The sequence below is a fragment of the Ptychodera flava genome, chromosome 2 (genome assembly GCF_041260155.1).
Source record: "Ptychodera flava strain L36383 chromosome 2, AS_Pfla_20210202, whole genome shotgun sequence".
NCBI lineage: Eukaryota > Metazoa > Hemichordata > Enteropneusta > Ptychoderidae > Ptychodera > Ptychodera flava.
In genome coordinates, this window is record NC_091929.1 from 43,218,209 (window position 1) to 43,332,263 (window position 114,055).

General features: G+C 36.7%; 2 protein-coding genes across 16 annotated transcripts; one reads left to right on the forward strand and one right to left on the reverse strand.

Moving 5' to 3' along the window:
* Positions 1-7,123: 7,123 nt before the first annotated feature.
* On the reverse strand, positions 7,124-18,809 carry LOC139121645 (protein LTO1 homolog). 2 transcript variants are annotated; one of them, XM_070686721.1, is made up of 5 exons: positions 18,713-18,809; positions 17,366-17,545; positions 8,445-8,559; positions 7,457-7,587; positions 7,124-7,301 (listed from the first exon to the last, which is right to left on the reverse strand). In XM_070686721.1, the coding sequence occupies exons 1-4, from the start codon at positions 18,802-18,804 to the stop codon at positions 7,519-7,521; spliced, it is 456 nt and encodes a 151-aa protein (XP_070542822.1). In that variant the 5' UTR covers positions 18,805-18,809; the 3' UTR covers positions 7,124-7,301; positions 7,457-7,518. The 2 variants fall into 2 exon arrangements, with proteins under 2 accessions (XP_070542822.1, XP_070542831.1); XM_070686730.1 differs by having other exon boundaries at positions 7,162-7,298.
* On the forward strand, positions 18,795-81,497 carry LOC139121576 (CUGBP Elav-like family member 2). Of its 14 annotated transcripts, none has more exons than XM_070686602.1 (20): positions 19,035-19,136; positions 29,363-29,427; positions 37,130-37,194; positions 40,793-40,976; positions 42,939-43,021; positions 44,944-44,992; positions 46,156-46,287; positions 47,390-47,469; positions 48,873-49,028; positions 52,639-52,714; positions 56,426-56,563; positions 64,044-64,151; positions 68,034-68,126; positions 68,308-68,355; positions 71,428-71,538; positions 72,608-72,751; positions 73,689-73,754; positions 74,560-74,703; positions 75,606-75,769; positions 79,359-81,497. In XM_070686602.1, the coding sequence occupies exons 3-19, from the start codon at positions 37,162-37,164 to the stop codon at positions 75,731-75,733; spliced, it is 1,773 nt and encodes a 590-aa protein (XP_070542703.1). In that variant the 5' UTR covers positions 19,035-19,136; positions 29,363-29,427; positions 37,130-37,161; the 3' UTR covers positions 75,734-75,769; positions 79,359-81,497. The 14 variants fall into 14 exon arrangements, with proteins under 14 accessions (XP_070542746.1, XP_070542703.1, XP_070542729.1 ...); XM_070686612.1 differs by lacking the exon at positions 48,873-49,028 and adding an exon at positions 48,098-48,232 and having other exon boundaries at positions 19,037-19,136; XM_070686628.1 differs by lacking the exons at positions 48,873-49,028; positions 68,308-68,355 and adding an exon at positions 48,098-48,232.
* Positions 81,498-114,055: the final 32,558 nt, after the last annotated feature.

Sequence of the window (114,055 nt, forward strand, 5' to 3'; positions counted from 1 at the left end):
GTGTACTGGAATTCAAGTCTGTTTGTCTGCCTGACGGTCCGCTTGCCTGTCTCTCAGTTTGTTTGTGTGTACCTTTGCGATGCACCGTTATGTGTCTTCCTGTTTACCGTGTACACATGTATTATGATAGTGACCTTCAATAACACATGTTTATCTACTGTGTATTTGCAATGTCCTCGTTTGAGTGAAATCGATTGTACAAATATATCCTGTTTTTTTTACTGATATTACGTAATTAAATATTGACGTACGTCTGTTAAGTTGTTATATGTCTTTTCATGGAATCTTTTGTGAAAATAATCCCTATTAGTTTTGTCAATGATCCTACCGCTGAAACAAATATCATGATCTTTACAAGAAACCACGGTTTCTCCACAAGGAGGGACCTTGAAGAAACGAACAATTCCTATAGGACCGATACAATCCTTTTCTGTTTAAATATTAATTCAAAAGTAGCCATAATTGGTATAATAAGTGCATTATCCTGAATGACACACATCGCGCCGGCAAACATCACCCATTGTTTTGAGATTTTTTCGAGTTGTTGGAATTGTAAGTGGCTTATCATTTGTACCAGACTGTATTTGTGGGACGTACCATCCCCGCCCCACCTCCTTTATTGAATATTTTGGTTTGCCCTTGCGGCGATACAGTTAAATATTCTCAGTTTTCCACGCCCGATAAAACCATATGTAAAGCGAGACAAACATCAACTCCATCAAATATTCAAATCTCACAACTGTAACGAAAGCATGCTTTTTTACATGGAATAACTCCACCGGGACGACATGCCAGTACTGGACGGACTTACAGATTTACTCTGGGCATTTGACAAGTTAACACACATATACACAGAGTCCAATCGATTGAAACGAAATTATGCATACAGTGCGCATTTCAATTCAACCCCTGATAATAAAACACAATGACCACTATTATGTTGCTCACTTCCTCTCTAAGTCTTTTGTGTACAATTTAAAACCTGATTTGTTGTATAAGCAGATCAGTGAAGGTAAACGTGTCTTCGATTACCATATCACACAAGTGCGAATAAAATTTCTGAACAACCAGTTTTACGATGACGTCAATCATATATTTATGAGCATTCAGGACCGCTTAGAATGATTTCCCTGTAACTACAGAGTGCATAAGAAGTACGAGCAAACTGGAATGCTTGTGACCATTTCTTGACGGCGGTAAGCACTACGCAGGCCTCGGAACTTATTCCGATATTTCTAATTAAAATTGTGCCAAATCTATCTTTTATCGCTTTCAGTTCAAACTTTGGTACATCCAAGATTTATTCAAATCATTGTTTTATTTTGAGCAGCTGGGTGTGTTACCTCTTTATCGTAAATTTTAGGGAAAAATGACACCTAAATTGAGATCATGACTTTGACGCGTGGGACGTCTCTGCAGAGTTCAGACGTTAGCACAGACAATTGTCCCTTGTCTGCTTTCCTGGTTTCTGTGACGTAACAAAGTACAAAAACATTCTTCAAATGGGAAATGAATACGCTGATCGACATCCACACGAGATTCAAAACATCAAACCACAATAATTAACAACAACAACAACAACAACAACAACAACAACAACAACAACAACATCATCATCTGACTTATATGGAAAAAGATTACTCAAAAATCGACGAACTATTGAAAACATGTTAGCATGTGTGTAAAGACAATCCGGTTGTGCGAGGAAAGACAAATAAACAAACAACACAAATTTGATGGTATCTTATCTGTTTGTTTCAAATATTAAATGTTGAACGAACACAACTGTCCTTTCTTCCAAAACAATGTTATTTTTCATGAAATGAACTCTGATAATCAGACATACCCGTCATTAGTATGAACAGTTACAGCTGTGGAAACACAGCTATCTGTGGCGGGGTAGCGTGCGTCTATGCGAGTCATTAAAATTATAGGTCTTGATGACCCGCATAGACCCACACTACCCCAGATAGCTGCGTTTCCACAGCTAGAACAGTTATATCCACAGTACGCAAATCAAGAAAACTATACACGAGAATAGAATAGAATTGTAATGAAAATTATCTGATAAAGGAATAAACAAAAGAAAATTTTCTGCAATATCTAACTCTGAGCATGGATGTAAAAAATAGATGCTCTTAAAGGGACTGGTCAGTTTCTTCGGCCTGGGGGGGGGCCGGTGGATTATTTTTTGCCGACGTCAAAAAGTGGCTGACCCCCCCTATTCCCAATTTTGAAAACAGGGTGACCCCCCTATTCCCAATTTCGAAAACAGGGTGACCCCCCCCCCGGCGCGACATAAGTAAAGCAAAAGGTGGACATAAATTATACATATATATATATATATATATATATATATATATATATATATATATATATATATATATATATATATATATATATTATATTTTACATTTTATATATATTTATATTTTAAATAGTCATTCTATGTTTTAATGAAATTGTTGACATGTCAGTTGTAAGACAGGAATTTCAAAGTGTCAATCTTAAAGTTTGAATACAGTACATTTTGAATGAGCTGTGAATGTGTTTCACACTTTCTATGCTTAACCAGATGTCCTGAACTGTTGTACAGAAATGGATGTCAATCATTAATATCAAAGAGGAAAAAGCAGTGAATCAAACTCCTGAGGAGCCATAGAGAGCTTTTTTAGCCAAATCTTATGTGTACAGTGTCTGAGAAGACCTTTTCTTGTAACATTGAACCCATAAAAGCACAGCTAGTAATGACAAAAACTGCCTTTTTTAACTATTATTTTGTTCATAAAAAAGCATCTTTCTACAGAAAATTTGTGACACAAAAAAAAATAATTGCATCAATGAGAAGGAAAGATATCTTGTCATTTTTCTATCTCTAATATAAGTCATTGTATTAAAATATATATTGTGAAATATTTGTGCGTGTTGCTTTCTCATACTGAATTCTCATAGAGAGAACAGAAAAGTATCAGGAATTTGTCATCCTTTTCATATGAAATGCAGATTTCATAATGGTACACTTTCACTTAGCAAACATCAAGATATCTCTGACATAAATCTCTGATCTATTAAAGTATTGCGCCCGAAGGGCGCGCCGAAAAATATGAAACATCCTGATATCTCTGATATATATGCCTTGTATATTAAAGTCATGCACCTGAAGGGCATGCTGAAAAATGTCTGATATATTAAAGTATGAGCTTGAAGAGCACACTGAAAAATATTGAACATACAGATATCTCTTATATATGTATGTTTGATATGTTAAAGTTGGGCGTGCTGAAAAATATGACTGATTATTAAAGTTACGCGCCCGAAGGGCGCGCAGAAAAATACAACTGAATGATGAAATTGTGGCTGACACTAGCATTTTAGGCAATGATGAGCCTGTGTCAAAATTCAAAAACACACTGACCCCCCCTATTGGGCATTTCAAAAACATGGTGACCCCCCCTATCACCAAAGTCAAAAACAGGGTGACCCCCCCCATGAATCCACCGGCCCCCCCAGGCTGAAGAAACTGAGCAGCTCTTAAAGTGAGGCCTCAAGGCGCAGTCCAGTATCAACACATTTGCAAGGACGCCCTCATCGGTCAAATGCGGAAATACTGGAAAGGTGGTATGGGAGCGCATAATGGCGAATATTTGATTCGCATTCGTCTGTTTTTTCATACACGCATGTGTCTGCAAAGTTGGACAAAATATTATCTTATTGACGACAAAAAGCTTGCTGTCATAGTTCAAAATTTTCGACAAAGGTATCATCGTGGTAAACACTGACGGAACAATGCCATTCTGTGTGTTGCTCCACTTTGGAAACTGGGTAGCTGGAAACTGACGGGATGTTTTTGAACACCTTTTGCCAATTCTTTCACATAGCATCCTTGTCAGCTGCTCTGAGATTATAATTTCTAAGCAGGATGAATTGCTCCAGCTTTGTATCAATGTCCCGTATCTATAACATGTAAATTGCATACTCTGACAACCAAAATCTTCATTTTCATGGTGTAAAAAGCAGATTATATTATAACATGAATTCTGTATATGATCATAAAAATGATAATAATTGTAATTTGTTTTTATACATCATAACAGAGAATTTCAAAGGTAAGCAGCCACAGACCTACCATAGGATAGCAATACAAGCTCAAAATGCTAGTAATTTGACTGCCTGTATTCAAGTTTGCCAGTATTTTTTTTGTTTGCCAAGTGTAGTTTCTTGTTCCAAATACCATGTCGCAATGCTTGAGTTCAACGGAGAGAGACACAGGCGAACTAGGAGTGAATAGTCTAAAAAACAGGTTATTTTCTTAATTATTAAAATAATAAATCACAATTATGAAATATATTGATATCACTAAATTCAAGTTAGTATTTTATCAGGGTTGAACTTTCTCTCTGTGTAGCAGCACTCGATAAAATCGCTGTACGTGTATGCGTTGTATGAGACGAGAGCGTCCAATATCCTCAAAGTATATGAAAAGGGTATACTTCTAGTGTATTGGATACCCCGCCTATGTCACACATAACTCAAACACTACAGTGATTTTATCGAATGCTGCTATATGCAGAAAGGCAGAAAGAAAGACCCTGGACAAAATACTAGCTTGGTTTTAGTGATATCCATATTTCATAATTAATATTTTTGACATTTATGAAAATGATATCATATTTTTTAGACTTGTCACTCGCAGTTCACCTGTGAGACAGTCCGATTCTCAAACTTTTACAAAACTTGTTTGGCCTACCACTTGTGGGGGCTCATTTAAAAGCTCATGTGATAAATAAAATTTTCACTAACATAGTTTTGTCATAATCGGGAATTTTATTTTCTCCTACAGAGATATCCCAGGAATGGCAGCCATTTTGAATTTTAAATATCGTTAAATATTGGGTAATTTGTTTCTCTAGTACAAAAATTTGCATGGTAACCATTGATTTTTGTTTATTTTGATAGAAAAGAGTTGAAAATTTACGTGAGGAAAATGTGAACAACAGTTTAAGCTTTCAATTTTGAGTGAACTGTCCAATTTTATTGTACATATTGTACACAATGTATCAAAGCTAATTCTTTGTCTTGAAACATACTAAAAAGAGAAGAAAACTTTATTTAAATTTGTTCAGAACAAAATTAAGATCATACTACCATCATCAGGGCGATATCTCTACAAAGTCAGTTTATTTGTGACAGCATGGCAGTGCGTGTCAGGCTGAGCAAGCTCATTACAGTCAACATACCATATGACACAACACTGTAAACACACGTGGCACAGCAGTACGCAATACTGCACCACTGTCAGCTTGCCTGCGTCACAGTATGACACTGCTAGCTGAAATGACAATATTGCAGCACACTTACTGTCAGCATCACTACACCTCACATCACTGTCAGTGTGCATCGTGTCACCACTGTCAGCTTCATTACATACAACACACTACTTTCAGCATGTGTTACACTATAGTACTGTCAGTACGCATCACTCCACATCGCATCACATCACTGTCAGTGTGAGCCAGGCATATCAGTACAAACAAACATTCCCTCACATCACAGACAGCATACATCACAGCACACTGTAATAGCTTAAAGCACAGCTAGCTGGTATCACAGTATTGCATGGTACAAACAAGGAATTTTTCATTTACTACATTTGTAGAGTGGGATTAGATGTACAGTGTATACCTTGCCCACAGGGGGTACAGTATGGTAACTTAAATTTACACATTTATGAATCATTTTGTCAAAAAGAGCTTTGAGCCCGAGTTTTTTTCTTGGGTTCATTGATAATATAATGTGAATAACAGACTCTGCCCTAATCTTTACATTTATTTATAAGCACGGGCGAGATGAAAGCCAAAATTAACGGGCTCTGCAAGCCTTGCATGTTAATTTTTGGCTTTCCTCTCGCTCACTCCCCTAAATGATAGTTAATGGTCAGGTCATCGCCCTTTATTTTTATAATAACAATACATGTCATACAGTACGTGAACAACAAAAGTACAGTCTTGATATCGTTTTGATCACCAGTTACGGAAACATTATTCACACCTATAAGAAATTTCTGACAGTCTCTCTCTCTAGTTTATCAACAACTTCCTTTTTGTATTCACTGAAGGTCAAACAGTGTGGCAGCTGCTTGTAATTTCTCTCAGTAAAAAGGCAGAATGTTTCTCTTTCCTTATAAAGGCATGTCTGAAACACTGGACCCATCTCTCTGATAGTCTGAGTGCTTGTCTAGGGGTGACTTTCATGGTAAATTTGTACAAACATACCCCCTAGGATGGTGTTGAAGTGTACTGTACGCACTGACCCACCATTTCCCTGTCTTACCATTATGAATACATGACAGTTTCAGCTTTCACATATTTGAAATGGTGACACTACCTAATGAAACTGAAGCAATTAATTTGTTTCAATATTATTTTTATTATATTTCTGATTTCAATGATTTGTAATTCTCAAAGAAATTCTTTACATATCTTGACACCATGAAAACTGATTGTGGCTATGTGTGTATCATACAGTTCTGACAAGGTACAACATGTAAGATATACATGACTGTAAGACATCAAATAAATAAAAATTTGACAAAATTTTTACACTGAAAGATCAAACACTGCATGACATATCTGTGTCTGAATGAGTACTAGAATATATGTAAATAAAATATTGTTATAGTTCTTTATGCTATTGTTTTATATATATATATATATATATATATATATATATATATATATATATATATATATATATATATATATATATATATATATATATATATATATATATATCAGCTGTGACTGACAATGTACTATTGAATTTATATATTTGATTTTGTGCAGACAATCTGTTTTGAAAAAGGACACAAATATATAAATATATATATATTTATATTGATACATATTATATACACACAGGATACTTACTCTATGAAACACAAATGTGATACAGAATTTATCTATTTGATTTCACACACATCAAATCAGTTTTGAATGGAAAGACACAAAAATGTCAAAGGTCATGATTGACAAATTCACATCTAGTTTATTTTTGCGGACAGAACAGCATATACTCTTGCATTGTGTAATTAATTTCAGATCAAAGATATCAAAGATCTGTGAACCACAGCACTGTCCACGTTTGATATGTATGCAGGGGTTGCACGGTGTTTGTTCATCTGCCAGGTCAGATGTTTCCTCCAGTGCAACTTCATACTATCTTTCCCACCATCCAGGAACAGTTTAACTCAAGTCAGACACACCGGCCACACAAAGGACTGATTTCTGACTGAGGCAGGACTTCTAGCAAAAAAAAGAAAACAAAGAAACAGAACAAACATGAAACACATGAATAAAAAATTAAATTTAACAATGAAAACTTTGTCCAAAGCATATAATGTGTGTGTGTGCGTGTTTGTTTGTGTGTTACCTGACCAGAAGTTATTGATTTTACTTACATGTCCAACATTCTCCTTCTCTCATTGTGGTTGTACAAGATGACAGATTGAGACACAAGATTTTAAAACGTTAAAATTTTGTGACCTTTCTTGACATCTGTTTCAAGTGAGATTCCTGACAGAGAACAGATCTGTAAGAAAATATATTTACAATATTATGATTCTTGAGTGTGTGTGATTGTGTGAATCCTGATACTTAAGCAAAATCCTCCTTAGTGGTAAATACAAACGTGTGCTATGTCACCCTCTACGCTGAGATCTTGAGAGACTAATAGGCACAGAGGATTGACGATGGCATCAGTGCATTGTTATTGCTGCCTATGATAGTATGATGTAACATAGTTGATTGAACCCACTGTTATCTGCCTAACCACAGTAAAATGATGAAACTAGCTTCAAATCTATAGGAAGATGTGCTAAAGCTGAAAGACTGTCTACTAGATAATCTAGGGCACTGTGCAAAGTTTGTACTAGAGAATCAAATCACCCATTATTTACTGATGCTTGTAATTCAAAATGGCTGCCATTTGTTTGTTCACTCTATAGGGAAGTTAACTTTTCTATTTTCACAAAAATAGGCTGGTGAGATCTTTATTTTCTAAATCAGCTTCAAAATAAACCCCCACAAGTGATGGACAGAAAAAGTATTTAAAAAGTTGGAAAGCCTGAATATCTTCTGTCCCAGATGCGCATTCTACAATAAAAATATCCATTTCAATTATTGTACGCCAATTTGTACACCATAGAAACAATCTATATGTGATATTCAATTGCTGTTTAGATTTTATTTAATCATGATGTATGTTTTTGAAAACCTGTCAGAAGCTAAAACTTCCCTCTGCCTGTTTCAGCAATTTATCATGTTGCCCTAGGGGAAGTTCAAATCATAATTTTGTCATGGGATTTTTACACTTCAAAGCTTTTATTAGATGCAACTTTGAGTCAAATACAATTGGTTTTGCATTTTGGCATTATTCAGTTTTATCACCTGTTTGAACTTGGCTCTTATCTTCTTGAGGTCGTCAAAGAAATTCACGTGATGCACGTCTGTGACAGGAAATCTCTCCAGTGATGAAGACAGAGATTTAATCATTTTCAGTATCCTGTAATAAAATTGGAGATGGTCATTTGATGGGTAGGACTGTCCTATAGAGACAATAAGTAATACTGTCATACATAGTGCTTACTTTAAAGAAATGACTGCTGTAACTTTTTCATGACATTTTCATTTTTTCCCCCTCTCCTGAAATTGTGTTGAAATGCAAAATGTTAGTTTTGCAGAGGTACAGCAGTGTTTGGAATGTGCAATATCGTTGTTGACAAATGAATCCTAGTTGAGACTGAAGTGACACTCTTAACAATATTATTGGACAGAGGGGCGGTTAATTTACATAACAATGTAGAATTTGCATATTCTTTTGTAGTGAATATGCATTTCTTGTATTGTTATTAACTATATGTTCATAATCTATATAGTGTAAATATTAGTGGCCAAAACTCAACTACTTCAGAAGAACTATATAGTGGTCCCAGCTAGGAACACTTGCTAAATTAGAGAATATTGATTTTGCAATTGTACCGATTTCTTCTATTTTCATATTTCTGTGTGTCTTTAGAGTGAGTGTAACATTATTTTTTTTGCTAAATAAACTGATGATGCCGAGAACCCTGCATTATACATAGGCAGGTAATGTTGACATGTTGAACTATCAGAATTTTGAATTTGGGTTTTGGAGAATGGTAGAACAAGAAACCGCATTTTACAAAAAGACTGCAAAATACAACAAAAGTTACGGAGAGATTCGTAAATGAAAACAAGTTGTGTGCACAAGATGTTCTTGCCATTTCATTTAACCCATGTAAACGACATTCAGAAATTTGTTATCATAATCATCATATTTTTCCATGCTCAGAAACCAAATGCTGACCAAATGGATGATATATAGCTATTTAGCTTGAGTGTCTCTCTTTAGGTTGATGTTGGGAAGCTGTGCAAACCAAACTTTCACCATAAAAAATATTACAGCCTTTTAAATCTTTCCTCTGTTTGCTATATGTTTCGGAGGATCTATTTTGAAAATTATCTGACAAACATGGCATATTTCATTTAGTTTGTAAAGAAAATCAAGGACTCATGTTATCACCATGATGGTTAACAGAGACTGGGGACATTCCATGTAAGTAATTTTGGATAATTTTGTACGACTCCAAAATTTTGATAAAAAGTCTTGAGAGAAAATTTAAATACAGTTTCCAAGGTTACCATAATATGACCAAAATTTTTATAACTTCTGATTCATTCAAGTTATATAATGATACATAGTAACGTAGTTGAAGATGTCCTTGAAGAATTTCAATTTGATTGAGATCAATACATCTAATTTGAAAATTTTTGAAAGATCTATTACATTTGGATGGATTACAGATGTGTAATAAGTTTTACTTGTACCATGAAGATTGGTGGCAAGTTAGTCAGATTATCATTGATGATAAAATCTGGAAATACAATTATCAGCAATGCAATGAAGGTCAACAGCATGTTTTGAAATTCAGGTACTAGTAGAATGTGCCTCGAAACAGAAAGCCTTTCCTTTTGTTCAAACTTTAAACAACATTTCAATCACTCTCTCTCAAAATCAAGAATCAAAAAAGGGAGTCACCATGCACAATTTGTTTCTATGGAAACATATTACTTTAAATTTACTGATATTTAAAATTCAAAATGGCCGCCATCCCTGTGTTAACTCTATGAAAAAAAATTAAATTTTCCACAAAAAATGAGCCAGCAAAGCAGTAGACCAAATATAAGTAGACCATTCTAAACCTTTGACAGTCCAAATACCTGTCCCTGAGGCACATATTATCTTAATTAATAAGGAAAAACATCAAACATAAAGTTACTGAGAGTTTTAGGATAGAAATATGAAAGTTTTTTGACAGACATACGCATTGGTTCGCCTGGTTACTACGTTAATGCCGCTACAAAACAATTTTTGGCGTATCAATCATTTCACATTTGAAATATTTTATCTATAGAAACATGGACAGTGTTTCTGCAAAGGTTTGGGATCATAGGTGATTGGTTGAGAGGAACCATAGTAACATTTCTGTTGTTTCCTACTAGATCGCTTTGATATACCAAGGGGAATCTTAGTAACATATCTGGAAAACGTAAAATTTACCCATTTACTGCCCTTGACCAAAACACTCGGACCAAGCTGAATGCTGCTCCAGATTATATATAGTGTTACGTGCAGAGAAAACGAACAAAAGGGTGAACTCAGCAGTTAACGTTTAAACAAATTTATTACAAAAATAAAACTAAGTCAGGGATAGAGTACAAGCTTTAAAAGTGTACAGACTACTTATCTCAGCCGGGACGGCAAAGCTCCAGTCTCAGAGTTGTAACAGTCAGTTGGATGAATGAACAGTCCTTTGGCTTGCAGGCTTGAAGCTGCACAAAGTCCACAGTATAAATCCAGCGTTGACAGTGAAGGTCTTGAAAGCTTGAGAATGACTACTGCTGGAGTTTAGTAACACACAAGAGACACGATCCCAAAAGTCTGACTGGAAGCTGAGCACGTCCCTTTTATAAAGGCATATAAGAACAATCTAGAACTTTTATTGACATGCTAATTACTGTTCTAAAATTATCTCTCTTACACAACTAATCAACTTTCCAGAACATTCCAAACATGACTAATTGAATTCAAGGTTGTGAGGTCATTAAGGGCAGTGACCTTGAGAATGTTCTAGACTAATTGAACTCAGGTCATGATGAGTGTGGGGTAAATGACCTACATAACACACCCCCTCTTCAAAAAAGAAAATTTTTCAAAGAAAAATCTTTCTTTTACAAATGTAATCTTGAAAAGGATTTAAGTACTCAAAATTTTTTTTTAAAGTAAAATTTCTTGAAAGTGAACAACAATAAAATTTCTTGAAAGTGAACAACAATAAACTCTAAATACGAGAGAGACAGTCTGCAATTAAATTGTCTCTGCCTTTGATATGTCTAATGTCAAGATTAAACTCCTGTAACATTAAACTCCATCTTAGCAATCTCTGATTTTTGCCTTTAAATTTCTGCAGAAAAACAAGAGGGTTGTGATCAATGTAAACCACTATTGGCTGATTTGAAGAAGTAACATAAACTTCAAAATGCTGTAAAGCTAATATCAAAGATAAACACTCTTTTTCAATTGTAGAGTAGTTTCTCTGGGATTTGTTAAATTTGCGTGAAAAATAGCAAACAGGATGATCTACACCATGACTATCCTCTTGCAATAAAACAGCACCAGCAGCCGTATCACTAGCATCTACAGCTAATTTGAATGGCAAAGTGAAATCTGGTGCAGACAACACTGGGGCACTTTGCAGTATGGCTTTAAGTGTATCAAATGCCTGTTGGCATTGCTCTGACCAAACAAACTTTACTTTCTTTTTAAGTAAGTTAGTCAAAGGCTCAGTAATTGTGGAGAAATTTGGACAGAATTTTCTGTAGTAACCAGCCATACCGAGAAAGTGCATCAGTTGTCGTTTGCAGTTTGGTATGGGAAAACTTGAAATGGCACTGATTTTGGCATCAACAGGTTTTACCTCACCCTGTCCTACAGTATGTCCGAGGTAAGTTACCCTTGCCCAACCAAACTCAGATTTGGCAAGGTTGACAGTCAACATTGCTTTGCTCAGTCTCTCAAAGAACTTCCGCATGAGCTTGATGTGTTCCTCCCAGGTGTCACTATACAGGATACGTCGTCAACGTAAGCTGCACACCCGTCTAGCCCGGATATGACGTCGTTGATCATCCGTTGGAACGTTGCCGGAGAGTTCTTCATTCCAAATGGCATCACCTTGTACTGGAACAATCCGTCTGGTGTAACAAAGGCGGATATTTCACGAGCACGATCCGTCAAAGGGACTTGCCAAAATCCCTTCAGTAGGTCAAATTTCGTCACATACTTGGCTTTTCCCACTCGGTCGATGCAGTCATCAATCCTCGGGATTGGGAAAGTGTCTGTCTTTGTTAAAGTGTTGACCTTCCTAAAGTCCGTGCACATACGATAACTGTGATCTGATTTGGGAACAAGTATGCACGGCGAACTCCAGTTACTTTTACTGGGTTCAATAAAGTCATTGTCCAGCAGGTATTTGACTTCTTCCTGGAGATATTTTGCTTTTGTTGGATTCAGTCTGTATGGATGTTGTTTTACAGGCTTACTGTCCCCAACATCAACGTCGTGATAGATGACGTTTGTCCTCGTTGGAACATCTTGAAACAGGTGTTTATATTCGTGGAGCAGTTCTTTCACCTGTTGTTGTTGTTCTGGCTGGAGGTGTGCCAACTTTGTAGACTCCAGCTTCTCCAGGATTTCTGAGTTCTGAAGCTTGACCGAGCCCAGCTTTGAGTTTAGAGTATTTTCACTCAAGTCAGTTTCAGTATCACTATCTTCATAATGGCCAGAACTGACGGTACTGACAGGCTGAGTTATAGTAGGATTATCCCTATCCAAATATGGCTTAAGCATATTTATGTGACATAGCTGTTTTTGTTTTCGCCTGTCAGGTGTTATTATGATGTAATTTAAATCACTCAATTTCTTATCAATTAGATATGGCCCAAAGTAACGAGCATGGAGTGGTTTGCCAGGAATTGGAAGTAGAACAAGAACCTTTTGACCTGGTTCAAACTTCCGTTTTGAGGTGCTTTTATCATATTTGGTTTTCATTGACTGCTGAGATGACTCAAGATTTTCTCTGGCTAATTCACATGCTTTAGAGAGTTTTACGAAAATCTGACACATATTGCAAAATATTCAGACAATCATCATCGTCTGATAGGAATTTCTCTTTAACGAGCTTAAGTGGGCCACGGACTGTATGTCCAAATACAAGCTCAAATGGGCTAAAACCAAGAGACTCCTGAATTGACTCTCTAACAGCAAAGAGCAAAAAATGAATTCCTTCATCCCACTGCTTCTCTGTGTCAAACAGTAGGTCTTAATCATGTTTTTCAAAGTTTGATGAAATCGCTCAAGAGCACCCTGACTTTGGATGATAGGCGGATGACCTATACTGTTTAATGCCTAGCTGATCCATTACTTGTTGAAAAATACCAGACATAAAGTTGGAGCCTTGATCGGACTGGACACATTTAGGGAGGCCAAATAAAGTGAAAAATTGACTAAAGCTTTCACTATAGTCTTTGTCTTTATATTTCTCAGTGGTATGGCTTCTGGGAACCGAGTTGATGTACACATTATTGTCAGCATGTACTCATTTCCTGATCTTGTTTTGGTAGGGGCCCAACACAGTCTATTAGAATCCTACTAAATGGTTCTTGAAATGCAGGAATTGGCTGTACAGGGGCCTTTGGAATGGTCTGATTTGGCTTTCCTACCATTTGACATGTGTGACAAGTTTTACAGGAATGTGCTACATCCTGCCTGAGATTAGGCCAATAAAAGTGACTGAGAATTTTATGATAAGTTTTCCTGACTCCTAAGTGACCAGCCCAGGGAGGTTTCATGGGCCAGGCGCAATATTTCAGCACGGTAGGGCTTTGGAACCACAATTTGATGTTTTATAGCCCAATCGTCATCAACCAAAACATCTGGAGGTCTCCATTTACGCATGAGAATACCAGACTTTGTATAATAGGAAACAGAGCTATCTGAAGTTTTATCTTCATCATCTACCCTGTCAAACAAAGACAAAATATCTGGGTCTTTGTGTTGTTCTGCAATGAGATTTGATCTAGAAAATGTCTGACTTTGGTCAGCAGAAGTTTTACTGGAAGTTTCAAATCCACGAGGGATAACGGAATGATCCGTGTCAAACACCTGACTGAGAAAGGTGTCATTTAAGTCAACATCTGTGACATTATTTTGAGAGTATCTTGATTCTCAGAAGTTTTCTTTGACATGGCTCGAGTAATGGCACATGAAGGAAATAAATCGGGTATCTCTTGTTCAATTGGCTCTGGATCCTGATCTAAACTAGGATTATCAGTCACAAGTGGATTAGTAATGACCTTGTCCCAGCAAGGTCATTTCCAAGAAGAAGGTGAATTCCTTCAAAAGGCAAAAAAGGCCTAATACCTAAAGTCACAGGTCCAGAAACAAAGTCCGAAGACAAATAGACATATGGAGAGGAACAGGAATGTAGTCATTACAATCTACCCCCTTAATAAGAACTTTAGAACCTGAAAATGACTTTTCAGAAAACGGCAGGGTATCTGCCAACAAAAGAGACTGGGAAGCCCCGGTATCTCTTAAAATTTTGACAGGGGTAGCGGAAGAGAAATCACTAGAAAGTGATATAAAACCATCATGAATAAATGGTTCGAAAATACCCATAATGCTATCTTGAGAAGAATTGACCTTGACCTCATTAATTGGGGATGAGAGGGGTTTAACCTCACAAAATGTGTTACACCATTATTAGACTCTAATTGAGTTGATGAAGAAATAAAGCCGGTGGGCTTAGATCCACTTTGACCACTTTGACCTTCACGTTTTCTTTTCAATTTGAAACACTCTGACATTAAATGGCCGTCTTTCTTACAATAATTACAAGAAAGTGTACCGAACTGTTTGTCAGAAGGAGATTGAGACTTGGGATCTGATGATGTGGGAGTGTTACTTGAATTTTGTGAACTGTTGTCATTTAATTTCCTACTCTCCTTTGAAAAATTCTTGGATGAAAAGGACGAGTTAAATTTACCTGCATTGTTTCTGTATGAAAAGGACTGGGATGGTTTGCTGAGAAATGAAGATTTGTGGGTCAATGAATAATCATCGGCCAAACTGCAGCAACCTCCAATGTATCTGCCTTTTGTTCATTGATAAATGTCTTGATGTCACTCCGGATGCACCTTTTAAATTCCTCAATCAAAACAAGCTGTCGTAATTTGTCATAATTCTGACTGACCTTTTCAGAAGAACACCAACGATCAAACAGTTGTTCTTTGTTCGAGCAAATTCAACATAAGTTTGATCTTTCACCTTCTCACAATCCCTAAATTTCTGACGGTAAGCTTCAGGCACCAACTCATAACCCTTGAGAATTAATTCCTTCACAGAATCATAATCTGAAGCCTGCTCTACTGACAACTTAATGTTAATGTCTCTGGCTTTACCAACCAGAGCACTCTGCAGAAGCAGAGACCGGAACTTCCTAGGCTAATTCAGACTCTGAGCAATTTTCTCAAATGAAGGAAATATTTATCAACATCCTTTTCTTGGAAAGGGGGAACTAACCTGAAATGCTTAGTGATGTCAAACTTGTCTGAAGGGAAGAATTTTCCTGACTGTCCAAGCTCTAAACGTTTTATTTCTACCTGTAATCGCTGTTCTTCTAATCGCAATTCTTTTTCTCTCTGTCTTTCTTCCATTTCTAATCTTTCCTGCCTATCTTTCTCTCTCTGTCTTTCCTCCATTTCAATTGCATTTGTATTTTTCTTTTTCTAATGCCTGTCTCTCTTTTTCCATTTGTAATTCTAGTTTCTTGATCTCCAAATTTGTCTGCATTTCTAATTCTAATTTCTGAGTTCAGAGGTAGACTCGGGCTCATAATCTTTCAGGGTGGATTCCTCAAATTGGCCTAAATCAACTAGATGTTTGGCAATACGGTACTGTATTTCCCTCTTGCGCATAGATCTTTTGACTTCTACTTTGAGGAAATTGGCCAGTGCAATGAGGTCGTCTTTTCTGAGGGAATCAAATGTGTCCTGATCAAGGTCATCCATTTCCTCTGGTTTAAATTCCGCCATGATTAAATTTCGCTGAGTTCACAGTATACAGTAGTTTTGAAAAGGCTGTCAAAATGTTGTCAAACGGCTCAAAATATTCGTATCCCGGACAAGCCCCCAATTTGTTACGTGCAGAGAAAACGAACAAAAGGGTGAACTCAGCAGTTAACGTTTAAACAAAATTTATTACAAAAATAAAAACTAAGTCAGGGATAGAGTACAAGCTTTAAAAGTGTACAGACTACTTATCTCAGCCGGGACGGCAAAGCTCCAGTCTCAGAGTTGTAACAGTCAGTTGGATGAATGAACAGTCCTTTGGCTTGCAGGCTTGAAGCTGCACAAGTCCACAGTATAAATCCAGCGTTGACAGTGAAGGTCTTGAAAGTCTTGAGAATGACTACTGCTGGAGTTTAGTAACACACAAGAGACACGATCCCAAAAGTCTGACTGGAAGCTGAGCACGTCCCTTTTATAAAGGCATATAAGAACAATCTAGAACTTTTATTGACATGCTAATTACTGTTCTAAAATTATCTCTCTTACACAACTAATCAACTTTCCAGAACATTCCAAACATGACTAATTGAATTCAAGGTTGTGAGGTCATTAAGGGCAGTGACCTTGAGAATGTTCTAGACTAATTGAACTCAGGTCATGATGAGTGTGGGGGAAATGACCTACATAACAATAGTTTGCACTGCACTGTAAGATTTCTTCACTATTTTTGCCAATTCAGGAATTTTTTTTACAAATCAATGGAATACATAAAAGTTTCTTTGACTAAAGACAGAATGCTGTTGACCAACTGGCATGTTATTGAGTTAAACCTGGAATTTGAATAGACTATGGTACAAACAAATCAACATGCACAAGTTTGCATAGAAATATGTGTATTTCTGTGTTTGTTTGTACGCATGGGTTTGTTTGTACCACTGTCACATGATCTTTCAGGCTCAAACCATCTGTGGAAGACTGTGCGTCCTTTTTATTCCAAAGTTGAACCATTTGGAGAAAGAGCAAAAATCCAGGTACAACTGAACACTACATGAAGTGGGTCACTCTTGCCTTAAATGTCATGATCACTTGGGAGAGCTCACTAAATAAATTTAAATCTCCAAGATTGACAACAAATTCCTTCACAAGATATATTGCTATACCGTGATGCTTTCGCTGAATCTTGACTTGTGTATAGCAATGTCAAAGTTGAAATGAATCCACTGTAGAAGCCAACTTCGGTTCCAATCTCCATTGCTTTAGACTGCCCTAAACGTTTGCCTTCTTCAATTCCTTTCTGTTTACCAATCAAGTACCCTTGGTTGTATCCATCGCTTTCAAATCTGAAATGCAAGAGGAGAAATGATCGTAAGGTTGAATGAAATTTGAATTTACATATTATCTGGGTAGCTCAACAAAATTGATGAAACTTGGTCCACAGCTGTTATGTTGCCCCTATTGGGTAAATAACAGATTTATCATATACCCTGTCCGGAATTTTACAAAGTGATAGAAAAAAACTTAAATTTTGGGCTTTTCTGTTATTCTGCCATGCGTGTGAATATGGAGAGATTATGTAATTGGGCTTCATTCACAAACTATGAACATTTCCACAGAACTTGGTCAACACCATGCATGAAACTTCGTCCATATAGACAATGAACTCCATAAGAAAAGATGGTGGACTAAAAAAATATGTTTGATGGGAAGAACATTTTATGATGTAATATATTATTACAATCATTATCAATCTAAAATTCTCATCAGTTTGATTGTTCCTGATTACCATCAGTAAGGAGTGCACAGTCTATAGCGTCTATACTGTGACTTGCCATGTCAACAGGTGTCAAGTGCATGGCATCAGAGTCATGCCATGCGCTCACAGCCTCTCTGGAGGTAGACCATGCTGTGCAAACTGGAATGTTTACCAGAGCTTGTCCAAAAAATGACAAAAACTACACAACATTCAATTTAAATCCCTGTATTTTGCGACCTGAAATATCCTGGTTCTCAAAGTCCTTAAAATTTTTATGTCAGCCAACTGCATTGTAGGTGGAGAGTTGCAGCAATTTTTGTTTGCTTATTTCCAAGTAGCATACGTAGTTCTGAAACACTCAAAAACTGACGATGTTTATTATGCATATCTCGACGTCATACAAACCTAGGCCAAACACATAGATGTCTTCACGGAAAATTACAGTACTTGATGCAAAAGCAGAGGACTATAAACATACATTACTTCATGTATAAAGCAATTATATGTGTCAATTAAGTTTCATTCAAAGTCTCGGAAAAAGTCTCATGGCAGCACCTGAAAACGGTTGACCCACTTGCAGCAAATAAACATAAATTTACCCGCACTAATATAATAAATTCGAAATTAAATGTCCATCGTATCGGTTGCCATATTTTGGTGTAATGTAAATTAAATTTAACGACTTCCCTTGGCTGGCTTAAACTTGGTGTGCGTCTGGCGATCTTAAGGTATACTAATAAATTGCAAGACATACCTTTCCTCCACCAGAAATATATTTTCAAATGACATGTCGAAATTTCGGCATATGACAGGCCTGTAGACGAATATGTGTTGCACGGAACTCATCTGGGATCGGGAGGGCAGTTTTATTATATGTTATGTTCGTCTCGTGGAATCAAAATTTTCAATCAAGTTTCGGAAGAAGTTCATCTCAATATCAATAGGAATATATCTTATTAGATTTGAAAATTTTGAAAGTTCTTTTGATATCGGAAATTATCATTTAAAGGAGAAAGTGGGGTATATATTATGACATTTTTCCGCGAATGCTAGTCTAGATATGTACGGCATTGCTTTCGTTGTCGCATATAGCATTGTGGGTAATACACGTGCAGGGTTTCGCCATTTTCAGTCTACTGGATTGGTCGATGCGGTATTGTTGTTGTCGATGATTTTAGGTAAGACGTATCTTCAATTGTACACATATTTTACGCAATTCTGTGCAATTTTGAGTCTGTGTTGGTAGCATATATTCATTTTTGTCATTCATATTCATAATGCGTGGCACTTTTTCGGTGTTTGACTCAAAACAACATGATTTCCGTGTCGAAGCGAATATTTTTGATTACTGATTGATAGAGCAAGAGATAACCTACAGATTTTTGCTTGAGTTGAAAAGAAGAATGATGCGAGCATCTCGCATTTGAGGCCGAAGTGTCCATGAAAATAGACGAACGAGAATTTGTAAGCTCTCTATTGTGAAAATAGCTTGTTCTATCCGCGCAAACGTCGAAGTATGTGAAATATTCTAGACTGTCGGGTCAAACATAGTGCATTGCCGAAGCAAATTTACGTGTATCCTGCAGGCAGAGACTTTATCTTCTGTTCTGTGTAAATGGCGTGTATGGCGCCACTGTTCATACTGGTTGAAACTTTTCGTGGAGGTTTCTAGACCGCTTTACTTCCCCGCCAGTGCCAAATTGTAAAGCGGATATTATTATCAGTTTTGAATGGTGTGTCCTTTTTATGACACAGCCTTTTCATTCTCATGGTTGACTGAGTTGATGTTACGGGTGTACAGTGTGAAATGTGGACAAATCACATACTGCGGAGGGAAACGCCACAACAGATGGATAAATTAAGTTATCTATTGTTGTATTGTCAATTAGGGCCTTAATCGCCTGTTTGAAGTTGTATTCCACCAGCACAAACTCTGGTACTGAGTTTGGTCACTGGATGCATAAGTTACAGCCTGTTTGCCAGCTTTGGCCACACCACCACGGCCAACCATACATGATGATTACTTGCCTTCATCTTCCCGTTCAGCTAAATTTAGCCGACAAGTTCTGTCCAAGTTAGAGTTTATCCAAGCGGCACTCGAAAAAGCTGAATGACAGGGTAGAAGTAACGGTTGGTGGAATTGAATTTCAAGTACCAACTATCTACTTCATGATTGTAAATTTCTGTGATATCTAGGCTTGTATAATATTTGCTTTAAGATAACCAGGAGTTGTGTCTTCCTCATTTTGACATAGAAAATCTGAAACGCAGGTGTCATAGATACAGTTTAGGTTCTCAAAACCCACTATATCTTCTTGATGTCTTCAAGACGCAAAGGTTCGTAACTTTAATTTTACAAGACATTGTGTATTGTGTGTAGTCATATCCAAGTATACTCCAGCTTGTGGGCATTGACCAGACCAAAGGTTGATTGATTAAACAGTATACAAAGCAATCTTTTTAGGGGGGGGGGAGACAGTATCAAAATTGATGTGAACGTTATCGAATCAGTGTGCAACAAGTGCACACTGTAGAGTCAATTTTAAAACCAATAGTAGACAGTTGCAATGTCATTTGTATTTGACTAATCAAATTGGTTGACAAGCTAAATAAACAGTTAAAATACTGCAGTGCCCCGTTGCAAAGGTGGTTTCATCACAGCAAGAAATTATGCTTTCTTGTTTTAAAATTGGGCAGTTTTGACTGGTTAGTCTCACAAACTGTATAGTATCAATAATGTCGAATTTTGAAAAATTGCTGTGGAATTTTATATGACTGGCTGTCTGGATTATGAATGGCCACTTCGTTTTGGAAATTTCAATGCTGATATAATAAAATGCAAATTAGTCGAGAGGAAACTCATTACGTAGAGCTGTCTCAAATCTTGGCCATAATTCAAAAATGCCAAGGTAAGACTAGAGAGCTATGTATAAGCGTGACTACATACACATGTGCAGATAAAATATTTGTGCAAATCAGAATTGTGTTTGTTCGTTCGTTGACATAGTATGTATTCATTTCTCTCAGAAATGATTTTAAACAAATTTTACAACAGGAGGTTGTGAAATTGTCATTAGTGGCAACAACATCATTTTGAAATATGATTTCAAAGCATGACAGTTTTGGAAAAATATTGTTTCACACTGATTTCTCAATCAGTGCAAATTTAAACGACAGTTCAGTCCTTTGATCACATCTAAAGTTTGCGCTGGTATCATGTAACTTACCAGCATTTCTAAAAGTGTAAAAAACTGAAAGGTGAAAGGTTACACAGCTGTCCTTTTGTCAGAGGCTGTGCAGTGGCTGAGTACTGTCGCTTCTTTTCAGAGGTGTTTGGACTTCTGAATGGAAAGTTTATGTAAATGGTTGTTTTGGTATGTGTGTGCATACACATTACAGGGCTTGGTTAAAGACCTCTAGGCCTCTGGCTATAGTAAAACTGACCACTATCCTAGGAGGTATGTTTGCATTCATCTATGGCAAAATGCATCCTCTGGCAAGTTTTTAGTAATCATAAGATGAGCCCATTATTTTTTAGGCTTGTAGCATTTAGTAATAGATATTACAGATTGTCTGTTTCTGAAAAAAAATGTCTTATAAAACTACCGGTTGCAAGTGAATTTTCATTTTTCATTCCATAAATTGTATGAACATTGTGTGCCCCATCTGTTCTATTCCATGGTTGAAATTAAGCAGAATTGACAGATTTGACTATAACTGATACATCACCTCTTATTTGGTAATTCAAAAGCTATCGTCATCTTGTGACCTGTTCACCCCTATTACCAGGTCCTTAAGTTTTCTTTTGCCACTGAAAATTATATGAGTGTGGGCTAAACCATGCTGATAAAAGGGTGAATAAAATCGTTGATGTGCATTACCAAAGTATTAATTATAATAGTAAAAGGATTACTGTATAGAAAACCTCTGAAAACAAAACCTCTAAATTCTACTCATGTTTGTATATTCTACGGCGTCTTAAGGGTTTTTTTAATGTAATAAATTCATATATTGAATATGCATTTCCCAGGTTACTCATTCAGTATCACTGTGTAAATTTAAAAAATTGCTGTGATAGTGGTGAGGTGAATATACAGTTGGTTAAACAAATCATTGCCTATTCTGTGACTGGTTAGAGTCACTAACATAACAACAGTTGCTACCCATAGTTACCGTTGTCGGTCACAATTAGCTATCAGTGTTTAATAAACATATTTCATAACTGATTGTCGTCAAGGCAGAGTCATATTAGTGTGTGTTGCAGATGTTATGTCATAGGCACATGATATGTATATGACATCTGATATACATTAAAAAATTTTGTACATATGGGAAGAGATGCTACATTTGACAGAGGTAGTTTTACATTTCGTTTGATGAAGGTAATTGTCAGAAAATCCATTAAACATTTTGCAAAATATCTGAACAGATGATGATGACAGACATACGTATGGGCAGTATATATTGTCGAAGAATGTTTGAATATCTATAATGAAAGCGATAAATTTACCATCTGCAAGGTTGTAGATGCCATTTTCACCACACACATTGTGCATATGTTTCTCTTTTAATGCTGGAAGTTTGATTTTATAGGCAGCCTACTAAATAAGTAGCTAATATTTTTTAATGCAAATTTTCGGAGAATAAGCATTGTGTATAAAACATGTACATTCAAGGATATGAATAATATTCCTGTGGCAGAGGTGTGTAGACAAAAGACATTGAATCGTTTCTAAATCCTGTCTGTGCTGAAGAAAAATCTGAAAACAGTTTTATATTCAAGGTCGAATGTTTACATCATGTGAATTGTATTTTGATATTCCAAAGCTATAATTTTATGAGCCTTAAGGTTTACACATGTAGGCACAAATTTGATGACGGTGTGTGTATCTGTGAATCAACTTTGCTGAAACTTGGTGATAGTGAGTGGCTTGCATGGCACCTTTCTTGGAGAAAGAGGATTATGTTAATCTCCTTTCTTATAAGGGATTAGAGTTTACCACTCTCAGGTTGAATTCAGTCGAAAATGAGCGGTTCAAAATACCTGTGTCACATTGATACATCCTCAGTCAAAATGCCATTATTCTGAATGGTGATAACCACATGTATTTCTGAAAAATAAAAATTACACTGTGCTAGTACTTGTGTACTACGGAGTTTTAAAATGTACTATGTAATGTTTAGCTTCTGAGGTGATTTTGAGCGGAAAATGGCCTCTAACATGTTGCAACTTGGTCAGTGCTTATAAGAGGATTTCAGTTTTATCTTTAATACAATGTACCTCATTGCATGAGCTGGTCTCTACGCTGTTGAATTCTCCCCATCTAGTGATGTACACTATACCAGAAAAGTCTTGAAGACAGAGTATGTTGACATTTTCTCAAACCTGTTGAAGTGCTTCGGACTTGAGTATACGTCATTATGAAGACTTTACAAAATATGATTAAACATAATTCTGCTTTTCTTGCAAATCTTTAGTTCAAATATAAATTTGCCTACAATGAAAGTATGTGGAATACTGAAGGCTGTAAAGTGTCTATCTTATATAATATATTGCGTTATCAATTTCAAAAATTAAAAAAAAAAATTTTTGATCAGTAGATTCATCTTTGCTAATAGGCAGTTCTCTTGAGAGTATAGCGATAACAAAATGATTCAAGAGTCTTTCAAGAGTGTAGAAAACATCACTGAGATGAATTTTGAGGTCTGGTTGGTTTTCAAGATCTTGAAATCAGAAGCATCAAGAGCTTTTTGAAGAGAAATATTGAATATCTTTATTTCAGCATGTGGTAGGTTGTTATCGACTCGTCTGGCAACACACCTTGCTCTTTGTACCTGTGGAGGTCAAATTAAAGGAAATAATCAGATGATGTGTGGACATTATGTAAGATAACCCAGGAATGATTCCAAAGGCCGCTCTGCAAGAGATAAAATGTTTGACTTATAATACTATAGCCTGCATTACTTGATCTCAAACACTAAAAAGAATGTTTCATTTGTATTATTGAATGTATAGGTATGAGTGGTCTCTAACATTTCATATGCTGAGATTTGCATTGCAATTGTGATGCATCATGGGTAATGTAAAAAAGGATTCGCATCATACGGCCATTTTCCACAGATTGGAATGATCTTTATCTGAAGCAAGATCCGTTTTCATCCACACTTTTGAAAAAACTGAATGAATTACTATAATTGAGGTTTGAAACTTTTAAACACGGGGACAGAATGACAATCCATTAATGAGTCCAAGGATAGCTTAGGTGTGCTTATAGGAAATCCTTGGCTATTCATGTAGAGAAACATTGATTTCACATAATGAGGTAAAGATATGGTAGCACATGCCTGTGTACAGGATAACTGATCAGAGAAGTGGTTTAGTATAATAATGAAGCATAGATTATGTATTAGTTTACTGTTGTAGGCATGACTCTGTATCCATAGAAACTAATTTCAAAATTAGCTGGTAGACCGCCAACCTATGGGTTAGGGAAAATCATGGTATCTAGTTTTACCATCACGGCATGGTGTGTTCAAAGCAAATAAGGGCTGTGGGCTCTCTTCAAAAGAAGACCTGAGTGAAGTATTTGGATATGCAGTGATATACTCTGTGTATGAACTTACTGATATACAATGTGTTTTCCTGAGGTTTTGGAATGTACAAGTCAGTGATTTTAGAATTATGGTAACGTTTATGTTTTATCTTATCATGAATGCACTATATACAAAGGGAATCTGTGGTGAAATGCCTAAGAACTCCATTAACATTTGGTGAACTGGCTTACCGGATGCAGGCTGAACAAAGGTCCTTGACTGAACAGTTTGTTTGCTGATGCAGGCCGACAGACTGATTCATTCACTGGTAATTGTACATGTATAGACTCAAACTGACCGATTTGTTTACCCTTCTCCAGGACAATTATAGAAAATCTGCTAAAAGGATCACACTGTGAGACGCAATGCTATAACATATACTTTCACCATCAGGTCAAGTTTGTAAAAGTCACAATTGTGTATACATGTCTTGCAAAGACAAGTCGGTGAAAGTCATGTTTATACAGTGCATGTTAGTAGGGTAAAATATTTGCTGTATATGAGAAGTGTTCAGTATGTTATGCTGACTGTAACAAATTTTCCTGATTGGGACAGAAATAAACCTTGCAGGAAAGTGGTGGCATATTTCACCTGACCAATGCATTGACTGGTACAGAGTGACAGATGTATTTATTGATATTGATTCACTCCTCTAACACTGATGCACACTCTGCACTCAATATTTCACCAGGATGGAGTGACAAACTTGGTTACTGTTAGTCTTACATACTGAGCAATACATGGATTTCTGTATGTTTACTGATGTAGCTTGAATGTTAAGTTTACTAGTGTCAACTAGATGCTGTAGACCAGTGTTCATGTATTGGTATGTTACATACGTAGCTAATATTCCTCTACCAGGCTCCATAGACACACCACAGAAATAACTAAACTTGGGAGGAGGAGGATTAAATGGTATCTATACTACAGTAGTGCCGTAGTGCAGACTTGATGCAATAGATCGATCAGTATCATGTATTATATGTACATTTATTAATGGTATTGCCCTGTGGTACACACTTACCATCATTTGTGATGTATGATGCATGCACAGACAGATTAACCTAAACACACTGTATCTCAACAGATTCTGTACAGCTAGGGCTTGGTACAAGGACAGCACACTCTCACATGCCACCATCTCAATTAAGTCCAACATTACTCACCGACTTCTGCATATTCAAAATTTTTCCCATGTTCAGAAATAATTTACTCATACCTAATTTATTTCAAAAACTGACATCGGGACGATATGCTTCATATAATGTGCACATATCAATTTATTTCAGGATCTGATTCATTATAGCTGTCAGGTTTTCCCATTTATATTTGTCATTTGAAATTACACCATTACTGAGACACTGCTTGACTGATTTCTTTCAAGCTGGGTACAAGGACAGTGCTAACTGACATAAATAACGTCTGACTCTCTGTTGTGTAATTTAGTGTAATATGGCGGCCAGGTAGCCATTTTGAAAGCTAATGGTTTTACTGCCCAAAGCCACCGGCAAGGGGAGATTTTGACTGTCAACTCCCATTTGTCATATCATTTGCTGTGCATGTATGTAGGGCAGTATATATTGTGTAGTATTGCTCTCTATATACATACGGTATATTTCTCTATGAACATTTTAACCATGTAATTATATTAGTGTTTAACTTGTGTGATAATTAAGGGAAGTAATCCAAAACCAGCAAACTTTTCAAGAACGTAATCTACTTCAAGCGCAATGCAAGTGTGTTAATTAATGGATTTTTTGCATAGACAGAAGAAGTAAGGACCCTCTTCTCTACTGTCTGTGGTTGGTGGTAATACCCAGTCATGTTACAAAGATGCTACTCAGCAGGCCGAGGTGTGCAAGACATGGTTATTGTCCTATAGCCACAAGTCATGTTGAGAACCGTGTTCAGTTGTTGCAACTTGCAAAAAGCTACTACATATCATATCACTATCAGTTGCTTTGTTACACAGTTGACCAGTCTTCTATAGTTGCTCAGCCTTCATCAGTGAGCAAGTTAGAATTTTTTTTGGCCTAGGATATATTTATTATAAAGTCTTGTAGCTTCCAACTGGTGAAAACTCTAACAATGAAGACAATATCCAATGTACATGACAACTGACTTTACACCTGTAGCCATTTAAACTGGTGCATATTGCATATAGCTATATATATATATATATATATATAATATAACATATATATACAGTGAAACCTGTCCTTAGACGGACACCCTCTCTAAATCAGGAAACCTCTTTATTAAGGCAAGCGATTATCAAACCAAAGTTACACTTTTGAATAGAATTTCACCTGTCTATTAAGGACACCTCTATATTAAGGACACTTTTTACATTCCTGAAGGTGTCCTTAATATACAGGTTTCACTGTATATATATATATATATATATATATATATATATATATATATATATATATATATATATATATATATATATATATATATATATATATATATATATATATATATATATATATATATATATATATATATATATATATATATCCCTCCCTTTCTCTGGTATTACTGGTATATGATATTTGTAAGCATTTAAATATCATGCATTTTCCATGGATTTTGAGCTGTTTTATGCATGCATCGTGATAGTTGCTTTTAGTTGCTATGCATGTCCATGGTTTTTTAGCGATAATACAACTGCGGCAAATAATACAATGGCAAACATCTGTTCTATTATTGCTCTGTGAATGATGTTTAACTCCCAAAGGTCAGTGAACATTTTTAGATTCTCAAGTGTGTGATCATCAGAGTAATACTTCCAGTTACCATGGGTACTGGTGTTTATGCCAGAAGGCATATTTACCTGTAGCTTGCCAGACAGAATCACTTCCCCATCTACCAAGTCAGTAAAAAGTGGTATTGAGTCAAAATTGTACTTTTTTATTTCCACCTTAAATGGCTTGGTCATTTATAACATTAACCCTTTTCCTGCCAAGTCCACATTTCACCATCAGGTCAAGATGGTTAAATTTAATGAAACACAACATATTCCATATGGTGTATTTTAATTTAATACTGTACATTTGAAGGCTGTTGAAAACATAAATACTTTAAACTTGATTTTTTTGGACTAAAGATGCTATAACAGACGAAACCAAGTGGGTGAAAATACATCATGTTTTAGCTCAATACTGCTTTTTACTGACTTCGCTGATGGTGAAGTGATACTGTCTGGCAGGAAAAGGGTTAATCTGTAAAATATTGTATTTATCTATGTTTTCAGGGCCTTTGTATGTTCAATGTATTTTGTTCAAATGCACCATGTTGGACATGTTGTGTTTCATCTGTTTCAACCAACTTGACCTGATGTGAAATATGAACTTGCAGGCTAAGCTTGAGAACAAAAGTTACGATTTTATTTTGTCTTTAGCTTTGATGTCATGAATGTTTGAATTATTTTGGATGATAAATTTGTGTGTGAGTGTCTAATTTTTCAATTATTTCTGTAAACTGATCATTAACATTGTATGGCCAGCATGTTAGAATGTTATAGGGATATCTTCACCTCCTACTAGTCCTACTTCATCAGTGAGAAAAGTTGGCAGTCAAATTCAGTGTTCCCTCACAGCAAATTTGAAGAGCCATTCTCTCAAGAAATTCTCTTTACAGCTTTGGAGCACACACAGAGGGGAGGCAATTTACATATCAATGCATAATCTGCATATCCTTTTGTTGTGAAAATGTATTCTTTTGGACAGTCATTAAGATATGAATAGATTGCTCCAAACACAGAGGGGTGGGGGGCCCCCCCCCCCAATTTCCCCTCGTGGAGAACCCGGCTGACGCTAGAAAATTGTACAGGTTACATGTTCTGATGTTGGGCTGACGCAAAAGACGTGTATTTCCAGAATTTTGTTAATTCAAGTAACATGTAGTTAGAGGGCAGACAAGTCAAAATTCCCAAAACAGTTGTAAAAGGCCATTAGCTGTAACTTTGATGAATGTTTCAGTCTTTTGTTGTAAGGCTATTGCAAATTCTCTTTCTTCTTCCCAAAGCATGTTAAAACACCCACTGTTTAGTTGTCAATACAGCATCTGAACGAATAAAATACATTATTTTTGTTCACTTTTGAATTGTCTGGACCAGAATTCGCTTGTCAACTATACCAATGCAGTTTACACATGTACAGGCATACATGTAGTTGACAAGCACGGCATTGTGTTACAATGTCTTAAAATGTTGTGGGGAGTAGATTGAAAAGCTTTAGTTGATATTAAAAATATAAATCATGAAAATATCGAAAGTTACAACTAATGGACCTTTTACCTTTTTCCTGCCACTTCCCCATCTGCCAAGAAAGTAAAAAGGAGTATTGAGACACAACCATATGTATTTTCACCTGATTAGCTTGGTCTGTTACAGTGGCTTTCGTCTGTAAGAAACATGTTCACATGTTTTCAGGGGTCTTTAAATGTTCAGTAATTTGTTAAAATGCACCATATTGGTCACTATGTGCTTCACTAGTTTTAACCAACTTGACCTGATGGTGAAATATGAACTTGGCTGGATAAAGGGGTATAGGCTGAATTGACAACCTCAACACTTGTGTCACAAAATGCTGTCGGGACTAGAACAAGAAGCAGTTGATGAAGTTAAAAACAAAAATGGTGAAAATGTCGAAAGTTAAAACCACTGACTATTTAATGAGCCTCCCCTAAATCTTTTGGAAAAGCCAATGTGTCAGCTCTCTAGTGTAATTATAGGGTAATCAGTGGAGACATTACTTCCTCATTATAAATAACAAACAAGGCTTTCGTGTTTTCTACCTTACAGGTTTACAGTAGAAGAACAACAATAAAACCAGTGCATTTGTACTTCTGGGTCAAGTGTTTCTTCTTGTAAGTAGAATTTATATTTAATTTAAAAGAGTCACTACGTTCAAATATCGTGATTATATATTTCCTTTTAGTAGGACCAGTAGCTCTAACTTTTGATTATTTTTTTTCACAATTTTGTGTTTACAGTCAAGTACAGTTTCTTGTGCTACCCCCAGACAAGCTAAACAGTTGGCGTTTCAACGTGTTGTGAGGGAACTTGCAATTGACCTACAAAACAAAAATAGTGAAATAATTTATCAAAAGTTACAGCTACTATCCCTACAAATAATAATGCATGCTGAAAATATCGCTGATAACTTTGAGTAAGTTTTGCAAATGGCAGTGTGCGCGTCGTAGACTAGCCAGTACACCATGAATGTTTTTCTCTCCTCTGTCAGCCAAGCTTAACATCAAAAAGTACTTCACTTTCTTCCACAATCCTCTATTTACCATTCAGGCGTAATTCCTGAATAAAGACAGCTGGTGCAAGTACCTATATGTACACGTATCATGTAGTTTCTAAGCCTACTGGGATGGTCCTAGAGGGAATTGTTGGGTTGAATCATAACAGAAATAATTATTTCACACATCTGAGGGTACTTCTGTCAATATTGTTTGAAGAAGCCTGTCATATTGCTTTCATTATGATATTTGTTGTGACGTTCCCTATAATGACATCCTCATTTCATAGGTACAGTATTTGATATGTAGTCGGTGTCCACAATATGTTGTTAGGTATTTGTTAATTGCTACAATGTTCATAGGTCTTTATGAACTGAACAAATTTTATTTAGCATTTAGTTGTTAGAGTAATGATATTAGTTTTGTCATTGTTTGTTCAAATAATCTGTTCAGCCACCCATATCTGAATGTGAGGCATGTAGGTATTTGACAAATAAATCAGTCTTTATATGATTTGTTTACATAGTGATGAGACAACCAATATTGCCCATATGTTTGCCAAAGCGTACATGTACATATTCAGAACCAGGGAGTATAGAGTTAGTGAACTGTAGTTGTATTATTGAGGGATCCTCACCATCACCCTAAGATAGAATGCCCGACAGGGACAGATATTCAGACTCTAAAACTTTTATAGTATTCTTTTGACCTGCCACTTGTGGGGACTCATTTTGAACCGTATTTGATATGTTAATTTGATCACCGGGTAAGTTTTGTGAAAATTTGGAATTTCATTTTCCCTATACAGAGATAATACAGGGATGGCGGCCATATTGAATTTTAAATATCAGTAAATATTGGGTAATTTGTTTCTCTAGTACCAAAACTTGCACAGTGACCCCTGCTTTGATGTGATTATGAAAGAGAATGGTTGAAAATTTATTCAGGAAAGTTTGAGCAAAAATCTTTCAATTTCGAGGCACGAACTACCTTCACATTGACCACTAGGTTCAAAACAATCAAGTTCAATTGTTTATTCAATCTGTAGCTCTTGTTTCTCAATAATATCCAATCTAGCCAATTTTGGTTGGATATCTTGAAGTTCAGAGCCACCAATTTTCTAAAGTGTCAGTATTTTCACCCAACACACAATGACATAAAATTGTGACTGATGGAATCGTTGTCATTTCTGCCATGTTACAATTCAATATGGTCGCTAGTCAGCCATTTCAGAAACGCTTATGATTTCAATATGCTCCCAATCTCTGAAAGTAAACATATATAAATTAGCAATATGATTTATATACTCATAAAGATTTGTTGATACGTATTATTTTGTGTATATTGCACAGATTAGAGGTCAGTTTCTTCAAATGACAGGAACCGACACTATAGGGATGTTATTGTATTTAAAATATTGATTCATATGAAATATTAAACTTCAAGATCAAATAAAAAAAAAGGGAAGTAATTTCTTCTGTTGTATCTGATGTATTTTATGTAAAACAAGATGTTTTTTGAAATGCTGCATGAAACCCGAAGAGATGCGTATTCTGGTTTCAGTGTGATATAGAGATGTCTGCTCCATCGGCATGATGGCAATAACCTCTGTGTTCTCAGATCAATGAGACTATGTAATCTATAGTATTCTTGCCAGTCAATCTCCCAGATAAGTCTGGAACTTTGTCAGGGGTTGCTGGATGACCAGGGCCCTTGGTTCGGCATATGTAACATACTTGTTTTCTGACTCATAGCTATTCTGTATTAAACAGAGATCATTTTCAGATTGGGTTTCGTGTTGAAGTCATTATAGAGACACAGCGATGCACACTACAAGGTTAAAGGATGATCTAACAGACACAAAAGAATGGTTTGTATCAGAATGCCGACTCTTGATAATGAGGATGTCTGATTTTGAGGCCATTGGCATGGGCAGTCTTTATCTCAATTTTAGCCTGATGCATATGTTACTGGTAATTTACACCAAAGAACAAGAGTGCATCTCCCACTACGGGTGTTATTAGAAACATTCGGCTGACGATAAACAAAAGATTTCCAAACTCTAATACCCTCGTCTCTGTTTTGAAGTTTACATCATTTAAGTATACAGACTGACTCCCACTAGTGCTTGCATCTTTTATACGGTACACACAGTTCGATAATATTGTTTATTGGAAAAGTCTACAGACTAACAACTATTCAGTAAAACCCATTCTGCGGGATGCAATGTCTGGTTCATGAGACATCTTCAGAAATACTCTAAAAATCAAATCTGTCCTCACAAGTTACATGTACTTGCCGTCTGCTTTCTGTCGTCTATTTTCCTTGAACTGTTTCTCATGTTTTGTGATTTCTGCTGTTTTCTTTCTGTTCTCCGTGAACCAATGACAAAAACATACTTTTGATATTTAGTGTTTCATTGTACAATAAGTTTTGATATCGGTGGATGCAGAGTACTGTTTCATCGATGTGGAGTCCAATAACTTTCTGTGTTATGGGACACTAAAAAACCTTTGACCTTTGACCTCAAGTTTTATGTGAACATTCCAAAAATAAGACAAATTTCATATTTTTAAACAAAATATAACCATCACTGAGTCACACAGGGAGCGTGGTCAGTCTGAAAGCTTTGAATTTTTGTAAAATAATCCTGCTGAATTAGAGTTCCTTCATGTGCACTGGACTTTGCTCATTTAATATTCATTCTCCATGATGAACGGATGCACTGTGTGTTCCAGGTCTGCTTGTGATTGCGTGATGCTGTTTATGACAGGGCATTCTTAAAGCACTATGATTTGAATGAAGAGGTTGATAAAAATAAAGTTATTCACAAAATATTTGGATTTATGTCCTCGTACATTGTAAGCTTTGGTATTGTCCTTGACATCATGTCTATCAGACGACACCTTTCCCGTACGATCTACTGTGACATTTATCCCAGTATTTCATACATCACCTTATATTATTGGATGTTTTTCACATACTGGTATGGATATGATGTGATGAGTGCTATTGATCCAAGTTTTACTTAATTAGGCAGGTATTTTATCATCTTTATCTCTGAGCACATTGAAAAACAGAACAGGATTTTTCAAAGGGGAACATAGCCTTAAAATCACATAAACAGCCAATGTCAATAACCATATACGGAAAACCAAGGAGGAAAGACTTGCTTCAACCCTTCTTCTACCAAGTTTGTACATCATCAACAGCTCTAGTTGGTTAAAAGCAGTGAGGTATAACAGGTCTGGCATGTTGCATTGTGGACAAAATGTTGAATATTTTAAGGCCTTTGAATGTGTAGATAATGAAAAATATAACATACCAAGCCTAGTTAGTGAAAATACATCTAGATTTGGCGTAATTCTGCTTTTTGACCGAGTTGGCAAATAGGGAAGTGATGTTGTCTGGTAGGATAATGGTCAATTGTTTTGAGTTTTGCCGATGAGTTTAGTAGTATTGAATGGTACATATACTGTCATTCTAGTCTGAAAGGGAATTTTGCCTGCCCGTCTTACAGGTTTTACTCTGATATTATGATGCTAAGTAGGTAAGTATTATTATGAAAAGATGTTGAGCTGATTTCATGTATGCATTTAAGGTCTATCATATTTGACTGATGTCATCTGATAACATTAACTGCTGACTTGTATTATGGGATGGATACTGATTTGAGTGGTATCATGGAACTGAGTGTATCTTACTGATATTTTCAGGTCAGACAATTCTTATCTATTGAATTGATATAATTATGCCAGGATAATATGGAGCTGCTATTGATGTGATAATGTTTGTGATAATCTTGCTGGGCTATTAGCTGTGGTCAAATGGGAATTTTATCAGACAAGAATTTATGTGATGTTTGTGAGCTGTAGACTGGAATTGTGGTTGATCAGATATGTGAAATAATGTGTTGATGTTGAGTATGTTTTATGTTGTAAAATGGCATTTTGTGGTCTGCATATTGTCTCTAATATACCCTCCAGTAGGTATTGTCATTTTTCTGTTCGGTTATATGAAAAAGGGATTATTTCGAATTGATGACAAATTTTTATATCATAATCAGTTTTATCTCCAACAAGTCAATTATCTGAACACAACTTTCAAAGGAAAACAAAGGACTCTCATTACATGAATAGTTGATGTGAAGAAGTTTTAATATGAATACCTTGGATTGAGGACTGGTGTTTTAATACTAATTTTCCATCTTATCACCCCACCATATTCATTGGCAGTTTCAAAATGGCTGAATAGTAATGTCAAATCTTGAAGAGACGACTTGCTCTGCTGCAAATTTTGATTCCAGGCAATCAAGAAAGCATCTTATTCCGTTCTCCAGATGTAGAATGCGTGCTCAAGGAACTGCATATAGATGATGTATAAACACTTGATGACGAGGTGGACAGATCGATCTGAAACCTGATCTAGAACATATGATAGTATGATTGTCCACAATAGATGTGACATATGACACGATTTCAGTGTTTCCAATGTTCTGACAGCTAACAAATTGAAATCTGATTCTCTGATACATGTGCATGTAGTGTCATCATTTTGCACTGCATTTGTGTAGTTTATCATTGATATTTGCAAGGCGATAGATCCTGATTGAATAAGTAATAATAAATTATAGATAATTAAATTACAAATAAATAAATAAATAAAATAAATAAATTGAATGAACAAATATAAATGAACATATAATTGAATTTGGATAAATCTTGTATATATGGATGTGTAGATGTAAAAGAAAGATGTAGTGTATTTGTATGTGTGTATATGTAAAAGAAAGATACATGCTAGTTACCCACCCACATTGTACATGTATGTGGGTCTACTTAACCCTTTCACCCCCAGTTCCCTGTATACAGGTCCAACTTTACCATAGAAAACAATGGATTTGGGACAAACCATGGTGGTGAAAGGGTTAAAGAAGACCTGTTCATAAAGGTTGTGACCTTGGCAAATGTTTTGTCATCCTGCAAACTATAGGTTGTTCAAACAAATCTTTTTGTATGTGAGTTCACAACTATCTACTTTGTATCTCAGTTGTAACTTGTTTTTGCACTTTCGTGTACAGGATGTTGTAGTATATGTCAATGTGTTTACAACTTTAAAACACTCATTTTCTGTACAGCACACATGTAAAAATATTGAAGAAGTGATGCCAGACTTTGGATATTATTGTTGTCGAATATTAATGTTTGTGTGATATTAGAAATCACTTGTTTTTCTCAGCACTTAGAAACAGCCAAGAAACTCTGGTCCAATACAAAATGCTATGCATTTAGATTACGGACAAAACAAACGAGGAAAAAGTGATAATTTCTATCTTCTGCCAGATGAACATGGGTGTGAGCTGAATGCTTGTTGAACAAACTGCAGACCCTAGCGTGATTCACAATGTGGTTTCATTTGATGCAGAAATCATGCATTGACTTTTATTTGATAAGTTTGTAATCCAGTCCACTTCATGTGTTTTATTTTCTGTTGATGTGAAAGTAGTGCCATAAAACAGCAGCTATAACTGTGAAAAAAAAAACAGTATTCACCCTGGTGTGTACAGTTATTGTTCAATTAATCTGCACCAGATCAAACTTTGTACCTCAGAAAGCCAGTGATAAATCTTTGTCCAAATATCCGTCATCCATTAGTATCATCAGTGTTTATCATATATTGCTACCTTAATCTTAGATTTGAATAAAAAAGAAAAGATCAAAAATTGCACTTTTCATCATGCGCACAAAAATATCAGTTCACGTGGTGTATGTCATATGTGTGGCGATATATTACTTCATAGAAAGAAAATTTTATCTTCAATATATCTTTTTGCTAACAATTTAACCTTGCCTTCTTGCCATATTTGTATTGGTGATAACGGGGTAATTGCACCCTTAAGTTTGTTGTCCCTAACAAAATTGATGAACAAATCCCTTTTTTTAGAGAGAGGAATTTTCCTGTCATAAACATTAAACACGGAGTATGAAGTTGTTCCTTTGTTTTTCAATGCGGAACAAGTCACACTCTTATCTTTTTTACTCAAATACTGTCTAATAATCTTGTAGTTGAGGAAGTTTTAGGTGTAAATTTGTCGATTGCTTTACCTTTGCAGTTAAGGAAGTTCCCCTTTTCAATATTGATACGTGAGAAGTGTCGCACGCACTTTTTTAATAAGATCATTTTAGGCTTTTTTAATCACCCAAAGTTTTTGATAGCACTTGGCAAAGTTTGATGAACACTAAATACTGAAATTGATAACTGATACACATGCCTATGGGTTCTCAAATTGCGGACGAACTAATTATTGGACGACGGCAATTTTTAGTAAGTTATGTGAGAAATGTGTGGTGTTGAAGCAATGGCTTAAATATCCCAGCGGCCATCGGGCAAAGCATTGAAAACACCCATCAGGACCTCAGAGATTCCTCAAGTTCGAATTTCCCTGACTTGTCTGAAGTTTTGTGATTTTTCTTTTGAAATTTCTTGAATTCTCTGATAAAGTGAAATCGGTAGAGAAAAGGATGCCAGCATTTGCTCTAAAGATGACTGACTTTGACATTCGTCAACAGCTTAAGGAACTAAGTATTTGAGTCTTTCTTTAAAAGCCAGTGTCATTATTGTCCTGGTTTGGTAGCTGGCTTTGAAGAAATAGCCAGTAAGATAAAGGACAGCATGTCATTTTCCTTTGCTAAGATGTTTCTCCAGCATTGTTGTTTAACATGTTGAGATTTCTCAGTGTCCGGATGATGATTAATTCATGATGAAGGAATTTGCCGTGTATTGTCTTGGCAGTATTGTTCCACTCTAGGACAATAGAAAAAGTAGCTTACTGTAGACCCTTATTAAGTGCATTGTGGCTAATCTCTAAGAATTGACAAGTTTAGTTTACGCTGCTTAAATACTTTCTGATTATTTATAACATCGTGTCCAACACGACACCTGCCTTATTCCCGTCATCTGTGCAAACACTCAAATGTTTATCAGTATTTTGCCATACGTAACTTCTTACTCGAACATTTCTCACTCACAACTCCTTGTATTATAACCTAGTATAAAAATAAACTGAAAATGTAGCTTATGTGATACGCCAACATACACATGTCTGCAACTTTTGATGAAAAATCAGTAAGCTAGGTGGTTATGGCAGGTATTTTGTCCACCAGATCAGGTATTATTGTGTTAGTTACTCATTATGTAACTGTACTCTTTGTCAGCCATCAGCATAGTCGCTATGAACATGCTGTTTCATTGATTTTGTCAGTAGCCTGGACATAAGATCTGTGGACGTTTTTTTTTACGGTATTCTCTTTCTTTTTTCAAGCTTGAACACTGCCAACCCGAGATTAGTATTCGATGGATGAAACCGACAGTTTATCCGGAGTCACAGTAAGTCTTTTGTGTGTTCTGACGACTACTGTCTAGTTTTGTAACTCCACTTTTGTATCCCACTTGTACATGAGTACAAAGCACTTCTGGGTCAACTCCAGCGGTCATTGGAAGCCATTTGTGAAGTGCTGGTACATTGACAATGTACTGACAATTATTACGTGTCATGTTTTTATGTAATTCAGTCACCGAGCGGGTTGACTTCATTTAGTCCGGTTTATCAGAGAGGTTCGGCAGCTGTCAGATTTGGTTCATAAGTATTGAGGAAGTGGGATCTTTATTTTATGAAAGAAGATTAACATCATTACACTACTCTATGTGAACTCATCTGAAATTCAAAGCAGAATCTATTATGCAGGGGACCAGCTCTGTCAAATTACGAGTGAAAAGGAACAGAAGTGTTTAAAATGTCTGTAAATAGAAACAAGTAGTTCTGATCGAAATTTAAAATGGAAATTGGTCGTTCTTTTTTCAGTTAATGTCATTATTGTTTTATGAGCTATGCAAATGCTCATTTTTATTTTATGAAACGGTTCTCTTCCTTTACGGAGAAAGAGATGGTCCTAACTGATGTGGGACATGGGGAAACAAAACCAATGACCAGATTATCAGGGAAGGCAACCTGGTGCAGCAACTAATTAGGGCCCCTCCCTTTTAAGTCAACTGTTTCCATCTTGATTCACGGAATCTTGGTTATTTGCAAATGATGAATCTTGTTTACTGCTGGTATTGTAGAGGATAGCTATCATTTGTATAATCCAGCAGCTATGCTAGTAGGATTTTGTGGTTTTGCTCAGTGATCCGTGAAAGTCTGAATGGGAAAATCTTTCCCTACTCCAAAGCTGCCTGGAATGTGTACAACACAATGGGAACCTGAAAATGATGAAATACCAGTATTTATTAGACTTATCTACAGACAGTGTTGTTGATTTTTCTGTTAATGAACACCGTACTTCAATACAGCTGATTTTCAGGAAGTGAAATATTGATAGTTTTAATATGTTTGTCAGGTTAGGCCGTATTTAATTAAAGAAAATTCAATTACAGACTATTTTAGAATTGGTAATTTTCCAGGAAGTAAGAAAACAATGATTTTCAATGTTTGTAAGGTCATGCCTGATTATATATTTCTTAGAATTTATAATTACCAGTGAGACAAGAAAAATCATACACCAGTCATTCTTTCTCAGCCTGGGCCTTTGCAAAGTGCTCTCCAATAGTCCAAATTTAGTTTCACTAAAAGCATTTGATACTCCCAACCAAACTGTTTCTGAGGCAGGGCTTTTGCAAAGTACTCTCCAATACTCCGAAGTTAGCATCACAAAAGTATTTGATAACCCAAAGCTAGCTGCGATCACAAAGTATTTGATATGCTCATGGCATTTGCTGTTGCAGCAGATTTTTGCAATACTATCTTTTTAGACTCGGTATGCGGCCTGGTAATAATGTCACCAGAGTATTGCATCAGGAGTAGATTACTTGTAACTCGCATGTATACACACACAGACAGAGGATCTCAAATTTCATGAAATGCAGAATTTCAAGGGTAGCGTATGTTCATGTGTTTTTTCTGTGCGGTCAAAATTCCTGTCTTACATGCGCTCTCCTTAGTTTACAGTTGTATCTGACTATTTGTATAAAAATGATGCATTAAAAGTATAGTGTATTATTTTAGCAACTTTTTGCAGACTGGATTCCCGGTTGTGTGTCAATCAAATTATGAATCATGAAGTTTTCAATTTTGTGCATGTAATAAATAGCATGCACATCATTTGCTTTATTCAGGTGTTTGTACTGGAATTTGAAATAATTAGAACATGAAAACTTTGATAATTAGCTGAAAAGAGTTGGATAAGAGTACTGGTAGACTTGCATTTCATATTTGTGACATGTCAAATCAAATTGAAACTGACTGAACTGATGCGGGCATACTCTGCATTGTGGCTCCTGACACCTGCAGAGCACACTGGGTACTTTTGAAAATTGGAGCAAACAGGGCCTTGAAGGAAAAGGGACAATCGTAGCCACAATGAATTCAAGCTGAGCGCAATAGAGACTGAGAAACAAGAACAGCATTAATTTATGTTAAAAAAAGTTCAACATAACCATTAAAGATAGAGAAGATTAAATATTGTGTCAAAAATTGGGTAGAGCGGACGTTTTGTAATTGACTTTCTTTTTTTGAACTTTATACTTTGAGATATGGTATATTTGGTTCTGTCAATCAAGCAGTACAGAGGTATCAGATGACAGTCACAATATCTTACATATGAAAAACATAGCCTTTGCAATGCATATCATTGTAAATGCACTCGGTGTAGTTTAATGAACTGTCATGACGTTGTGTTCCATTTCTTATCCAGGGTGAATCTCAATCTAATTCGATAGGGTTCAGTGTTACTGTATAGATTATGTAAATACTTTCTGAAGTTATGTTTTTAAATTTTTGTTTTTACGAATCTTAAACTTTCAGTTACATAGAAGTTGTATGTTAATTTTGTAGGTGAACATGCAAAAACATTTACTCATTATCCACAAATTTTACCCACCTAATATTCTGTACAAAAAATTTCTCATTTGTGAAGGATAATACTCCTGACAACACTTCTCTGGCTGCTTGTGGGGGTGTATTATGGTGCGTTTCTCAGTTCAAAAATTCAGAGTGTTTTCAGACACATGGATTTGAAAATATGACAACACCATCTTTACAAAACCGCTTTGGCATAAAATCTAAGATGGTAGAAAACCTACAAGTGTGGGAATCTTACTGTCCCATCTTGGACTCGTCAAACCTGATGTGGTTTGCAGTGTCTGGCTAGATTTTAGACTTAAAAAAAACAACAGGGCCAAGTGTTTGGCTTGAGTAAGTTTAGCTTCATCTGCTGATATGTACTACATATCATGAATGGCACAGATCGCTAAATATCAAACTGAATCAGTATATGCACAGGTGATATATACTGCATTCAATAGAAATTGGGACAAGTTTGGACATTTTGCATCTGTGGCCCAGTTAGATATGTTCCAGTTTGTTGACAGACTTCGTGATACATGGTTTTATAGTTTCAATCACAACATCATCAGTAACAAAGTAACAATTTCTCCCAATCCATAAGCGTAATTTCCAAAATCTTTTCAAGAATTTGAGATATTTATTTACATATTAAGGTAAAATGCACCTCAGGGACTGGTTTTCAAACTCAAATTTCTACAATGCTTTTCTGATCTACTATTGTTGGGGGCTCATTTAAAAGCTCATGGGGAAAGAAATACTTTCACCGTCTTAGTATTTTGAAAATCAAAAATTTAATTTTTCCCCCATAGAGTTAACACAGGGATGGCAGCCATCTTGAATTCCAAATATCACAAACTTTTAGGTTATTTGTTTCTCTAGTTCCAAACTTTGCATGGTGACCCCTGATTTTTATTCTCTATTTGGTAACAGAATAGTTGAAAGTTTCATCAAAAGTTTAAGTCCTTCGCTTTGAGGTGCATACTGCCTTAAATGAAGATAACATGAACTTTCAGTATAGGGTCAGGTACAGTACTCACTGTTTGAGAAGCCAATTAAGCCACATGTGATATTTATATTTGTCAGATCAACATGAACTCACCACAGGACGAAACCCATGGTCAACAACCAGACCCAGATGCTATCAAAATGTTTGTCGGCCAGATTCCCAGATCAATGGACGAAAATGATCTCAGAAAATTCTTCCATGAGTATGGCGAAGTTTATCAGTTAAATGTTTTGAGAGACAGAAGTACTGGTCAGAGTAAAGGTAAGAATGATACCAGATTCAAATAATTCAACAAACATTTCAAATACTTTAAATAACTCAATTAACATTTCAAAGAATTTAAATATTTTCAAATAATTTAAATAACTCAATAAATATTTCAAAGAATTCAATAGATATTTATAAAAATTAATAAATAACAAATATTTCAATTAATTAAATATTCCATAAATGTTTCCTGCAATTTAAAATAATTTAACCAACAGCTCAAATAATTTCCAGAAATTCAACAAATATTCCAAACAATAATTCAAATAGTCTGTGTTATCATCATATGAGACATGACTGTGCGTATAAGTTTTGGCTCTATGAAGCTTTGAAAGTACAGCTACAATGCAAATTATTGCTTGAAATCACTGAGGCAATTCAGTACAAAATTCAGCGATAATGGTCGTCTTTGAAAGAGTTCAGTTTAATTGTCAGATTTACACCGACAAAAATACCGGGATGTAAAGTCACGTAGGCGACATTAAGACGGGTAATTGGAACTGAAATATTAGGATTGTTGTTAACCAGATACAGGTCATCAAATTTTATTTCAAAGCTGACTCAGGGTTGATGCACAGGGACATGTATATGCCTGTTAATTACATTTAATAATATGATCCAGTATGGCCATCTTTAGGCTATGAAGTCATGACATTTTCATATTCAGAACCATCTCACAGATGACAAAATGACCTGTTGAAGCAGTGCATCATGGGATGACATGTGACGTTTAATAATTTGGCTCTGTCAACCCATTGCAAATATATCAGCTACAGTGAAATAGCCAACCGCTGACAAGTCAAAAATGCTTCCAAATTTGCGGGAAATTTTTCAGAGAGGAATACCGTTATCTTTACGTCATTATTTTCTTGTTTGTTGAATTCTTGTTTAGTGAATTATCAGTGGATAGAACTAAAGGATAAACGCTCATTAATGGATTTATTCAGCAGACTTGTATATCTGAATGGTCTGTAGAACTATGTCACGGATCAATACTTCTTATTCATGTTTTGGATGGATTTTAACATTCTGAAAATATTTGAAGAGATCTGCCGGAAGCCATCCATACCACCATTACAGGGAATTGCCATGCCAAACATAACACCACATACACATCACATTCTGAAAGACTTTGTGTTAGTTTTCAACATCAACATTCATCCCTTGACATGTTCACCCCTATTTCACTGTTTAGAGGTCCAACTTTGCCATAGAAAACAATAGAATTGGGACGAACTATGGGGATGAAAGGGTAAACACAGAGACTGCTGAAAGTTTAAAGTTTTATTATAATGCCTTCAGGGAGCAGTTCTGTAAAACAAATGGAAGATAAGCTGGCTGTTGAAATTTTTTTTAAATCATACCATGACAACTTAAGGATCAGCAATGCGCCCACTAACTCCCAAACTCTGAGAATTTGGAGATTCTGGTTATGATATTTTATAACATCAGTTGTATGTGTACTGAACTTGATTAGAATTTCAGAGTTTATGGTTACAGTATTTTAATACATCAGCCGAATATCAGTTTGTGCAATATAAAATATTTTTCATTTAACCCTTTTAATTAGAATTTCAGAGTTTCTGGTTAGGGTATTTAATACATTGGCCCTATATCAGTATGTGTGATATAAAATATTTTTTACTTACCCCTTTCACCGCCATGGTTTGGCCCAAACCCAAAGTTATCAATAGTAAATTTGGACTTGTTCACAAGGAATTGGGGATGATCAGGGTAAGAGTGAATTTTGAATGTTTGGTCTTGCAGAATTTGAAAGGATATAATTGAACTCGATTGAAAGGAAAAAGATTCACCCTTATGTGATTAGGATACCATGATAAAGGGTTTTATCACTTGGTCATTCAACACTGTGTGTGAATTGTTCAATTCATTGAAATGCTTCCCTTTCATTCTTTGAAATTGTTCCTAATTCATTGACTTTATTTTTTGTTTCAGGTTGTTGTTTTGTTACTTTTTACAAAAGGAAATCAGCATTAGCAGCTCAAAACGCACTTCACAATATCAAAACAATGCCTGGGGTAAGTTGGACTTCATATTGAAAGACAGTTTTTACGTAACTATACACCAGTGTCAGAGTACTTGGTGAATTGAGTTTTGGTTGGTGAGTGGTGACTGTGCTCTGATGAAACTGTCAAAAAATGTTGATATTGGAAAAAATGAATTGCAAATATGAGAATTAGTATTCTGACGCTGGACATCAAATGGATTAGCTGTCAATTACATCAACAACACTTGTAAAGGGAACTTGTTGTGGAAAGTTTTATCTGCATGGTCATTGAGTATGGGATGTACTTTCAACACTTACACTCATATTTCCCAGTTTGTGGATTAACCCTGTGAACGACAAAGTCTATTTTTGTCCCCTTTATAAAATAAACTCCAGTCAATTATTCTCAGATTTTTGCCAAAATTTTTGAGAAAAAACTGTAACGGATGAAATGTGATGTCCATTTGGTCCAAAATTATCAAAAAATTACAAAAAAATTTATAAAAAATGGTAAAATTTTGCACTAGAATTTTGGCGGGAGAAAATTACAGCACTCAAAGGGTTAACCCACCCTATTCAAACAATGTGATTTTACCAAACACAGAAGATGAAAAGGTTAAAGTGAACTGTTCATCCCAGGTCTCTGTAAACAGATCCACGTTCACCATTTGGCCATCTTTAGGCCTAGAGCCTGATTCAAGTAACAGCATAAAAATAAAATGGATGACAATGGGTTTAGGCCTAATCGTGTTGGTTGAAAGGTTAAATCTGACTGGACAGCTGTGAATGCCAACCTCTTCCACTATAATGGTTTGACCCAAACATTTTGTTATCAGTGGTGATTGCGGACCTATTTACATGGAATTAGGGGTGAACAGGTTAAGAATGTGGATAAAAAGTTCAAATAACTACATGTGTAATGAAATACATAATATGAAAAATGATTTTGACGAAAAGACAAGAGTCAAAGTCCAGAGATGAAAATGACTTGTTAGTGAGGAAATGATAAGAAGATTTGAACAGAGTGGACTTTAAGTTTATTGAAACGGCAACTTTCATATTGGTAGTTGGTATGGTCTTTGAGAATTCTCCATTAACAGGCAAAATTTTGGGCAGCTTCAATAATTTAGAATGAGGTACTTAACCCAGATGGAAAATATGAGGAAGTATTTATATTTTTCATTGTCAAATTTACTTACATATGGTGTGATTTTAATGCCCAGTGGTTTCTGCTTGACTCAGCTCAATTGAGCCAAGGAGTTTATGTTTTATGGGCAGACATTAAAACCTGTGATAATGCATGGGAAGTGTTTTGAATTGTACAATTTCCATAGCCCGAACACAGGAAAATATTCAAAGCTATAATTTCCATAGCCCAAATCCAGGATAATAATGTTCATTCTTGCTATATTTTCAGAATTGAATCTTGCATTTACGATTGCAGATTTTTTATTTTAATGATGTCATAATGAATTAACCCAGTCACCCCTATTTCTGAGTATAACGATCCAACTTTTCCACAGACAACAATACACTTGTACTTAAATTTGGTTGTGGCAGGGTAAGCAGCTATGCTGTTCAGTCTCCAAATAACAGCATTCCCCCTTTGAACTATTTTTAAAATGTGACAAATTTTAGAAATAGACAATCTTGCCAGACAGTATCACTTCCCCATTTGCTGAGTCAGTAAAAAGCAGTATTGAGCAAAATCAATATGTATTTCACCATCTTTGCTTGGTATGTTATAGAGGTTTGGTCAGTAAAAAAATTACATTTACAGTATTATAGGACATGTTTGAACCAACTTGACCTGATGGTGACATGTGAACTTGCCAGGATAAGGATGAAGCATTCCGGATTCGCTAATTACATGTTTTATACGTTTCTTTGCAAAAAAAGAATCTTTGCATGAGGTAACATGAAGTAATAGTAAGTTGTAAATTTTTATTGCAGATGCATCATCCCATACAGATGAAACCTGCAGACAGTGAAAATAGAAATGGTGAGTACACAGATCAATTTTCTAGTATTAAATGAGATAAATTGACATTCTGAAAGGGTCATATCTCAGTTGGTCAACCTGACAGAGAGTCCCACATTTACAAAAGTGAAACAATATAATTTGACTGAAGAGAAGGAGAATTTGCTCTTAAGGGGTATAACACTTTTACTGAAATGAAAAAAAAATTGTCAATCATTAATGACCTGAAGTGTTACATTGTCATCTTTTACTATGATCATATATTTAAGTAGTCTGAGAGTAAAGTTTGTTTTCAAAATCAAGAAGTGTGCATGAACGTATAATTTGCACCCAAGTTACCTCGCTGCCTTTCACTCACTCACTGCCTTTCACTCAGAAATGACATCTTTCCCGGTGTTCAGTGTCCCTGAAGTATTTTTCAGCCAGAATGTTTCTGAACCAAAGCAGCCTGTTTCATAATTATATTGCTTGCTTCATGTGGGTTTTAAATATCAGCCAATAGTGACTTATGTTTGCAATTCCTTGTAACCCTGCTGTGTATTGTCCTTTCTGTTTGTAGAATTGAGGTAATGTCCTTGTCAGCATAGCATGCAGTGTGACAAATATCATCCATGTAACTGCAGGATACCTGTTTCAGAATGAAAAGTGTTGACACACAATTTGTTTGGAAAAAAATTCACTTTATTTTTCAAAATGGAAGTTCTTGATTGTCTCTCTCCAGTGTCAAATTAGCAAAGCGATGATTGACATGTCTCTTGATATGTCTCAATACAGTTCAAAGGTCACTCGTATGCAAATAGCTTTCTACCCTAGACCCCCTAACTTACTTCACATGATCTACTGGCGAATTGTGAACTGCTTAGCTTACGATAAAATACCATCATGGGAATATGATAATAAAAATCCTTTCTGTCTTCGGCCACACGTGATAAATGATAAATATTCGTTACTCTTAATTGATAAACAAAGGAAGCAATCCTTTGTTTATCAATTCAGAGTAACGAATATTTATCATGTGTAGAATGTCACTTTTGATACTCATTCATAAATGTCTGCTTTTTGTCGTAAGATTCTTTTTCATTTCTTTGTTATTTTATCTAGTTTGTCGACAGTCTGATAAAGGACAGTAATATTTATACAAGTAAGATTGCCAATTTATTAATTATGTTTGTTATTGTTTACAGTTGAAGAAAGAAAACTTTTTGTGGGAATGGTGTCAAAGAAATGTAATGAAAATGATGTTAGACTAATGTTTGCCCCTTACGGAACAATTGAAGAGTGTACAGTATTACGAGATGCCCAAGGAAATAGCCGAGGTAAGAATTGTGAAAATGTAGAGTAGTAACACAAAAGTCCATTTCAGTATTGGTTTGTCAGATCAGAGTGATGGCAGGGTAATCCAAGTTAGACTCTCTCACAGCCCCTCGCCGGCTTCACCTCTGACCATAATACAACCCTCAGGTGAGCCAAGATGGATTTTTGTGCGAAAGAACAGAATTTGCAAGCAGAATATTTCTTTCATGAATTAGTGAATTTCTTTAATTTTCACTTAACTCAAAGTCACTGAAGTGCATGTCCCAGGGCTAGAAACACATATCTATTTTGAAAACACATGGTGGCAAAACAACAATGAGATAAAGAACAACAAAGAATCTTGCAAAGTAAAAGTACTAGTTGCTGATTTTGAGACCATGAGAAAGTGTCAGACTATGTAAAAATAGTCTGGTATTGTGGATTTTAAACTGTAGTGGGTTAAACACAATGCAGTGATTAGTATTTGAACTTTTAACTCTAATACTGCAGAACAGTATCACTTCTCCATGTGCTGAGTCAGCAAAAAGCAGTAAGGAGCAAATCAAAACGTATTTTCACCTACTTGGCTCGGTATGTTATAAAAGTTTGGTCAGTAAAAATCATATTTACAGTATGTAGGTATAGTTCTTTTACCAGTTCTATGATGCAGTGTGTGCCAGGGTATAGAAAGCATATGTTACTCATAGAACTTACTGGCCGTAGGGTACACGCAGGGTATGTTACTCATAGATCTCTATGGAAGGTTACTCCCTGACCTATATTATCATCACCAATGGATACAAAATACATGGGGCATTTTTTGGCATTGCAAATTGTGTCGTTCATGTACAACAAACTGTTGTACTACACAATATCAGTATATTTTTGTTGGTTTGAGCATGTATACATTGTTTGATGCTACCACACCAATGCATTGTGGGATAGCTGGGAGAAGGTCTATTCACAGGCCTTCAATTGTTCATGTCTTTGTGAAAATGCAACATATGGGACATGTTGTGCTTCATTATTGTTAACCAACTTGACCTGCTGGTGACACATGACCTTGGCAGGATGTGGGTCAGATATGAATATGTTTTGATATATTTTTATCCTATTTGATTGTAGGTTGTGCATTTGTAACATTTTCAACCAGACAGAGTGCATTGAACGCCATCAAAGTCCTTGATAAATCATCTACCATGGAGGTCAGTCATTTCTCTGCTTGTAGACAAACATATCTACCATCTGTGATGTCGCCAAAAAAAAAATTGTTGAAAACTTCTCCTGATAAATTTTATGCATGAACTTAACAACACAGAAATCGGGTCTTTTTAATGTTGACTTCAGCTGTGATTAAATTCGCTCTCATTGTCCAACAAAAGCTACAATCTCAAACTGTAACTCTGAGAGCCTCTTACAAGCAGTAAAATATGAAAACTATCTCTCTCTTCAATTATACTTAACCCTTTGAGTGCTGCAATTTTTCCTGCCAAAATTTTTGTGCAACATTTCACCAATTTTATGAATTTTTCTGTAAATTTTGTTGATAATTTTGGACCAAATGGTCATCACATCTCAATGGCTGCAGTTTTTTATAAAAATTTTGGCAAACATCTGAAAAATATTGCCTTCAATATGTTTTATAAAAGCGATAAAAGTCGACTTTGGTGCTCAAAGGGTTAATTTGGGCTGTGTAAAATTTAACTAGTTATCTTTTATCTATGTTTCAGTTCCTTAAAAGGAATGAATTTTGAAGTTTCAGATGTGTCTATCATCATCATTGTGTACTGTACTTTTCTTTCTGTTTGGCACGCATGACTCTCTTATCTCCAGGGTTGTAACTCTCCCATTCAAGTACGTTTTGCCGAAACCTCAAAAGAACGAGATCAGAAGCGTATGCGCAAACAACTTGATCAAATGAAGGCAACTGCTAGTGCCTCTGCCACAGTCAATGCTGTACAGGCCGTGGTTTGTAACAGTCCTGTTATCAATCTACCTTCTCCTCTGTTAAGCCTCTGCTTCTGAACCTAGCGTATCAGCTCTAAATGCTCAGCTTCATGAAACTCCTGCAGTTTCACCAAAGTCAGAGTTTTCATGGCCCACTTGCCAAATCACAATATATGATTGATAAAATCAAGTATGACAAGGAGATATGCAACTTGGTTAGCCACATTGGCTGTGCCAAAGTTTGCAATATTGCCGAAGTGCTGACACCCATTGTCCACACATAGCAATGTGCATTTATGTATGACATAGTTTATGACTGTCAGAGTAAAATATCAATATTGGCAACACTATGAATATGGATTTATGTTTTAAAGGTTGCCATAAAATAAGGACATTACATTAAATCACAAGTATGCCCATTGGTCTGGAAGTTAATTTTGATATCTGATATCTGATAGCCAAATTATTAAGATATTCTTAAAATCAAGGAAAATACTGAAAATGCATTTATTGATTCAATTTGTGGCAAAATATAAAGTTTCTTCACTGTCCATGAACACTGCAGTAAGTTGTTGAGGTTGAGCTTTTAGAGAGAAATTATTAGTGCTTTGTAACGGTAGATGCTGTCTTTGACGTAGTTCATTCCCTGTTATCGTACTAGGGATGCTCATCACCACTTACAGTAAAGTTTGCAGACACTCCGAAAGAAAAAGAGGCCAAACGTTTACATCAACAACTAGGTTCCAACGTATGGGGCGGTGCCAATCTACCTAATTCTGTGACGGGGTTAGGCACCTTAGGGCCTCAGTACTTAGCGGTAAGATTTCAACCCCTTTGCTTTAGTTTGATGATCATGAGTTGTGGCTGCACTGTTTTGCATACTTCATGTAGGCACACCTGAAGAATATTGAACCCAATATTCCTCATGAAAATAAATACCTCTCCCTAGGGGGCCCTCCTGAGCTATTTAACGCAATTTAATCCTCTTTCTCCCAAGAGGTATTTATTTCTATGGTTTGTCTATGGAGCCTGGTAGAAAGAGGATTAACACACTCCCCAAACCCTGGGGTGTGTTGATTTGTAAACTGTTCTATACAGGCCCAGTATTGTACAGTCTTGCCCTCATGTAAAATTTTGCGCTTCAAACATCAAAATTGGATAGAACATATTTTGCAATATTTTTTTTGAATTCTAATCAGCCTTGTTGTTAATGTAAACCTAGATCATATTTCAATTTGTTAATGGCTAGTATTGGGAGAAATTGTTACCAAGGTATTCTGAATAAATCCATAGACATCATCAAAAGTCTGTGCAGGATATGAACATCAAAACAGTGCAGCTTGTGACCATGAATGAAAGTAATATTTGTTGAATACAAGGTCTCATGGACATGGATATATTTTGTCCCATTTTACAGATTTTAATTCATGGATGTCAGTTGTAGACTGTATTTGCTGTCTGCACTGTGCAGAACTGTTTTGTTGGCGTTGTTTGTTCTCAATATGCTAAAAATAAAGAAGTTTGAGCAGTTACTGGAACAAGTTGCCGTGACAACTGCCTCCAAATGTTGTTTCCCCGACAATTCTGTTACCATGACAACTGCATTTCCAATGGTGCCCCAGTGACAATTACTGTTACCATGGTAACCACATCTCTGGCAGTGTCTCCATCGCAACACTGTTACCATGACAACTGCACATCTGGCAAGGATGCATTTGGGAAGAGGTAATCCATGTGTATGAGACCTTGTTTGCCAAATGACTGACGACTGATGTAGTACTAACCTACTCCTATATGATTAGCATAGGATGCTGCATGTATTAGTGTGCTACAGTTGCTTGGTGTAAGTGGGTTCTATCTAAAACCTTCTACACTTTTTATCTCTAACATTATATTCATCGTACTTCGTATTGTTTGACGTTTGTGTTTCACTATTTCCTGTCGATGATATCGGACGTAATGTATGTCTTTATCACACCAGTTACTGGTATCAACATCACACATAGTGTGTGTATGTCTCACAGATTACTGTTGGCAGTATTACATTTTTCTCTCTCACACAAGTTACTGTTCTCAGTATCACACATAATGTGTATTTGTTTCTCCATCTGCTGTTGGCGGTGTCTCACTTAAGGTAGTATGTGCCTCAAAAGTGAAAGAATTAAACTTTAGCTCAAGCTTTCCTCAAGGAATATTTCAACCATTTGTCTTTCAAAATCAAGAATAAAAATTGGGGTCAGTGCGCAAATGTTGGTACAAGAGACACAAATTACCCAAGATTTATCGTGATTTGGAATTTAATATGGGCGCCATCCCTGAAATTTTTAATTTTTGAAAAATTAAGACAACGAAATGTTTTTACACACCTAGAGCCCTCTCAAACTACTGTTGGTAGTAACACACATAACATGTATCCCTCTGAAACTATTGCTGACAGTATCGTACATAAATTGTACCCTTCTCCATTTACTGCTGGCAGTAAATCACACATTTTTTTGCAATGTTTGGAATGCATATTTCATTCATTGTGTTATCAAAAGCCATCTACACCATTTGAATCCATAAAGGCCAACAATCAGAAAATTTAGATTTGGTAATCTGTGTCATTAATTGAGATTTTAAATCAGAGAACAGTGATTTACTCAAACATTTTATGCTTCTATGATAGTTTCTTTGAAAATGGTGTTCCTGTTTTAGAAACAGTGGAATAGATTAAAATGACTTCAGAACTCAAAACTTCCAACAATAATCTAAGCTTTCAGGTGCAAATGAAAGATTTAAACAGCTCCTGGAACTTTGTTTAGGGAAATTCAATTGTACTTCTTTCTCACAATCAAGGATAAAAATCAGGTTCACCATGCAAATTTTGGTACCAGAGAAACAAATGACCTAACTTTTTTGATATTTGATATTCACAATGACTGCTATCCCTACTTCAATTACATAGAGAAAATCAGATTTTCAGTTTTCACAAAGTAAGGAAGATGAAATGTTAATTTTCTTCACTATCATCAAAGTGTGTCTATACAAGCAGCATTCCAGCACAGTGCTGTAAAAATTTGAGTTTGAATTTCGTCCTGGAGTCCCAAATGATTTAGCAAAGGAGAAATGACATCGATAGAATCTGTTGATGTAAATTCAAATCAGTTAGTAGTCTTAATTTTTGATCTAGGTCACAGTATTACGATGTTCTCCTCGGCCTGGAAAAATAGGGAAGGCCAATCAACATAACAGTAAATAATTTGCATATTCTATTGTTGTGAAATTATATTCATTTGTTTGGTTATTAACATATGAATAGATTGCTCCAAAAACACAGGGGTGGCCCATCCCTAAATATCTCCTCGTGGAAAATCCAGGTATATGATTGCACTCATGTCATCATTAGTAATTGTGTTATTTCACTTTTTTCACAAAAATATATGTATGTACTTCAGCTGATCTCAGTCATCATTTACGGTAGTATGCGCTTCAAAACTGAAAGATTTAAATTTTTGCTCGTTGACAATTTTATCTCAGGGAAACTTCAAGTTTTCCATTCTCTCTCAAAATCAAAAATGAAAATCAGTGATTGCTGTGCAAATTTGGTAACCAGAGCAACAAATTACTTATGACTATGATTTACATATATTTGAAGTCGATCCCTATGCTTTAACTCTGTAGGCAGAAATTAAATTTTCAGTTTTCACAAAATCATCCACAAGCTTCAAAATTGGTCCATACAAGAGGTAAATTGGAAAAGTATCAAAATTATTTGAGAGTGTGAATATATTTCCCCATGGCGCATTCTAACTTGGTACAAGTTACACTTTCTTCTGAACTGAAATTTTCCAAGTTGTTGATGCCATGGCATTGGGAGTGCTTGTAGGATGTGTAAAATTCTTCTTTGCTTTGACCAGTACGGTGTTACTCCACTTTGGTGGTTGGAAAAACTCTCAAAGCCAAATAATGTATGATGGAAGCTTAAATCCTGTGGATGTGTACCAGCAGGCATCATCTTCCCAGAATGGCAGATGAAATATGAAGGAATAGAATGTGTTTGCATGGTGTGGCTCTGCATTAGTGGCAGTGGCATATGTCAAAGCTGAATACAGAATCTAGATTATTTTACTGGTCAAATGATGCACACATGTAAACCTTTCACCCCTGTTTCCCAATGAAGAGGTCCAACCCTGCCATTAAAAACAACAGGGTTTTACCAAAAGAAGGTGGTGTAAGGGTCATGATACACCAGTATACTGCGGCATTGTCAAGAATTCAAACCAGAATGCAGACTTCAGTATTGACCCAGTGTTGTCATTCTAACCCGGGTCAATATAAAGTCTGTAAATTTAAATGACAGTATAGTTTACCACAATATACACTGAAATATATTTTGAAAGATGTGAAGATTTGTTTGTCATTTTGATAATTTTTTTTATCCTCAGGCCTTGTTCCAGTTGATGCAGCAGGCTGCAGCTACCGGAAATGTTTCTGCCTTCACAAATGTACACCAACTAGCAGGTAAGATTTCACCAGCAAAAATCTGTTCCAAAACTGCATGTCAAAGTAATGTTTGTAATTATTTTCCACCACAAAGAAGCTGAAATGCACAGAAACTAACCATGGAGGTTTGCATGAAGCGACAACTATAAATGTGGAGGTGGTGATTGCTGATGAGTAAACGGTATAATGGAATTGAAAACGTGACCAATTGGATGATGGACCAGATGGTGTAAACAACAAATGATGTATGTCAGCATATTGTTAGTGATGGGAAAGTGTAAATGGCATGGTGTCAATGAGAACAAACTATGTTAAAGATTATATGTGGTATCCATGATTTTACTTGGTTTTGGTAATGATTCACTGTTGAAGGTAATGTCATTTTGTCTGGTGATGTCACTCCAAGTGATTTCACATGTAGGTTATGTCCCACATTGATATCATGTGATGTGTGATATCACATGCCACGTTATTTTTGATGATGTCACTGCATAATATTGTGTAGGGTCAAATGATGCTATATGTTGTTGATGATGTCATACCAAGTGATGTCACATTGTGTAGGTTATGTCCCACATTGATATCATGTCATATCAGATGATGTCACACTGTCATGTCGCATTCTATTGGATGATGTCACCGTGTGATATCACGTTTGTCAGATGTTATACAGTGTCAGGGATTTGACACAGAGTTTGTTACACTGACAATGCATTAACACATGGTTTTTGGCTCACTTGATTGATGATGCCGACGTTTTGTACACTATTCAGGTTTTTTGGGTAGATTGCTGATGCTAATTTAAATATGCTTGACAGTGTTAGTGCTGTGAGTTTTGCATTAAACTGTGGTCATAGTGCTTGCGTAGTTTAAGAGAGAGGCCTTTTATGAGGTTATCCATGACTGTTGGATATGGTGATCATTGGGTGATGGTGACTTTGTTTCTGTGTTTTTTTAAAATTTGCTGTCCAGCTCATCCTTTGAAAGTTCTACATGTCTTCAAGTTCAATGAATTTGATAGTTGTGGTAGGCGATATATATGTGCTGTTAGTCCATCATCTCTTATATGAGAAGCTGTTCAGAATTTTTAAAAATTGTTCTGTATTTTTGTGGTTATAGTTAATGCAGCATTCTGTATTAATCCTGCTGTTATGAGCTTTGCATTAGTTGAAGTATCTATCGCTTCAAATGAGTGATTTAATTGCACGTATTTTAATATCACAAGACGTTGCTGTGAAAACCTTAATACAAAGAGTGGTGCATGTACTCATGGTTAAGCAACTTGATATTTGCCATTGATATTTGCAATTCTCAATGCAAATGTCAATATCTATTAATATATACATATCTCTATCAATACAACATATATTTGAAGAGTCTTGTTTGCCTTGATTTTCCCCAGGTTCAAATTGCTTTGAGTTAATGTGTGTGCATATATGTCAACATTGCGTGCATATCTGTATGCAAGTGGCATATATATTGATATACTTTCTGTTTATTTTATGTTTCTGTTTTCTTTGTGGTGTGTTTTCTGCCTTCAAACATCTTTGTCGGAATTCATGTGTGTGTGATCATAAAAATGTTCAATTCTTCCCAGTGTACTGGATACATTTATTGTTTGAAATAAACCATTGAAAAATATCATGACTGTTCTAATCTGTCATGTATTTCAGTGTTAAGTCCTTTCAATACAATATTTTGACCAAAACCCATTGTTTTCAGTCATGAGTATGGATGCATTCAAAGTAAATAGGGGTGACCAAGTCAAGAAAACTTTCAGAATGGCCTCTGTTAGCTCAGGTAGTGTTATTAAAGATGTGTGATATATTAAGGGTATCTACTGAAGCAAATATTATGTGCTAAACTTCATTTTCAATGGGAAACAACTGTTACAACAGGTCGAATTCTTTCCGCCCAAAACAAACACTCTGTTGGATCAAAACATTCCTGTAAGGTAGTATGCGCCTCGTGAGTAAAGTCTTAAACCTTTGCGTAGACATATTCCTCAATGAAACTTAAAAACCATTTGTTTACCAAATCAAGAATGAAAAAAACAGGGGTCACTGTGTAAAGTTTGGTACTGGAGCAACAAATTACCTAACATTTTACTGACGTATGAAATCAAAGTGGCCACCATCCCTGTGTTAAGTGTTTGGGGAAGAAAACTAAGACAATGAAAATATTTCTTACTCCCAAGAGCGTTAAAATGAGCTTCCACAAGTGGTAGATCAGATCAGAGGAGGAAAAGTTTGAGAGTCTGAATATCTGTCCCAAAAGTGTATTCTACCTTAAAAACTAGGAACAAACATCACAGTAATAGGTTTGCAGTGCGATGTTGAAAGAGAGAAACTTGTAGTGATAGATTAGTTGTCATAAATTGTGCTGTAATGTCTCCTGTTTTCGTTGTGCAGTCATTTTGTGTTAAAGTTGTGTATTAAAGCCAAGAAATATGCTTTTGAAGTGACACAGAATGAAATATACATATCTTTCAAAAACAAATTTTTTGAGAAGATTGTATGATAAGGATGTGTTGTGAAATGAAATTTGTAAATGTTTTCAAACATTTTCAGGAAATGTTTGAAGTAATGGATTACATTATCATCTATAAAGTAAGTTCAGGAACAGTTGAAGCTCTGCTTTTTAAATTGATTTTGACCCTGTCACTTCCTTGGTTTGGCTCAAAGCCACTGTTATAAAGGTTGAATGTGGGCCTGTTTACAGAGAACAGCTTGTGGTGTGTTCTTGTCAGTAAATAAGGAAATAGGTAACATGGGATTTGTTATTTTTGTAATTTTAATCTTTTGTATCAAGGTAATAAGGGCTTCAAAATGAAAGGATGTCTTTTGCTCAAACTTTCCTCAAGGAAAATTTCAGCTGTTTTCTTTAAAAATCAAGAATAAAAAATTAGGGTTCACTGTGAAAGTTCTTGAACTATGGAACAATTACCTTAAACAGAACTTCCCCTATAAAAGCCGGATTAGCATAAAAGCTATGCAAATGTTAAAAGCCACGCTACTGATCGGACGTGCTGCTTTTGGTCCCAGAATCCCATAATTTTGCCATGTTTCAGGCGTTTATTGTCATTGAATCTAGCATAGGAGGTCTGTGACTATGTGACTAAACTTGAGCCGAAAACAAACTGAAAAAATGTTCCGTTTTTTGTTGAAGAACGCATATGTTTCAAAATGTGTTCCCTCTACAACTATTTGACCCTTTTTGCATATGTCATGAAAGTGCCCATCATGATTATTCAAATTTTTCTTACAGTCAAAGCGATGCCATGAGAATTATTATAAAAACTCCCGCCCAGTGTATGCAAATGGCTGTGTCATCAGTAATTCCCCTATTGTGCGCCTAAGGTCCTGTTACTTCTTTATTTTACCAATATTTCAAATTCAAATATGTTAACTCTTTGAGGTAAAGTAAAATTTTTAAAGTTTCAAAAAATTAGATGGTGAAAATTTTTCTTACTCCAAGAGCTTCAAAATGACCCCAAAATGTGGTAGATCCGAATATTGTCCCTGTTGCCCATTCTACCATAATGTTGACCAATTCCAAAAACCCCCTATTTCTTGTGACTTGTTTTTTTGTACACAGAGTAGTATACAGGATAAAAGTATGTTTTAATTAAGACAAACTGTACTGTTGGGAATGAATTGAACATTTTGAATCTGACATCTGTGTCAAGTTAGATATCAAGTTGTGTCGTATCCATCATCTTTCTGACAGCTCTGAGTGCAATGGGTATGCCTCAGTTAGCAGCATTAGCAACAGCCGCAGCAGCCAACCAACAACAACAGGTTGCATCGCCAAGTGCGGCAACAACGGGGAATACAAATGCCGCCATGTCAGGATTGTCTACGTCAGGTAGGCTTGACAAATGCAATCAATGCCCCCTTCCCTTTCCTCCTCTCCCCCTCGCTTAATTAAGTGTGCCACTGACTTCTATTCCTCATCTTTGCAAAACACAGATTCCAGGGTTCTCTTCTAATGGAAATGCTGGACAACGTGGGTGTGATGTGCTTGTTTGGGACACCACATACATATTTGGTATAACAGATTTCAGATCATAAAAAATAGAGACCGCATGTGGGGACCAAGAGCATTTAGAAGACTATTTGTTGAAGTCCCTGCCCTATTATTCAATGCATGTCGGGACCACGGTCTTAATCAAATCTTACTTGTGTGGGTACAACCTCTTGTGGGATTTGTCTTGTCAGTGTTATAACACCACGTGGAATAATCTTTTTCACAGGATTTCATTTGAAATCCTAACTATCGCCTTGACACCAATATCCCATGCTATCCCATAATACCATGGTGTACCCTCTGCACATTCCCCACAATGCTCAGTATTTTTCCTTTCCTTACATCCCCCAATGCATTGTACCCAATGTCCCATAGCATGTGTATCTGCTGGCCAAACAATACTATAATGGTCCTTCCCAATCTCTCACAGTTACCCATACAACCTTGTAGTGCAATACTACCTAGTCCATTGTTGCATTTATCTACAGGCCAAGCTTTAATCTGTCATACTTACTAGTATAATCCTGTAGTGTATCCTATCCCTACTATTGTTGCATACAGTCTACACAAAGAGCAATTTTATGATGACATGAAATTGTGTCAGTTACCCTTTCAATCCTGTAGTGCATCCTGCCCAGCCTATTGTTGCATGCATATTTGCCGGCAGAACAATCCTGTGGTGAACCCTGCATGCTATCAACATTACCCTTACAATCCTGTAGTGCATCCTGCCCAGCCTATTGTTGCATACATATTTGCTGGCAGAACAATCCTGTGGTGAACCCTGCATGCTATCAACGTTACCCTTACAATCCTGTAGTGCATCCTGCCCAGCCTATTGATGCATGCATATTTGCTGGCAGAACAATCCTGTAGTGAACCCTGCATGCTATCAACGTTACCCTTACAATCCTGTAGTGCATCCTGCCCAGCCTATTGTTGCATACATATTTGCTGGCAGAACAATCCTGTAGTGAACCCTGCATGCTATCAACATTACCCTTACAATCCTGTAGTGCATCCTGCCCAGCCTATTGATGCATGTGTATTTACTGGCAGAACAATCCTGTAGTGAACCCTGCATGCTATCAACGTTACCCTTACAATCCTGTAGTGCATCCTGCCCAGCCTATTGTTGCATACATATTTGCTGGCAGAACAATCCTGTAGTGAACCCTGCATGCTATCAACGTTACCCTTACAATCCTGTAGTGCATCCTGCCCAGCCTATTGCTGCATGCATATTTACTGGCAGAACAATCCTGTAGTGAACCCTGCATGCTATCAACGTTACCCTTACAATCCTGTAGTGCATCCTGCCCAGCCTATTGTTGCATACATATATGGTAGTAAAACAATCATGTGGTGAACCCTGCGTGCTATCAACGTTACTCTTACAATCCTGTAGTGCATCCTGCTAAGCCTATTGTTGCATACATATTTGCTGGCAGAACAATCCTGTAGTGAACCCTACATGCCATCAACGTTACACTTACAATCCTGTATTGCATCTTACACTGACTTCTTGGCTGCAGACCAAACAGTCCTTTGGTGATCGCTTGTGTCTTATCTGTCATACTTGCTATCACAATCCTGTAGTGCATCCTACCCAACCTGTTGTGTGTGTATCTGCACTCAGAACAATCCTGTAGTGCATCCTGCAGTTTCACTACCACCATTACAATCATACAGTTCATCCTGTCCAATTGTTGCATGCCTATCTACTGCTGACATGATCCAGTGGTGAACCCTACAATCACACAACATTACTTTGGTTCATCCTACCCATCCCTCGTTACATGCAAGCTTTCATACTACCAACACAATCCTGTAGTGAAGTGTTCAATTGCTTGCTGATAACCTAAGAATCCTAGAGCCTGTAGTCCATCCTATAAGTCACTTTTTGCATGCATGCTACATTCTTCACTCTGTAGTGTTATGATATACATAGTATAGTGTCTTTTTTTGTCCATTCCTTGAAGGATCTTTTTGAATTTTTTTGTTTCAAGCAAATCCATTACTCCTACATATTACAATCCTACATATACAGAGCATGATATAAATTAAGAATAGCTGTGGAATCTGTTGTGAGACGAGTGAATTTAATAACTGATCACCTTCCCAATCCTGTAGTACAGCCTATACCACCAGTTGTTGCATACCTATATGTAACCAGTTGTTGCATACCTATATGTATCTGCACACAGAACAATCTTAAAGGGAGGGTAAACAATACTCGTGCATTTTTAGTTTTCGTGCTGTTACATCCTATGCTGTCTGCCATGTACTTTTTCTTCAATCTTTGCATTGTTAGCACAATAAATGCTATTTGTGTTTGGAGATATGTAAAAGACTGCTCCCTGTACATTTTGTGGTGCACTTTTACAGGGCATTTAACATGTGTGTGAATCTTGCATCAACCAGTCTGTGTCACTTTGGCCAAACAGTTTTCACCAACTCTAAGAAATGTGCAATATTTGATAACCCTGAACATGACTTTGATTTAAAGAATTGATAAGTTTATTTAAGTGGACAGCAGTTTTACCAAACCATTGAACTAGCTGTGTCTAAATTGCATCTACAGATACACCGGTTCTTGCGATTCGATTCAATACAACGTAGATATCTTAGTTAATGAAACATGTTTCTTTCATTGGAAAGTTCTCATATAATTGTGTTTAATTGTGTGTTGACAAAAAATAGCTGTAGACAGTGCTTTCACTGTTATGACAATTGTTAAATGTTCTGTGTCAACTCCCATTGTTTCTTATAATATAATTCACCCCTAAGTTTTGAAGGACTTGAAGTATTCAGCTCATCGCCACAATTTGTATGTGTGTTACATGCATTGTTGAAGTTGACAAAGAAATTCATGTTTGGACACCATTCATTTGTTAACAATAACAGATTGACAGGAACTCAATTCGGCACATTTACAAAGTGCAACAGATCGACATCAACACAATAATTTGTATGAGCACAGACTTTGAGTGAAACATGAGCGTGATGCACGGCTTACAGCAACTTAATGTACGCAAAATGTCTTATACACTGATTGACCATGACCATAACACAATTATGGATGCACAGTTAATGTACAGATTGACAGCAATTTGAAGGATGTACCATCAGAGAAGCGGTTGTAAAGACCAATGGTATTATACACAGTAGCTTTTGTGAAGATGGACATGAACTCTTTGATGATAGCCATGATGTCTGCGGAATGACAGAACAACAAGAATGGATGTAACATCTTGCCCATAGATTAAGAGTGACAAAATGACTTGCAACGCAGTGTGCCTGACCGACAGATTTGTAGCAACATGATGGATGAAAAGTGACAATGTCAAGATTAACAGCAATGTAGCTTTACATGATCAGTACCCCTGATATGAGAATTGAAAATAACACTGTTAGAAGCCAGGGGGTTGACATATTGACAGCAACATGATAGATATTTTTCATGGCATACAAATTGACAGCAACGTAATGATGTATACCAGATGTCAGATTTACAGACTGATTGCACCACTGTGCTGGGTGCTATCAATTGTAACGCTGGTGTAATGCTCCACAAAGGACTGAAAAGAATTGTCAAGCATTAGTGTAATTTTGCTTAATAGAATGCTCATTCTTGAAAGCCAAATTCTGTGCTCTATCCCAACTATTGTAAATTTTCCACCATATAGATATTTATGTGGCTGTTTCTTGATACAGACAGGTTTGCATTGATTCACATGCAGAGTTGTAAAATTCAACCTCGTACATACCTGCCATATTGCATCTGTGCCCATTACTCAATTTATGTGAGCATTATAATCCGTCCCACCATGCTGTACTTGTTCAATGTTTCCCCAGCTGCAGGTGTAAATACTGTGTACTATGCTAACCCATCTGACTGTTTAATGTGGTACAGTCTTATTGTTTTCAATGGTGTAGTATAAAATTTTCAAGGGAAAGGGGGATAAAGGAATGAAATTTCATTCCTGGTGCAGATATGACAGACCTACCAATCTGATCTGAATCTCAATAAAAATCTTTGTTGCTAAAAGATCGGCAGTGAAGTAACGCACTCAATGTAATGTACAAGTTTATCCCTTAATGTACACGTGAATGACATGCAATGCTGATTGTACGTTGCATTTGCTGACAATGTTGCTTTACAAGAACAGCTTTCTGTCCTCTTACAAGTTGATATCATTAAGTAAATCCACATATAATTTGATTATGTGAAGTGAAACTTAGCCTGAGAAGACCAGAGGCCTTTGCAGTTCATATAGATACATATAATATACATATAATATACATATAATATACCATATAATACATTGCATTCAAATACATATGTACATAGTTTAGTTGCTTTTTCTCCTTGTGTATTGCTTTTAATTTTATAGATAGCATTATTCTGCTTCAATTCTGGCCATTTTTGTAACACAATTTCCTGTTTTGCATGATCAGATGGACATGATTTCAATGATTGTCCCATGAAACTCTGTTTCAGGCCGTGACAAATTTTTTCAAGCACTCACCAAATATTTTTGCAGTTGCAAGTTTGTTTGTTTGCTTGCTGCAGAACTTTTGTATATTTTTTTAGCCTTTTTAAGTTAGTTTACTGCAAATTTATCATTTTATCATTTACTGCCTATATCTGCTTGATTAATCATCTCAGAGCCATCCATCATAGTTTTGCAAGGAATTCGTCACAAAGAAGCTGTACAGCTGCTTTGTTTGTGGAGCTTTGCTTCAAAGCATCTTTTTGTACAGAAATATCATCTGCAATGCTATTTGCTTTCTTGAAAACAAACACCAGTACTTCTGTTGTCCCTCAGTTTTAAGGCAATTAGTCCTTATTTCTGTCATTTACAGATATCATGAAAGAAACCTTTCATACAGCTTTGACCTGTGCCATAGTTGCTGCCATCTGTGCCATGGCTGTGACCATGTCTTCAATGGTTGCCACCATCTGTACCATGGTTATGACCTTGTTTGCAGTGTTGGCATTATCTGTGCTAGTGCTATGACCAGCTGCCTTGGTTGTTTCTATATGTACTATGGCTGTGTCCATGTCTTCCATGGTTGTTGCTACGTGGACATGGCTATGACCATGTCCCCCAAGGTCATTTCTATCCGTACCATGGCTGTGACCATGCCTGCCATGGTTGTTGCAGTCTGTACCATAGCTGTGAACATGTCTGCCATATGGTCGTTGCGATCTGTATATATACATACCATGGCTGGATAACATCAGGAGGCTGCCATCTGTGCCATGACTCTATGTCATAGCTTTGCTGCCATCATTCTCTGTATCACAGCTCTGCTACCATCTGTGCTATGGCTCTGTAACATTGCTTTGTTGCGATACATGCCATGGCTTTTTATCATGGATTTGCTACCATCTATGTCATGGCCTTTTATAATGGCTCTGCTGCCATCTATGCCATGGCTCTGTATCATAGCTTTATGGCTCTGTATCATAACTTTGCTGTCATTCATGCCATGGCTGTATTTCATGGCGTTGCTGCGGTCTATGCTATGGCTCTGTATCATTGTTCTGCTGCCATCCATGCCAGTAGCTGTGTGACATGGCTTTCCTGCCATCTATGCCATGGCTGGCTTTACTGTTGTCAATGCCATAGCTCTGTATCATGGCTTTTCTGCCATCTGTGCTATGGCTCTGTAACATTGCTTTGTTGCGATACATGCCATGGCTTTTTATCATGGATTTGCTACCATCTATGTCATGGCCTTTTATAATGGCTCTGCTGCCATCTATGCCATGGCTCTGTATCATGACTATTCTGCCATCCATGCCATGGCTCTGTGTCATGGCTTTACTGCCATCTGTGCCATGGTTCTATATATATCATGGCTCTGCTGCCATCTGTGCCATGGTTCTATATCATGACGCTACTGCCACCAACACCATGGCTCTGTGTCATTGCTTTGCTGCCGCCTGTGCCGTGGTTATGTGTCATGGCTCTGCTTCCATCTATGCCATGGTTCAGTGTCATGGCTTTGCTGCCATCTATGTCTTGGCTCTATATCATGGCTTTGCTGCCATCTGTGCCATGTCTCTGTGCCATGGCTTTGCTGTCATTCATGCCATGGCTGTGTTTTATGGCTTTGCTGCCATCTGTGCCATGGGTCCTTATCATGGCTCTGCTGCCATCCATGCCATGGCTCTGTGTCATGGCTTTGCTGTCATTCATGTCATGGCTGTGTTTTGTTGCTTTGCTGCCATCTGCCATGGCTCTTTATCATAGCTTTGCTGCCATCCATGCCATAGCTCTGTGTCATGGCTTTGCTGACATCTATGCCATGGCTGTATATCATGATGTTGCTGTCACATATGCCATGGCTCTGTTTCATGGCTTTGCTGCCATCTATGCGATGGCTCTGCTGCTGTATGTCTGTGCCATAGTTTTATGTTATAGCTAAATAACCTTCTACGCCAGAGTGCTCTTTCACAGCTTTGGTTGTTGTTAAGTACTGCTGTTCCGTAACATACTAAGGCAGTGGTAACTCCAGGATGCCGTCTACAGTGCTGTATCAAAGCCCAACTACCAAATGTACCACAATCATGGCTTTAAAGTCATCTGACATCTGAAACAACACAGGATGGTAACACCTATTGCACCAATGTGTCATCGAGTATGGCAGCCTATATGGCAGTGCTGGAGGTAGCCAGTAGTGTTGCCTTTTGCTTGTCACAGCCAGTCTCTCATATATTGTGGTTGTACATATACCATTTCTTATGGTAACCAATGTGCACTTTTCCACGATGATGGGCACAAAAGTTGCTGCTTTAAATGATTGCAAAAAGATTCCACTATCACTAGTAGAAATCCTTAATAACATTGCAAGATAGCCTGCAATGCCATTTATATAATTTCATTAATTTTGGCTCTTTGCTTGCTGGAATTGTCATCAACAGCTTCAAGATGCACTCTCCTCATACTCTTTATTTTCTTATTTTTAATCAGGCATTAGTCTCCAAAGGAAATAATTCAGATACAAAAATGTAGCTATTAAATGTATTAAACATTTAACCCGTTCATTTCTATGGTTCTGCCTAAACCCATTGTTTTCAATGATGAGTGTGGACCGGTTTACAGGAAAATGGGGTGCAATGATTAATTTGATGTTCATATCAGTTGACTTGAATCATCCTACATGACTGGGTGCATGTCTTTGTAAGTTTCACATACCTTGTATGTCAAACTGCACTAGAAATGGATCTCTGTTATCAGTAGACGTCTTATCTATTCTCCTCATTGATGCTGTCACTTTTCATTGGCTTCTTTGATTGATGCAGCACTGGTAGCTGCAGCAAATCAGCTGCAGCAAGCCGCTGTGCAGGCTGCTGCAGCAGCCACATCCGGCAACACTACTGCTAGCACTGGAAACACACTATCTTCATCAGGTGAGTTATCCCATGACATCACAACACTCTCTTTAACACCTGCTTGACACTGCGGTACCACGAGGGATAGGTGCATATCCCCCTGGCTGCTTGTGCATGGAAAGCATCAACATATTGCTTGTCCTGCTTGCTTCCTGTACATGAAAAGCTGCTCACCGACTTGCAATTACGCTTTGTTATGCATGGCTATCATGGCAACAAGCTGTTAATCAACCCCCAAAAGTACAAGCACCACTCCCATGACAAGACTCCAACCTTTCTTGTGCATCCCCGTAGTATTTCTGACTTAATATGTTCTCGTCTATTGTAAAATGGCAAAGCTTATGTACGTAATGTTCTTATCTAGCTATGTACTGTATCTCGTTAGTCTTTCTCTGTATTTTCCTGTTCTTCTATTTTTGTGATATCCTCTTTTTCTGTCTGTCTGTAGTCCCTATGCATTAACCCCAAAATGCCCTGGTAAATGTAGGTGGGCATTCTATGGATGGAGTAACAATACAGCCTTGCTTTCTTCTCAAACAGTTTACATTGCAAATTTCCTTTACGTTTGGTTTAATAATGTCGTCATTATTTTTCAGGATAAAACCATGTATTAAATTTATTTTTGAATTCAAGTTAAGATGCTATTCTTTAGATATGCGGCACAAGCTGCAGTTGACCCAAGTTGGATTTAGCCATTCGTGTGTTTGTGTGTATGTATGTGTGTCTGTGTGCATTTGTGTATGTTTATCTGTTGTGAGATGAAAGATATCTTCAGGATGTGCATTTGTAGTTAAAGAATATCTTTAATGTGTGGTCAGCATCTCTCTGACTACAAACAGCCGTAGTACTTCCTTGACACAAATGTATGGTGTGATTTTTCTGTTTAATTTTAGAGTGAAATGTTCTGTATGGACATTGAAACAGTTTCCAAATTGTGACAATATACAACAGTGTATCAAACATAAGTGCTTTACACACCAGCTGTCTTTCCTCAGGCGACCTCCTTCGCACACCTGACCTATCACAATTATAGCCATCAAGTCAGCCAATGAGCCTTACGATCAACACAATTCTTTTAAATAGCTAGCATTTTCCTGTTTTTGTTGCAAAGCCGTATCTTTGTGAAAGTAAAGAAAAATTCAACTGGTCCCCAGTAAATCTACTTGCAGACAAAATCATCAATGGTGACAAATTTTGTCTCAGTGCTCTCAACCATGCTCTTTCTGTTACATATACCAACTAAGTGCCCGTGGATTTTGCAACATTGTAGCACATATATGTCCAAATGCATGCCAGAGTCATCGCTGTACAGTCCAATATGATGAATTTGTAAGTGGTGACAAGATACAACCCTTTATGGTCATGTAATTGGAAACCATTGAATGTTTGAATTTGAACCTTTCTATTTGAAAATAATCATTCATGAAGAAGTTCGTATTCTTTATGTCTCATCATTTCTTTATTTTAAATTCACCTCTTTAAGACCAAATCAACACACAACTATGTTATTTTCATTGCATATTTTGACCCATTTAGACGTTAAATCTGCAGTAGTTGTGTTTAATTGTGAAAAAATTGGGTCCCATACTTTAGACAAATAGCTGTAAATTATATTTATAGCTTTGTATTGGGATGATTTGCTGATGCCTTACGTCAATGCGAAGAATAATTTTTTTCTCAGCAAGAGAGAAAATGAAAGAATGATTTACCCAGTATATGAATGAGTGAGCATTCTAATATTATGATGTGAGAAGTACATCTGAAATTTAATCATTTATACTTAGCCTGATGCTTTCATGGCAGAATTTCAACATAAAAACTATTCAAACTAAATGTGAAGTATTTTATTACCACATAGTCTTCCAACTAGTGTCTAGGGTAACTGAGCAAGCATCTTCTAAAAAGATCATGAACACACATGTCAACGTCTTTACACAGAAAGTAATTGGTTTTACCATTGGTACTATTACTGTTTTCCAAAAAAGAGGGCATTTATAACAGGATGTTAATGATATAATGTGTGACAATCCAATCAGCAACTGTTTATTTGCAATTGCAAGACAAAACGACAGTTACTATGGTGCATGAGTCTTTTTAGGCCTTTTGTAATCAAGTATTAAATAATGATGATTTTGGTCTGCTGAATTGTTTGTCAAGGTAAATAATACCAGCTGTAATGTATATGATCATTCTCAGACTGTAAAGTGTAGTTTGGATTATAGTGCAATTGTGTCACTTCAAGTTAAAATGACTTTAACCTTGGTATGTAAGGACTCTTTCAGGAATTAATAACACTGACGTTACTTGCAAGGTCACTTTAGGTCATGATGGCATTGACTTTGGTATACAAGGGCTCTTTCGGGAATTGATGACACTGACATTATTTGCAAGGTCACTTGAGGTCATGATGACATTGACCTTGGTATGCAAAGGGTCTTTCGGGAATTGATGACACTGACATTATTTGCAAGGTCACTTGAGGTCATGATGACATTGACCTTGGTATGCAAGAGCTCTTTCAGGAATTTATGACATTGACATTATTTGCAAGGTCACTTCAGGTCATGATATTGACCTTGGTATGCAAGGGCTCTTTCAGGAATTGATGACACTGACATTATTTGCTAGGTCACTTTGACTTTGGTATACAAGGGCTCTTTCGGGAATTGATGACACTGACATTATTTGCAAGGTCACTTGAGGTCATGATGACATTGACCTTGGTATGCAAAGGGTCTTTGTTGAATTGTTGCAAGGTCAGTGACTTCAGGCCATTGTGGCATTGACTTTGATATATATATCACTTTAAGGTTGTGATGACTATTGGAATGGAAGTTCTCTTTTGGGATATAATAACTGATCATTTTCATATTTTCACAACATTCAAGGGGTGCAGGGGAACTTTGAGGTACTAAAGATATTGGTATTAGCAGCAAGGTCATTTACTGGTAGTGACAACAGTGATCTTGGTGTGCAAGATCACTTTACAGTGTGCAAGGTAACGTTAGGGTGTCACTGACCATGACTTTGTGCAAAAACCTTTGGTTAGTATTGACATTGACTTTTAAGTGTAAGGTCACTTTCTGGTTCTAATGACATCGATTTTAGAGGTCACTTGAGGGTTATAATTGGGGATTCGGTGACGTTGACCTTGGTGTGCAAGGTCAGTTTCTAGTTTAGTTGAAGTGCCCAGGTAACTGTCAGGTTGTAATGGCAATGTGTATTGTTGTACAAGGTGACTTTCTGCGTATAGTGACCATTATCTCTGGATACAGAGATCTAATTGATCTATGTGAGGTGGTACCATTTTAACTTCAATGATCAAATGTGTGATGAAATTTCAATATCTCTGTTCCAGTTGCTTTTGTATGGTTGATCTTATATGTGAATTTCAAGTAGACAGGAATAGCCTTGTTACACTAGTACACTGTGAAGTTATCAATATTAGAAACCTCATTGCAGATAATAAGTTACATTTCAGAAGATTATACGTGATAAAAATGAACACATGTTGTGTTTTATATGTATGTGATCGTTACATATTACCTTGATAATGCTTGCATTTCAGAGGTACAATGTGTTAGTTTTAGAGCTATAAAGTATGTTCTGGAAAAGCATCAAGACTGAATAGGATGTTTGCTTATTTCTTAGCAGTATGTTGAAAATATTCATGATAAAGAAGTAAATATCAGCTGATGTTGGATTCTTTTTAATGAAAATTTGACTTTTAAGCAAGTGAATTTCTGACATGCTAGGACTGTTGAAAAGCTATACAGCTTTTGATAGAAATTTTGAAAATTGGGCTGGTAGGTGGTTTTTGGCATGCAAGGAGTGCTAGAAAGCCTTTTTGCTGGTGACAGACTTTTTGCTTTACTAATCCTGATTATTTCCTTATGTCAGGTACACCCACAGCTACGAACACTACCACCACCACATTGCCAGCTGGACTTGTTACAGGGTTACAAGGACTGTCAGGAACCGCTGCCCTCACAGGTGATCATAAACAACATAATCAGATAGTAGTAAATAATAAATAGAATAAAAGTGTAGACTTGGAGCATTTGCTTCTGTAGATACTAAACAGAGGGGGCATGACTCAGTCATGGCCATACAGTTTGATCTAAATATCAAACGCAAAATCCATTGCATCACTTCATGTATTGCTTTTTTTCAGTGCTGCCAGACCAATCTAAGCAAGAAATTGGGCATTCATTTTTTCAAGGTTGGTTGAAAAGCATAAATGCAACTTGTCGGTCTGTCTGAAATATGGAACAGGCACACCCATGATAACCCAAGATAGTAAATCAGGGTAGTTATGTGACAACACAATGTCTGACTCATCGTTTGTGTGTAAAACTCAGATTAGCTTTAACTTTCTGTGGTGAAAATAAATTCCCAGAGTGCAAATTTTTGTTAACAAATTTCAAAAAGATTAGATAGGTTGTATGTGAATCAAAAAAACCTTGGCACTCTTTCACTTATCAAATTGTTTCCTTGTACACAGTGAGTTGACAATCTGAGAAGTAGTAAAATAGTGAACAATTTTTGACAAAAAAACACTTGAGGAATGTTTGAAAAAGGTTGGGACATTTTTGACATGAGAGTTTGGTACCCAGGTTTGCAAAATATTTACGGGGCACATGTACTTGTGTAGGTTGCCATTCCGCATATGACAAAGACGGCTTTGTTTTGATAGAGGCTGTTTGTCTTGAAACTGTAGAGTATAGTAGGGTGTAAAATTCAAAATGTCTTCCAACAAGTTAGGCAAAATATCTGCAGAACTGTTGTCTCAATCATTTCAAAGCTTGTATTGTGGTAGTTTCTGAAGTACAAGTGTTTATGAATAATACTGGTACACTACCCAATATATAGGCATTGACTGTGTTGTACTTTGCGACTCTTGAGATTCATCTGGACTTTTTTCAAATTGCCGATGAACACGGAAATGGTATACACGGAATAAATGAGGATAATTGGTAGTAAAGGAAAAGATTCATCAAGTTTATTTTAAAAATTGAAATGTGCTTGAAATTTTGTTGTGTTGGATAGTACTGTATTTTGATAAAAATGTGTTTAAGTGTGGCAATACATTGAGGTTTGACTTATATAAATGAAATGTCTGCTAAACTGCTGTTCCAGTCCATAACCATTTTACCGCAGTGGTTTAGCCGAACCCAGTTGACTTCAGGGGTGAGTGTAGACCTGTGTATAGGGCAGTGAGAGCGACCAGGTGAAAGGTGTGTAGTTTCAGTGTACTCCAACAGTAGTACACAGGACAGTGATAAGTATGCAGCAACTGTAGGTTACATTCTGTGTGGGATAAGGTCATTGTGTGAAATCAAATTGTCAGTGCTCAAGTATTGCTGGGAGAATATGTACAGGAGTTTGGCTGGCTAGCATTTCAGTAACAGCTCTGGATCTTCACTTAGTAGTGATGCAGCAAAACTCAAAAGTTGTTCCATGGCTAGTATTTGCAGTAATGATACAGCATGTATGGTGGCTATTGTAACTGTTACAAATTGCTCTTCTCTTCTCTTTTGTTACTGTAGCAAAATAGGGTGTTAAATCGTTAGTATTGCAGCAGCAGTATCGGGTGTTCAAAGTCAGCAGCTAGTAGTACATGGTGCCCACTTGCTATTGTAACTGCAGTACTGTAAGGTGTTTTGAATCAGTTGCTTGTATTACAGCAAATAGTACAGGGCGTTTTGTTGGCATTTGAAGCTTCAACCATATTGGACTATGAAAGGCTAATGTAACAGCAACAATCCAGGTTATTTTAGTGGCCAGCGTAATTGCAATATAGGATGTCCATTGGCTCGTATTGCGGCAAATAGTTTAGGGTATTTATTGGGTAGAATTGAAGCTGTAACCATGGACGGTGTTGGATGGGTCCCCCTGCAACAGCAATACAAGGCGTTCAGTGGCCAGCTTAATGGCAACAAAATCAGCTGATCAGTGGCTTGATGTATTGTAGCAAGAATACAGAATGTTCATTGTATAATTTTACAGCAACAATGTAGAGTTGATAATTTAATGGCTAATATGAATTGCAACTACACAGATTGTACAGTAGATGATGAAAATTGCGACTGTATAGAAGTTTCAGTGGATAGTGTAACTGCAGTGATAGTGTAGTTAGTATTACTACAATAATACAAGATGATAACACATGTCAACTTATTTGCAAACACAATAAAAATTCCGTGACTTACATGCTCTTGTGAAATAATCACATGATTCAATGGAACATTGTTGTAGCTATTCTTGACCAAACCAAACCAGACCAGAAACAGGCTGTGTACAAAATACTTTAACTCTGTCACCACCAATTTTTCAAAAGGGTAGGTGGATCTGTGAACAGAGAAATGGGTTTACACAACCCAGGTTTAATCTTGGTTTCATGGATATAAAAACATGACTTTGCTTCCTGTTATAAATTGTTACAGTCCAGTAATGGCTGACTGACAGCCACTTTGTCGCAGCTTCAAAAAACCTACCTGGTAATCGCTTGTGCATGCTTGGACTACTTTTGATTATCGCTACAAAAGTCACATCCCTCTTGTCTGTTTGTTTTGCGCAGTGTTCCAGTATGGCTGTCTGATTTCTCGTTTACTCTACCTCCCCCATATCCAAACAATTACTTAGTTATGCCCATGTTGAGACACAGAGTGGCTTCAGTGTGGGTTCTAACTCTAATGATAACAGCACAGAGCATATTTCAGTGTGAGTCTGGCATGAATGAATGACACAACACAGAGTTCAATGTCAAGTTGTAGCATGAACAATACCCCGAGACATCATGAGTTGCAGCATGTCTGTCAGACACACACCAGGATCAGCTTGAATTGATGTACGGATGGGTGACAACTGATGGGAACTGTTGCATGCATGGTAGACCTCCACAGTCTTATTATGCAATGTGATATTTGATATGAATAATATACCAAGAGAGATACAAAGTATAGTCAAAGACATCTTTTATGGAAAGCTACCTTCAGTGAAGCTTTACCATTCTCTGTCACAGATATTGATTTGTCTATGTTGCCGTATGATATTCACCATTTTTAAAACCGGAAATTTTTTCCACAGATTGTTGATCACCCCACAACTTGTATGTGACTTTGACAAAATAATATGTTCTCTTCCAGCTCTTAAAAATTCAAGTTCTACTACGTTTTCAGCTGTCATTAAGAATTTTGGGAAATATTTAGTATACAGTGTCCACTTTATTGTATGTTTTGATGTTTTGTATTGTTCTTGTGTTGTGATGTGTTGTGATCTGTCTTCATTGTAGGTGATGCTTGTGCCAGTATTACCAATTCTAACAACACCTCGAGTACAATGGCCACTGGACTAGCAGCTGGTTTACAAGGCTTAACCGGAACACCTACTGCCTTGTCATCAGGTGACTTTCATTATACCGTCACCGTTAGTTTTTTTCCATCTTAACCAAAAAACCCAATAACACCTTCATTTTAGTCTCAAATTTTGATAACATCTTCATCCTTTGAGGTTTTGATGTTTATAGCCTTCATGCAAAAATACAAGACAATGCTGCTGCAACTCTGTTATGCCCTACCACAGTCATAGAAACATATGCCTTGCTCATGGTGAAGCAGCTTTCTTCCCTGATGGTGTTGCAATATTCCAGAAATCTGAAAAAGTAAAATAATGTCTTCTCAATGCTGCTATACTGCTATGCTAAATTCCACCAGTGCCATTGCTGTGAGTGGGATTGGTTTAGAACTGTCACATGATACACACATGCTTTCATCAAGTGTCACATGATACACACATGCTAACATAATTATGCAAGTTCTTGAAGTTTGTCGTTGCATGTTAAACACGCAAATAGCATAATTAGCTTTTAACCTAGTATCTTTATATCTATCGCTATCGTTAATATTTTATCAATAGTATGGGGATACGATTTTTATCGAGTACTTTATTTATGATAGTATGGTTCAGTGAAATTGAATTGATTAGATAGATTATGTGTTGCTCTTTGTACAATTTCACTGCATCTCTGTCGTTACCCTTTCACCGCAATGGTTTGGCCCAAACCCATTGTTATCAATGATGAGTTTGGACTTACTTACAGGGAATTGGGGATAACCAGATGAAGATTTTTGTGACTCTTCTCTATGTCATGATTCATACACTTTTTATTCCAAGATATTACGTGGGCAAAAATCATTTGACATTACTTAAGCAAACAATATATTTCTCTCAGTTTGTAGAGGGGTCATACGCATTAATTACCATTTGTATTTCTGCTGCTTTGTGATAATCTGAAACTTACAAATTACATTTCCTTACAACTCATTGTTTGACCCTTTTTCATATAGGGGTGTACTGTATATAGAGTATAGTGTTATCATTTTCACTTCAATACTAGTACCTGATTTTTTGTAGACACCATCGTAAGGGAACATCTCACCAATTCTATTGCATTTTACTGTTGTATGTTGCAGGCATTGGTGGAGGTATGTCAGGAGTTGGAGGTGGTATGGGAGCACTGAATGGTTTAGGTGCTACAGGGTTGAATTCTAACGTAAGCAGTGGCGTGGACATGAATGCCTTGACCCAAGCTTACTCAGGGATTCAGCAGTACGCAGGTATGTACATTTACAGGGCAAGACGATTCTGCCTAAACTTTCTCACAGCCTAGCCTTTTCTTTACATTGCAAGGCAGGGTACACCTTAGGAACACCGCGATCAATATTCCTTTGAAATCAATCAGATTGTTTTAAGGTAGTATGCGCCTCGAGAGTGAAAGATGTAAACTTTTGCTAAAACTTTCCTCAAAGAAACTTTCTAATATTCTCTTACCAAAGTCAGAATAAAAATCAGGTCTGCGTACAAATTTGGGTACCAGAGAAACAAATAACCTAACATTTCTCAATATTTGAAAGTCAAAATGGCTGCCATCCCTGTGTTAACTTTATGGGGAAAAGTAAAATTTTATATTCTTGAAAAAACTAAGATTGTGAAATTATTTTTTACTCCAAAAGTTTAAAAATAAGCCCCCACAGGAGGTAGACCTGAAAAGTATTGAAGAAATTTGAGAGTTCAAGTATGTGTCTCTGATGCACATTCTATCTTAGGTGGGCTGTCTCCCATAGCTTTATATAACAACACCCCTTAGGCGTATGCTGATTTGTGAAATTGTTCTCTGTGTAGACCCAGCATTCTCCAGGCTAGGTGCAATATTGCCCTCACTCATTCCTGATGAGACTGAGTTCAATTGAAAACAAAGACTTGCAAAAAGTGAATTAGAAAAGCATGCATGTAGCTCCAGGGAAGTAAAATATCAACCAATATGTCCCTTTCAGTATCATATTTGTTCTCTGTCGGTACTGTAACTTTCATGCTGTTCATTTTTGAAGAGTCAAACACTTCTTTATTTGTTAATCACAATCGGCTAACAGTCCTTTGTTTACCTTTTCATGTCTGTATCTAGAATACTTGTGTTCCCCGTACATCAGTTTTCCGAGGAAGTGTTTGTTCAACCTTGATCTGTAATTCTAATATTTTGATTTCTTGCCTTTGTAGCTCAGTTCCAGAATGGGTTTGGTGTCAATACGTTCCAGCAGGCCACCACTAACAAACAAAAAGAAGGTAAGAATGACTCATCATTATCAAGTCTGTCCAACTGCTTAAGAAATAGAATCATAGAAAAGCACACAAGTGAAACTTTGCACATACAAATCTTTAAGGTAATATGCACCTCGAAAGTGAAAGACTTAAACTTTTGCTCTAACTTTCCTCGAGGAATCTTTCAATCATTCTCTTTCAAAATCAAGAATAAAAATAGGGGGTCACCGTGCAAATTTTGGTACTAGAGAAACAAATTACCCAAGATTTACCGATATTAGAAATTCAAAATGGCCGCCATCCCTGTGTTAACTCTATGGCGAAAAATAAAAATTTTCGAATTTCAAAAAACTAAGCCGGTGAAAAGTTTTCTTTCACCAAGAGGTTTAAAATGAACCCCCACATGTGGTATATCAGAAGAGAACTGTAAAAGTTTGAGAGTCCGAATGTCTGTCCCCGAGGTGCGTTCTACCTTAAATATGAGCTGAAGGGTTTTCTTTCGAGACCCCTGGCTCTGTCCATTTTCCAACTTGTACACTAAAAGATATGTGTGGTGCCCTAGATAAGGCATACATCTTTCCAACAACTTGCCTAAATGGGTCATATTGTATTTAAAAACAATACTGATCAGTACTTTAGGATAATTGCACTTGTATCTGATATCAAAGAGTACTGCAAAAGAATGTTATTTTAGCTGAATTTATATTGCGATTTGGTCATAAACTTTTTCTAATGGGAGTATCTCATTGGGTTACTGAATTGACGGAATCATCACAGACAAAAATATCTTGTAAGATTTTAAAACACATGATGTGTGACTAACTTTCAGGTCCAGAAGGTGCCAATCTGTTCATCTACCATCTGCCACAGGAGTTTGGAGATCAGGATTTGATGCAGACATTTGCACCTTTTGGTAACGTAGTCAGTGCTAAGGTGTTCATTGATAAGCAGACTAACCTCAGCAAATGCTTCGGTGAGTACAAAGTTATCTTCTTTACAAACTTTGTTCATACCTAGAGTGCCGAACATAAAAGTACAATACTGCACATAGAAAGGCATACATCCAGTTTGATGCCAACTCCTCACTGTTTTTGAACCGTTTGAGTCAATCTAGGAATTTCTGGAAATTCTTTCAGTCTGCAGTGTACTAGTACATGCAATGTGTAAAATTGTCAGAGTCACAGAGAAGTATATGAATAATAAATTTGGCTGAGAGTACACACTGCCCCCCAAGTCACCAACTGAACACAGCCCTATATATGGAAATAACCTTCATCTCATGTTTGCTGTAGCTATTTAGATTTCCGTGAGTCAATTTCATGAAATTTCTTGTAGTCACCCCACCCACCAGGTCATGCTTTGAAGTAACATTTCATGATGAGTAAATATGAATGTAAACTCAAGGATGCTGTTGAATTGTATTGTAACATATCAAGGTCCCTGTATTCTCTAGCAAATCAAATAGAAGATGCTTTGCATAGGGCTGCCTTGATGATTGATATATGTTAGTTGATATATGTTAACCCTTTGAGAGCTGTAATTTTTCCCACCTAAATTTTAGTGCAACATTTTACAAATTTTCATGAATTTTTCTGTAATTGTTTTTGTAATTTGGAGCAAAAGGACATAACTTTTCATTGACTACAATTTTTTATCAAAATTTTGGGAAAAAAATGTGAAAAGAAATTGTCTTGATCTGAAAAAAAAATTGTGTGCACTATATTTTATGAAGGCAACAAAAGTTGACTTTGGCACTCAAATGGTTTTAATACTTATTCAGTGTTTGCTGTCAAACTCTCCATATCTCTTTACTTACAATTCATACATTTAGGATATTTGATTGTATATCATGTTATCACAATTCCTTTACCACAGGTTTTGTCAGTTACGATAACCCAGTATCAGCCCAAGCTGCCATCCAAGCCATGAACGGCTTTCAGATAGGAATGAAGCGTTTGAAAGTACAGTTGAAACGCTCCAAGGAAGCCAGTAAGCCATACTAAACCTTTGCTACAGCCTGCCATCTTTTACAAGTGACGGTAAGTATCAGTGGTTTTGTGTGTGTGTGGCTGCCATATTGCATCAGCATGCCTTTTTAGGAAGAAAGGTTTTATTTTTATTGTACATTGACATTACTTTTACTGAGAGTGTATAATTTTTCCAGAAAATACAGTGTGGTTTTTTGATCTTTATGAGTACTGTGTGTTCACAGTTTCACGTTGTGCTGTGGTGAACTGTTCTGTGCCAATAAACTGAATGTCCTCAATCTCACTCAACCACACTAATATGGTATACCTTGTGTGCTGTAACAGTACAGTGTATATCTGTGCTGTGACAATAGTGTATATCCTATGCCTTGACAGTACAGTATATATTGTGCTGTGACAGTACAGTATATATTCTGTGCTGTGACAGTACAGTGTATATTCTGTGCTGACAGAATAGTGTATATCCTATGCCGTGACAGTACAGTATATATTGTGCTGTGACAGTACAGTGTATACCTGTGCTGTGACAGTATAGTGTATATTCTGTGCTGTGACAATACAGTATATATTCTATGCTGTTACAGTATAGTGTATATTCTGTGCTGTGACAATACAGTGTATATCCTGTGCTGTGACAATACACTGTATATCCTATGCTGTAACAATACAGATGTATATCCAGTAGTGACAATATAGAGTATATTCTGTGCTGTGACAGTACATATATATCCTGTGCTGTGACAATACAGTGAATATTCTATGCTGTGAAAACACAGTGTATATTCTGTTGTGTGACAGTACAGTGTATATTCTGTGCTGTGACAGTACAGTGTATATCCTGTGCTGTGACAATACACTGTATATCCTATGCTGTGACAATACAGTGTATATCCTGTGTTATGACTACAGTGACAATACAGTGTATATCCTGCACTGAGACAATACAGTGTATATCCTGCACTGAGACAATACAGTGTATATCCTGCACTGAGACAATACAGTGTATATCCTGCACTGAGACAATACATTGTATATCCCGTGATGTACTTATACTGTGGTTTACTGTGCTATACTAGTTCAGTGTATCACACGCTTATATACCCAGTATTTTACCAACACAATGCACACATATCCTGTGCTATTTTTGTGTTGTATGTGTCCTGTGTTCTGTTATAGTGACAGTTTCACTACACTGTTCTGGTTTAATGTTATCCTGTACTTTGTGAGTTCACTGTGTATCCTGTATTTTGTACTAACAGTGTACATACTGTGTTGTTGTGACTAACTGTGTCTTCCCCTGTGTTAACTCAGTGTAAATCCTATGCTATGCATATGTGTTGACTGGTCATCAATGTAGAACACCTTTTTCTTGAAATACAATGTTTTTCTTTCAAATGTCATAATTTTATTCATGAATTCATTGTCATGTATTTTACTTTCATTGTATTGTAGTGAGATGTGTGTTTATAGTACCATACTTTGTGAACATGTCATTCTGGTACAGATATGTGACTTGTTTATCTGTATTGCTTTGATCTGGTCATTTTTATGAGGGATATATCCCTTGACATCATTCTTAGTTCATGTTCATGATTTCTTTCTGAAACGTTTTCATCTTTCATTCCTTTAGTCTCATTTCATGTTGCCATTCATGTTTCCCACGTTTTAGTATTATCCTGTTTCTACCATGATAGTGCAATGTATCCTTGTCGCTCAACCAGGGCTGTCTCTCCCTTTGACAGTATCTTTGCTCCTGTTCACTGTACTGTTCTTACCTGTTGATAGGCTGTTCTTAATGTTCTATCAGTGTTATAAAAACACAGTATGCACATACAGTTTAGTTATAATGTCACACTGGCCCCATCGTACGTATGATATTCTTTGTATACTGTTTGTTACACATGGGTACTGGCAGCCCCTCCGTAGCATTTATGGTTCAATGTACTGTTTGTTTCTTGTTGGTAATGTCATGCTAGCTTAGGCTGCAATGGTACTGTTTGCTGTTTTGTTCCTCAGGGATGCTGTCATGTTCTTGCAGTCATGATACTTTACCGCTTCACAGGGGTCCCGTCATGCTTGTGTTGCATTCTTGATAGCCGTTCCCCAGGTGTCCCGTTATGCTTGTTATGCAGTCATTGTACCGCTGTCTTTCACAGGGGTTATGCTTGTTTTGCAGTTGTGATACTGTGCTGTTTCACAGAGGTCCTGTCATGCTCGTATTGCAGTCATAATACTGCCCTGGGGTCCTGTTGTACTTGTTCTGTTCTCATACTGTGCCCTTCCACTGGCATCATGTTTGATCCACAGGGTTATCGACAGAATTATCAAAATTTGAGTCTGCATATATTTGTCTCCCAGGTGCAATTCCGCCTTGAAACCCCCCCCCCCCACCCTAGCAACATATTTATATAATGATTGCAATTTCAAAAGAAGATAAAAGACAGAAACGCCTCGTAATTATCTTAACACCTCAGTTAATCCTGATCGCAGGCCTTTTTTGAGCCGGGGTTTAAAGGCACATGCTAATGTTGGTATTCAAAGGCTTACTGGTTGCAAGTGTGTATAACTTCAACCTGGTGGTGAGTCAAACTAGTTGCCCTTGTTGAATTTGTGCCCTACCTTTCAGGGAATGCTAGGCGACTTTGCGCATTTGTATCAGTAACTCGAGTGGTACACCAGTGTCAATACAACAGTGAGGTAAATTGACATGAGCAATAAGTCTTAAAGGCACACAGGGTTTACCAGTGAGTTAAGAGGCACATAGGACGGTTAGTATTAAAAGTAATGTTGGAATCACAGTAGTTTTCGCTGATACCCTGTGTTTTATTTATTTCAATCAAAGTTGGTCAAGAGCAATACACAATGACTGAAATTTGAATCTCAGTTTGTACTGTAATAGTGATATGATCCAACATGGCTGTTCAATAGCCGTCATTGTTTATTCTGTTGGTGATGAAGCCATTTTGTAGATGCACTTGGCTTGCTCAAGGTCTGATTCAAAAAAACCCAAAACTCCCCAGAACTATGTGTGTGTAATATTCACATATTAGTTTAAAGCATCTATGATGCCAATTGGTTGCTAGCATCTGTGTTTTCTTCTCTGTCCGTCCAGAGGTCAAGATGCGTTTGTCATTAAATTCCTGTCTAAGTTGGTATGGTACAAGGAGAGTGGATGCACATCTCTGAAATGCATGCTTCTGTTAAGCACTCACACTTCCTGTGCATGACATAGAACCAGGGGTCTTAGTAACCAAATAACACATCAAATGTTGTTTAGTCTAACTCGTCATATTAATATTCTATCATCACCATTTTGTAAACAGTAAATCATGTTCATTGTATTGTATGTTATTGTATTCAGTTTACGTGATGTGTACTTTTCTTGTGCCGTCCATTGTGACGTCTTCTCAAATTTTAAAAATCTGCTGGCACAAATTAATCTTTCACTGTGTTGTACTCTATCCACAGCGGAGTGATTTTCTGTTACGTGCTTTCCCAATATGTTTTGTTTTCATTAATTTTCACGTACACCCTGTCTCATACAAGTCATTCTCTCTCTCTCATAATTACTCTTATTTTAATTTCATTGAAATGTCTGTCTGACCTTTGACCCCCGTTTCTTCTTTTTGTCATTTTATAGATGAACCTGTGACCTTTGTATACCTGTTACTGTGACGTCTGCATTTGTTTGTGACACGTTGCCATGGCATCACCATCGTGACGTCACATCATATGTCGTGTCCGTCCTGCCCTGTAGTGCTCCGTCACGTTGTTTCAAACAAATTACCACCCTGCAATGTATACAGAGTTCTTGGTTAACCGTCGAGTTGAGAGTATGTGAGCCACCAGACAAAAAAAACTGGAAATGGAGCGTCATTTGCATGAATTGCCCTAGATAGGAATTTACAGAGACACAGAGATTTATATAACAGAAATGTTGTGTTGTTCATGTTTGCTTGAATTGTAAAACATTTGCAATGTTTATATGTATACTACAAGAAAATTCTGCCTAAACTGAACTTGTATTTGTTAGTGTGCTTATCATTAATGCATGTGTTATTGTCTGTCTTAGAATCTGCAGAGAGGTATGTCTCACTTTTAAGGATAAACTATTTTTTATAGAGGTATTTCAAATCAATTCTGAAAACAGTATTTTTCTTGAGGAAAAAAAAAGAATATTTTTTTGAAGTGAGGCAAATGGAGGACTTACAGTGCTAACGTAGATGACTTATGAAGTAAGTTTGATGTTCTCAATATGTTCTGTTTGAATATGTATGTTACTGCCTGAGATTTCATTGATGAAATATATACACTCTATTTGTTTGTCGTTGGATTTTACACAAACATGAAAATTACATGTTCAAACTGCATTATTTATTCTAATTTATTCGCAAGAAGGAAAAAAAAAAATTCTACAAATTCATGCAAATGTGTCTCCATATGGATGGACAGCAGCATACAGGATTCTGTAAATTTGCCAAGCGCAGAGTGTGCTGTTAACTTTGTTTTGTGAAAAATCGATATCACCCGTTGATTTCACTGAAAAAATATTAGTGTTGTAGCCGTGAGTTTGGAGTTTTTTGTGTTTAAAATATGCCTAATCATGGAATGTTACAAACAAATATCAAATTCTTATGTAGTTGATGTGTTTCAATTTAGTGTTTACATACATGGTATCTGAAAACTGCATGTGAAGTTTATTTTTTCCTCAAATGGATTATCTGTTACACAGTGAAAATGAACCTCGAGTTGAGAGGTCTTTTCTCAGAAAGTACACTTAGGTTTGAGGCTCGATGAGCTTCTTGTAGCAGGACTCTCTCTGAAGAGGAGTCCGTATAGGTGAGTTTTATGACGCGTTTCTCAAAGTGCTAGGTTTTCATTGTTACTGATTAAGGGTTTTGTTAATGTTTGTTTGGTTATTTTCTCTTGGAATGTTACCATACCTCTTGTGCAAAAGATTTTCACCTTTGTCGTTACAAAAAAAGAGAATGTTTCAGCTTTTCAGTTACAATTTGAAGGGAGTGTGCAAAACTGAGACAAAATTCAACATTTTTGTGTACTTAGACAATTGGTTATATGATACTGTTGTTTCTATGTGTTTTACTCTGTTTGACGTTTTTGCATGTACCTAGATTAAGGCAGAGATAAAGACGAATTATATTCAGATTGACTGTTTACAGGATGACCTGTAGAGGGCGGTCTTTACATCTCTGTGGGTTAACTTAGTATGGTGTGGGTTTGTTTGTATTTTACATGTCTCTTGATTGTTGACAAACTATTTTGGAGTATTTACTTACATAAGCTTATATGTCTTGATAACACTTAATGACTGAATGGCCACATTGTGATGATAGACTAGTATAAATCCTAATTGAATTATGTATGCGTTAATGCACAAATTGGCTTCTAAGCCCCCTAGTTTCTTATTTTTATTTTCCTCTGATTCTTAAGTTGCACAGGCTGTTGTAAGTTAAAATCAACAAAAAATCCTCCGTATCTGATATTAATGCATGGTAGCAGGTGTATCATTATCTGAAATAGAAAGTCTGTGTGCTTTATGTATTATTTTCCATGATGAAAAATGCAATCTTCATTTGCTTTGGTATGTTCGACCTGTTTTATTTAACTGGAGAATAATCAGTGACCTTTGACCAGAGGTCGAAGGTCGTCATTGTCAAAATGTACTGGGTGAAGGTCCATGTTACTTGGGCATGCAATGTTGTGGCCATTTTTGTTGGTATTTGTTGCCGTTATTAAATCTTATCTTTGTCTTCAGTTATCCCATGTTTGTCTCGTCTTTTATGTACGTATGTGTGTATGTGCACAAGCTCTTCACTACCTCTTTCCATGTCCAATATCTCGGGCATCAGGGTTCCGAAAAAAACGAAAAAAAGACAGAAAGTGAAAACAGGAAATGTTAACATTTACAAACCGAGGTTTTTTCCCCCTGCTTCCATGAAAACACTCAAGGAAACTATAGTATGATAGCACACAGAGAATTGTACAAGTGAAAATTATGAAGGCTTTACAATTATATTTTGCTATCAAGCTCTGAAATGATCCAAAGCTTTGGTTCATGTGAACATATCAAATGATAAATTTACAAATTTTTACGCAGACTTTCTTCCAAGTTTTCTCTTGCCAAATTTTGACTGCCAGTACTTAACAAGGACACCACTACAAGGACTCTATCCATTTCATTCTCATGGTATTCATTATTTTTTTTTTCCTCCCATGTTTCATCTGTCCAGTTGTTTTGTGACGTCTTTTCCAAACTCTAACCGCAATTCACCTATTCTGTTCTGCCTGCCTTATCTTCATGACTAATACTCGTATTATTCTAGAATATTTGTGTTTCCAAAAGTTCATGAGATCAGTTTTTGGTGGAAAATGTAAATTTTAGTAAATTTATTTTTGCATTGACGAAGATAAGACCAGAATGCATCCTAAAATATTCTGTTACTCTTGTTATCGTAATTTTGTGTTCGGGTTCTCCCCTTTTAGATCACAAATACTGCCAGTGGCTTTTTGTTGAGCCCTGAGATTGGGGAGGGTGGGGGTCTGGGTTTTCAAGTGCAGAGCTTCATGACATGAATCTATGGGGGGGGGGGGGGGTTTGCATGAGGATTTTCTACACTTTAACACATATCACAAAACTGTAGACCACTAAATTCATCTTACATAATTTCGTGCTGCGGTATTTAGAAACTATTTTCAAAACAACTTTTTGTTAAAAAATGTAGCTTTTATGACACTTGTTATATAGTACAGTGGCATTTCAATCTATTTAGGATCTACCTTACTGGTACATTTTCATGGTTTATTCCATATGCTTAATGAAATACCCAGTATTTTGTTTGTCAACATAGACTTGTGTGTGAGATGTGCACTGCTGTTGTGAACAGTTAAGTTGATATTCACATATGCATTTGATTTCGAACGATTGCAATGGCAGCCGAACATCCATGACCTAGGCAGGCAGTATGTGACTCCTAGAATAATAGGTATTGCAACAAGCTCCTTGGGAAAGGCCAAGAAAAATTAGCACGGGAAAAGAAATCCCGAGAAAGATCTGGCTTTGACTGAAAAAGGGATACTCAGTTCTTTTTGTAGTGTCATTGAACTGCGGATTATGTATTAGCAAAGTTTAAGAAGATACTCTCAAAATTTGATGGCAACTAGTAATGTCAAAAATTTCGTAATAACTGATGAAATTTTGATATATTTAGAACTTAGTTTGCCAGCAAGAAGATGTGCACATGTTATAAGTTTGATAAGAAAGTTAAAATTCCTAATTGAGAAAGAAGCTTCATAATCCAGCATTTTAAAGTTAATTTCAGTGAACGACCTGTCTGTCTTTTTGCTACTCAACCTTGAGAACTACAACTTATTAATTGTTATAGCAGCTGTGATTTAGCTAGTGATATTTTCATTTTTCTGTGAAAGGAAAACGAGATACTTTATAGTATAGTGTACTTATGCCAAGTATTGCTGCAATTAGTTGAATTCAATATGGGCTGTCAAATTTGATAATAAAGGATCAGAAAGGGTTGAACTGTGATAAAAGTTCAGACAGGTTGCATAAAGAAGCTACATTATTGCACAAAATGAATAGATGAATGCAGCAGACCATTTCTGTTTCCGTTTATCATTATGAGCATCTGTCAGTTGAAATTACATCCCTAACCAGTTTTATCAGATTTAAAGAGAGAGAAATATCAAACCACCAGACTTGTTCTGTATTGATTAACACATTCAATTGGAGAAAATGGTTTGTGTTCGGCCTTCCACTCACACACATGTGGGTACTTAAAACTGAAAAAGTACTTAAGTTCATCATTTTTCGTCTATTTGAAGGATGCACTGGTCTCTACTTAAAAAATCATTTTGATGTCATAAATAAATTCATAAATTGTCAGACAACATTTGCAGAATGTCTACAACATCAGCCGAAAGTAACATGGTGTGGTGGATTGTAGGTTAACCCTTTGAGTGCCAAAGTCAATTTCTGTCGCCTTTATAAAATGTACCCCAGTCAATTTTTTTCAGATTTTTGCCCAAATTTTGATGGAAAACTGTAGCCAAGGAAATGTGATGTCTGTTTGGTCCAAAATTATCAAAATAATTACAGAAAAATTCATAAAATCTGGTAAAATGTTGCACCAAAATTTTGGTGGGAAAAATTACAGCACTCAAAGGGTTAAATCTATCAAAGGGCGTGTCTGAGTTGATTGTGGCCAATAAAAGCTGAACTCAAATTGTAAAGCTGTTTTATCATAGCAATGGCATTGAAACTAGTTCAGAGTGTAGCCGTTGGTTTCAGGTGCTGTCAACCCTAAACCAGTGTGTAGCATCACAAATTGGGTTTTGAAATTTGAGTGGAAATGTTAAATTTGCAGCAGGAAGAACTCAAACTGTGATGCCACGGTGACACATTTGGTTACTGACCTCTTTGTGATTGGTTGTATTGATTGTAAATTGAAATTGTACTTTGATTGGGTATTGTAAATGTTACAAAATTTTACTTATATAAATTTCCAACCAATCACGACAAGCGGTTGATTTCCTATGTAATCCTCACCATCATTTGTCACCAAGGTATCACAATTAGAGTTCTTCTGCATGCAAATTTACCATTTCTGCTCTCAGTCAAAATCAAATTCATGATCAAGACTATAGGTGTTGATGTACACAATCAGGAACGACTGGATAGATTCCAGACCCCAAGCACGCCACTACAAATACCACAAAGTTTTAACCTCACCCATTCAACCAGAATGACAAGAAAACTCCACCAAAACATTGCCATATGAGTATTATTTTTCCTTTCCATATTTTGACATTTTTAGAGTGAAGCCAAAGAAATAACAGGGAATGATGCAATTTTCCAGGCAATGCCAAAATTAGAATACATAGTTCATTATTTCACAGGTCACTGCCACAGTCTATTTTCTGTGTGTTTGTTGTACAGGAAGGCTATGTGCTACTTTCATACTTCTATTTGGAATTTTTGAACAGTCTAGGAATATACTTAATACTTGAACCATATCAGAAGCCTTCGGAAGGCAGGATTTTACAAAAGTGGCGTTTTTATCGAGTTTTGCGGAAATTACAACATTGACATATCACACGTTTCTGGTTGGTGTTAGGCGTCTGATATGATAAGTGTTCATTGATGTTGACTTTGGTGTTATGGTGATGGATTTGAATCGCTTTATAAATGATTAAAAAGAAATCGTTCAAAATAGAGGAAAGGTGTATATTTGTGTGTCTTTGTCTTTCAGAAATCTTGCAATCGCTTAATATACATGGAGTCTTGTTTGGTTGAATTTTTTGTGCACGTTTTTTTTGTTCTTTCGTATCTCCATCATTACCAATTCCAAAGCAGTATTAGATGTGTGCACTGTGTCTCTTAGTCCCTCATTAATTTAAACCCTTCCACACCTAAATCCATGTGAACAATTCCGACTTTCTTTTAGCAAAATATGGTTTCACCAGCATGTACTGACAAATCGGTCATAGAAGTTCATCTTTTGTACTCCCTCGTCATGTTTAAATGTTTATGAAAAGGACCAGTAGCTGTAACGTTTGATGATTTTATTTTACTATTTTTGTTTTTAGAGCCAACCATGAATTCTTATTCTACTCCCCAAAGTATGCCGAGATGCACTATATTCAGCTTATCAAGTCAGCCTATACATGTATAGACTGCGTTGTTATTGTTGACAAACGAATTCTAATCCCGACTAGAATTCAAATGTAAAGAATAACAGTGTTGTAAATGTATAGACGCTGTTGACAAACTTAAATAGTTGATAAATCAACATGCTTACAGGAGTAGAACAAGACGTTGCAATGAACATTAAAAACAAAAATGGAATAAAAATTATTAAAAGTTGCAACTGGTCCTCTAAGCAAGTTCATATTGTTGTTTGCTGTATGCTTTATTGGTGTATGTATTATTTGCAAATTGAAATAAAATAAGTCCAATGCCATGCTTTTCCGTTGTTTTGTTTTCTTTATGACAAGTTCATCGTGTTTTAATTGTATATTTCATAATTTGAGTAAACAGAAATACTAAAATTAAACCCTCTGAATTTTCAATAGCAATGCAATATCTGTTTCTGCTTCTGTCACATACCAAGTTAGACTGGAAGATCTGTCTCTTGAGGGCGCTGTCTACGCTCCCTCTAAGGTATGGACCACGCGACCATCCTGAAGCAACGGATCTTTCAGTGTAATATCAAAGTATGGTTTGGTGGTTTCCCGCATGCAGGCATGTTCAAAGAGATATTTCCTTTTCAATACTGACCATTGTCAGTATGCTTCCTTAGCTAAGATAGTCCACCCCCAACTTGATGAAGTTTTCTTTTGATGCACAAAACTTGTATATCATGTGTTTTGGTGTAGGGCTAATGTCTCCCGAAATTTACTAAACTTGAACTCTAAATTTGAGAAGTACCGCTGTGTATTCACGGGTTAGCATGAGCATAGGGTTTTGCTGTGACAGATGCAAATTTTGTGTTTGCGTGTGATTGTATCAAACGTTCAGCAATGCAAAACAATCTGAGTTTGAATTGTTATGAAGTGGGCCAAATTCCTCAGGTAAAAGGTTCAGCATTTTCATACTTTTAATTTATTGCTTGAGATTATACAGCAAGTGACATTGCTCATCAAATCTTTGTGTTTTCTGCTTGTATTAGAGTACATCGTGTTCGCTCGTACATCTTCCTTTCAAAGAATTCCAAATATTTGAAATATTAAAAAATATCTTTCATTTTGCAATAATTATTTCCAATGCAAAATACAGATTTTGTAAAATTATTTAGATGTTAGAATCAAAGTCGTGTGTTTGGCACAAATGCTTGAAAATGTTCTACGGTCACACCTCAGTATGTATTTTAATCTAAGTTGTGTTTGATTTGAAGCTATTTACTAGTAATTGAAAAATATGCAAAGTGATATAGCTATTAGGGCTTTAAAAACCATATTTGTAGCTTCAAAATTAATGTCTCAAGCTCAGAAAAAAGGTATCAGAAGTGTTATATGTGTACATACATACGTACATACACATACACACACATACACACACACACACACATACATACATACATACATACACACAAGGGTCCAAAAACTAACACACAATTGCCAATTGGGTTAAGACCCAGATTACAGATCTCTAGGGAAGTACAGGCTGATGCATGGCAGGTAATGTTAAAGGCCCAAGGATAGACAGAAAGATCCATTGCTCGAGGGGCACTCTCTACGCTCCCCCATCTTAAGAGGAAGGGGTGCATACAGAGCGTGCTCAAGCGACAATCTTTCAGTCAAGCCCATGCATTGCTGCTTTTTATGGTTCCTTTACAATAAAATATCTTGCAAAATTATGACAAAACACACACATGTATTTGTGGATGATGGAATGAATCAGAAGTGATTGGTGGCCATTTATAGTTGAAAGTTTATCTGCGCCAGTCAAGACTTTATTTATTGCACAATAATAGAAACAGAATTCTACGTTCTTTGAAAATAGGCATGCATATTCTTGCCACTCAAGCAAACAATTTTGATCATTTCACTATAAAGATTCAATGGTTTAGCTTAGTTTCTACTCTTCCTGGTACATTGATTGCACTTACAAAAACAAGAAGACCGTCCTCGAACAAAAGTGTAAACCAGATCTTTCTGATTAAAATCAGATGTAGCGTACGGCGATGTCTATACTTACGCGGTATTATATATTATAGCCCAAACATGGGACTATGTGCCCGAGGGTAGGTGACCATTTGCCCGACGTAAGGAGGGCAAATGGTCTCCTGCCCCGAGGGTACATAGTCCCTTGTTTGGGCTATAATATTTTTATTACATGCCTCTCTTACTCAGTTTGCACTAAAAATATTTACGTTTATTGGCAAATTATAGTCAAATGCTTTATTTTCATTTTAGACGAAAAACGGTTAAAATAGAACGATTTTCATCATCGAATGGCGCATTGATATATTTAAACTACTGTTATGCGGTTTATCAATATTTTTATGCGAAATTTTCCAAAAACCGGATTTTCTGTGCAAAACATGCAATTTCAAGACTTTACGTCGAAAAGTTTTCAAATTGAAAATAGTTCCGGTTCACTTTCAGTCCAGTGATGACTATGCGGACCGCGACGTCATCGACGAGTTACCATTGAATCCTATGGAGTGCGCGACGTTCGATATACGAGGCATGTAATAAATTCTCCTGTGGACGCCTCTCACTACATCAGACCAACTCCCATAGAAGGTCGTGAGAGGCGACAGCAAGAGGATACCACGCGTACGCAAGTATAGACGTCGCCGTACTCTACATCTGATTTTAGTCAGATTGAAACCAGATAGAAATAGTACTCTTCTCAAATAATTCTACCAAACCTTGAAAACTTCACACCCTGGATTGCCCCTCAATTTGCACTAAAATTTGTTTATCTATAGTGTATTAAATTGCAATTTTCTACAAACCCTTACCATGTCATGCCTAAATTTAATTAAATCTTACCAACAATACATGCTTTATCCATAATGCATGTCTTACCCATAATGCACGTTTCTTACCTATCATGCCAAAATGCATTTCTTTCCTAATATGCACCATGTTTTACCCACAATGCATCAGAATGCTTAACCAATACTGTAACAATTTATTATGTTGTATAATTTCTGTGTACAGCAATTTATATTCTTTGAAACACTCAAATACCTCCAACCAGTATCTACGTCGACCAATTAGGTATCTCTTCCATAGCAAAAACACTTAAGCAGGTCATATTGTGCTGTAGACTTAAAGATCTGTTGTTTGAGGGCGCTCTCTACACCCCCCCTTTAAAGTCTTAAGGGTAAGCATAGAGAGTGCTCTAGAGAGACGAATCTTTCAGTCTTATTATGCTGTAATGTAGCAAATTTTATAACATACGGTTACTCACAAAATATTTGTATTAGAGTACAGTGGAGTATAGGGGAGGACTGTCGAAGACGTGTAATACCGATAAGATGTGTGAGAATAAAAATCCCGGTATTTTGCTAATAACCTGATTTTGATAAAGCTTTCTTAGTTAAAATTTACAAGCAAAGAAGAACATTTGTGCTTAACGGATACTCTACACCAGGTTCTGTACATGAACATTTGGTCAGAACAACTGCTTGCCTCTCAGACATGTCTAAAGAAATTTTAGACGCAACATCATAGTTTTTGGGAGTGGCCTTTTTCTAGTTAGTGACTTAATCATTGTGAAATATGAATTTTAAAATAATTTAGCATGTTCTATTTTTCTTGCTGTTGAACAGATTTGAGGTAAAAGGTTAAATAACATTGGACTACACTCAAGGTTATTGGACTGTACGTGATTGTTATTGGACTTCTAGTCCACTGATGCAAAATCTTATATTGTGATTTAACGCCCCTGATCACCACCATGGTTTGTCCCAAATCCATTGTTTTCTATGGTAAAGTTGGACCTGTATACATGTAACTGGGGTGAAAGGGTTAAGAAGCGATTATGTAATATATTTTCAAAGCTGTCACTTTTTGATGCAAATGAAATGTTCTCACAACCTTAACAAATTTCCCATCACAGTTTTGTATTACGTCTGCCATGAAAATATGCCCTCTCTGAAAATAGTCCCCACCAACTCTTCAACTCTTACAAATCATAAACTAGTAACAAGCTGAATGTTGCATTTAAACTCAAGTTCTTTTCTTGATCATTAATGTATTTACCATGACAAAACATAACACCAAGGTTTTGCTTACTCTTTCCAGATAAATATACATTTCCAACTTTTAGAAGGTGACTCTGACAGTTTTGCATGAAACAGTTTATAAGTAATTTTACAAAATACCTGTAAATGTTTTTTTTCGAATTCCCTTCCATACAAAGTATGTAATAGGAACCAGTAGATTACTAGTCAGTTTTATCCAATGCACTTGAACAGAAACAATGCTCCAACAGTGGAATTCATTATTCCTTTCCAAATTAGTGCAAGGAGTTTACCTGATGATGAAAACTTTCGTTTCGCTGTGTTTTGCCTTCCAAGGACGATTTAGTGTTACAATAACACTTTGAAAAGCAATGATTAGCAAAATACTTACATATGCATGCTTATCTTTGTCGATCTACTGTATGTGTGGTCTGCTATGCTTGTCAGAGTATATTTATTTGTTTGTTGTGTGTCCAAGGCTAACAACATGACTTAATCAAACATAGCACATATTGGTCATTGCCCTAAAACATGCATTATCCTTTTGTTTTGAGATAGATCCAATGTGGCTGCCAAATGAGTGATTTTTGATGAGTTTTTTGAAATGTAGCGTTTTTATTGCAACCTTGTTTGACTTGCAATTGGTCCTTCTCTTAAACTTAACATGACAACATAGTAGTCCTTATGTACGTGTAAGTTTATTTTGGGATTTCAGCACTGATATATCAGAATCAATTAATAGTACGTCACCATGTGTCCCAATTTGTTCATGTGGAGCAATTGTACTTAAATTTGTTCTTACTCCATGGATGGACTTCACAGAAAAGATAGTCACAAGAGTGATGTGTCATAAAGGGTTATTTATTTGATGTTGCTATCATGTGAAAGAAATATTTTGAAAAATTTTACAGTGTATGTAAAGACAAACGTGTACATTGAGATACTTGACTTCAATTGCCAACAACCTATGTACACTTAAGTTGTACCATATCATAACATTGTATATTTTTGTTATCACAAAAAAAAATTATCTGTGTTCTTCAAGAAATGGAAAATTATTGTATCTGTCATATCGCCTCAAACAGGAGGGAAAACTTTTCAAATTATATGGGATTCTCTGTGGGGTGTCTAACATACTATTCTGAAAAATACATGTTTGTTGAACATAAAGGTAAACTTGTGTACCAATTACTCACAATTGTTTGCTTATATTACAGTGTGTTTCAAAGTTTTGTAAAGTTCAGTGTTGTTATATAGGCCTATATATATATAAGTTCAGTCTATGCTATTGTATAAAGTGTTAATGTCCATCATTTGTGAATTGTAAATTTGGAGTGGAGAAGGTGCCTTCAGTTTCAGAGAATGTCTATTTTTGTGAATGAACCAAGGCAGAAACTGGTAATTAAAATGATTGTACAAATCACATTGAGTGTCTGTTGCCTCTTTATTTAAAAGATTGTGAATTCTCTGCACCATGTAATAATAAAGAGTGTTTTGAGGTCATTGAAGTTGTTAGTTAGTTTGACCATGGTAGTTGACAATAGTTTCATTACCCATCTTTAAGGAAGGTATATACAACACAAATTATAGCATAGTATGAAGAGAGAGAGAGAGAGAGAGAGAGGCTCTGAAAATAAGATATATGTAACAAACAGGTTGTGCATATATTCTGAGGTTTTGACCAAGTTTTTCACCACTTGTAGACTTTATGGAGAAACTGTTGATGAATTTGTAGACTTTTGGCCCAGCACAACTTTTTACTCTGAACAAGAACTTTTGACTCACATACCGGTAGTATGTAGAAAATGCAGTTGTGACCTAACAATGTAGAGTTTCAACACCCCATCCCCCCAAAAAATCTAAAATTTGCAACACACTACTGAAGATACAACATTCACTTGGCTCTTGCTTCGCAAAGCCCCGATATATCAACAATTTTCTGAAAATGGACAGTAAGCCAATCCTGGCATAGAGGGCGCTTCACTTAAAGTATCTGCTCTAGGCCAAAGTAATTAAATTCTTTGTTTTGCGTCCACTCAAAATGGGAAAAGGTACGCGTCTAAGCGGCTGAAAAACACACACAAGAAAATTAACACAATGTAATTTGATTGCAGCAAATAAAAAATTGTAACAAAATTTTAGTTCAGAAAAGCTAAGCGGTCATGTCCTAAAATTTCCTATTCAAATTCATTGTGTGTGTTTTTCATGAAAACCTTAAAAACCTACGCGGGTGGGGACGCAAAACAAGAATTTAATTACTTTGGCCCTATTGTATTAATTCAAATGTATTTTTGTTGTTTATACTTAGCTGACAATTCCTTTTTCAAGTAATTTCTGGCAAGTTCTTGTTTGTTATTTACTGTGACGTTTGCTGTCGTATTCCATGGTGCCGCTCTTTTCTGGTAACTACTAAAGGTATATATCGTTTAGGGCAGGATTTTCATGGGTACTGTGCTTGCAGTTTAATTTATAGACAGATCATATTCCTTAGCTTGCTATTGACCTTTATTGGCGTGTTCCTTCTATCTTTTACTCTTTATTGCCCATTACTGCTCTTTGCAGGTCGTTACTGGTCGTTATCGCTATTTATTTGATTTACAATCTCCCGACTGAGGGCGCCAATTTCATCACTTACACATAATTTCAATGGCATTCATGCAAAATATTAATCAATTCCCAAGCTGACATTGATTTAAAGCCTGTCAACAGCAGGATTTGCGCCACTGAATGTTTACAAGAGGAAAATTTAGCTAAACTATGGAAGACCGGTCACGACATGCGACCTGCGTCTTTAAACTGTGATCTGCGACCTAATCCTATTAACCCTACCCTAACCCTAACCCTAACCCCTAACTCTACCCCTACCCTAACCACTACAACTTTGTATACGAATTTTGTGACACTGGCGTTTCTTTGTTTGTGCAGATATACCTTTGAATCTTCAATATATTATTTCTACAAAACTGAAAACACTTTCGAAATCAAGCCACAATAAGTGTGTCAAATAATGTTGCAAAGTAAAAATGACGAAATGCGATTCTTGTATGGAAAGTCACACAGACACCTTGTTTACTATACCTTGTTTATGCCACTGCTGTTTGTTTATTTGTTTATCTCTGAATCTGATTGTTTAATGCCATATATAATTGATATTTATCTTTGTGAAACTGAAATAATTTTTGAGATTGAAAGATATTAAGTATGTCAAATGATGTTCCAAACTTTATGTGAAAAAAGCAAAAAAAAGCTTGTAAAGACACGAAAATGGTGTTTACTATGCTTTGTTTGTTCCACTGCCAATCGCTTATCTGTTAAGGGTTGACTTAGGTTGTATAATATATTATACCAAAGATGTTGGGCTTTAAGAAACAGGTTGCACTTTCAAAATCGAACATTAGTAAGTAAGTTTTTTTTAGTCACGAACTTTACCAAAAATCCAACATTATCTCCCATAGGGTTTACATGGCATGCATTGTTTGGCCACTGCTGTTTGCCTATTTGAGCAGCGTTGACCTTGGCTTTCTTATAATAATAATAATAATAATAATAATAATAATAATAATAATGATAATATTTTTATTGCTTGCTTGTAAATATAGGATTTACATCACATTTGTGGCAATAAAAGTGTGATACAAAAATAAGTTCAAATTTTCTTCAATAAAGTATTACAGTATAATAATAGTATCTAATAATAAATATAACTAGGTATTTCTTTGTTTATATAAAGTAAAAATATAATCTGCAAGTTGTTTATTAAAAGATAACTCTTGTTTTGTTAGTAGAGAAATAAGCTGATTTTCAGTATTGTCGTTTGGGAAATTGATTTTACTGAAAAAGTTCTTTCTTTGGACTTTGTATTTCTGACAGACTAATAAAAAGTGTGTTTCATCTTCAATACTGTTGGTGTTACACTGATTGCAGTATCTTTCAGTAATTGGGGTTTTTGGAACAGTGTGTCTCCCTTTTTCAATTGCTAGATCATGATTGCTAATGTGAAGTTTGGTGAGTAATTTTCTTTTCTCACCTTGTAACTGTGTTAAGTAGGGTTCTAATCTAAAATTACGTTTTATTTTGGCATACATTCTTAGTTTACTATTTTCATCAGTGATCAAATTTTTCCAAAAGACTTCATAATTGTTTGTTAAATTTGTTTTCATTAATCCAGTTATAACTTTGTGGTGTTTAAGTGATGGAGCTTTATCAAGGAGAAGTTGCTGTTTCTAAAATATGCTGCACTTATAAGATTGTTGTACAGGAAGGTATATTAAATCGACATGGAAATCATGTGATAAAACACAGCACTTAACATGTAAGTGTATGGGTAACATAAAGGGGACCACTCCAGGTAAAATGCAGGACCAATGGTCCTATACGTTACCTTACTGGTCCTTTACGTTACCTCAAGTGGTCCTATACATTACCTCACCTGGTCCTCTATGTTACCTGAAATGGTCCTCTATGTTACCCATAGACAATGCATGTAAAATCTTAAGCAAAACAGTGTCTTGTTAATGTCTTTCCCGTTTGTCTATTTTTTAAAGCTTTTACTTTGGGCCGTCAATATAATTTAGCCTAATAATTGTTCTTTCTAAATCAAGAAAAACTATGAAAATCGGATGATGTTAAGTGTGTCAAATAATGTCGTAAACTCATAGAAAAAAGGCGTTGTTTTTCACGCAAAATCATAAGTAATGTAATGTAATGTATGTTACTGTGACACCACTACTATGTACACTATTACTTCTGTAATATTGCCCTTACGTTGACTCTAAGAAATAAAGTGAGCGGCCTCAGTTTGGGGCACTCGTTGGACTGACCACGCCGTGTCCCGTGTCAATACATCACATGGTGTCAGGAGTTGAAGAAAATGGCTCAATCCAACATCCAGCTGAAACATCCAACACATGTAAGTTTAGATGGTAACGTCGCACAGAACTGGAAAGAATTTCGACGTAGTTGGGAAACATTCTCCAAGGCAGCAGAGCTGAACAAGAAAGACGAGGCAGTACAGGTTGCCACTGTCCTTCATGTGTGATGTAGCTGGTGCCGCAGCACAGCAAGTGTTCGACACGTTTGAGTTCACTGCTGGTGATGAACAGAAGACAGAAAGAGTTATCGCGGGGTTTGCTAGTTATTGCGAGCTGAAGAAAAACATGGTAACCCGTTATTTATTCAACTCCAGACAACAGAAAGTTGTAACGAATCTTTCACGGACTATTTGACGGCACTCCGCATGCTGCTCAAAGACTGCAATATTCCTCATGCTTTGGCGGATGAATTTCTCCGAGATCGCATCGTTATGTGGTATCAGAGATGAGAAAGTCAGAGAAAGACTTCTCAGAACCGAAGACCTCACATTACAGAAAGCCATAGATACCGGCAAAGCAGCCGAAATATCCGCAGAGCAGACGAGATCGCTTTCAATCAATGGTACTACAGATCAAGTTGATGTAAAAGACGTCGTCAACAAGCCTGGCGGTAAACCGTCACGTGGTAATGCGGCAGGCAATGTCAACCCCAACCTCTCCACCCTGGGACATAGTGGGGGATCTGGAAATTAATGTAATGAAATTTGTCAAATGCCCCACCCCTGGGGCAAGACATTCTGGAAAATCCCCACCTAAAACAAGTAAATCCCCCAGCCCAATGGGTGGGACATTCTTAAATTCTGCACTTGTCTGTGAAAGTGAGTAGGGGGATCAAAATGAGGCAATTGCCCCACCCCCTCAGGCATAGTTTCATGGCAAACACAGTCTAATCCCCCACATTTGTCCCGTATCGCCCGAGGTGGGGTCCCTCGGGGATTATATTGACTGCTGCATAAGTCAAACCAGAAGTCTACGCGCAGATCAAACCCTGATAACAGGCAGTGTCCAAACTGTTCATATGATCACGATTCTGGGAAATGCCCAGCATATGGCAAATTATGCTGGAAACCAAACCATTTTGCAAGTAAATGCAGAAGTACTAGTCAGCAAAACAACCGACGTGTTTCTCCCGCAACACAGAATACTGCCCAGCCGCCGATAGCACGAGTCAACCGTAGGCAATACAACCCACGTAGCCAGGGCGCAGTGACAGCAGTTACCCATGAAGACAGCAGTGATGACGACGTACCATTTATCATTGACAATATAAATGTTAGAACTCTTGAAACTGAAACTGTTCACAAACAAAAAGACTGGTCTCAAAGTTGTCGCATTGGAGACACCAATGTATCCTTCAAATTAGATAGTGGTTCACAAGTTGATATTATTCCAGTGTCTATATTCAATGTCACTGTATCAAAACATGTCAAACTACAGCGTTCATAAATCACTTTAAAGTCGTACAGCAATCACTTGATTAAGCCCATTGGCCAGATTGAGTTGCCACTGAAAGTGAATAGATCAGAGTTGAATGGCAAAATTGTACACAGTAAGCCTGTTCCTATCACATTTCAGGTTGTGAAAGGTAATGTTACACCAATTCTGGGGAGAGATTCTTGTGAAAAGTTAAATCTCTTGAAAAGGGTGTTTAGTGTACAACCATCTGATCCTGTCCAGAATAGCAACAGCAATGTTAATCAGCTGGTTGTGCGTCTTATAGTGTTGAAAGACACCATGTGTTCTCATCAAATGGTGTAGACAAATCAAACCCCAAATGTACTAAACGAGCTGGCCTAATAATGAAATTAGGATTTGGCACATGGTCGATACTACGGTAGAATTACGCTGGTTATTACCCAATATCGCCTGTTCCTGTGTCGTATCAGCATGAGTGTCATTTGTGCTGCGTCAGACACGAGACGAAGTCGAGTGTCTGACGCAGCACAAATGACACGAATGCTGATACGACACAAGGAACAGGCGATATTGGGTAATAACCGATTTATCATATACCCATGCCCATAATTTTAGGGAATTTTTACTAATAGAACGAAAAACCTTTAATTTTGAGGCTTTACTTTATTACGCCTTGCGCATAAATATCAGAATGTTTATGTGAACAGGCTTCACTCATAAAGTATTCGATGAAGATGTCAACAATCACGCGCGACATCGCTGCAAGTCGTCCATATCTCAATGAAACCCAAGAAGAAAGATACCGGGATACAAAAATCGTCATACAGAAGGAACATTTTAAGGTGCAATTGCTATTACAACTGTAACCGATCAAAACTGCTCAGCTTTAAATCTATCCTGATTTCGATCGTCGTACAGCACGGAGCTCGCGCGGAGAGGGGACGCCATTTTGTTAGTTTACCTTTAGAGTTGCCATGTCAACAGTCGTCGCGCGCGCGACATCGCTGTCACGCCACGCGCTCACTACATGTTCGGTGGAGACCGTGCACAGTGCCGGCGCCGTGCGAACGGCAGGATGTTTGCTAGAACTTGACCAAAAAAATACCATGGTAAAACATTTCAAGACTCAACGTGATATTCCCGTATTTTGCAACCAGAAATACCCGTGTTCCTCGAAGCCCTTCAAGTTTTTACGTCGGCGACATCGCTTCGCAGGCGGGGAGCGGCAGCCATTTTCTTGTTTACGTTGTTTACCAACAAACTGCTAATGTAGTTCGGGAAAACTCTAAAACTGATGACGTTCATCGTGCATATCTCGACGTTTACCGTGAAATATCACGGCTGATATTTTACGTTGAACGTCACTAGGATGTAGCAATATGGGCATGGGTATATGATAATAGGTGGAATTACGCTGGCTATTGTACTAATGGAGTCTGCAGCTGCAATATCCTTTTGTGATATAGTGGAGCTTGGCTACTTTTTAGCGCCCACTGCCTTCTCTTTATCTGCTAGTTTCTCCTTTGCAACTAGCTCTGCCCTGAGCTCTCTCGTTGCAGACGCCACTTTCGCCGACTCTTTTACTCCTTTAGTCAGGGCATAATTGGAGCGTTGTGTTTTCTTGCTGTGGGACATGTGGCTGGCTAAAGGTCTTGCCATATCAGGTCTGCCTTCCAGTACATGTGTCACGGTCGACTTCCTAACAATAGTTGTCGACAGCTCCTTGTTACTTACATCAGCGCTACGCCAGGCAGCCTTTAATACTTTGGCAAACGTGCTAGTGTCTTGGCAAAAGCCAGTGTACATCCTCAATATAGAGGGCTGTCTGGACTGTCCCCACCTGGGCTGCGGGGCAGTACCTTGTTGACATAGATACTTAGTTGTTTATGAAGAGTGGTAGAAAGTACCACTCTTGCTGGCCCAGCGCCGTCCGACGTTTTGTGGTGACCCACAATCATAACATAACCGCCGTCAATGTCGGTTGCTCTCTGAAAGTCCCGGATGGTCATGTTGATATATGTCCCAGTCCTCTGGGCATTATCTAGGACTATTTGAAGCATCAAGTGGCTGCTTATGATCCCGAATGATGCTTTCGGAATGCAGGCGGTGCCCTTGTCCGTGCTGTAGTGCATCAAGTTTCATAAGCTAGGAATTCAGCAGGAGTCAATAGTTGTGTTGTTGCTGCTCCTGAAAATTTGAGAGGAGGCATCTGGCAGCTTTTTTTAAGGCCTCCGCCCATCTTTTACATTGCTGCATCATGACGTGACAGTTTCTTAGCAGCCCGTGATGTTCAGCATCCAAGTACTGGTAAAAAGTGGGCAGAGAATACAAGTACGATCGCAGGGATGTAGCCTTGAGTGTATCCGACTTGTTCTCGAAGAAGGCCTTGACATTGGCTCTGTCGGCTGACGGCTGTGCTACTTCGCAGTCTTCTCATTTTTGCGATCCCCACCCATCTATGCCCATCAACCATACTTTAAAACTGACAAACAGTTGTTGTCTGCAGCACTACGTCTTTCGGCAGAAGCGTTTGACACCGTCACTACATTTTCAACCGTTTCTTGCACTTGCCTCTCATCTCTTCTCTGTGCTGCCATTGCAACTTGCCCCTCCCCAGTGTTTGAACTAGCCACCACCTCTGCTGCCATTGCAACTTGCCTCTCCCCAGTGTTTGAACTAGCCCTTGCTTGCTTTAAAAAAGACGACTCCCGCTTGGCATCGCGGGCAGCCTTCCCAAGGTAGTTATGATACCTAGAACTAGTGTTATCGAGACCATGTACGTTGGTGAGGTGGTGATCCAGTCGTTTGACTTTCGCGACACAGAAGTCAAAGGGGCACACTTTATATAACCTGCCAGACCCTGGGCTCTGCCCTAAAGAGGCATTACGTTCTCTGGATCTCTTTTTTTATACAAATCAACTTTGTTCTTTGCTGCTGTGTCCGATAAATTATGCCATTGAATGTAATGTCTCTTTAGGTTAAATACCATTAGATGACAATCAGGGCAGGTCATTTTTTCCCTCCTCCCCTGGGTGTTTTTGGGGTACCTTTTTTAGGTGTTGCTTTTTTGGAAACTTGCCTGTCTTCGTTTCCACCGCCCACCTCAATCTCCTGACCCAGGTGCTCAGGGGCCCTGGACTGAGGCTCGTCTTCAACATTTGTTTCGGTATTATCAGTCGTGCACACAACTTGCTTATTAGTACGACTCACCTCAGTCTCCTGACCCTGGTGCTCAGGGGCCCTGGACTGAGGCTCGTCTTCAACATTTGTTTTTGAAGCATCGGTCGTGCACACTACTTGCTTATTAGTGCGACTCACCTCAGTCTCCTGACCCTGGTGCTCAGGGGCCCTGGACTGAGGCTCGTCCTGTCGAGTGTTCTTTGCCTTTAGCAAAGAAAAAACCATAGCCGCCTCCTTCTCCAAAACTTTCGTCAGAAGACGAAGGACAATAAGAAGAATCTAAGTAAGAGTCATCAAAAGACTCATAAGGATCACTTGCGAACAAATCTGAACTACCAGACACGCTTAATGGTTTACTCATATATGACAATCAAAAGCTAAAAAAGGTGGTTTATTATTGGAGTAAATAATTAACCAAAGTCATGCTTAGCAGACTCTTAAAGATCTGGCAGGATAACCACCATCTTAGGTGCAAGATGGCAAATATGCGCCGATATTAGAACTTTTATAAGGGTTACAGAAACACCCAGGATGCATTGCGGATATTTGCAGGCGTATTTGTGAGTCATTGTCAAAATTAACGATGGCAACTATTTTATTTAAATCTTTACAAACATTCTATGAAGTTAAATTTTGAAATTTCACTTAAATTCAATGTTTTCTTGAATTTTGGCTTTTTGCATATCATTATCTCAAAAAAATAGCGCCAAGACACCATGCTCCTATTGAAACAGTGTTTTGCTTGTGCCACGCCTGTGTCTTTGTTTATAAAGATACAAACTTGGTTCTTCAATATATTATAGCAGAGATGTAGGCCTTTGCAAAACAGGTTGCATTTTGAAGATCAGGTAGTGGTTTTCAATGGCTGCCGTGGTTGGGTGTGTGCTCGCAGTGCTCCTGAAATGTTTGTTCCAAAACCTGTACTGAGGACAAGTCCATAAGTACTGGTTCTGTGGTGTGGCAGACTGCCAAGCAAGTTGACAATTTCTATGGTAAGGAAATTATGATAAGATGTCTCAGTATAGGAACGATGGGCCCGGTGTGCAATAAAAAGCCGTCCAGAAGTGTCAACACTTCATGCTATCTAGCCATCCTGTGTTTATTACTCTCCAACGATGTTGATTTAAATCCAGGACCCACAACAGATAATAGCCTAAGTGATGGACGTGATCAACATGAACAGAATAAGCTCAAAGTGTGTGCAGTTTGTAACTTTCCGATTTATTTTTCGGATTTTCAAGTCTACTGTATTCAGTGCTATAAATCATGGCACAAACATTGCCTAGATCAACAGCTGGTTGAAGGTAATGACGCAACAATTCTCAAATGGTATTGTGACACATGCCTTGACTTTGAATCACCTGACCATGTGACAAATACCAGTGCCTCTCATTGTTCTCTCATCACACCTCATGATTCTCCAAAAGGGATATCGATCTGCACTTGGAATGTGAGGAGCATTTGCAACCACTTTGACGAACTCAAATGCATTTTGTTAGAATCAAAGCTAAAAGTTTGCGGCATCACTGAAACTTGGCTGAATGATAGTTACAGCGATGGTACCTACAGTATCCCGGGTTATACTCTCATTAGGAGAGATCGTCCCATAAGATCTGGCGGAGGTGTTGCTATGTATGTGTTATCTAACCTTAAAGCCCCCACTGAATTATCAGATTTATCTAATATAAATATTATTTCCTTGATAAAATATTCAATGGAAAACAAAAGAATGACAAACTGTTAATGGGCTGTTGACACATTCGCTAATGTGAGAACCAGGGATTGAGAAGGGCACCTTTAAATACAAGGAACGTAAAGATCTTCAATCAAGCAACATCGAAGACTTGTGGATACAAATCAATTTCACCAACTCCAAACCAATCCTAATAGGTATTGTATACAGACCTCCAGATTCTGCTTCGTCATGGTTTTCAACATTTGAATCTACCCTTGATCACGCATGTAGTGAAGATGTTGAAACAGTCATCATGGGTGATCTCAACATTGACACTTTAACTGATAGTAGTAACTGTAAACAATGGAATTCACTTTGCAATTCCTTTGGTCTGGTGAACATGATCAAATCACCTACAAGAATAACAAATAATACCAGCACTTGTATCGATCATATCTGGACAACGCACCCAGAAAGAGTTCTCAGTAGTGGTGTGTCATGTATTGGTCTCAGCGATCATTATCCTGTTTACATCATAAGACAAAGTTCAAATAATTCTGTGCCTAAAACAAAACATACCATAAAATATAGATGCACAAAGCATTTTGACCCGGACTCATTTTGTAAAGATTAAGCAGAGGTCCTGTGGTCAGTCATCAATAGTTTAGATGATATTACTGATATGCTTGACACGTGGAATAAATTATTTCTAAGTATTGTAGATAAACATGCGCCAATTAGAGAAAAACGTGTCAAATATCCAACAGTTCCAGAATGGTGGAATGAGGATATAGATCTAGCAATTAAAATTAGAGATAAATACAAAAAGGGTAAATCACATGACTTATATAAACATTGGAGAAACAAAGTTACATATTTAATTAGAACGGCGAAAAAGGAGTTTTACAACAGTATGCTTGACAAGTATTCGAATGATTTCTGGAAGTTTTTTAAACATTTTTCTCCGAAATCAAATTCGAAGAATCCCACTTTTCTTACCAGTGAGGGCATTGAAATATCGGAACATAAAGAAATGGCCAATGCTTTCAATAACTTTTTCACAGATATAGCGTCCAAGTATATCAAGCAAATCAATTACAATGGTGATAGTTTTATGCACAAAAGATTTTATATCAAAGAACCTGCCAAAGAATACAGAGTTCAACATACCTGTGTTGGATGAATCAGAAGTTTTGAAATTTCTTACTGGTATAAATTGCAAGAAATCCACTGGTTTAGACGGTATAAGTGCACGCTTGTGAAAGATAGGAGCCAATCAGATTACTCCAAGCCTCACAGTACTTTTTAACTATGCAATTACACCCAGTTCCTTTCCACAACAATGGAAATCTGCCAAAGTTACACCATTATTCAAAAAAGGTGCAATCGATAATGTCTCAAACTACAGACCGATTTCAGTTTTACCTGTTCTTTCTAAGCTATTGGAAAGACATGTTCACACCCATTTTTATTATTTTCTCTCTTGTCACAACTTATTGTCCAACAATCAATCTGGTTTTCGTAAGCTTCATTCCTGTCAAACAGCTCTTACTTACCTTACAAATTTATGGTATCAAGAAATTGACAAAGGCAACCTTATTGGGCTTTTGTTGATAGACTTCAGGAAAGCATTTGACCTTGTTAATCACAATATATTGCTGCAAAAACTGAAACTTTATGGGTGTTCCGACAAAGCTCTTCTTTTCCTTACATCATATTTAACAAATAGATCCCAGTCAGTTAGCTTTAATGGGACCTTGAGTGATGCTCTTCCAATTAGTGTTGGTGTCCCTCAGGGCTCCATTCTAGGTCCTCTTTTCTTCCTGCTTTTTATTAATGATCTCCCCTAGCTTTAGATAATTCAGAAATCAATATGTATGCTGACGACACAGCGGCACAGGTGCAGGCCACAATATCCAAGAACTTGAAACTAAGCTCAATGGTGACATGACATCCATTTTGAGCTGGTGTTGTAATAATAACATGTGTATAAATACAGAAAAGACCAAGGTGATGGTCATTGGAACCTCCCAGAAAAAATCTAGAACAGACAAATGTATAAAAGTTGTTTGTAATGACGAGCAGCTTGAATGTGTTAAGTAAGAAAACCTTTTTGGTCTGTCAATTGATGATACTTTGACCTGGGATAAACATGTCAGTATAGTGTGTGGTAAAGTTGCTTTTGAGCTTTTACAGTTAAAGCGTATATGATCATTCTTAACTAAAAAAGCAATGTTGCTGTTTTATAATAGTTTCATTTTACCTCATTTTGATTATTGTTCGAACATATGGGGTCATTGTTCAACCACTCTTTTATCTCGTATAGAAAGACAGCAGAAATCTGTTGCTAGAGTGATTTTAGATCAAGACTTTAATACTCCAAGTTATGTTTTATTTAAATCCTTAAGGTGGTTGCCAATTCGTGAAAGAGTTTCATACAATGAATCAGTTTTAATGTACAAAGTTCTGAATAACCTTGCTCCTGATTATCTTAACGTTTTTAGAGGTGTAAAGCAGATCCACGGACGTAACACAAGGTCTGCAAACAGAGAAGATCTGTATATTCCAGGGCATAGAACCCAATTTTTCAAAAAAAGGTTTATGTACAACGGGGTTTAAAGTATGGAATACTTTGCCTGGAGAGACCAAAATTAATCTAGCTCTTCACTTCTATCATTCAAAAGAAATTGCAAGTGCCATTTTTTTTAAATAGATGGGATAATCTTACTTTTATGTAATTTTAAAATCTTTTTGAGATTTTTTTTTTCTTGAAGCGTTTTTACATTTTTTTTTCAGTGTAAAGTTTTCTTCCTGAATTATTTTTTTAGCTCCCATAGCCATATGTATATATGGCAATGGAAGCTATTCTTATAGGCTAGGGAAATGTCTATGTCTGTATGTCTGTATGTCTGTCTGTATGTCTGTCCGTCAACATCAAAAACTCCAAAACCGCTGTACATTTCATCTTGATATTTGGTGTGTACATGGATGATGGGCTGTAGATGAGATTTTGTTCAAATGAAGTTGTCATTGCCAAAAATATGCAAATTAAGTGGAAAAATGTAAAAACAGTCAAAATTACTCAATAACCAATGAGCAGATTACATGAAAAATTAGCATGTAAGTACTTTGGGCTGACATGAAATGATTGTGCACATCTTGGGTCAGTATCTTTAGTCCGTGGGCTAGAGGGGGTCTACGTGCACCCCCCCACAGGATAACAAACCTGTATTTTTCAGAACCCTTCGGATCCCTAGAATACGAAATGGAATTTTAACAGAAAAAATATAGGGACGCAATAGCTGTTATGGTCATGTTTTGAAGGGTACCGCAAAATCACGATTTTCCAAGCCAAATGCATTTTCGTCAAATCTGTCTTCTTGTAAGTCATGTGCTGAGCTCATTTTTTAACATAACCTCACTTGTTTGGTATCATTAGAAAGGGAATTTATTCCTCTTTAAGATAACATATTGCATTATGCAATATCTTCTACAGTTTTTGTCAAATATAACCAAAACTTACCCCTTACCCAAAATTTAACATTGCAAATTACAGTAAAACTCAAATTCTACCAATTTTTTAGCTGGGCATAATAAAATATGCATTGCTTTGTCTGAAATCTGTTTTATTTCATACAAGGACATGTCAGAAATATGAAATAGACTTTTAACAGAAAAAATATTGGGAATCTACAGCTGTAACAGTCATATTTTGAAGGGTACCGCAAAATAACAGTGTTGCAGATTTGCATGCATTTTTGTTAAAACTGTCTTCCTATAAGTTATCTGCTTAGCTTGTTTTTGGATATAACCTGGCTTGTTAGGTATCATTAGAAAGATAATTTACTAATCTTTAGAATGACATATTGTAACATGCAATATCTTGTGTAGTTTTCATGATATGTAACCAAAACTTACCCCATACCCAAAGTTTACATTGAAAATTTCAGTCATAGCTAAAACCAAATTCTACCATTTTTTTTAGCTTGACACAAAAAATCTGGCCGTTTTTGCTATGAAATCTATTTATTTTGGTACAGAGACATGTCAGAAATATGAAATAGACTTTTAACAAAAAAATATTGGGAATCTACAGCTGTAACAGTCATATTTTGAAGGGTACCGCAAAGTAACAGTGTTGCAGATTTGCATGCATTTTTGTTGAATTTGTCTTCCTATAAGTTATCTGCTGAGCTTGTTTTTGAATATAACCTGGTTTGTTAGGTATCATTAGAAAGATAATTTACTAATGTTTAGAATGACATATTGTAACATGCAATATCGTGTGTAGTTTTCATGATATATAACCAAAACTTACCCCATACCCCAAAGTTTACATTGAAAATTTCAGTCATAGCTAAAACCAAATTCTACCATTTTTTTAGCTTGACACAAAAATCTGGCCGTTTTTGCTATGAAATCTATTTTATTTGGTACAGGGACATGTCAGAAACATGAAATAGACTTTTAACAGAAAAATATTAGGAATCTACAGCTGTAACAGTCATATTTTGAAGGGTACCGCAAAATAACAGTGTTGCTGATTTGCATGCATTTTTGTTAAAACTGTCTTCTTATAAGTTATCTGCTGAGCTTGTTTTTGGATATAACCTGGCTTGTTAGGTATCATTAGAAAGATAATTTACTAATCTTTAGAATGACATATTGTAACATGCAATATCGTGTGTAGTTTTCATGATATGTAACCAAAACTTACCCCATACCCCAAAGTTTACATTGAAAATTTCAGTCATAGCTAAAACCAAATTCTACCATTTTTTTTAGCTTGACACAAAAATCTGGCCGTTTTTGCTATGAAATCTATTTTATTTGGTACAGGGACATGTCAGAAATATGAAATAGACTTTTAACAGAAAAAATATTGGGAATCTACAGCTGTAACAGTCATATTTTGAAGGGTACCGCAAAATCATAGTGTAGCAGATTTGCATGCATTTTTGTTTAATTTGTCTTCCTATAAGTTATCTGCTGAGCTTGTTTTGAATATAACCTGGCTTGTTAGGTATCATTAGAAAGATAATTTACTAATCTTTAGAATGACATATTGTAACATGCAATATCGTGTGTAGTTTTCATGATATATAACCAAAACTTACCCCATACCCCAAAGTTTACATTGAAAAATGCAGTCATAGCTAAAACCAAATTCTACCATTTTTTTAGCTTGACACAAAAAATCTGGCCGTTTTTGCTATGAAATCTATTTTATTTGGTACAGGAACATATCAGAAATATGAAATAGACTTTTAACAGAAAAAATATTGGGAATCTACAGCTGTAACAGTCAGATTTTGAAGGGTACAGGAAAATCTCAGTATTCCTGACTTGTGTGCATTTTTGTTGATTCTATCGTCTTTTAAGTCATCTGCTGAGCTTCTTATAGAATATAATGTAAGTTGTTAGGTATCATTAGTAAGATTATTTACTAGTCTTTAAAATGACATATTGTAACATGCCATATCTTGTACAGATTTTTATGAAATATGACCAAAACTTACCCCATACCCAAAATTTACATCGAAAACTACTGTCATAGCTACTGTCAAATTCAAGCAATTTTTTACGCAGACATAAAAAATTAGACAATTTTTTGTATGAAATCTGTTTTATTTTGTATTTTGCCATATCAGAAATATGAAATGAACTTTTAACAGAAAAAATATTAGGATTCTATAGCTGTAACAGCTGTATTTTAAGGGTACAGCAAAATCTCAGTATTCCTGATTCGTATGCGTTTTTGTTAAATCTGTCATCTTATAAGTCGTCTACTAAGCTTGTTATTGATTATAACTAGGTTTGTTTAGTATCATTGAAAGGTAATTAAATATTCTTTACAATGACATATTGTAACAGGCAATATCTTGTATATTTTTCATGGAATATGACCAAAACGTACCCCATACCCCAAGGTTTATATTGAAAGTACTGTCATAGATAACGTGATCAAATTCCGTGAATTTTTAGCTAGACATGATGAAAATAGCTCTGTTTCGGTATTAAATCTGTTGTATATGGTACTGGGTCATGTCAGAAATGTGAAATAGACTTTTAACAGAAAAAATATTTGGACTGTATGGTTGTAACAGCCATATTTTGAAGGGAAATGCAAAATCGCAGTACCGCAAACTGGCACCTTTTTTGTTAAATTCTTCTTCTTGTAAGTCATCTGCTGAACTTATTTTGTGACACAACCTGGCTTGTGAGGTATCATTAGTAGGGCAATTTATTTTTCTTTAAGATGACATATTGTCATATACAATGTCATTCATAGTTTTCCTGGAATATGGTCAAACTTTACCCCATACCCAAAAAGTTCAAATCGCAAATTACGGCTTATCTTAAATTCTACCATTTTTGCTGCACATAATACAAAAGGCAATTCTTGTTTAAAATCTGATTTATTTGTTACAAAAGTATGTCACAAGTATAAAATTAACTTATAACGGGAAGATGATACAATTTAGTAGCCATTTGGATCATTTTTGGAGGGGGAACCCATATACTGCAAATGTATGTGTTTCGGCAAATTTGCCCTGATACCTGGGTACCCTTCCAAATATGATCCAAAAGGCTACAAAATCATATTATGTTCCTGTTAAAAGTTAGTTCATATTTGTGACATACTTTTTAACAAAATCACAGATTTCATAGATTGCATACAAGCATTGCCTTTGGTATATAAAGTTAATAAATTGTAAAAAGGTAGAGTTTCAGATTTGCAGTAATTTGCTGTGTAAACTTGGGGTATGGGGTAAGTTTTGGTCCTATTTCATGAAACCTAAACAAGACATTGCATATTACGATATGTCATTTTAAATACTAGTAAATTACCTTTCTATTGATACCTAACAAGCCAGGTTATGTCAAAAATCAAGCTCAGCAGATGACTTATAAGAAGACACATTTAACAAAAAGCAAGCGAGTTGGCAATACTGTGATTTTGCGAGACCCTTCAAAATATGACTGTTACAGCTGTAGAGTCCCAATATCTTTTCTGTTAAAAGTCTATTTCATATTTCTGACATTCCTCAGTACCAAATAAAAAGATTTCATATAAAGCATTGCCTTATTTGTTATGTCTAGCTAGAAAATTGGTAGAATTTGACGATAGCTACGAAAGTAATTTTCGATATAAACGTTGTGGTATGGGGTAAGTTTTCGTCATATTCCCTGAAAATTATATCAGACATGGCATATAACAATATGTTATTTAGAACAGTAGTAAATTAGCTTTTTAATGATACCAAATAAACATGGTTATGTAATAAAATAAGCGCAGCAGAAGACCTACAATGGGACAAAGTTAACAAAAGCACATATGAGTCTGCACTGCTGTGATTTTGCAGTACTCCACAGAATATGCCTGTTACAGCCATAGAATACCAATATTCTTTCTGTTAAAAGTCTATTTCATATTTCTGACATGTCTCTGTACCAAATAAAATAGATTTCATAGCAAAAACGGCCAGATTTTTTGTGTCAAGCTAAAAAAATGGTAGAATTTGGTTTTAGCTATGACTGAAATTTTCAATGTAAACTTTGGGGTATGGGGTAAGTTTTGGTTACATATCATGAAAACTACACACGATATTGCATGTTACAATATGTCATTTCAAAGATTAGTAAATTATCTTTCTAATGATACCTAACAAGCCAGGTTATATTCAAAAACAAGCTCAGCAGATAACTTATAGAAAGACAGTTTTAACAAAAATGCATGCAAATCTGCAACACTGTTATTTTGCGGTACCCTTCAAAATATGACTGTTACAGCTGTAGATTCCCAATATTTTTTCTGTTAAAGTCTATTTCATGTTTCTGATATATCTCTGTACCAAATAAAACAGATTTCATAGCAAAAACGGCCAGATTTTTTGTGTCAAGCTAAAAAAATGGTAGAATTTGGTTTTAGCTATGACTGAAATTTTCAATGTAAACTTTGGGGTATGGGGTAAGTTTTGGTTATATATCATGAAAACTACACACGATATTGCATGTTACAATATGTCATTCTAAACATTAGTAAATTATCTTTCTAATGATACCTAACAAGCCAGGTTATATTCAAAAACAAGCTCAGCAGATAACTTATAGGAAGACAAATTAAACAAAATGCATGCAAATCTGCAACACTGTTACTTTGCGGTACCCTTCAAAATATGACTGTTACAGCTGTAGATTCCCAATATTTTTTCTGTTAAAAGTCTATTTCATATTTCTGACATGTCCCTGTACCAATAAAATAGATTTCATAGCAAAAACGGCCAGATTTTTTGTGTCAAGCTTAAAAAATGGTAGAATTTGGTTTTAGCTATGACTGAAATTTTCAATGTAAACTTTGGGGTATGGGGTAAGTTTTGGTTACATATCATGAAAACTACACACGATATTGCATGTTACAATATGTCATTTCAAAGATTAGTAAATTATCTTTCTAATGATACCTAACAAGCCAGGTTATATCCAAAAACAAGCTAAGCAGATAACTTATAGGAAGACAGTTTTAACAAAAATGCATGCAAATCTGCAACACTGTTATTTTGCGGTACCCTTCAAAATATGACTGTTACAGCTGTAGATTCCCAATATTTTTTCTGTTAAAAGTCTATTTCATATTTCTGACATGTCCTTGTATGAAATAAAACAGATTTCAGACAAAGCAATGCATATTTTATTATGCCCAGCTAAAAAATTGGTAGAATTTGAGTTTTACTGTAATTTGCAATGTTAAATTTTGGGGTAAGGGTTAAGTTTTGGTTATATTGACAAAAACTGTAGAAGATATTGCATAATGCAATATGTCATCTTAAAGAGGAATAAATTCCCTTTCTAATGATACCAAACAAGTGAGGTTATGTTAAAAAATGAGCTCAGCACATGACTTACAAGAAGACAGATTTGACGAAAATGCATTTGGCTTGGAAAATCGTGATTTTGCGGTACCCTTCAAAACATGACCATAACAGCTATTGCGTCCCTATATTTTTCCTGTTAAAATTCCATTTCGTATTCTAGGGATCCCAAGGGTTCTGAAAAATACAGGTTTGTTATCCTGTGGGGGGGGGGGGTGCACGTACCCCCTCTAGCCCACGGACTACTTGGACTTGCTATTTTTCATGCATTTTTTGTAATTTTCTCCCATTTTTGGTCAAAAATCTTCTTCTCTGAAACCACAAGTCCGATTGATTTGAAACTTGGTATGGAAGTGCATAGGAGTGACCTTTCCCAAATTTGGGCAAATCGTGGTGAAATTTGCATATTTTTAGTTTACACGTCCATAGACTCCCATGTATAAGGCAGATCTCCATAGACTCCCATGTATAAGGCCACGAAAAATAAAAATTTAGTTTCTCATCGTATTCATATTGCAAAAAGGATGCAGTGACACAATTTTTAGTCCCCACGGATGAAGTCAAGTGGGCTTATAGATTGGGTCATGTCCGTCTGTTTGTCCATCCGTGAGTCCATCCGTTCACGCAGATATCTCAGATATTTTGACAAAATGTCATGTGACCTTGATGACCTTTGATCTCAAATATACATATTTGTCCATAACTCAGTAACCACAAGTGCTACAGCCTTCATGTATTGTATGATGGGACACCTTATGACGCCACATATTGTACCTCATTAATTATGTGCATATCTAATTTTGAGCAAGCCAATAGAGCTAGAGGTCTGATTTTTGGTATATAGGGATAACTTAGCAAAACAATTTTTTTGACAAAATGTCACGTGACCTTGGTGACCTTTGACCTCAAATATACATATTTGTCCATAACTCAGTAACCACAAGTGCTACAGCCTTCATGTATGGTATGATGGGACACCTTATGACGCCACATATTGTACCTCATTAATTATGCACATATCTAATTTTGAGCGAGCCAAGAGAGCTAGAGGTCTGATTTTTGGTATATAGAGATAACTTAGCAATACAATTTTTTTGACAAAATGTCACGTGACCTCGGTGACCTTTGACCTCAAATATACATATTTGTCCATAACTCAGTAACCACAAGTGCTACAGCCTTTATGTATGGTATGATGGGACACCTTATGACGTCACATATTGTACCTCATTAATTATGCGCATATCTAATTTTGAGCGAGCCAATAGAGCTAGAGGTCTGATTTTTGGTATATAGGGATAACTTAGCAATACAATTTTTTTGACAAAATGTCACGTGACCGTGGTGACCTTTGACCTCAAATATACATATTTTTCCATAACTCAGTAACCACAAGTGCTACAGCCTTCATATTTGGTATGATTGGACACCTTATGACACCACATACTGTACCTCAATAATTATGCACATATCTCATTCTGAGCAAGCCAATAGAGCTGGATGTCTGATTTTTGGTATATAGGGATAACTATAGGAGAGAAATTTTTTGACCATATGTCATGTGACCTCGATGACCTTTTACCTAAAATATATGTTTATGTCAATAAATAAGTAACCACAAGTGCTATGTCCTTTGTATTTAGTAGGATGGGAGACCTTATGACAACACATGCTTTACCTCATTAATTATGTACACATCTAATCCTGGGCAAGCGAATAGAGCTAGAGATCTGATTTTTTGGCATATAGGGATTAATTAACAATTTAATTTTTTTTTTCAAAATGTCATGTGACCTTGATGACCTTTGACCTTGATTATACATATATATGCATATCTCAGTAACCACAAGTTCTATACCCTCCAATTTTGATAGGATATTAGACCTTAAGATGTCACAATTTGTACCTCATTTATAATGCGCATATGTATTTCTTGGCTGGCCAATACTGCTAGAGGTCTGATCTTTTTTCCCGATTTAGAACCATAACTTAGACATGCCTCATATGTTTCAAATTGGTAACAACGACATAGACCTATGTGCCCATAGATGTCAACATATACACTCCAGTGATACTTCTTAATGACCACATTTTCCTGCCCCATCAAGACTAATACTCCTATTACAAGTGGGGACTATGTCATTGTAAATGACTTGCTGAGTTAATGGTTGTATCAAAGTATTCGATATATCTAATTCTATATTTCTTCCATTTTTACCTCGCGTGCGCATGCGCGCAGCGAGGTTATGTCGCAGGATGTCGCGATGTCTGTCTGTCTGTCTGTCTGTCTGTCTGTCCGTCTGTCTGTTGGTCCATTTTCTCAAAAACGGCTGAACGTATTTCAGTCAAATTTGGTAGACATCTTCAGAATTCGAATGGCTAGAACTGAAAAGGTTTTGGTGGGCGTGGCTTGGATATTAATGAAGTTATGAAAGTTTTAATTTTTCTGTTACGCCGCGTATGACAAGTGAAAACAATCGACTGTTTGAGGGCGCTGTGAAATGTGCTTGTCCAGGTTGGCTACAGCTGGATAGCTCTGGTTTCAACCACGTCCCTCCGTGTTTCAACCTCGTATTGAACATTAAAAATATGATATTTTATTACTCATTCAACTCACTATTCAAGATAAAATATCGTTTAGCAAATTAGCTTCATCCTTGGTAATTGATTGTTTCCCTCGCTGCTCGATCGCCAGAAATGAGTACATACGTTCTTAGCCCTGCGTACGATGCTGTGTGTTCCGCTACAGATTAATAGCCCCGCTCACCACAGCCCTGCAAAGACCCGTACGTAGAGTTGGTGACTTCAAATCCATTTTTGGACTTGACGTAAAAAGCCAAATTACTGCCGAAATTCAGCGTTCTTGGGCCCAAGTCGTATCCCTGCCTACCGCAGCTACTCGATCGCTTCAAAAATGCCAGTCTTTTATTCTTTTTTCGTAAATAACCGTCGATGTCGGCAACTCTCTCACTAGCCCTGCGTACGTACGCAGTGTACGCTGTGCATTCCCTGTGTGCGTTCCTAACACACAGCGTACACTGCGTACGTAATACGTTCTCTACCTAGCCTCATGGCATGGAAGTGCTGATGAATAATAACTTTGGGTCAAAGGTATTGAAGTGTCCAATCAGGTTCGTGCACAGAGTCCAAGGCCATGACCTACTTCATGTACTGCTGCACTGTTTTGATTTTGCTTCGCCAAGAAACGTATTCGTCATTGTCCATAGAAGTATGTTTGCTCTCCTTTGAGGTTGTTTGTGAAACAAATTCCGGGATAGGCCTTGGAATGCATACGATCGGCATCGCGGCAGTGCATGTAGCTAGCCGTACGAGTATGGCGAGAGTGTCCGGCTTTGGCTACGCCGCCTCCCACCTCCGGTAGGCGGCGTAGCCCCCGGCGTAGCCAAAGCCGGACACTGTCGCCATACTCGTAGGGCTATGCATGTAGCGTACCATGCTTGTGTAACTGCCGAGCTCAACGTGCATTCACGGTTGATACTCGTGTACAATCATGATGTGTTCAATTCTGATGAAGATTCATAAGTCTTAGTTTTGCAGTCTTTTTTCCGTACGATAATCCTGACAATACGTGTTACTGTTAGACGAGGTGGCCATTTTATGATAAGTTTCAATACTGCACAGCTACATAGCGTCACTATCGTGTGATCGAGGTACAGCGTTGTTGAACGGGATACAGAAACTCTGCAGAGGGAGAAACGATCGTTGACATGAACAGTCAATGTACTTCAGCACGTAGTCCGCAGATAGCGGATCGTGTTTCCGTAAATTAGGCATTGAACTTGACAATATAGGCAATAACCAGAATCATCGACCATCGCCTGACAAGTGCACCATAGTCAGCTGTACATGAGTTGCGTGGCGTGGTGAGCAGGTTCCCATGGGTATTTATTTTTTGAAACGCGTACTTCAAAGGTCACGAACTCATTTTGCTGCTACACGGCGCGGCACAGATGATTGTATCGTTTTTGGGCGCATTGAGATACTGTGAAGTAGGTCAACTCGTTCTACATGGCAATTATATGTGAAATTGCAGAATTTATACGCAAACGCGACCTCTGCCAGTTAAGAGCCTGCTCAGCCATTTGCACTTGCATCGACAGATATTGTTGGATCATAATTTTTCAAATGGTTTCTTTTCTTTTTTTCATTGCGTAATACAGTGGGGATAATGTCAAATTTAGATAGATTGGATTAATTTCGGGAATAAAAACAATGTAATGTCATAAAAGCCAATACCCCAAGAAGTACTTTACAAAATGTGCACGCGAGGCAATTCAGTTCATATCTGGTATATTCTGAATAAATACATTAAACATATTTCACTGTCTCCAGTACATTACATTTAAAGCGCAGTGGTCGTCGCGCTGCGCATCCTCCTGAGGGGGTCCCCCTCTGTTGTAAACAAATACAAGAACGCCGCACATGTTACGGGTTGATTGTATGTTTGCGATATTGCCGCTTGTTAAAATGGCGGCTGATCTGTCACAAGCATACCAACTATCCAAATGTAACACGCAATAAATGGTCAATCAATTTAAGTTAAATATCTGCTGAATATTGAACAATGA

Excerpts from the sequence above, each read along its gene's own strand:
- LOC139121645 (XM_070686721.1), bottom strand. The coding sequence starts at position 18,804 with ATGAGTTCCGTGCAACACATATTCGTCTACAGGCCTGTCATATGCCGA. Across the intron at positions 8,560-17,365 it reads GATTCAGCGAAAGCATCACG|GATACTGAAAATGATTAAAT; the intron begins GTATAGCAATAT and ends ATTTTATTACAG. Across the intron at positions 7,588-8,444 it reads TAAGAGCCAAGTTCAAACAG|ATCTGTTCTCTGTCAGGAAT; the intron begins GTGATAAAACTG and ends ATTTTCTTACAG.
- LOC139121576 (XM_070686602.1), top strand. The coding sequence starts at position 37,162 with ATGGATGAAACCGACAGTTTATCCGGAGTCACA. Across the intron at positions 46,288-47,389 it reads TGCCCAAGGAAATAGCCGAG|GTTGTGCATTTGTAACATTT; the intron begins GTAAGAATTGTG and ends ATTTGATTGTAG. Across the intron at positions 56,564-64,043 it reads GTCAGGATTGTCTACGTCAG|CACTGGTAGCTGCAGCAAAT; the intron begins GTAGGCTTGACA and ends TGATTGATGCAG.